Source organism: Scyliorhinus torazame, chromosome 3 (genome assembly GCF_047496885.1).
Source record: "Scyliorhinus torazame isolate Kashiwa2021f chromosome 3, sScyTor2.1, whole genome shotgun sequence".
Lineage (NCBI taxonomy): Eukaryota > Metazoa > Chordata > Chondrichthyes > Carcharhiniformes > Scyliorhinidae > Scyliorhinus > Scyliorhinus torazame.
The window spans coordinates 319,608,166-319,748,515 of record NC_092709.1 but is presented as its reverse complement, the minus strand read 5'-3'; the positions used below and the strand labels follow the sequence as shown (position 1 = coordinate 319,748,515).

Sequence of the window (140,350 nt, the reverse complement as noted above, 5' to 3'; positions counted from 1 at the left end):
ATCTCTGCTTCCCCCTCTGATGGGGGCATCATCATTACCCCTAGCAGCCTCCGTATATTCATATTCAGCTGTCTCCCCTTCACAAACCCAGTTTGGTCCTCATGGACCACCCCCGGGACACAATCCTCTATCCTCATTGCCATTACCTTGGCCAGAATCTTAGCATCTACGTTCAGGAGGGAAATAGGCCTATAGGACCCGCATTGCAGCAGGTCTTTTTCCTTCTTTAGGAGAAGCGATATCGTTGCTTCTGACATAGTCGGGGGCAGCTGTCCCCTTTCCCGCGCCTCATTAAAGGTTCTCAGCAGTAGCGGGGCGAGCAAGTCCACATATTTCCTGTAAAATTCAACTGGGAATCAATCCGGTCCCGGGGCCTTCCCCGCCTGCATGCTCCTAATTCCTTTCACTACTTCCTCCATTTCGATCTGTGCTCCCAGTCCCACCCTCTCCTGCTCCTCCACCTTAGGAAATTCCAGCTGGTCCAGAAAACACATCATTCTCTCCTTCCCATCCGGGGGCTGAGCTTCATATAATCTTTCATAGAATGCCTTGAACACTCCATTCACTCTCTCTGCTCCCCGCTCCATCTCTCCCTCCTCATCCCTCACTCCCCCTATTTCCCTCGCTGCTCCCCTTTTCCTCAATTGGTGGGCCAGCAACCTGCTCGCCTTCTCCCCATATTCGTACTGTACACACTGTGCCTTCCTCCACTGTGCCTCTGCAGTACCCGTTGTCAGCAAATCAAATTCTATGTGTAGCCTTTGCCTTTCCCTGTTCAGTCCCTCCTCCGGTGCCTCCGCATATTGCCTGTCCACCCTCAGAAGTTCTTGCAGCAACCGCTCCCGTTCCCTACTCTCCTGCTTTCCTTTATGTGCCCTGATTGATATCAGCTCCCCTCTAACCACTGCCTTCAGCGCCTCCCAGACCACTCCCACCTGGACCTCCCCATTATCATTGAGTTCCAAGTACTTTTCAATACACCCCCTCACCCTTAGACACACATCCTCATCCGCCATTAGTCCCATGTCCATTCTCCAGGGTGGACGCCGTTCTTTTTCCTCCCCTATCTCCAAGTCCACCCAGTGTGGAGCGTGATCCGAAATAGCTATAGCCATATACTCCGTCCCCCTCACCTTCGGGATCAACGCCCTTCCCAAAACAAAAAAGTCTATTCGCGAATAAACTTTGTGGACATAGGAGAAAAACGAAAACTCCTTACTCCTAGGTCTGCTAAATCTCCATGAGTCTACTCCTCCCATCTGCTCCATAAAGTCTTTAAGCACCTTGGCTGCTGCCGGCCTGCTTCCAGTCCTGGACCTCGATCTGTCCAGCCCTGGTTCCAGCACCGTGTTAAAATCTCCACCCATTACCAACTTCCCCACCTCTAGGTCCGGGATACGTCCTAACATGCGCCTCATAAAGTTGGCATCATCCCAGTTCGGGGCATATACGTTCACTAAGACCACCGCCTCCCCTTGTAATTTGCCACTCACCATCACGTATCTGCCCCCACTATCCGCCACTATGGTCTTTGCCTCAAACATTACCCGCTTCCCCACTAGTATAGCCACCCCCCTGTTTTTCGCATCTAGCCCCGAATGAAACACCTGCCCCACCCATCCTTTGCGTAGTCTAACCTGGTCTATCAGTTTCAAATGCGTCTCCTGTAACATAACCACATCTGCCTTAAGTTTCTTAAGGTGTGCGAGTACCCGTACCCTCTTTATCGGCCCGTTCAGCCCTCTCACATTCCACGTGATCAGCCGGGTTGGGGGGCTCTTTACCCCCCCCCCCTTGTCGATTAGCCATCCCCTTTTATCCAGCTCCTCACCCGGTTCCCACGCAGCTGTGTCCCCCCCAGGCGGTGCCCTCCCGCCCCGCCCACCCCACCCCATACCAGCTCCCCCTTCTCCCCAGCAGCAGCGACCCAGTAAATCCCCGCTCCCACCCCACCCCCGCTAGATCCCCCACTAGCATAGTTACACCCCCCATGTTGCTCCCAGAAGTCGGCAAACTCTGGCCGACCTCGGCTTCCCCCCGTGACCTCGGCTCGCACCGTGCGACGCCCCCTCCTTCCTGCTTCCCTATTCCCGCCATAATTATCATAGCGCGGGAACAAAGCCCGCGCTTCCCTTTTGGCCCCGCCCCCAATGGCCAACGCCCCCAGCTCCTCCACTTCCCTTCCTCCCTCCCCCACAACCTGTGGAAGAGAGAAAAGTTACCGGGTCGCAGGATTAACAACATAAAAATCATCTCTCCCCCCTTTTTTTCCCCTCTTCGCCCCCCATATTCGCCCCACCACTTTGTCTCAAACGTTCTTTTTTAATAACCCGCTTATGCCAATTTCTCTTCACCAATAAATGTCCACGCCTCATCCGCCGTCTCAAAGTAGTGGTGCCTCCCTCGATATGTGACCCACAGTCTTGCCGGCTGCAGCATTCCAAATTTAATCTTCTTTTTATGAAGCACCGCCTTGGCCCGATTAAAGCTCGCCCTCCTTCTCGCCACCTCCGCACTCCAGTCTTGATATACGCGGATCACCGCGTTCTCCCACCTACTGCTCCGAGTTTTCTTTGCCCATATGAGGACCATCTCTCTGTCCTTAAAACGGAGGAATCTCACCACTATGGCTCTGGGAGTTTCTCCTGCTCTCGGTCCTCGCGCCATAACTCGATAAGCTCCCTCCACCTCCAACGGACCCGTCGGGGCCTCCGATCCCATCAACGAGTGCAGCATCGTGCTCACATATGCCCCGACGTCCGCCCCTTCTGCACCTTCAGGAAGACCAAGAAACCTTAAATTCTTCCTCCTCGCATTATTCTCCAGCACCTCCAGCCTTTCCACACATTGTTTATGGTGTGCCTCGTGCATCTCCGTCTTCACCACCAGGCCCTGTATATCGTCCTCGTTCTCGGCAGCCTTTGCCTTCACGACCCGAAGCTCCCGCTCCTGGGTCTTTTGCTCATCTTTTAGCCCTTCATTCGCCTGTAATATCGGGGCCAACAGCTCCTTCTTCATTTCCTTTTTAAGCTCTTCCACGCAGCGTTTCAAAAACTCGTGTTGTTCAGGGCTCCATATTAAACTGCCACCTTCCGACGCCATCTTGGTTTTTGCTTGCCTTCCTTGCCGCTGCTCTAAAGGATCCACCGCAATCCGGCCACTTTCCTCTCCTTTTTCCATCCGTATCCAGGGGGAATTCCCTTCTGGTTTACCGCACAGTGCTTTTAGCCATTAAAATTGCCGTTGGGGCTCTTATTAAGAGCCCAAAAGTCCGTTCCACCGGGAGCTGCCGAAACGTGCGACTTAGCTGGTCATCGCCGCACCCGGAAGTCGTCGGCTCTGCACCTTCAACACTCCTTTTGGCAGATACTGCTACAATCGCATGCCATTTGGCATCATCTCGGCATCGGCAATATTCCATCGCATCATGGAGCAGATGATGGAAGGCATTGAAGGGGTTTGTGTGTACGTGGACAATATCATCATATGGTCCATGACCCCTGAAGAATTTGTGTCCCGTCTCCAGAAGGTATTCCCCCATGTACATGCCAACGGCCTAAAGTTAAACAGGTCCAAATGTTGTTTTGGCACATCAACGCTCAAGTTCCTAGGCGACCAGATCTCACAGCATGGTGTGCGCCCAGACACAGACAAAACCAAGGTCATCGAGGCAATGAAGGTCCCTGAGGACAAAAAGTCAGTGCTGCGCTTCTTGGGTATGGTCAATTTTCTGGGCAAGTTCATTCCAAACATGGCCACACACACCACGGCCCTACGCAACCTGGTGAAAAAGTGAACTGCCTTTGAGTGGAAGGCGGCACACCAGACAGAGTGGCTGGAGCTGGAAGCCAAGCTCACCCTGCACCAGTCCTGGCATTCTTCGACCTGGACCGGGAGACAAAGATATCCACAGTTGCGAGTCAGGATGCAATCGGTGCGGTGTTGCTTCAACGAGATGATACATCATCCTGGGCTCCAGTAGCCTACGCATCAAGGGCGATGACGCCCACTGAAACCAGATATGCATAGATTGAGAAGGAGTGCTTGGGTCTTCTCACTGGCATCCTCAAATTTCATGATTATGTCTACGGCCTGCCGACATTCACTGTCGAGGCGGATCATAGGCCTCTGGTCCACATCATCCACAAGGACCTGAACGACATGACGCCTCAGTTGCAGAGAATCCTGCTTAAACTTCGAAGGTATGACTTCAACTTGGTGTACACACCTGGCAAGGAGCTCATCATTGCTGATGCATTGTCCCGCTCCGTCATCTCGCCCAGTGAGCCGCTGGAGATCATCCAGCACATCGAATCGCAGGTGCAGCTGTGTGCTAGCACTCTCCCGGCGACAGATGAGGAGGTAGTTCTTATACGTGATGAGACAGCCAAAGACCCCCTCTTGCAACGCGTCATCCACAACCTCACCAATGGCTGGCAGAAAGGGCAGCGCCCACAAATTTACAATGTGAAGGATGACCTGACGATATCCTCCTCAAGGTGGACAGGATTGTCATTCCGCTCAGTCTCCAGAGCTTGGTGCTGTGCCAGATTCATGAGGGACACCCGGGCATCAAGCAGTGCAGACGCAAAGCCAGGCAGGCTGTCTACTGGCCTGGCATCAGCCAGGACATCACGAACATGGTCCTGAACTGTGCTACCTGTCAGCAGTTCCAGCCAGCGCAGAGCAAAGAGACGCTCCAACAGCATGACATAGTGACCTCTCCGTGATCCAAGGTTGGCATCGACCTTTTTCATGCGAATGGTCGCGACTACGTATTGATGATTGACTATTTCTCGAATTACCCTGAGGTGCTGAAGCTCCCGGACCTCACCTCTCGGACCGTCATCAAAGCCATCAAAGCCTGTAAGGAGACGTTCTCAAGGCATGGCATCCCAATCACCGTCATGAGCGACAATGGCCCGTGCTTTACCAGTCGAGAATGGTCCATGTTTACCAGGTCATACAATATCCAGCATGTCACCTCCAATCCGCACTATCCGCAGTCCAATGGAAAAGTCGAGAAAGGGGTGCACATTGTGAAACAGCTCATCTGCAAGGCCGCGGACTCTGCTTCCGACATATACCTTGCACTGCTCGCGTACAGGGCGACTCCATTGTCCATTGGCATGTCGCCGGCTCAACTCCTGATGAACAGGGACCTGTGGACGACGCTTCCAGCCATACACCTGCCCAACCTGGATCACCTCCCGGTGCTGCAGAAGATGCAGCAGCTCAGAGACCGTCAAAAGCAGGGCTATGATGCTCATGCCACCGATCTGGCCGTGCTATCCCTGGCACACACTGTCGTCAGGATCAAGGTACCGGATGTCGGGTAGTCTGCCCTGGCTATCGTTGTTCGGCAGGCCGCGCCCCGCTCTTACGTTGTAGGTATGGCTGATGGCTCCATCGTGCGAAGGAATTGATGGGCACTGCGCAAAGTTGCCTGCCCGCAACCACTTTCTCCTCCATTTCCATATGTTGAATTGCCACCTCCTGATACCTCGCACCATGAGGCCACCAGTCCGGCTTCCATCCCGCCTGTCAAGGCGCCGTCGTCCCCTCCGCCACCTCTCCGGCGGTCGACCAGGATCAGATGCAAGCCTCAGAGACTGGACTTGTGAACGTTTGCTTTGTTTACCCTGTTCTGTTGTCCTCCGTCAGTCACGTTAGACAGACTCATTCACATGTAAATACATTCACATACGCCAACAAAACAGAAAAAAAGGGGAGATGTCATGATATGCAAACATGCAGCTAATGAACACATAGAATAGGACACGACCAATGAGCAGTCAGGACACTCAGGGGTGGTATCTCACTATAAAAGGGATGAGGCATTCACACCCCGCCTCTTTCCGCAGACCAACATCTACAGAATGAGACAGGGTGTATCCTCAGCATCACACCCCAGCACGTGGCTTAGAGCAAGGCTGGTTCAGTTAGACTGAGTTACTACATTTAGATTAGCAGAGAGTCAAACTCATTGAGAACTGTGCTAATAGTTCAAGAAAACACATTGAACTCACTTCAAAGTCTGGAGCATCTTTTACTCAAAACTGCATCAAGTGGCAGCTTGTGTTATTCCAAATTACCGAACACAACACTAACCACTGTGCTACCGTGCTGCCCCATGATCGGGTTCCCACTGTTTCCACCTTCCACCTCTCCAACCATCCCATTCAAAGGATCATTATCAGTGATTTTTGGATTGGATTGGATTGGATTGGATTTGTTTATTGTCACGTGTACCGAGGTACAGTGAAAAGTATTTTTCTGCGAGCAGCTCAACAGATCATTAAGTACATGAGAAGAAAAGGGAATAAAAGAAAATACATAATAGGGCAACACAACATATACAATGTAACTACAAAAGCACTGGCATCGGATGAAGCATACAGGGTGTAGTGTTAATGAAATCAGTCCATAAGAGGGTCATTTAGGAGTCTGGTGACAGTGGGGAAGAAGTTGTTTTTGAGTCTGTTCGTGCGTGTTCTCAGACTTCTGTATCTCCTGCCCGATGGAAGAAGTTGGAAGAGTGAGTAAGCCGGGTGGGAGGGATCTTTGATTATACTGCCCGCTTTCCCCAGGCAGCGGGAGGTGTAGATGGAGTCAATGGATGGGAGGCAGGTTCGTGTGATGAACTGGGCGGTGTTCACGACTCTCTGAAGATTCTTGCGGTCCTGGGCCGAGCAGTTGCTATACCAGGCTGTGATGCAGCCTGATAGGATGCTTTCTATGGTGCATCTGTAAAAGTTGGTAAGAGTCAATGTGGACATGCCGAATTTCCTTAGTTTCCTGAGGAAGTATAGGCGCTGTTGTGCTTTCTTGGTGGTAGCGTCGACGTGGGTGGACCAGGACAGATTTTTGGAGATGTGCACCCCTAGGAATTTGAAACTGTTAACCATCTCCACCTCGGCCCCATTGATGCTGACAGGGGTGTGTACAGTACTTTGCTTCCTGAAGTCAATTACCAGCTCTTTAGTTTTGCTGGCATTGAGGGAAAGATTGTTGTCGCGACACCACTCCACTAGGTTCTCTATCTCCCTCCTGTATTCGGACTCATTGTTATTCGAGACCCGGCCCACTATGGTCGTATCGTCAGCAAACTTGTAGATGGAGTTGGAAACAAGTTTTGCCACGCAATCGTGTGTGTACAGGGAGTAGAGTAGGGGGCTAAGTACGCAGCCTTGCGGGATGCCGGTGTTGAGGACTATTGTGGAGGAGGTGTTGTTGTTCATTCTTACTGATTGTGGTCTGTGGGTCAGAAAATCGAGGATCCAGTTGTAGAGTGGGGAGCCAAGTCCTAGGTTTTGGAGCTTTGATATGAGCTTGGCTGGGATTATGGTGTTGAAGGCGGAGCTGTAGTCAATAAATAGGAGTCGAATGTAGGAGTCCTTGTTTTCGAGATGTCATCGAGAGTTTTTCGAGGAGGTCACTAAGATGATTGATGCAGGTAGGGCAGTAGATGTTGTCTATATGGACTTCAGTAAGGCCTTTGACAAGGTCCCTCATGGTAGACTATTACAAAAGGTGAAGTCACACGGGATCAGGGGTGAGCTGGCAAGGTGGATACAGAACTGGCTAGGCCATAGAAGGCAGAGAGTAGCAATGGAGGGATGCTTTTCTAATTGGAGGGCTGTGACCAGTGATGTTCCACAGGGATCAGTGCTGGGACCTTTGCTCTTTGTAGTGTATATAAATGATTTGGAGGAAAATGTAACTGGTCTGATTAGTAAGTTTGCAGACGACACAAAGGTTGGTGGAATTGCGGATAGCGATGAGGACTGTCGGAGGATACAGCAGGATTTAGATTGTCTGGAGACTTGGGCGGAGAGATGGCAGATGGAGTTTAATCCGGACAAATGTGAGGTAATGCATTTTGGAAGGTCTAATGCAGGTTTGAATATACAGTGAATGGTATAACCCTCAAGAGTATTGAAAGTCAAAGAGATCTAGGAGTACAGGTCCACAGGTCATTGAAAGGGGCAACACAGGTGGAGAAGGTAGTCAAGAAGGCATACGGCATGCTTGCCTTCATTGGCCGGGGCATTGAGTATAAGAATTGGCAAGTCATGTTGCAGCTGTATAGAACCTTAGTTAGGCCACACTTGGAGTATAGTGTTCAATTCTGGTCGCCACACTACCAGAAGGATGTGGAGGCTTTAGAGAGGGTGCAGAAGAGATTTACCAGAATGTTGCCTGGTATGGAGAGCATTAGCTATGAGGAGCGGTTGAATAAACTCGGTTTGTTCTCACTGGAACGAAGGAGGTTGAGGGGAGACATGATAGAGGTATACAAAATTATGAGGGGCATAGACAGAGTGGATAGTCAGAGGCTTTTCCCCAGGGTAGAGGGGTCAATTACTAGGGGGCATAGGTTTAAGGTGAGAGGGGCAAGGTTTAGAGTAGATGTACGAGGCAAGTTTTTTACGCAGAGGGTAGTGGGTGCCTGGAACTCGCTACCGGAGGAGGTAGTGGATGCAGATACGATAGGGACATTTAAGGGGCATCTTGAGAAATATATGAATAGGATGGGAATAGAAGGATATGGACCCAGGAAGTGTAGAAGATTGTAGTTTAGTCGGGCAGCATGGTCGGCACGGGCTTGGAGGGCCGAAGGGCCTGTTCCTGTGCTGTACATTTCTTTGTTCTTTGTTCTTTGTTCTAATTGTGAAAATAAGGGATCATTATTATTAAATTCTTAAACTGCTATGGTAGCAACTGAATTCATGTTCTCGGGATTAGCAGTCGAGGTCTGCGGATTTATTGTTCATTCAAACAGCCCCACTACTATACTGACAATGTCTAGGGAAATCAAACATCTGGTTAACCGCTAGTTGGGGTTGTGGCAAAAAATAACTCCTCAAGCTGTTTACCTTTCAAAAAAATATGATCGCAAACCGATGTATTAAAAAACAATTATCCAGATTAAATTAAAGGAAAGATGCAATCCCGTCCCAAGTACGAGACTGGACAAACTGCCACCATCACTGGGATGTAATTTTCTGGACACGTTATTGTTCCCAATAGTTTTCCATTGATTTTGTTGTGTTATATTCTGCACATTTATCTTATAAATTGAAATGTTTAATATTTACTAAGAAAAACAGCCTTCGGTTACATCAGTTATGAGCGCCACGTTAGATTTTCCACCTGAATTGAATTGATGTTCACCTTCTTTCATTTGATGGATTATATTTTGACCACACCAGAAATGTGTTGATAGGTAAATCTTTTAGACGCTGACCAAGAACGCTGAAGTAATAATGGGCTGGATTTTCGTCCTCGAGGCGAGTAACGGGAGTTGGGGAAAATCCCAGTTCGGCCTGTCCGCCTCCGGGGAAAATGTTCCCCAAGACAGGATTTTTATTTTGGGAGTGTGGATGGAGGGCTTGGATGCGGGGGGGGGGGGGGGGGGGGGGGGGGGAGGGGGGACGACTCTCCCACACACTCCACATGCACCATCCATACCACCGCTCTCATGCCTCTCTACCCACCTTCTTTGCCCACTCATTGGAAACTAAGGAAATTTGGCGTGTCCACATTGACTCTTACCAATGTTTACAGATGCACCAGAAAGCATCCTATCTGTCTGCATCACAGCATGGTGTGGCAACTGCTTGGCCCAAGAACGTAAGAAACTACAGAGAGTCAGGAACACAGCCCAGTCCATCACGCGAACCAATTGGTGAACCCCCCTCCCCACACATAACCCCCACATCACCCACATTGACCTCTATTAGGGTTTTTTTTCCCATTTGTTCATGAGATGCTGGCTGGGCCAGCATTTATAGCCCATACCTAATTGCCCTTCAATTGAGTGGCTTGCTCGGCAATTCGGAGGGTGTTTAAGAGACAGCCTGGTGATTTGGAGTCTGAGATACCCTCAATTACGACTTGAGAGAGAGAAGACTGATTACCTGATAATTGTGTCAGGCCTCCAGGAGAGAAGTGCACAGGTCTCCCACTCGTTCCGCACCGGTGATGAGACCATCATCTCCATCGTTAAATTCACCTACTTTGGCCTTCATGAAAATTTGCTACAACGGCTGCAAAGTTCCGTAAAAATTCTGAGGGATTTTTTCAGACTCCTTTTCTTACCTTCTGAAGAGATGGGTCCCATGATAAATTAGATTGATCGCCATAAATCCGGCAGAGTATTCATGGATACGCAGGGTTTCAACTGACCTTCAGCCAAGAGTATGGCAGCCAATCAATAAATCATTCAAGGATGTTCCTGGCACATAAACGCGCAATAGGCGGGGTTACTGGGTTACAGGGCTAGGGTGGAGCCGGTGCAGACTCGATGGGCCGAATGGCCTCCTTCTGCACTGTAAATTCCATGAAATGCCTCCTGTGCTGTGGGATAAGGAGGTGTCTGCCGTAGTGGATCATGTAAACTGTATTGTCGAATGCATAATGGTGTCTCCAAGGTTAGGTAGAAATTTAACTGAGAGCTCTTTTCTGCTACCTACCATTATTCATCATCCTCAAAAGAATGAAGGGATTAAAGAAGTTGGATCGAGTCCATGACAGTAAACAATTCCACATAACCTGGGAGATAATTGGGCTCAGTGAGCCAATTGGTCTTTCCTCATTTCATGCATTATTCTGGCAGACAGATGGTGAAAAGTTCTTTAACATTGTGCATGTTACTGCCCTGTCTGTTTAAACTCAAACCTGCGTTCAAATCCGCACCGAGTGGGTTGGATGATCCTCATAAGAGTCACACAAACTATTCTGGGAGAGAGACAGAGAGCTTAAGGTAGGGGAATTACAGAGTTTAGGGGCGAGGCAGCTGAAGACATGGCTGACAAAGGTGGAGAAATTGAAGTTGGGAATGCGTAAGTGGCTTGAAGAGGAGAAGCGCAGAGAAGCAGAAGATTGGAGAGCTGGAGTAGGGTACAGATATAGAGAGGGGAGGGGGAGGCCATGGAGGGATTCGAAAACAAGAGTGATATATTTTAAAAATAAATCTGAAGTACCCTATTACATTTTTTTTCCAATTAAGGGGCAAGTTAGCACGGCTAATCCACCTACCCTTCACATCTTTGGGTTGTGGGAGTGAGCTCCACGCAGACAGGGGGAGAATGAGCAAACTCCACGCGGACAGAGACCCGGGACCGGGATCGAACCCGGGTCCTCAGCACCGTGACGCAGCAGTGCTAACCACAGCACCACTGTGCCGCCCAAGAGTGAGATTTTTAATACCGAAGGGTTAATACTGCAACAGGCTCTACAAGTTTGGAACTGTCTCCAGTACTTATAGAAATGTATACCCCACTACTGGTTATCACTTTTTAGCCCTGTTACACTCTACACACAATCTGGGTAATTATTACTGGAGATATAGTGCTGACACCCTTGGCATTAATATATTGTTTAAGTGTTGATGCTCTTCACTAAGGCCCGAGTTTTGGGGAAGGAAATCTGCTGTTTTTAGCTGGTCTGGCCTCCATATGAAAATGCAGGGCAATGCCCCATGAAATGGTCATTTAGTTCAAGGGAAATTCGAGAAGGGCAACAAATGCTGGCCTTGCCAGCGATGCCCACATCCCATGAAAGAATAAATAAACAAAAAGGAGCATTAAACTTTGATAACCTAGACCACGACCTCTACAGTTTACAATGCCACCTGAACCCCTGTCCATGTCCCTGCCTTGTAATCACTTCACTGGACACAGAGTATATTTAAAGAATGTTTCAATTCGATTACATTGATTGTTACATTTTGTTCTTCCAAGCCTTCATTGAGGATGCTGAAGTGGTGTTTTAATCTGATTCAAGGAACTGATTTAAAATCCATAAATGGGACATTTGAAAGGGGCACTTCAGTGATTGGTAATACATATTTCAATGCAAAGGTTGTAGTGAATAAGACAAGAATCAGGGTGCTGATACACAGAAAGTCGATACCATGGTGATTACGGAAACATGGCTTAAAGAAAGATAGGATTGGCAGCTCAGCATTGCTGGTTGCAAGCAAACCATTCCTGTTAAATTAGTTTAATAATGCATAAAGGGTCGGAGTGGGGGGAGGGGGGTGGGCAATGGGGGAGGGGGGGTTGTGGGGGAGATAAACAGGAGTGACATTGTAGAATTGGTTAAAGAAACAATTGCAGCTACTATGAAGAAGGTTTGAACTGTGGAACAAAAATGGGGCAGTGGGGGAGTATGTTATTGACCCCCCCCCCCCCCCCCCACCCGCCAAAACAGTCAGAAGAGGATCAAAGAGCAAATATTGTTTGCAAAGTTCTGAGAAGTGCAGTCAGATAGCAGGATGGGGGTGGGGGGAGAGGAGACTCATTGCAAAAAGAGTTTAGAATTTAAAAAATCATGTCAGGAGACTTTATTTTAGCCAGCACATAGCATGTTCAATAAGAGAAGGGCCAGTTCTGGACTTGGGTTTAGGAAATGCTGTGGGAAGGTGGGCGGGGTATTGTTGGGACAGCATTTTGGTGGGTATCGATCATAATTCAGTTACAGAGAAAGACAATGAGTGAAAGTTCTAAATCGGGGGAAAAGACAATTTTACTGAGCCGAATACAATTTGGCAAAAGAGACTGCAGGTAAGTGAATTGACTTTTATTTTTTGCAGGAAACTGGGGAGTGAAACGCCAGCGTTTTTACGCCTGCGTGGGGACATAGCCCCATTTTGGGAGAATCCAGCCCCTTTTCTCTTCGTACTTCGAAAAAAATGTTCCTTTATTCATTTCATAGAAAATACAGCACAGAACAGGCCCTTCGGCCCACGATGTTGTGCCGAACCTTTGTCCTAGATTAATCATAGATTATCATTGAATTTACAGTGCAGAAGGAGGCCACCCGGACCTCCGAGCCCGCACCAGCCCCCGGAAAGAGCACCCTACCCAAACCCAACACCTCCACCCAACACCAAGGGCAATTTTGGACATTAAGGGCAATTTATCATTGGCCAATTCACCTCACCCGCACATCTTTGGACTGTGGGAGGAAACCGGAGCACCCGGAGGAAACCCACGCAGACACGGGGAGGGGGGGGGTTTAGTTTGAATTAAAGCACAGGTGTTAGAAAAGCTTTGGGAGTCAGGGTGCTGGGTGATTGTGCACCAATTTTAGGTGATTAAATAGCCTCTATAGTAACTGGCCTCCCTTACATAACTTCCCTGTTACTTTTGACTGTGCTGCCCAATGCCTGTGAAGTGTTGTCGGTGTCTTGTGTCAAAGAGGATGTTTCGACGTCGAGAGAATGACGTTCTTAACTTCCCTGATGACATGTGTGGCTCATTTGGTCCAGATGAAAACAAGGGTGAGTTTAGAAATAAAATTAATGGGAAGCAAATCATCTGCACGTCCACTTGGCTTGAGCGGAAATAACCAATAAAGGAGTCAGGATGGATATAAATGTGAAACATTTGCGTGGGGGTAGGTAATGTGTGTGGGAGGGAGGGCTACATGCTGAGGGAAGATGAGAGAAATACCGATGTGCCTTAGACTAACAAACAATGACAGCTTCCCCAATAACCCCGACAGTGGAATGGACAGTGAGTCATACGTCTGGAGTCAGGGAGCACCCAAATGCAGAACAAAGTATTGTCCGGTCAGACTCTGATCAGTGCAGTTTTTATAGTCTGCAGAGGTTGTTGTATCTTGACATGGATAATAGCGCAAACTAGTGGCAGGATTTACAGGTTGAAAGGCAACAAGGTGAATTTCCTAGACTAGTCCAGGAATGCCCTGAAATAGTCTCTTTGGGAAAGTTTCCGAAGTGCCACCTTCCCTTCTGACCCTACACATGATCCTCCTCAATCAGAATTGTCTGGAAAATAAGGATGAGTAGCTAGGAATCCATCCCAAGTCTTGATTTTAGCCCTTCCAGAAATCAGAAACATTGGGCGGGATTCTCCGCAATCGGCGCGATGTCTGCCGTCCGGCGCCAAAAACAGCGCGCATCAGTCCGGCATCGCGCCGCCCCAAAGGTGCAGAATTCTCCACATCTTGGGGGGCCGAGCCCTCACCTTGAGGGGCTAGGCCCGCGCCGGACTGATTTCCGTCCCACCAGCTGGCGGGAAAGGCCTTTGGTGCCCCGCCATCTGGCGCGGAAATGACTTTGCCATGCGGCACAGGCGCGGGAGCGTCAGCGGCCGCTCACGGCATCCCCGCGCATGCGCAGTGGAGGGGGTCTCTTCCGCCTCCACCATAGTGGAGACCATGGCGAAGGCGGAAGGAAAAGAGTGCCCCCACAGCACAGGCCCGCCCGTGGATCGGAGGGCCCCGATCACGGGCCAGGCCACCGTGAGGGCACCCCCCGGGGCCAGATCGCCCCGCACCCCCCCCCAGGACCCCGGAGCCCGCCCGCACCACCTTGTCCCACCGGTAAAAGGGGTGGTTTGATTCTCACCGGCGGGACAGGCATTCCAGCAGCGGGACTTCAGCCCATCGTGCCAACCGGCGCGGCGCGATTCCTACCCCCGCCGAATATCCGGTGCCGGAGAATTCGGCAACCGGCGGGGGCGGGATTCACGCCAGCCCCCGGCGATTCTCCGACCCGGCAGGGGGGGCGGAGAATCCCGCCCATTGAATCCCACATGTCTCTCTCTCTCTGCGACATTAACATATTGGATTGTTTTATCCTAGTTTGCACATCAGCTATTCAGAGCTTCTGAAGGAAACTCTTTTTTTCAGCTGTGTGGTTCCTCAACCTCCCAGTCCTCCCATATTTCCTCTGGGTGTGGCACCCTTACCTTTATTTAGCACAGAGGAAGTTCTTCCTGGAAACTTGGAAGTATTGTAAACTGTGAGGAGGACAGCGTATAACTTCAGAAGGACACTGACCTCTGGAGGCAGGAGGGTGGGTGAAAAAGGTGTATGGAACACTCGCTTTTATCAATCAGGGCATAGATTATAAAAGCAGAAAGGTCATGTTGGAGTTGTATAGAACTTCGGTGAGGCCACATCTGGAGTACTGTGTGCAATTCTGGTCACCACATTATAGGAAGGATGTGATTGCACTGGAGAGGCTGCAGAGGAGATTCACCAAAATATTGCCTGGGATGGAACATTTAAGTTACAAAGAGAGGTTGGAGAGGCTTGGTTTGTTTTCTCTGGAGCTGAGAAGACTGAGGGGCGACCGGACTGAGGTATAGAAGATTATAAGGGGCATGGACAGGGTGGATAGGGAGCAGCTGGACCCCTTCGTTGAAGGGTCAGTTACAAGGGGACACAAGTTCAAAGTGAGGGTTGGGAGGTTGAGGGGCGATTTGAGGAAAAGCCAGAGAGCGATCTGGAATGCACTGCCTGGGAAAGGCGGGTAGAGGCGGGATGCGTCACATCCATTAAAAAGTACCCGGAGAGGGCAGCGCAGTGGCGCAGTGGTTAGCACTGCTGCCTCACGGCGCTGAGGACCCAGGTTCGATCACGGCCCTTATGTGGAGTTTACACATTCTCCCCGTGTTTGTGTGGGTTTCACCCCCACAACCCAAAGATGTGCAGGATAGGTGGATTGGCCGCACTAAATTGGCCCTTAATAAGAAAAAATGAATTGGGTACTCTAAATTTAACAAGAATGTACCCGGATAAGTATTTGTCACGCCACAACGTTCAGGGCTATGGGCCAAGTGCTGGCAAGTGAGATTAGGAGGGCAGGTCAGGGCCTTGTATCTAAAAAGGTCGAATGTGCAGGTTTGGGGGCAGAAGTCAGGATATCATTCTGCATCATAACATTTTGTGATTCTTCTCTCTCTCACAGACACACAGCCCTTCTTTTTTTAGCCTTTGTTGCATTCTCACACCATCTCTCTGCCTCCCCATTCGATCCTCTCTCTCTCTCTCTCTCACTCTCTGTGTCCCCATTGCTCTCAGTCCCGTCCCTTTGTTTTTTCAAGTTTCCCTTGGTACATAGTTGGAATCCCTTTCCAGAAAGTGGGAATAGTCCCAGATAGGGCTTTGGCTTCTGATTGCTGGCCATTGAGCCCACGTTAATAGAAAAGATTGATGTATCCAGCACAACTGCAGGATGTCCTTAAGCAACTCACAGTCCTTCTCTGGAATAATGCCAAGAGATCTTTCACATCCACCCACGAAGCAGGCGAGACCTCAGCTTAATGTCTGAACTGAAAGATGTCATTTACAACAGGGATCTTTAGGTGAACAGCAGAGTTATGGCCATCTCCATGTAACCTACCCAGCATAAAAACGCTTGCAAAAAGCAGTCCATCTACAAAAGACTGTCTCCCTCTGCTGGCTCATGCTGGTAGCAACAAGTCTTTTGCTCCATTTGCGAGCCGCCAGTGGCCTCAGCTGGTAAAAAAGCATGAGCTACACAGAAGGGTGGATGGAAAAGAAAGTTATGATTCAAATCAGTAGCAGGGAGTGAAATTTCCGCTCCTTTGTTAGTTCACACGTACTTCAATTGTTGTTTCGGTATTTTGTAATTCAGAACCACTTGCTTTGTTAGTTGAAAACACCTCAAAGTGCTGAACAGCCAATGAAATATAGCTGTGGTTATAATGTCGGCAATGTAGTTACCTGCGTGGTCGATAACACGTGTTACTCAATCCTTGGCTGATGGTGAGGTCCTCTGAATCTTGTTGAAGAAGACTCGAACTCGTGCAGCAACAACAAAGGTTTATTGAGTAACTATAACTATTAATGCGTGAGTTCTTTACCTTAACATGGGAACTAGGAATTGCACAACAAGATTTAACAATTGTAACTAAATGTAACTGCAGTAACTATCGTTGTGATTCTGATGTTTCCCTGTTCACAGCACACCCGAGAGAGAGAGACAGCGACCCCGTGTGGCTGCCCTTTAGACTCCTGTTGGTCCAGCCCTCTGGTGATCATGCGGTGCTGCTACCTACCCATTAACCCCTTGTGTGTATGCACCTACAGAGATCACCACAGGCAACATAGAAGCCATAGTGCAGACAGCCAGCTCCCACAGGCAATGCGATAATGATCAGCTCATTTGTTTTTTATAAAGTAAATATCGGTCAGGACACCGGGGATCGCTGAAATGATCTTCTGTGAAGAGAACCACGGGACATTTCACATCCACCTGGGAGAACAGACAGGGCCACAACCTAACATCTTGTCCAAAAGGTGGCAGTGCAGCACTCCCTCACTCCTGCACTGGATTGTCAGCTGGGATTTTATGCTCAAGTCCCTGGGTTGCAACTTGAACCCATGACCTTTCTAAACCAGCGATGTGAGAGCTACGAGCTGAGCCAAGATTGGCACCTTGCAGCGGGGATGGGTTGGAATCAAACTGAACGACATGAGGGGAGAAGTCCACAAATACGTTTGCGCGAAGTTTCTCTGCGTCATTTGAAAAGGCAAGTTGTTAATACATCTTTGTCGGTAAAACCGCACCACTTTCTGCCATAACATTGCACAACTGAAGGCCCGTCACATAACCTGTAGAAGGAACATTTCGGTCTAAAACGTGAACCCTGTTTCTCTCTCCACCGATGCTGCCCGGCCTGCCGTGTTTATCCAGCATCTTCTGTTTTTATTTCAGATTTCCAGCATCTGCAGTATTTTGCTTTTACAGAATCTGGCCTGCTGACACATTGACTGTAGGTGAACCAAGAAATGAAATGAAATGAAAATTGCTTATTGTCACAAGTCGGATTCAAATGAAGTAACTGTGAAAAGCCCCTAGTCGCCACATTCTGGCACCTGTTCGGGGAGGCCAGTACGGGAATACCATAACACTGAATCGATTGCGTATTGTAACAGCTTATAATTACACATATCAGTGAAATGTAACAGCTCAATTTATGCTAATCTGCCAAAAGGAAACTAGTTCATTGGCCAATTTAACAATTGCTTCACTTGTGCTAACTCAGTAGGACCGATATTGCACCAGTCGGAACCATTTGTGGTTGACCACTATGCTGCAGGTTTCTATGCCAGCTGGCATATCTTGGGTGCAATGCTAGGACATAGATGCACAGAAGATAGGAGCAGGAGGAGGCCTTTTGGCCCTTCGAGCCTGCTCCGCCATTTATCACAATCATGGCCGAGCATCCCACTCAATAGCCTAATCCTGCTTTCTCCCCATAACCTTTGAAGTGCCCAATATTAACTTCAATGCAAGGACTCAGATTGCCAGCATGTGAGAATAACTAAGACATCGATGCTGCAATTTTGTGCCCATGTTCGCCACAAATGCGAACAGCGATGTGGGAGTAAAATCTTTTTTAAAAAATATTTTATTTAAAACAAATTTCTAACATTTCCAGAGAGAAAACAGGCCCGATGCAAAGAGCCTTAACATAGTGAAAACAAACAGTGGGAAAGAATAAACATGTTAATAAAGCACCTCCCCTGTCAGCTCTGTTTGCCTTGCCCCTGCCGTGTTCAACTAAACTAACATGGCTCTAACCCCCCCCTCCCCCCCTCCTCCCTCGGGTGCTGCTGCTGTCGGTTTCCTGCGCTGTTCCCTGAGAGTCTGCAAGCGACCTTTTCCCCCGGGGTATCCCTAGACACCCCCCCCATGCCCACTTAAGTCTTATCTGCTCTCCTTCCCGGCTGCCCCCCCCCCCAAACCTCCCCTACCCCTCGAGGCCTGACCTGCCAGGCCAGCCCTGCGCTTGGCCCTAGCCCGCCACTCCTACTCCCTGGGGCCCCTGACCTGCGCTAGCTACGCTGACCCCTGCCCTTGGCGCCTGTCTGTCTCCCACTCGAGCGCTCGGGCCCTCCCCCCACACACCAAGGACCCATTAACCTGATTGTATCTCCCCGTGCCCTTTCAAGTTCCTTAACCAGCCCCCAGCCCATCCCCCTCTCCGAGGCCCCGATCTCCCGCCAAAAGGTACCAAATGCAGGGCCCCCTTTGCAGGGCCCCTCTCTCTACCCCTCCCTCGATGCTATTCCCTAAAAACACCCTACACAATGCGCCCTCCAGCCCCCGCTCTCTGTCCAGGCTGAAAACAATCTTGGATAGAACATTACAGTACAGGATAATTTAACAAACCGCCGCCACGCAAAACCTCTGAGAGCCCAGAGTCCTTTAGTTCAAGTCCATCTTCTTCTTTCAATGAAAGTCCACACCTAGTCAGAGCAAATTAGGTTAACAGACCGCCGCCACTGTACAGCACTGAGAAAACTAAGGGCCGTTAGTTCAAGTCCAGCTTCTTTTCTTTAATAAAAGTCCAAACCTGTTCTGGTGTCTCAACGTAGTAGTGGAGTTCCTCAAACGTAACCCAAAGCTTTGCAGGATACAGCATTCCAAACCTCACCTCCTTTTTGTAGAGGGCTGCCATTATCTTGATGAATCCTGCACGCCTCTTGGCCAGCTCCATTCCCAAGTCCTGGTAGATGCGCACCTCACAGTTCTCCCATCTGCTGCTCCTCTCCGCCTTGGCCCATCGCAGCACCCGATCCCTGTCAGCAAGCCGGTGAAAGCGGGCCACCAAGGCCCTTGGTCGGTCGCCTGTCCTGGGCTTCCTTGCCCCCCGCTCTATGCGCCCCATCCAACTCCAGGGGTCGGGGGAAGGCCTCCGGCACCATCAGCGCATCGAGCATACCCATCACGTATGCGCCCACATCCGACCCCTCGCAGCCCTCGGGGAGGCCAACGATCCTCAAATTCTGCCTCCTGGCTCTATTCCCCAGCTCTTCAAGCTGCTCCTGCATCCTCCTCTGGCGGGCGTTCAGCTCCTCCACCTCGTGCTCCAGCTCCGTTACCGTGTCCGCCTGGCTGGAGAGCTTCACCTTGACCTCCCTGAGTGCCTTCTCCTGGACCGCCTGCGCCTCGACCATTCGGCCCATTACTGCCCTCATCGGGCCCAACCTGTCCCTCTTCAATTCGGCGAAGCAGTTCTTAAAAAACTCCATTTGCTGCTCCCTTGGCCAGTGAGCCTCCGCTCCCTGGTCCCTGCCGTCCGCCATGTTTTGCCGCCTGGCCTGGGGTCCCCGTTGCTCCCGCTTCGAGCCCTGCCACTCCACTCGACTACTTCTGGTCCAGCTGCTCATACCCTGGGTGGGGGGGAAGCCTCTTCCCTATCGTCCCCTCAACATAACCAGGTCGCCAGGGATGCACAATCAATTACAATCAAAGACGAGGTTGTATCATAACTGAAGGCTTCAATCGACTAGAACTGTTCCCCAGCAGCTTTGGTACAGAAAATGAGGGCTGCTGGGACGGCACCGGTTCTTATACCCTGCCTGTCAAGGCGGAGCTACGTACCAACAGCCAATGGTAAACTCCTAGGTTTAACCAATGGTCTTCAGCCTCTTGGGTACTGTAATACCTGATAATACCACATTCACCCCCTGTTAAAATAGAGTCCAGCGGGGGTGGTGGCCAGTGGTTACAATTGCATCTAACATGGTATGATCAGATACGGAGGTACCGTGATACCTCCTTACAGAGTTGTCGAGAATATTTATAAGCGTGGAATATATGTACATGTAGTGTTCATTTACAGTTACAGTTACAGTGAAACAATCAGTCGGTCGGGTGGCCTGGTCGTCCTCCTGGATCGTCTGAGCTTCGGTGGTGATTCTGGTGGGGGTCCGGGCGTCACGCCCGGAGCGTGGACTCGGCCTCAATGGCAGCTTCGTCACCCCGAGACGGTGCTGGTGGGGCAAACGGTTGGCCTGAGAGGGGGGCACCTGTAGGGGGCGTCGGTGGGTGGGAGGGCCTCGGCAGGAGTGGGAGGACTGACCCTACAGTGAGGTGCTGTGGGGGGGGGGGGGGGTAATGGTTCGGGTGCGCGTGGGGTTCCGGCGGGCGCCAGGTCCCGAAGGGAGACTGTATCTTGCCGGCCATCAGGGAACGCCACGTAGGCGTACTGGGGGTTAGCGTGCAGCAGGTGGACCCTCCTCGACCAACGGGTCTGACTTGTGCCCCGCACGTGCTTCCGAAGCAGGATGGGTCCGGGTGTTGCTAGCCAGGTTGGGAGCGAGGTCCCGGAGGAGGACTTCCTGGGGAAGACAAGGAGACGTTCATGAGGTGTCTGAGTGGTAGTTGTACAGAGCAGAGAACGGATGGTATGGAGGGCCTCCGGGAGGACCTCTTGCCAGCGGGAGACTGGGAGATTCCTGGACTGTAGGGCCAGTACAACGGTCTGCCAGACCGTTCTGTTCTCCCTCTCTACCTGCCCGTTTCTCCGGGGGTTGTAACTGTTCGTCTGGCTTGAGGCAATGCCTCTGTTGAGCAGGAATTGACGCAGTTCATCGCTCATAAAGGAGGACCCCCTATCACTGTGTATGTACGCGGGGAACCCGAACAGTGTAAAGATACCCTGGAGGGTCTTGACGGTGTTTGCGGTCATGTCGGGGCAGGGGATGGCGAACGGGAACCGGGAGTACTCGTCAATCACGTTCAGGAAATACGTGTTGTGGTCGGTGGAGGGGAGGGGGCCTTTGAAGTCCATGCTGAGGCGTTCAAATGGACGGGAAGCCTTTATCAGGTGCGCCCTCCCTGACCGGTAGAAGTGCGGTTTGCACTCCGCGCAGATTTGGCAGTCCCTGGTGACTGACCTGACCTCCTCGATGGAGTAGGGCAGGTTGCGGGTCTTGATGAAGTGGAAAAAACGAGTGACCCCCGGGTGGCAGAGGTCCTCGTGGAGCGCTCGGAGGCGGTCCACTTGTGCGGTGGCACATGTGCCGCGGGACAGGGCATCGGGAGGCTCGTTTAGCTTCCCAGGACGGTACAAGATCTCATAGTTGTAGGTGGAGAGTTCGATCCTCCACCGCAAGATCTTGTCGTTGTTTTATCTTGCCCCGCTGTGCATTATCGAACATGAATGCCACCGACCGTTTGTCAGTGAGGATAGTGAATCTCCTGCCGGTCAGGTGCCTCCAATGTCGCACAGCTTCTACTATGGCTTGTGTCTCTTTCGCGACCGAGGAATGGCGAATTTCTGAAGCATGGAGGGTACGGGAGAAGAACGGATCTGCCCGCTTGGGTGAGGGTGGCGGCCAGAGCGACGCGGACGCATCGCTCTCGACCTGGAAGGGGAGGGACTCGTCGATGGCATGCATTGTAGCCTTTGCAATGTCTGCTTTGATGCGGCAGAAGGCCTGGCGGGCCTCCGTCGACAGGGGGAAGGTTGTGGACTGGATTAGGGGTCGGGCTTTGTCTGCGTAGTTAGGGACCCACTGGGCGTAATAACTGAAAAACCCGAAGCAGCGCTTCAGGGCCTTGGGGCAGTGAGGGAGGGGGAATTCCATAAGGGGGCGCATGCATTCAGGGTCGGGGCCTATAATTCCATTTCGCACCACGTATCCGAGGATGGCTAGGCGGTCGGTGCTAAATACGCATTTATCCTTATCATACGTTAAGTTCAGGATTTTCGCGGTCTGGAGAAATTTTCGAAGGTTGGTGTCATGGTCCTGCTGGTCATGGCCGCAAATGGTGATGTTATCAAGATACGAAATGTTGCGCGTAAGCCGTACCGGTCAACCATTCGGTCCATCTCGCGTTGGAAGACCGAGACCCCATTAGTGACACCAAAGGGAACCCGTAAAAATTGATAGAGCCGCCCATCTGCTTCAAAGGCAGTGTTTTTGGGTCACTAGTGCGGAGGGGTAGCTGATGGTAAGCGGACTTGAGATCCACCGTGGAGAAGACCTTGTATTGCGCGACCCTGTTCACCAGGTCGGATATGCGGGGGAGAGGGTACGCATCCAGCTGCGTAAACCTGTTGATAGTCTGACTGTAGTCAATGACCATCCTATGTTTCTCCCCGGTCTTTACCACCACTACTTGAGCTCTCCAGGGACTGTTGCTAGCTTCAATGACCCCTTCCTCAGTAGCCTTTGGACCTCCGACCCGATGAAGGTCCGGTCCTGGGCACTGTACCGTCTGCTCCTGGTGGCAACGGGTTTGCAATCCGGGGTGAGGTTCGCAGACAGGGAAGGCGGGTCGACCTTAAGGGTCGCGAGGCCGCAGACAATAAGGGGGGGTATAGGGCCACCGAATTTGAAGGTCAGGCTTTGCAAGTTACATCGGAAGTCCAACCCCAGGAGTGTAGCCGTGCAGAGGTGCGGCAGGACATAAAGGCGGAACTTGTTGAATTTCCTGCCTTGGGCAGTGAGGTCTGCTAGGCAGAACCCCTTTATCTCCACCGAGTGTGAACCGGAGGCCAGGGAGATTCTTTGGTTTACAGGGTGGGTAACAAGTGAACAGTGCCTTACCGTGTCGAGGTGTATAAAGCTTTCCGTGCTCCCAGAGTCGATCAGGCAAGACGTCTCGTGGCCGTTGATGAAGACCATCGTCGTTGCTGTTGTGAGTGTCCGAGGTCGATTTTGGGCCAGCGTCACCGAGGCCAGATGAAGCAGTTGCGGGTTGTGATCGGGCAGCGTGTAGTCGGTCGTGCAGGGGGCCTGGGGCCCCATCCAAGATGGCGTCTCCCATGGGTCGCACATGGTGGTCGGGGATGGACAAAATGACAGCGGGGATGGACAAAATGGCGGTGCCCATCCATCCAGCATGGTGGCTGAGGGCAAGATGGCCGCGCCCGTGGGTCGGATGTGGCCCTAGGATAGGGGGGGTGGCGGTGAGTGCTGGCCGCCTGGGGCCCCAAGGGAAGGTTGTCGCGGCGGTCCGGAGTCGCTGGAGACCCCGGCCACAGCTTGTGCCTAGTAGACCCCCACAAAATGGCCCTTCTTGCCGCACCCTTTGCAGGTGGAGGTGCGGGCCAGCCAGCGATGGCGGGGGTGCTTCGCCTGCCCACAGAAGAAACAGCGAGGCCTGACGGAGTTAGCGGGCCATCTTACAGCGCAGGCCTGCGGGAACACGGGGAAGGTCTGTGGGGCTGCCGCTGCGGGATGCCACGCAGCCCAGGGAGCCGCCGCACGGTCGGGCGCATAGGACTGCGCGTTTCTGGAGGCAACATCCATGGACCCTGCCAGGGCCCGTGCCTCTCTCAGTCCCAGGGTGTCTTTTTCTAAGAGCCTTTGGCGGATCTCTGAGGAGCTCGTACCTGCTACGAAGGCATCCCGGATTAGAAGTTCCGTGTGCTCGCTCCCCGAAACTTGCGGGCAGCCACAGTTTCTGCCCAGCACCAGTAGCGCATGGTAGAACTCCTCCAACGATTCCCCGGGGCTTTGCCGTCTAGTTGCAAGCAGGTGACATGCGTAGACCTGGTTTACAGAATGGATATAATGTCCTTTTAACAGTTCGATCGCAGCATCGAAGTCCTCCGCCTCCTCGATGAGGGTGAAGATCCCAGGGCTTACCCTCGAGTGCAGGAGATGCAGTTTATGTTCTATGAGGGGAGGATGCCTCCGGCCGTCCCGAGGTAGCCTTTAAAGCACGGCAGCCAGTGCTTAAATATCGCCGCTGAGTTCTCCGCGTGGGGGCTGAGTTGTAGATACTCTGGCTTGATTCGGAGATCCATCCTTTCAGCTTAAGTGTAGTCGATTTTAAATTGATGCACGATCAATTACAATCAAAGATGTGGTTGTATCATAACTGAAGGCTTTAATCGACTAGAACTGTTCCCCAGCAGCTTCGGTACAGAAAACGAGGGCTGCTGGGACGGCACCGGTTCTTATACTCCGTCTGTCAAGGCAGAGCTACATACCAACAGCCAATGGTAAACTCCTAGGTTTCACCAATAGTCTTCAGCCTCTTGCACTTCTGGCTCACAAGCACCTGACTTAGCAGTGTCTCGGACCCAGTTCTGACACAGAATGGGATAGATCTTGACTTTGTGTGATCGGACAAAACAAGATGACAGTGAGTAAACATCCCATTTACATTTCCCCCAATTTCTATGTTGTATTGTAAGTCCAAAATGCAGTGACTATTTTGTTACCTGATCCCTGTGAACATCTAAACATAAAATAGTGAACCTTGGAGTGACATCAGAATGGTCAAGTGACCTGTACTGGGCAGTATGCCTTCAGCACACACACCCACACGCAACTCTAATATTTCTGAAGACGGACTGAGAAATCATTTGACAATACGAGGCTATACGCGAATCATGAGATGACTTTATTTCACAGTCAGTAAATCAACATCCAGAGCAAGTTATTGTTGGCAAAATTAGCCTTAACTGAATAAAACAAAAATAGCAAGCACACAATGAAATGAAATGAAAATCGCTTATTGTCACAAGTAGGCTTCAAATGAAGTTACTGTGAAAAGCCCCTAGTAGCCACATTCTGGTGCCTGTTCGGGGAGGCTGGTATAGGAATTGAACTGTGCTGCTCGCCTGCTTTCAAAGCCAGCGATTTAGCCCTGTGCTAAACCAGCCAATGCTTCCTCACTGCAATCAGTACCTTTGAGTTCACGGTATGGTATCTGAATAGGCTATGCTCCCCCCCACCCCCGCCACATCTTTACTTAAATAAATCTAATTACCCTTCTTTATTCATACTTTCTGAGACAGAAAGACAAAACCTGAATCAGTTTATCTGGTTGCGTGGGACAGGAAGATACAAAAGACATGTTCCCATTATGGTGCTTAACCTACCTGCATCATGCAAATAAGCTGCCCCCTTACTGACTTTGTAAACTCCAGCAGGCTCAATAATGGAGGCACTGGCCAGCATTGCTGACTGTATCAAACGCTGGTTAGGCCACAAGTGGAGTACTGTGTGCAGTCCTGGCCACCACATTATAGGAAGGATGTGATTGCACTGGAGAGGCCGCAGTGGGAATTCACAAGGACGCTGCTTGGGCTGGAGGGTCTGAGCTTGAGGAAAGATTGGAATGACTGGGGCTGTTTTCCTTGGAGCAGGGAAGGTTGAGAGGGGACCTGACAGAGGTGCATGAGATTATAAAGGGTGTAGATAGGGTGCATGGGAAGGCACTTTTTCTATTCGTAGAGGAGCCAATAATCAGGGGGCATAGATTCAAGGTAAGAGGCACAAGGCCAAGAGGGGAGTTGAGGAGAAACCTTCTGGAACTCACTGCCTGAAAGGGTGGTTGTCAGAAATTTCCATAACATTTAAGAAATATTTTGGTCTTCCCTTGTGCTGCCATAGCCTCCAGGCTGTGGGGCAAGTGCTGGGTAATGGGATGAGTGTTGTCGGATCTTTGTTGATCGGTGTGGACACGATGGGCTGAATGGCCTCATTCTGTGCTATAAACGTCTATGAATCTATTGCAACCTTTGAATTTTCAGGCAATTGTCTTCTAATTGTCCTCCTACCCCCTCAAAGTCTGCCAAGAACCTGCTCTAGCAGCTTTCTGTTTCAAAAACACTTTGAGCCAAGGCCTCGGGGGTAGGGGGCGGCGGGGTGAGGGGGGGAGGGGTGACCAGGGGACAGGTCGTGGAGCTGGGGTGTCCAGGCATGGACTGCCATTGCCGCGGCCTGCAAGGCGGCGATCTTGCTGTGCACCCCACTGACCACCCACCGTGGCCTGTTGTTCTGCAGAGTGACACCGGTCTGGGTGCCTCGCCAGCCCGCCCACCCACAGCCCAGCCCCCACCCTCCACTCCACTACCCCACACTCCACCCTCCGCTTTAATACTACCACCCCCAAAACTAGCTGGCGGGGCATCACGCAGCCCACCCAAGGGCAACGTCCACAATAGCCCCAACAGAGTGATGCCAGACGGGGCCATGGAACGTACCACTGGCAAAGACAGTGCCAGATGATGGTACCCCCTGGCAGCAGGGACGGGCGCCAGGGCCAGAGGCCCCCAAGGTGCCGAGCACCGACGGGGCCAGTGGTGCGGAGATGGGAGGATGGGAGACATGTGGGGGGTGGATCTGCAGTGTAAATCAGGGCCACAATGTAGACTGTTTGGACCTGGTTGGGCACGGAGGTATGCACCATGCTAATGTATCGGCCCTCCACCCCAGGCAGACAATGGGTATTGGAAATCAACCAGGAATGGTGGCTTTCCTCATGGCCGCCGCAGCCCTGTAGGATGCACTGAGGCTCTACGAGCTGGAGCTGCTCGGGGATGTCCCTGCAGCAGCAGAGCCTGCCCCAGAGGAACAGGAAGCAGCCGGTGAGGGTGGAGAGCCGGCCACCCAACGGGACAAGGAGGAGGTGAGAAGGAGGCATCGCACGAGCCCTCGTGTGTACGGGCAGAGCCTGTCATTCAAGGACCTTCCGGACTGGGCATGCCGTCGAAGACTCCAGCTGAGCAGGGAGACAGTGCGACATATCTGCCAGATCATGGCACACCTGGCACCACGGGAGAATGGGGGAGGATGCCCTCTCCGGGTCACCGTCAAGGTGACCATAGCCCTGAACATTTATACCATGTAGTCCTTCGAGGCACCGAGTCGGGACCTTCCGGAATCTCACAGAGTTCGGTGTTCTTCGAGGCACCGTTATGAACACCCTGTATGCCCTGTTAGCACAATACATCGACTTCAAATGGACCGAGCCCACCAGGATGCCCAGGCAGCAGGGTTCGCCGCCATCACCGAGATGCCCCAGATCCAGGGGGTGATCAACAGTATGCATGTCCCCTACGATCATGTGCAGATGACAGGCTGCGGGGTTCCACGCGATGAACGTGCAACTGGTGTGTGACCACAAGGTGCCCATCATGCATGACTGCATCCGATACCCGGGCAGTGTGTACAGCGCCTTCAACCGGACACTCTCAACAGTTCCTGGCCTCTTCAAGGTGCACCCCTGGCTGGCGGGTTGGCGCCTGAGGTTATCCACTTAAGTCATGGCTGATGACGCATATCCGAAGGCCACATACAGTTGCGGAGACCTGCTACACGCGCATGCAGCTACCAGGTGCATGATCAAGTGGTCATTCAGCATCCTGAAGATACAGTTCAGGTGCCTGGACCGTTCAGGTCGGGCCCTCCAGTATGGCACTGGGAGCGTCTCCCACATCATGGTGACCTGCTGCGTCCTCCACAACATCGCGCAGCAGAGGGGCGATATTCTGGAGGAGGAGGATGAACGTCAGTCCTCGTCCAACAAGGAGGAGACGGGGGAGGGTGGGGATGGGCAGGGAATAGGGCCGGGCAGGCATGAGAGGCCGCACAACGTGTACATCTGGGCTGACGTGCATGTGGATCCTCAGACGGTACATCAGGAGTGGAGGTGGCCTGCTGTGGTTCCCACCCTGTGATCTGGATCCCCTGTGGCAGACGTCTTCTTGGGCGATCGAGCCTGGATGGGCCCGACTGCTGCTCGGGTGTCCCAGGTGGCTTGGTGCCGATTTGTTTTGCCTGCTGCCCACCAGATACACCAAGGACAGGACGAGGAGGTGCTGCAGTGTTCCGGCACCTTCCCTGCGAGAGTCACCGACACGGGTCCGATCACTTCCTTCCCCTCGGGGTGCCCGATGGCCCCCGGGCTACTTCATGGGACGGGGGTGCATAGGAGCTATTCCAAAAGGCTCTCTGCCGCCAGTCCTGGAGGCTCGCTCTCTTCTCGGCCAGGGTCTGCATGTTCGCGGCCATCTGGGATTGTGCCACATCACACTGCAACTGTGCAACTACCTTCTGAGGCTGTGCCACATCAGGCAGTGACCGCGCCATCTCCCTCTGGGACGGGGCCACCTCCCTCTGTGTCTGTGCCACCACGTTGGCCAGCGCCTGGGCAATGCCGCCAACGTTCCCAGTCATGGCCTGCTGTGGCTGTGCCACTCTCAGGAGCGCCGCTGCTCTGGCATATGGCTGCCTGTGAGGTGGCAACTCTGTCCTGGGCCTCGGCCAGCACCTGCACAGAATGCTCCAGGTCCTGGACAAGTTGATCCATAGCCAAAACCCTTACCCCAAAGACTTCCACCTTGGACTCCACCCATGCGGTGTTGGCCAAGGTGGCACGCATGGTTGGGACCACATCCTGCTCCTGCACGCAATTGAACTCTTCCAACTGCATCTGCAGGTACTGGATGCTCGCCGACAACCCCTTATGTAGTCACTGGCTCTGTGACTGCATCTCCATGATTGTTGCGATTGTCCATTCCAGAAGCCTTTAACCTGTCTGGACGACAGCTAGTCCCTGGAGTTGGCCTGCCCTCCGACTGTCTGCCCCCTCGGGTGTTCCTACCTCTACCTAATACATGGGGCATGCGCACCAGATAGTGTCCCAGGAGCCTCTTCACTGAAGTGCCCAAACCGAGGTGAGTGTCTCTGGGATGGTGGAGGGTGTTGGAGACAGCTGTGACGGGAAACCGGTGTCAACATCGGATTCGAGCTCCAGGTGTCCTGGGTTTCGGGCGTATGGGTCCCCTCTGTGTAGGTGATGTCATTGCTGCTCGGGACATGGGGGAGTGGGGCGGGGGGGGGGGGGGGGGGGGGGATGGGGGGGGGGGGGGGAATAGGGGGAGGGGCGCTCTGACTGTGGTTGGGGGCAGGAGACACCAGAAGGATCCGCCCTAACACCAGCAGCTCCTGCAAGACACAAGACAAGACACAGGATTAAACTGCTGGCCTGGGGGAGGTGGGGGGGGAGGGGGGGGGTGAGGGGGGGATGGGGTGGTGTGGGCGGAGGGTGGTGTTAGGATGAGGATGCTGTGGGGGTGAGGGTGGGGGTGAGGGTTGTGTGGGGGATGGTATTAGGGTGAGGGTGGTGTGGGGGTGAAGATCGTGTGGGGTGAGGGTCGTGTGGGGGTGAGGGCGGTGTTAGGGTGAGGGTGGTGTGGGGCGAGGGTGGTGTGGGGGTGAGGGTGGTGTGTGGGTGAGGGTGGTGTAAGGGTGGCGTGAGGGTGGTTTGAGGGTGGTGTGAGGGTGAGGGTGGTGTGAGGGTGGTGTGGGGCGAGGGTGGTGTGGGGGTGAGGGTGGTGTAAGGGTGGCGTGAGGGTGGTTTTAGGGTGGTGTGAGGGTGGTGTGAAGGTGGTGTGGTGTTAGGGTGAGGGTGGTGCGGGGATGGTTTGAGGGTGGTGTAAGTGTCACGGGGAACTGCAACTAAGCGGAGTCTTACTTCCTTGCCTGAGTCCGATCTCCACCCCAGTGACTTCCCTTTCCTCGGGCCCGCTGACCATGTCCTGAGCCCGCTGCTCTGCCACGGTGAGGGGCCGCCTGACCAACGGTCCCCTTCCAGTCTTTTCCCGCTTCTTGCGCTTATCAGCGGCCTTCTCCTGAGGCACCGAAACAGAAAACGACAGTGTCAGACAGTCCGTTGCAAACAGCCCAGGGGTGGGTAGCTGGCCATCTTCCTGGGCCAGGGTACAGAGTGGCCCTCCTCTCCTCCGCAGCGTCAATCTTCTCGACTGCAATGATGTCAAGCAGGGTCTCGAGCTCGCCGCCTGTGAAATGGGGTGCGGCTCTCCTTGCTGCCATCTTCAGTGGCCCAGGGCTCCCAGCCATGGCGGCCGGTATGGGTGCTGGCATGTGGAGCAGGGTGGGTGTTTGGCTGCCGTCCTGGTTGGTGGGGGTGGGGTAACGGGTGTGTGGAGTGGGGATTGGTGCCAGGGGCACAGTGCTGCCATTCAACCTGGCAGCCCTGAGGGGTTTGTGCAGTTTCTTCCTGCACCTGGTCCGGACGGTGTTGCTCGTGGCACTGACGGCCTCTGCCACCTGCGCCCAGGCACAGTGAATGCCCCTCCTTCCTGGGCCAGGGTACAGAGTGGCCCTCCTCTCCTCCGCAGCGTCAATCTTCTCGACTGCAATGATGTCAAGCAGGGTCTCGAGCTCGCCGCCTGTGAAATGGGGTGCGGCTCTCCTTGCTGCCATCTTGTTGGCTGGGCTGGTGTGTGTAGGGAGTAAAGTGTGTATATGCGGTTGAAGCTTGTCAGCCTCCTGAGTGTCAATCCCGAATCCAGCGAATCCCGCACTGTTTCTCATTGGAATCGACTGTCTGTTCTGTTCTGTTCTGACTGAACGGAAATTTTTCAATACCTAGCCCATTCTTATTCAATCCCAACATTTTTTTAAACACGGTATAAATTTGTGTGAATGCACTGTGGTGTAAGGAGCCCAGCAAATTAAATGTAATTCCAATCCAAATCCTTTGTGTGGAAAGATGGTGCGTGCAACAGGGCAAGGTTTACAATTGGGGGAAGGGTAAATACGATGTTGTCAGACATGAATTGAAGTGCATAAGTTGGGAACATAGGCTGTCAGGGAAGGACACAAGTGAAATGTGGAACTTGTTCAAGGAACAGGTACTACGTGTCCTTGATATGTATGTCCCTGTCAGGCAGGGAAGAGATGGTCGAGTGAGGGAACTATGATTGACAAGAGAGGTTGAATGTCTTAAGAGGAAAAAGGAGACTTATGTAAGGCTGAGGAAACAAGGTTCAGACAGGGCATTGGAGGGATACAAGATAGCCAGGAGGGAACTGAAGAAAGGGATTAGGAGAGCTAAGAGAGGGCATGAACAATCTTTGGCGGGTAGGATCAAGGAAAACCCCAAGGCCTTTTACACATATGTGAGAAATATGAGAATGACTAGAGCGAGGGTAGGTCTGATCAAGGACAGTAGCGGGAGATTGTGTATTGAGTCTGAAGAGATAGGAGAGGTCTTGAATGAGTACTTTTCTTCTGTATTTGCAAATGAGAGGGGCCATATTGTTGGAGAGGACAGTGTGAAACAGATTGGTAAGCTCGAGGAAATGCTTGTTAAGAAGGAAGATGTGTTGGGCATTTTGAAAAACTTGAGGATAGACAAGTCCCCCGGGTCTGACGGGATATATCCAAGGATTCTATGGGAAGCAAGAGATTAAATTGAAGAGCCGTTGGCAATGATCTTTTCATCCTCACTGTCAACAGAGGTGGTACCAGGGGATTGGAGAGTGGCGAATGTCGTGCCCCTGTTCAAAAAAGGGACTAACCCTGGGAATTACAGGCCAGTTAGTCTTACTTCGGTGGTAGGCAAAGTAATGGAAAGGGTACTGAAGGATAGGATTTCTGAGCATCTGGAAAGACACTGCTTGATTAGGGATAGTCAGCACGGATTTGTGAGTGGTAGGTCTTGACTTACAAGTTTTATTGAATTCTTTGAGGAGGTGACCAAGCATGTGGATGAAGGTAAAGCAGTGGATGTAGTGTACATGGATTTTAGTAAGGCATTTGATAAGGTTCCCCATGGTAGGCTTCTGCAGAAAGTAAGGAGGCATGGGATAGTGGGAAATTTGGCCAGGTAGATAACGAACTGACTAACGGATAGAAGTCAGAAAGTGGTGGTGGGTGGCAAATATTCAGCCTGGATCCCAGTTACCAGTGGCGTACTGCAGGGATCAGTTCTGGGTCCTCTGCTGTTTGTGATTTTCATTAATGACTTGGATGAGGGAGTTGAAGGGTGGGTCAGTAAATTTGCCGACGATACGAAGATTGGTGGAGTTGTGGATAGTGAGGAGGGCTGTTGTCGGCTGCAAAGAAACATAGATAGAATGCAGAGCTGGGCTGAGAAGTGGCAGATGGAGTTTAACCCTGAAAAGTGTGAGATTGTCCATTTTGGAAGGACAAATATGAATGCGGAATACAAGGTTAACGGTAGAGTTCTTGGCAATGTGGAGGAGCAGAGAGATCTTGGGGTCTATGTTCATACATCTTTGAAAGTTGCCACTCAAGTGGATAGAGCTGTGAAGAAGGCCTATGGTGTGCTAGCATTCATTAACAGAGGGATTGAATTTTAGAGCCGTGAGGTGATGATGCAGCTGTACAAAACTTTGGTAAGGCCACATTTGGAGTACTGTGTACAGTTCTGGTCGTTTCATTTTAGGAAGGATGTGGAAGCTTTGGAAAAGGTGCAACGGAGATTTACCAGGATGTTGCCTGGAATGAAGAGAAGGTCTTACGAGGAAAGGTTGAGGGTGCTAGGCCTTTTCTCATTAGAACGGAGAAGGATGAGGGGCGACTTGATAGAGGTTTATAAGATGGCCAGAGGAATAGATAGTCCGGGTGGAACAAACCATTACAAGGGGACATAAATTTAAGGTGAATGGTGGAAGATATAGGGGGGATGTCAGAGGTAGGTTCTTTACCCAGATAGTGGGGGCATGGAATGCACTGCCTGTGGAAGTAGTTGAGTCGGAAACATTAGGGACCTTCAAGCAGCTATTGGGTAGGTACATGGATTACGGTAAAATAATATAGTGTAGATTTATTTGTTCTTAAGGGCAGCGCGGTAGCATTGTGGGTAGCACAATTGCTTCACAGCTCCAGGGTCCCAGGTTCGATTCCGGCTTGGGTCACTGTCTGTGCGGAGTCTGCACATCCTCCCTGTGTCTGCGTGGGTTTCCTCCGGGTGCTCCGGTTTCCTCCCACAGTCCAAAGATGTGCAGGTTAGGTGGATTGGCCATGATAAATTGCCCTTAGTGTCCAAAATTGCCCTTTGTGTTGGGTGGAGGTGTTGACTTTGGGTAGAGTGCTCTTTCCAAGAGCTGGTGCAGACTCAAAGGGCCAAATGGCCTCCTTCTGCACTGTAAATTCAATGATAATCTATGATTAATCTGGGACAAAGGTTCAGCACAACATCATGGGCCGAAGGGCCTGTTCTGTGCTGTATTTTTCTATGTTCTATGGTCAAAAATATCAAAACAAGGCACTCAACATTTCATATTTTAATGCCTCGGATTCTGCAAGAAAGACAGATGCCAGAAAAACCTTCTCGACTGCAATGATGTAAGGAGAGTCCCTCTCAGAGTCACATTTAGTCCTGAGTTTGTGCGTAACAGGAATGAGCGCCTATGATAAATACGGTGTTAAAACAATTTTATTGAATACTGAATAAAGATTGTAAGAATAAAATGACAACTATTGTTTTTTTTAAATGTTTTTATTGGCTTCTATACAATATATAATTACAAATATACTCATAGAAAAACAAATTCCTTCCTTCCTTCCTTCTTCCCTCTATTGTTCATCCCCCCTCTCCCTCCCCACGCCCCCCCCCCCCTCCCACCACCACCCCCCTTCGGGTCCTTCCTCACTTCCCTCTCTTCTATCTTGTCTTGGCTACTAACATGACAATTATAGTTGATAATAAGTAAAAGGGAAGAAAGATAACCTTACTGAAAGAAGAAAGCACTTTGTCTACACCTGAAGAAAAGAAGACAGACAGACGTTTGTTTAAACACAAACAATAACCCTCAAATTGATCTGTTCCACGACAGCCAGCTCCCCAAATTTGGTGCACATGTTACCGCCCCCTCATTACCAAGTCGCTGAGCAATCCAATGAGTGGGTGCTATGGTCAGTCACTCAGTTCCTGACCCTCCCCCCGTTGTCAGTGGTCACTGTTCCACTCTGGCTCTAGCACTGTGACCCGAATACAAGCTGAACCTCTGGCTGCATTCCAGCCTGGTGCAGTCTTTCCCAAACTAAATCTCACCTCGTAGCTGTTAATCTCACAGGGACTGCGAGGCTATGCAGCTTTCACAATATCCAAGTTGTTTACACAGCTGTTGGAGGGAGTCCTCCCACCTGCTGTCAATCAGGTGTCCATTAATCAAATCTCACCTTGCGATGGCTTCAGGTGAGCATACTAGATAAGATTACTCAACAACCCAGTCTGTAGCCCAAAGGTCACACTCCCCTCACAAACAAAAGACAACTTATTTTGGTATTCGAGCTTGAAAAAATGGAAAACAAAGATTTAAGGTGGGGATTTTCTGACCCCCTGCGATCTCCCCCCCTCTCCCCTTCCCTCCCCTCCCCTGCACGCCATGGTTTCCGCTGGTGGATGGGGCCCACCATTGGCCGCTGGCAGGATCTTCCGGTTCGGCCAATGTTTACAGTGTTTCGTATGGCTTGCCCATCCTGCTGCCGAGGAACCCACCCACAAGAGGCTGCCTTCGGCGGGGCCGGAATATCCCATCGGTGGGAAGGGCCGGAAAATCCCGGCCTTAGTCTAAACACATGCTGAAAGGTGCTTCGGCTGAACAACAAGGTGTAGAAAAACAGGACTGACGGATTACTATTGATTAATTCATCGAAACACAGGAGTGCGTCAAGACCAATGTCTACCAAACCAGATTAAATCCAAAATGACTTTAATATATTCACTACGGTCTAAAAAGCAAAGCAGAGGAGAAATCAAATCAAATCACAAAATCAGTCATTAGAGCAGTGTTCTGACCCAGCTTTGATGCACATGCTGTTAACCTTGTGTGATAGGACAAAACAAGGTGGTAGTGAGTAGGCAGTCTGTATATATCTCGCCAATGTTATTGATTTCCGTTGACTATTTGTTCCAGCTCGATAGCTTGGGCAGCACAGTAGCATTGTGGATAGCACAATTGCTTCACAGCTCCAGGGTCCCAGGTTCGATTCCGGCTTGGGTCACTGTCTGTGTGGAGTCTGCACATCCTCCCCGTGTGTGCGTGGGTTTCCTCCGGGTGCTCCGGTTTCCTCCCACAGTCCAAAGATGTGCAGGTTCGGTGGATTGGCCATGATAAATTGCCCCTAGTGTCCAAAATTGCCCTTAGTGTTGGGTGGGGTTGCTGGGTTATGGGGATAGGGTGGCGGTGTTGACCTTGGGTGGGGTGCTCTTTCCAAGAGCCAGTGCAGACTCGATGGGCCGAATGGCCTCCTTCTGCACTGTAAATTCTATGAAATGATAAAGCTGCCAGCTCATCAGTCAGTGCCAGCCGTTTGGGATAGATATAAATCGGTCTGTCGGCTCACCCCTGGCTTTGCTGTTGGACAAATTCAAATCCAATCCCAACGAGTAGGGAAATTCTTCCTTCTCTCCACCTCTCCCACTGCCTGCATTGAAACCCATCCAAAGTTAAAATGACCTCCGAGAGGTGCCCCTACTCGCTATCTTGGTGCGGCACACAGCAGAATGTTTAGGTACAATCCACAAATCATTGCCCGCTCTCACCATCCACCCTCAGGGCACACGACCTCGCCATGACCGATGCCTGCCCGCTCAGGGCACCGACTCCTGCGCGGCGCCCGGCTTGCTGTTGGACAAGTCAATGTTCTGCAGAGATCGGGGCGCACAGATTTTACAGCTGATGATGGTGAGGAAGGCTCGTCTGAATGACCGGTTGAAAAACGCGTAGAGGAATGGGTTCAGGGACGAATTGCTGTAGCCAAGCCAGATCAGCACCTCCCAAGTCACTCGACCTAACTTGTAACCCAGGAAAGGATCGACGATGTTCGCTGTGAAGAAAGGAAGCCAGAAGACCAGAAAAGCGCCGATAATAATCCCCAGCGTTTTTGCTGCCTTTCTTTCCCTCTTAATGGATTGTTTGTGAGTGTGAGCCGTTACAAAACCGGACGCACATCCCTGGATTTGGTTATCCACCGCACCAATCTGAATTGCCTGTTTTCGAGCTGCCCTGTATATCTTCCAGTACGCCGCTAACATAATAAACATAGGCAGGTAAAAGGCTATTACAGAGGCACAGACAGCATAAATCGGGTTCACCCGGAACACACAGCTGCTCTTAGTTGACAGGTCAGGAGCAACGCTGAATTTGTGTAGCTGCAGCATTATGGGGATGAATGATATCGCGGCTGGGACCGTCCAGCAGACAAAGAGCAGGATGACAACCTTCCCGGGCGACATCTTACAATGATAGGCTAGAGGGTCGCAGACGGCGTAGTAACGGTCCAGGGCAATGCAACTCAGGTGAAGTATGGAGGCAGTGCAGAACATCACATCCAGGCTCGAATGGATTTGGCAGAAGATGGGTCCAAAGTGCCAACATCCTTCAATAGTTCTGATCATGCTGTAGGGCATCACCATAATCCCAACGAGGAAATCGGCTACGGCTAATGATAGGACAAAGGCGTTGGTTATGGAGCGCAGCTTCTTGAAGTAGAAAATGGCAAGGACCACGAGGCAATTTCCAACCATGGTGGCTATCATGATCACCGTTATAAAGATGTAAAGTCCTGGTTTGACTGCAGACGTTCCCGTGCTCGATAAGCATTGACCAGCCGTCCTCCAGCCTGGCGGACTGGTGACATTGAATGAACTCGAGATATTCTCCATGCTCCGGGAAACTCCCACCTGGGGGGAAAGGGAGACATATTGTTAGGAAAGACACCAAAGCACCATTCGCTGTCACAACCCGACGATTTCTGGCAAGAAAACCCACGCAAAAATTCAGCCTCTTGAACAATTTTTTTCCCACGTGATTCTCGCCACACCCATGGCTGCTTGACTCTGATTCACCCGCCCCAGGAAATCATAACCTCTGTGATCAGTGGGCCGCTCCTATTAAACCCCTCCCCAGCATTTGTTCCAAGACCAGTCGAGAAGATGGCTGCCAGGAATGCAGCCCCATGTTTTACAGAGGTAGCTGTTTTGTTATCTTTCCTTTGTAACATAAGCGGCTTCCTTGTGTTGCATTTGTCAAGGAAGGTCGAGACGTGTAAATAACTTCAACTCATTTATTTACACTATGTACACTTTTATAACTTGAGTTCGACACTACTGCTAATCCTATTGTAGCTACCTAAACTGATTAACCAGCTGCTGTCTTCCACGTGGTGGGTGTGATAATGAATCAACCCTGTGCCTCTCCTCACTGACTGTCTCCACTGGCCAAAAGGGGCCGATCATGTGTGTGGTGTCCTTTATGTATGGGTTGATGTAATGCCCCCCTGTGGTCGTGTCACCTCCTTGTGTATCGTGAATGTCCATTGGTCGCCTCCTATCTAACTTATCTATTGGTTGAGTGTGTGTGTGTGTGTGATGTTTCTGGTGCTCCCTCTAGTGTCTGTCTTGCTTACATGTATTTACAGTGATGCACATCACCACAGTAGCCTTCACCAAACACCTGGATGGTGTTGCACCCTTTACCTGCGATCGGCCAGGTGACCAGGGAGCAAGGTCACTAACCCTACCTGGGGGGCTGTGGCCTCGATAGTGTGCCAGCTCGCTCCATACGAGGCTGGGGCTACAGTGCCAGAAGAAGATGAATGACCTTGTTCATGCAGCCAGGATAAATCTGCCTCTTCACGTCTCCCACTGCACCCCTATCACACACCCATCACACCTCCACAGATATCTCACTGCCAGCCACCTCACAGGGTCCCAATACATGTCATCCAACCTCCCCTCTACCCCCCCCCCCCCTTGCCCAGTAGATAATATGCTCCTCACATCCCCGCTCCCACTCGCCTCCCACACATGCCAGGCTTCATCACCATCTGACCCGGCAGAGCCCACACCTACACTCTCCCCACCTGTCTCATTGCAGGACAAACTCGAGCAGAACCAGCGTGAGTGGGTACAGCCTGTCAGAGTCATACCTAAGCTGAGAACCCTAATGCTCTTTGAGGAGTGAGCCGTTGAGCTGGCCAGTGAGGGGAGCACTGCACCCGTGCAGAGGGCAAGGTGGGAGCAAGAGGCAAAAGTGGGAACTGTCAAGACGTGCAACCAATGTGCAATCCTTACGCGAGTTAACTTTCTTCCATCAGTCTGCCCTTGTCATGTCACTAATGCCATCTTACTCCCCTTGTAGGTCAATGAATCGGTCAGCCGGGACCATCCTCGTGCCCTCTGGGCCTACAGACCAGAGCAGCTCCGATGGAGACATCTCGGAGACAAGTAGTGAGGCGGCATCACATCTGTCTCCCTCATCTTCCACCAGTGCAGATACCAACATCTCAGTGGGATTAATCAGGCTTCTGGGTCACTCACTGGTGAACACCGCACAGCTGAAGATGCACAGCAGGTGGAGGAAGGAATGTCCCAGGGGTGCAGTACTGGGAGGATGCCAGAGCCCAGGACTCGGCTGAGCACCAGGCCGATGACGTGCCCCTGGGTCCTGTCATCCCCAGCTGCTGGCGCTACAAAGGCAGAGTCACAAAGTGATGGCAGCTTCCCAAAACCAATTGGAGGAGGCCCATTGACTTCTGTCCCAGGAGATGGTGCCATCACCCAAAACAATGAGGCCACCACTGTGAAGGTGGCGTCCACATTAGAAACTTTTGTACAAGAGGTGCACACAATGGCAGGGGATGCTCGCGCCATGGCTCAGCTCATGACCACCATGGCTGAGGACATGAACTTCATGGTACAGAGCTTCAACAGCATGGTGCAAGGTGGGAATCCTTGAATGTCAGCGCCAGAGAAGGAGGGGGCTTCTGGATCTCACTCCACCTGCTCCTCTATTCCATGGACGAGCCCTGGGCAACTGAAGGGAAGAAGAGGATCAGCAGGATCGCAGCCTGGGGCCTTCCACCCAGGAGAACCTGGGGGTGCCCTGCCTATCTGACACCCCCCCCTCCCAGCCCCCAACCATGGAAGGTTCACCCCTTCACAGCAAAGTCCAGGCCTCTCATGTCTGCCAGCATTCTCTAGTTATTAAGATGCCAAACACTGAAAACGTGTAGAAAGTCTGTCTACATCATCAGTAAGTGGAGGAAGCCACCCCCCCCCCGACCGAAGTGGAGGAAACTGGAACCACCCCCCCCCCCCCCCCGCCCCCCCCCGACCGCTCCTGGCCCGACCTGCTCGACCAGTGCATGCATTGATGCATGAGCCACATTGTAGCGAGTCACAGCGCGTGACTGTGACCTTCGCATCGCGTCATTAGCCACCTCCTGGGTGGGGACACTTTGTCTCCGAGGAGACATCTCTCGAGCTGCTGCTCCCCCTCAAAAATGGCTGGGATGCACAAGCGCTGCAAAATGTATCATGGACACTCCTCGGGAAACGGACGCACATCTGCATGATGTGCATTGTGTCATCACAGGCGAGCTGGATATTGAGGGATTGGTATCTCTTGCGGTTCAGAAATGGTGCCCCATGATGCCATGGGGAGCGCAGAGCCATTTGGGTGCAGTCAATGACACCCTGCGCCTGGGGCATGCTTGCTATGTGGATGAAGCTTGTGGCTCTGGATCAGAAACTGAACTGGATTAGCCACATTAATACTGCGGCTACCAGGGTAGGTCAAAGACTAGGAATCCTGCGGATAGTAACTCACCTCCTGACACCCCCCCCCCCCCCCCCCCCACCCCCCCCACCCGCGCAAAGCCTATCCATCATCTAAAAGACACAAATCAGGAGTGTAATAGAATACTCTCCACCTGCCTGGATGAGTACAGCTCCAACAACACTCAAGAAGCTCAACACCATCCAGGACAAAGTTGCCCGCTTGATTGCTCCCCCTTCACAAACATTTAAACCCTTCACCATCGACAAACAGTGGCAGCTGCTTGTACCATGTACAAGATGCACTGCAGTAACTCGCCAAGGGTCCTTAGACATCACCTTCCAAACGCACGGCTGCTAACATCTAGAAGGACAAGAGCAGCAGACACCTGGGAACCCCACCACCTGGAGTTTCCCCTCCAAGTCACTCACCACCATGACTTGGAAATATATCACCGTGCCTTCACTGTCACTGGGGCAACACCCTGGAACTCTCTCCCTAACAGCACGGTGGGTATACCTACACCACAAGGACTCCATCAGCTCAAGAAGGCAACTCACCACCACCTTCTGAAGGGCAACTAGGGATGGGCACTAAATGCTGGGCTAACCAGCGATGCCAACATCACGTAATTGAATTTTTAAAAACTCCACCTGAATTAAGTGTTTCGACCCTTGAGAACCTTAGCACTCCACATGAGACCATAAAACCATAAAACATGGGAACAGAATTATACCACTCGGCCCATCGAGTCTGCTCCGCCATTCAATCATGGCTCATATGTTTCTCATCCCCATTCTCCTGCCTTCTCCCCATAACCTCTGATCCCTTATTAATCAAGATACTATCTATCTCTGTCTTAAAGACATTCAGTGATTTGTACTCCACAGCCTTCTGCGGCAAAATGTTCCACATATCCACCACCCTCTGGCTGAAGAAATTCCTCCTCATTTCTGTTATAAAGGATCGTCCCTTCAGTCTGATGCTGTGGCCTTGGGTTCTAGTCTCTCAAACTCCTGGAAACATCCTCTCCACGATCGCTCTATCTAGGCCTCGCAGTATTCTGTAAGTTTCAATGAGATCACCCCTCATCCTTCCACCAAGTACAGATCACCGAGTGGGATCCATCCGCTTCCCGAGAGTGTCCTCACCAAAGTGGATGTCCCGGTGGCCGCCCGCCACTCGTCCTGATGCTGCCGGTTACAGGTGATGGAGGCGTGACCGTGACCGTGGCTGAGCTGTTCCTGGAGGCAGTGACCAACACCAAGGAGTGTCAGGCGATCAAGCTGGGCGCCACCGCCCTGAAGAAAACCATCTTGGCCTCAGCCTATGAGCTGGAGAAGGGCGGCGGCACCAACTGGCCCAATCTGCCGCTACTCAGCACCTCGGCCATCAAGGTCTCCCCTGCCCCGGGCAAGAGTGGGGTCGGCACCTCCTTCATCTGTTCCCAGCCTTCTAGCCCTTCCTTTTGCTTTTGGACTAGGCTCACAATATCCTTCATTATGCAAGGTTCCTGAAATTTGCCATATTAAACCTTCTTCCTCATAGGAACATGCCAGTCCTGAATGCCTATCAAGCCAGATGTTGATTTATTCTCAAACATCCACCCCCAATCTAGATTCTTCAGTTCCTGTTGAATAATGTTGTAATTAGCCTTCCCCCAATTTAGCACCTTCACCCGAGGACCACTCTAATCTAACAGTACCTTAAAACTTACTGGATTATGGTCAATGTTCCCGAAATGCTCCCCTACTAAAAATGCAACCACCTGGCTGAGCTCATTCACCAGATCCATTACGACCCCTTCCCGAATTAGACTATCTACATATTGTTTCAAGAAGCCCTTCCAGATGCTCCTTACAAACACTGCCCCATCCCAGCCCAGATGGGTTTTGATGACAATCGATTCATGGTCATCGTTAGACTTTTATTGAATTAAAATTTTACCATCTGCCATGATGGGATTCAAACCCGGGTCCCCAGAACATTATTACCCTGGGTCTCTGGATTACTGGTGCAGTGCCAATACCACTACACCACACCTCCCGTTGGGTATAGTCAGGATTTATGAATGGGATATCATGTTTGACAAACCTATTGAAGTGTTTTGAGAATGTCACTAAGTATCGATAGAGAGGAAACAGTGGATGTAGTACATTTGGATTTTCAGAGGTTGTCAATAAAGCTCCCCAACGGAAGTTCATTAGCAAAATTAAAGCACATGGAAGAGGAGGAACATGGAATACTGACAATGGTTAAGTTTAACAGACAGCAAACTGAGAGTAGGAATAAAAGTGCCATTCTCGCGTTGGCGGGCTGTGACTAGTGGGGTATCACAGGGATCAGCTGTTCACAATATATATCAATGGTTTTGGATGCAGGGACCAAATGTAATATTTCCAAGTTCACGGATGACACAAGACTCAGCGGGAATGTGTCTTGTGAGGAAAATGTAAAGCGGCTTCAATGGGATTTGGACAGACCTGGTGGGTGGGCAGGATGGAATATCATGTGGAAAAATGCAACGTTATCCATTTTGGTAGGAGGAACAGACGCGCAGAGTATTTCTTAAATGGTGAGAGGTTAGAAAGTGATGATGTACAAAGGGACCTGAATGTTCTCGTCAATAAGTCACTGAAGGCTAACGTGCTGGTGCAGCAGGAAATTAGGTCGGCTAATGGAAGGTTAGCCTTTATCACAAGAGGCTTTGAGTACAGGAGTAGCATCTTAATATGGGAGACAGGGCAGAGTTGGGTGGAAAAGCAGCGGGAAGGCCACCTATTTCATTTTAAATACTCCAACAGGGGAGCTGCAAAATCCAACCTCCCATCCTTAATCTCAGTCATTTCAATCATGCCAAATGCCATTCTTTGAAAGGACGAATTTAGATCAACTCGGACTGGAAACCTTTTTGAGTTTTGTTTATGGAACCTCGCCGAGACTTGCTGACTTTGCAACGAGAAAATAGTGTGGTTTTACTGTCAATATTTGATCTCCCTTCATTGGTAATGAGCTTGAAGAAGGACTGCAGCAGGCAAATCTGCTTCTGTGTACACCCAGCACGGAAATGGTTTAATTTTAATGGCTTTTCCAATGACAATGTGTTTTGAGAGTGGTAACAACCAATGAGGTCAATGTCATCTCTCACACTGTAATCCCGCTCATCTCCTGCACATCTCCCAAACCTGCACTATCCATCTCCTTAAAGAAGAACAAGGGCAGTAAGCGAATGGGAATACCACCAGTCCCAAGTCACACACCACCCACACTTGGAAATATATTGCCACTCTTTCAATTGCCACCCAACCAAAATCCTGAAACTCACTACCTAACAGGACCTTGGGAGCGCATTGACCCCATGAACTTCAAGAAGGCCCAGCCACAAACTTGGGTAACAAATGCTCATCTGATGCCCAAATCTTCAGGACAGAATTTTTTTAAAAATGTTTGAACATTTTGTGCAAAGTCCTCTGAGCTGAGTAGCCCTTTAAATTACCTCTCCTCCCAGTAACTTTCCAACTCTTCAATGTGCGTCCATCAGAACTGAACGATCTGTCAATGTGTGAATTTACTCATGAGACAAGAACAGAGGATGCTGGGATAACTCAGCGGGTCTGCCAGCATCTGTCGGGAGAGAAAGCAGTGTTAACGTTTCGAGTCCTTTGGGCTCTTCATCAGAACTGAAGAAAGGGAGAATGTGTTTTGAATGAGAATTTGACTTGAGATTTGATAGACTGTGATTTACTTGTGCTGAAATTGAAATAAATGGCGGGGCTGCTCTCTTCTCCTCCTCTTCCCTCTATCCAGTTTCCTCCTCTTGATCTCTGCATTTAAAATAAATGCGTAAATGGCACAGTTAAAATAGCAGAGAGGTGAATGTTTTATAACAGGATTGAAGCATTGAACAGCTAATCTCAGAGAAGTAGTTTCCAGCCGGCAAGATGTTTAATCTGCATTGCCCTGCAACATTCCTTATTACACTCAATACTGGAGTTCGGGCACAATGTAATTGGTGTAATGTCCTAAATTCTCCAGCAGAGAGAACCCTTCACTCTCATCAAGCAAAACCACAAATGCAGAGATTCAAAACAGATTTTCAATGCTGAGAAATAATGAACTTGCATATGTTATGTGCAAGGATATTGAAAGCAAAGATATTTATATTTAAGCGCGATTGTTTACTTTTTGTTCAGAAATACTATGGAAGGAAGGCCTCTTTATAAAGTTGTCACTTCACTGAGTCACAGTATCACTGTACCACAATATCAATATGTCCCAAAATCTCTGTGTCACTATGTCAGTGCATCACAGCGTCACATTGTCAATAAACCTCGGGATCAGTGCGTTAGGAAATGCATTTTGGGAGTAAAGAGTCCATGTTATATTAAGACATAAAATTAAAGGCTGCAGAACTTTACAGCCTTCAGAGAAGTCACAAATAGCCTGGTCTTGAGATTAAGCAAACGCTGATTACATTTAGGTCTGTATAATCTCACAAGTTCATATAATCAATAACCATAATCTTTATTATTGTCACAAATAGGCTTCCATTAACAATGAAGTTACTGTGAAAATCCCTGAGTCGCCACATTCCGGCGACTGTTCGGTACACTGAGGGAGAATTCAGAATGTCCTATTCACCTCACAGCATGTCTTTCTGGACTTGTGGGAGGAAACCGGAGCACCCGGAGGAAACCCACGCAGACACAGGGAGAATGTGCAGACAGCGACCCAAGTGGGAATTGAACCCAAGGACCCTGGCGCTGTGAAGCAACAGTGCTAACCACTGTACCGTGCCGCCCTGTTACAATGCTTGCAGATTACATTATGTACAGAGAAGCCACAATTGACGCATTCTATATGTTGCTAACCTATAAGTACCAAACCTACCAGGAAAGTCAGAAACAAAACTTGGGTGATCGATGTTAACAGACCCGAGACTTTGATACCTAAAACAATCTAGTTTTAAAAGCATGGCATGAATGAAGTCCTATTTAAAACTGTGCTCCAATACTCTTGGCAGATTTCCGGTTGCCTTGCATCCTCTCATTCATTTGGGTTAAATTATTCAACAGAAATTGGGATTTAGTCAGAAACATTTGGAGATTTGCCCTTCAACAAGGAGAGAGAAAGAAAGACGTGATAAAGGGTGGGTTTAATACACAGCATCTTGAGGAGGGTTCAGAAGGGGAGGAGGCTGTGTGATCAGGCAGGAAGGGATGGGTTGGAGATCCTTCTCCCCTCCCACTTCCCTCTGATTTAGTCCAGGGTGGGGAGGTCAGTGGATGCCTTTCTTACTGGAGGTCAATTGAAGCACTTAAGTAGCCACTTAACGGCTTCATCCCATCATTGCTGGTTTTTAGGGACCCTATCTGCCTGCAACCTGCCTATGCCTGAGACCGAGTGAGGTCCCTTCTACTTGGCTACTCATGCTGAATAGAGAGGCATGAGTCATCCTTGAGTGAAGACCCAACCCGTCCTAAATGCTAACAAGTCCCTCCCCCATTGCATGGGTCTTCCTGTTTGCCTCTAGTGAACTAGATACACTTATTCCACTTATTCCACTTATTCGTGGGGCTCCATCACCAATCCTCTGCCTCGGCCACACTACAGTGCTGACATTGACCACCCACTCCTGGTGGCGCTGCTGGTATTGGAGAGTTGCCCACTTCCCATTGGCCAACAACACTTGGGGGTGGGTATCTGCCACACATTAGGGGTATTTCCCTCAGAGGTGATGCAAAGCCCAATGACAGGAAGATAAGTGCCTGATATTGACTTAACCCCATTGATTTCCCAAAAATGCCTGTGGTAGGGTAACACCAATTTTGCAGCTGGTGGACAGGCTGCCTGCCATGACCATTAAATCCCACTCTGAGAAAGAAGTAAATGACGCAGAAAGAAAAAGTGAAAATAAAACTGCAATACTCATTAAATTCTGAAGTAACGAGGCTCCTTGTTTGTAAGTTTTCATCACCAGAGATGCTGTTCACAAATCCCTTGCACCTGAATCCACCAGCCTGGCCTTTTCTGCTGCGGGCAGCACGATATCACAGTGGTTAACATTGCTGCTTCACAGCACCAGGGTCCCAGGTTCAATTCCCAGTTTGGGTCACTGTCTGTGCAGAGTCTGCATGATCTCACCATGTCTGCGTGGGTTTCCTCCGGGTGCTCCGGTTTCCTCCCACAAGTCCCGAAAGATGTGTTGTTCGGTGAATTGGACATTGTGAATTCTCCCTCCGTATACCGGAGTGTGGCGCCTAGGGGCTTTTCACAGTAACTTCATTGCAGTGTTAATGTAAGCCTATTTGTGACAATAAAGATTATTATTATTATTTCGTGACTAGGGGCTCATTAAGTGACTCGGGGCTGGTTTAGCACAGTGAGCTAAACAGCTGGCTTGTAATGCAGAACAATGCCAGCAGCGCAGGTTCAATTCCCGTATCAGCCTCCCCGAACAGGTGCCGGAATGTGGCGACTAGGGGCTTTTCACAGTAACGTCATTGCAGCCTACTTGTGACAATAAGTTATTATTATTATTATTAGTGGATAACTAATGGGGGCACGTTTAGCTCAGCTGACTGGACAGCTAGTTTGTGATGCAGAGCGAGGCCAACAGCGTGGGTTCAATTCCCGTACCAGCTGAGGTTATTCATGAAGATCCACCTTCTCAACCTTGCCCCTCACCTGCGATGTGGCTCTTCTCAGGTTAAATCATCACCAGTCAGCATCCCCCCTCAAGGGGGAAAGCAGCCTATGGTCACCTGAGGCTATGGCAACTAGAATGGGTAAGTACTACAAGTTCACGTCCTTCTGAATTACATTCCTGTGTGCTAGTGGATCCTTTGAATGAGCTGGATAACTCAGATAGCAGCTTTCTGATTTCAATATTTAAGTCCAGACCCTGGAAGCTGCTGTTTGATTTACTCCATGACAACAGTCTTATTCCCAATGCTAAATCTGGACTGTTAATTAAGCCGTTGCTAAGTCATTGACAGTTTAAGATCAGATCTTCAGCTCTGCCTGAATATTTTCTTCCCAAAGGTTTTGCAAAGATGCAGTGCTGAATGTAAAGACAACGGAGGTGGACTATTTGGATGTCAGCAATAGTGTGAAATGGACATCATAATTGCAATTCACAGAATCACAAAACTTTGACGATACAGAAGGAGGTCATTCGGCCCATCTTGTCTGCACTGGCTCTCCAAATGAGCAACTCATCCAGTACCATTCTCCCATAACACTGCTCATTCTTCCTTGACAGATAAATTCCATTGATGTAAATCGCAGAGGTTGTATGACAAATGACTGAATCAATATCACCCACCTTACACAATCCCCAGAACCATAATTATCTGCCGTCATGTTCAGTAGAGTTCTCTTTTCACTTTTTGTGTTCAAGTTGTATGCCTGCTATTAAACTGTCCTTACCCCGGACCCTTCTCAGATAGAATGATCAGGAAAACTAACACCAACGTCTCCACCCATATAGCACTAATCTGTAAGTCACTTGACCAAACGGTAAACTGTTTGACGTTTTTTGATTTAGCTATGGCATGCCCGGTGAATTCAGGATGCTGTGCTTTGGATACTTGTGATTCACTGTATTCATAAACAACTTGCAGGAAACCACATATTGAAGTTACCTGATGACACAGTGATAGGTAGTTACAAAAGCTCAGGAGGCCCGAGAAGGTAAATTCAAAAGAGGTTTAATTTGACAACAAAAGTAAAGGCCGCATTGCGGCTTACACCTGCAAGGTCCCAAACGGGACTACCATTCTAGCCGGTCCCAGTTCGAGACGGCGTTTATAGGTTAACTTCTACGAGTCCCGGCTGACGGGCCTCCTTCCACTAACAGGGAAGCTCGTATTCCACACGCCCCACAGGAAGGTCAATTGGGATGTTCCTGTGGGTCTCGTGAGGGTTAGTATTATAAGCAGTCCAGTTGGAAGTGTGAAATCACAAAGAGATATGAAAAATATTTCAGTGAATAGGTTTAATTTGGCAAATGGATTTCACTGCTGGCAAATGCGGTGATGTGGTGGTAAGGGTAGGGGGGAGAAGGCATAACGTCACTGGACTAGTAACCCAGAGAGCCAGGTTCATGCTCTGGGTACTTGGGTTCGAATCCCACCATGGCAGGTGGTGAAATTTTAATTCAATAAAAATCTGGGATTAAAAGTCTAATCATGGTCATGAAACTATTGTCGACTTCCATAAAAACCCACCTGCCCTTTAGGGCCCGTTACTTGGTCTGGCCTACATGTGACTCCAGATCCACAGAAAAGTGGTTTCTTCTGAAATGGCTAAGCACTCAGCTCAAGGGCAATTTGGGATGGGGAAAAAGTGCTGGCCCAGCCAGCAACACCCACAACCTATGAAAGAATAAAGAAAATGTGAGATCATTCACTTTGATCTCCAGGCCATGCCCCTCACTTCCTTGAAAACCCCCTGCAACATTCGAAGATATCTGCACCCAATGTTGGCCTGTTCAGCTTGCTGATTTTAATTGCTCTTAATATGACTTTTAATATGCCTTCAGATAGGTAGTTGGAAAATCATTAGTTTTAGTGTGTTTATCATTTTGTCATTTTAATGACTATGTTCTGCAGCATTTTCTGCTAAAATTGATGGCAGCAACTTGAATAAAAAATAAACAAGTATTAATGGAAACCAGCCAGATTAGTTAAGTGAACAGCCTGAATAGTGAGACAAACAAAGAATAAGTAATTCATTAATAGATATGTTAGAAAGGCTGGAAATGTAATTTGGAACACAAATGTTTGTAACTTTCATAATTATAAAAATATTTTTAACACTTGATTATTAGTACAGATTGTTAAAGTGCTGTGGGAATAATCATATTGTTACATCTCAGGTCACAGAATAAAGAGATAACATGAATGTTAATTGTGACTAGAAGAGGAACTGAATAGGCTCCAGTCTAAGAGACTTCGGCCGGGATTCACCGATTTCGCAGCCAAGTGTTGACGCCGGCGTCAACAGGCCTCCAGTCCCAGTAATTCTCCTCTTCTTTGGGCGCTAGAATGGTGCCGGAGTGCTGTGCGCTGCTCTGGCGCCAAAAGCCGGCCCTACATGGCCAGCAGGGGTCCGCGCATGCGCGCCACAGCCGTCTTCGCGCCGGCGCATGAGCTTGGTTGCCATCTCTGCGCCCACATGGTGGAGCCCTACAGGGGCCCAGCACGGAGGAACATAGCAACCCCCCCTCCCGGAATGAGCACGCCCGCCAATCAGTCGCCCCCGATCGTGGGCCTGGTCACCGTGGAGGCCCCCCACCCCCACCAGGATGGCCCTCGCAGCCAGAACGCTGAGGTCCTGCTGACGAGACTCGGCGGAACTCGGCGGGCACGCGACCCGTCGAGCAAGGAGAATCGCCACAGGGGCCACTTTCAACAGCCCCCAACGTGCGCCGCGGATAATCGGCGGCCCGCCGTCGGAGCGTCGTGGTGGGATTCGCGCGCCCCCCGGCGATTGTCCGACCCGGCGCAGGGTAGGAGAATCCAGGCTTCAACTGCAGACAGACAGCGATGTTGACCAATTATTGGTTGAGACTCAGCCTACCTCATTAAAAGAGATATAAGAAGAAGCATTGTCTTAAAGCTGAAACCATGGGCGAAATTCCCCCCCAACGGCGCGATGTCCGCCGACTGGCACCAAAAATGGCGCCAATCAGACGGGCATCGCGCCGGCCCAAAGGTGCGGAATGCTCCGCATCTTTGGGGGCCGAGCCCCAACATTGAGGGGCTAGGCCGGCGCCGGATAGATTTCCGCCCCGCCAGCTGGCGGAAATGGCGTTTGTTGCCCCGCCAGCTGGCGGAAATGGCGCTTGTTGCCCCGCCAGCTGGCACGGAAATGCGGCGCATGCGCGGGAGCGTCAGTGGCCGCCGACAGTTTCCCGTGCATGCGCAGTGGGGAGAGTCTCTTCCGCCTTCGCCATGGTGGAGACCGTGGCGGAGGCGGAAGGGAAAGAGTGCCCCCACGGCACAGGCCCGCCCGCGGATCGGTGGGCCCCGATCGCGGGCTAGGCCACCGTGGGGGCACCCCCCGGGGCCAGATCGCCCCGCGCCCCCCCCACCCAGGAACCCGGAGCCCGCCCACGCCGCCTGGTCCCGCCGGTAAATACCAGCTTTGATTTACGCCGGCGGGACAGGCAATTTCTGGGCGGGACTTTGGCCCGTACGGGCCGGAGAATTGAGCGGGGGGTCCCGCCAACCGGCTCGGCCTGATTCCCGCCCCCGCCCAATCTCCGGTACCGGAGACTTCGACGGGGGCGGGGGCAGGATTCACGGCGGCCAACGGCCATTCTCTGACCCGGCAGGGGGTCGGAGAATGACGCCCCATGTGTGTAATTAGCGATAAAAAAATGGGCTCATTCTTATTTCAGTATTTTCATTTTATAGACCAATTGGCGGATTCTCCAACAATTGGCTAAGATGGCTTTCACTATTTAAGGTATAAGAAAGATGTCTGGAGAAGCCATTTTGGGTAAGGACAGAGGCAGAAAGACAGAACAAGGCAGAGAGAAATGTGAAGAGAGATGTAAAGAGAGAGATGTGGGTAGTGAGGGAGAGAGATGTTTATGATGGGCAGAAGCAGTAAGAAGAGAGGTAGGGAGAGCGTTATTTATGGCCGTGGTAGCATGAGGCACACCCTGGAGGCCTCCAGTAGTTAAGAAAGGGGTTTATTGATGAAAGGTAAAAGCAGTTAAGTAACAAGCACAGAACACAATGGAACAGGTCTTAACATTTCAGCTCCCTGGTCCACACTGCCTGGGTCCTGCTCCCAGGGCCCCGCACAAACCCCCCATTGGCCAGAGTTTGCACGCTTCTGCATGACTGGCCTCGAGCAGGTCACATGGTCTGTGGAGCCTGCCCCTTTAAAGTGACCGTACTACTATTTCCCTGCCCCTTAAGTCCTTTATCACAACAACACAAAACTATATACAGAAGCTACAAATGTTAATAGAGACAAAAGGGCATAGAGGGTCCATCAATAAGTCCATCGGTCCGGAGACCTCTGGGTCCTCTCAGACCTCCGTAGCCCTGCCACAGGCTCGACACTCTTTCGGCCGATCGAATGGTCAACAGTTAGTGCCACCTCAGGAGGCACCACCTCAAAGACAGGCGAACTGGTCTCATCGGCCTCAACGAGCGCAGTCAGGAGTCCACGGCTCCCCTTGGCTGGTAAGACCTTCACGGGTATTCACGATGCTAGCTGGACTTGTCAACTCCAAGTTGAGGGTTGGCATGGCTTAACTCCTCAAGTGGTTGACTTGCTTCCTAATGGTCATCCCGTTAACATTGACCAAATAAGACTCCGGCCCTGACTGGCCACAACACGTTCCTCTAACCTAGGCTTAGCTGAGGCAAAATCACGGAGCAAAATTGCATCTCCCTCCTGGTATGACCTGTCAGCCCTCTGCTCTGACCGCTGGCTCTTCTGCGAGGCCTGATGTGCCTCCGCCCTCTCTGCCAAACGTGGAAAGACAAGATTCACTCAGGTTCTCAACCGACTGCCCATGAGCAGGTCAGCTAGTGTGACCCCCTTGGTGGAATGTGAGTTACGTTAGCCAACCTCTGGTGAAGGGGTTTATCAGATTGCTATTTCATGGCAAGTTTGAGCGTCCCAGCCAGACTATTTGACGCTGGGTGGCGGGGGCTACCCTTCTGTGCTCGCACAAAAATCTGAAAATCATCGCCAGTGAAGGAGATTCCATTGTCCGAAACAATTGACTCAGGAAGCCCATGGATGTCAAACACGCTGCGCAAGGCAGTTATCACAACTGCCGAGGTAGTGGTCCACATCTCTTGAACCAATAGCCACTTAGAGAGGGCATCCATCAGCACCAAAACATTTTGCCCACATGGGGAGATGGTGGCGTCGTGGTATTGTCACTGGACTCAGAGATCCAGAGTAATGATCTGGGGACCCAGGTTCAAATCCTGCCACTGCAGAGGGTGAAGTTGAATTCCATACCATCCCCCATCTGGTGGAATAAAACAGCCCCTATACCACAAGGAGAGCATCACATGCCAGCATGAATGGTTTCCCCGGGTCACAATGCACCAAGACGTTTGAAGACTGTAATGTTTGCTTCACAACACGGAAGGTCTCCTCTTGGAGCTCCCTCCATTGCTACCACTGATTCTTCCTTAATAGTTGATGTAATGGTGCCAATGTTGGAGCTAAATTCAAACTAAACCTTATGTAATAATTGACCGTAGAGGATGGATTTAATCTCCCTCACATCTTTAGGTGCAGGAACGTCCTGTATGGCCTTGACCTTTTCTTCCAAGGGGAGCAGCTCTATCGCATCATCACAAAATCCTAGGTATGTAATTTCTGAGGCGTGAAATGTACATATTTTGCATTTTAGGCAGATCCATGCATCCTGAAACCTCTTTCAAACCTCCTCCAGGCTGGCCATGTGTTCCTCTGGTGTAGTGCCAGTGACCAGCACATCATGAAGGTAAACCATCACCTTGGAGGAGATTCTCAATCATGTGCTGGAAAATAGCTCAGGCTGAAGCAATGCTGAACAGCAGTCTGGTATACTGGAAGACATTTCTGTGGATATTGATTGTAGGAAACCTCTGAGACTTCTCATCCAACTCTAGTTGCAGGTAGGCATGACTGAGGTCCAATTATGAATAGGTAAGGCCTCCCTACCAGCTTGGCATAAAGATCCTCAATAAGGGGAATTGGATAATGACCAATGTGGACAGCTTGATTTATGGTCAAAGATTTAAAAAGAGGAGAGCTGAGAGTCAGAGCGAGGATTTAGAAAGAGCAGGAGCTGTGAGTCAGAGCGGAGATTTAGAAAGAGCGGGAGCTGAGAGTCAGAGCGGAGATTTAGAAAGAGCGAGAGCTGAGAGTCAGAGCGGAGATTTAGAAAGAGCGGAAGCTGAGAGTCAGAGCGGAGATTGAGAAAGAGCGGGAACTGAGAGTCAGAGCGGTGGTTTAGAAAGAGCGGGAGCTGAGAGTCAGAGCGGAGATTTAGAAAGAGCAGGAGCTGAGAGTCAGAGCAGAGATCTAGAAAGAGCGGGAGCTGAGTGTCAGAGCGGAGACTTAGAAAGAGCCGGAGCTGAGAGGCAGAGCGGAGATTTATGAAGAGCAAGAGCTGAGAGTCAGAGCAGAGATTTAGAAAGAGCGGGAGCTGAGAGTCAGAGCGGGGATTTATTTATAAAGAGCAAGAGCTGAGAGTCAGAGCGGAGATTTAGAAAGAGCGGGAGCTGAGAGTCAGAGTGGAGACTTAGAAAAAGCGGGAGCTGAGAGTCAGAGCGGAGATTTAGAAAGAGCGGGAGCTGAGAGTCAGAGCGGAGATTTAGAAAGAGCGGGAACTGAGAGTCAGTGTGGCGATTTAGAAAGAGCTGGAGCTGAGAGTCAGTGTGGAGATTTAAAAAGAGCGGGAGCTGAGAGTCAGAGCGGAGACTTAGAAAGAGCGGGAGATGAGAGTCGGAGCGGAGATTTAGAAAGAGCGGGAGCTGAGAGTCAGAGCGGAGATTTAAAAAGTGCGGGAGCTGAGAGACAGAGTTGAGATTTAAAAAGTGCGGGAGCTGAGAGACAGAGCGGTGATTTATAAAGAGCAAGAGCTGAGAGTCAGAGCGTAGATTTAGAAAGAGCAGGAGCTGAGAGTCAGAGCGGAGATTTATAAAGAGCGAGAGCTGAGAGTCAGAGCGAGGATTTTGAAAGAGCAGGAGCTGTGAGTCAGAGCGGAGATTTAGAAAGAGCGGTAGCTGAGAGTCAGAGCGGAGATTTAGAAAGAGCGAGAGCTGAGAGTCAGAGCGGAGATTTAGAAAGAGCGGGAGCTGAGATTCAGAGCGGAGATTTAGAAAGAGCAGGAGCTGAGAGTCAGAGCGGAGATTTAGAAAGAGCGGGAGCTGAGTGTCAGAGCAGAGAGTTAGAAAGAGCGGGAGCTGAGAGTCAGAGCGGAGACTTAGAAAGAGCCGGAGCTGAGAGGCAGAGCGGAGATTTATGAAGAGCAAGAGCTGAGAGTCAGAGCAGAGATTTAGAAAGAGCGGGAGCTGAGAGTCAGAGCGGAGATTTAGAAAGAGCGGGAGCTGAGAGTCAGAGTGGAGACTTAGAAAGAGCGGGAGCTGAGTGTCAGAGCGGAGAATTAGAAAGAGCGGGAGCTGAGAGTCCGAGCGGAGATTTAGAAAGAGCGGGAGATGAGAGTCAGAGCAGAGATTTAGAAAGAGCGGGAGCTGAGAGTCAGAGCCGAGATTTAAAAAGTGCGGGAGCTGAGAGACAGGGCCGAGATTTAAAAGGTGCGGTAGCTGAGAGACAGAGCGGTGATTTATAAAGAGCGAGAGCTGAGAGTCAGAGCGGAGATTTAGAAAGAGCAGGAGCTGAGAGAGCGGAGATTTAAAAAGTGCGGGAGCTGAGAGTCAGAGCAGAGATTTAGAAAGAGCGGGAGCCGAGAGTCAGAGTGGAGACTTAGAAAGAGCGGGAGCTGAGAGTCAGAGCGGAGATTTAGAAAGAGCGGGAGCTGAGAGTCAGAGCGGAGATTTAGAAAGAGCGGGAACTGAGAGTCAGTGTGGCGATTTAGAAAGAGCGGGAGCTGAGAGTCAGTATGGAGATTTAAAAAGAGCGGGAGCTGAGAGTCAGAGCGGAGACTTAGAAAGAGCGGGAGATGAGAGTCAGAGCGGAGATTTAGAAAGAGCGGGAGCTGAGAGTCAGAGCGGAGATTTAAAAAGTGCGGGAGCTGAGAGACAGAGTTGAGATTTAAAAGGTGCGGGAGCTGAGAGACAGAGCGGTGATTTATAAAGAGCAAGAGCTGAGAGTCAGAGCGTAGATTTAGAAAGAGCAGGAGCTGAGAGTCAGAGCGGAGATTTATAAAGAGCGAGAGCTGAGAGTCAGAGCGAGGATTTTGAAAGAGCAGGAGCTGTGAGTCAGAGCGGAGATTTAGAAAGAGCGGGAGCTGAGAGTCAGAGCGGAGATTTAGAAAGAGCGAGAGCTGAGAGTCAGAGCGGAGATTTAGAAAGAGCGGCAGCTGAGAGTCAGAGTGGAGATTGAGAAAGAGAGGGAACTGAGAGTCAGAGCGGTGGTTTAGAAAGAGCGGGAGCTGAGATTTAGAGCGGAGATTTAGAAAGAGCAGGAGCTGAGAGTCAGAGCGGAGATTTAGAAAGAGCGGGAGCTGAGTGTCAGAGCAGAGAGTTAGAAAGAGCGGGAGCTGAGAGTCAGAGCGGAGACTTAGAAAGTGCCGGAGCTGAGAGGCAGAGCGGAGATTTATGAAGAGCAAGAGCTGAGAGTCAGAGCAGAGATTTAGAAAGAGCGGGAGCTGAGAGTCAGAGCGGAGATTTAGAAAGAGCGGGAGCTGAGAGTCAGAGTGGAGACTTAGAAAGAGCGGGAGCTGAGAGTCCGAGCGGAGATTTAGAAAGAGCGGGAGATGAGAGTCAGAGCAGAGATTTAGAAAGAGCGGGAGCTGAGATTCAGAGCGGAGATTTCGAAAGAGCAGGAGCTGAGAGTCAGAGCGGAGATTTAGAAAGAGCGGGAGCTGAGTGTCAGAGCAGAGAGTTAGAAAGAGCGGGAGCTGAGAGTCAGAGCGGAGACTTAGAAAGAGCCGGAGCTGAGAGGCAGAGCGGAGATTTATGAAGAGCAAGAGCTGAGAGTCAGAGCAGAGATTTAGAAAGAGCGGGAGCTGAGAGTCAGAGCGGAGATTTAGAAAGAGCGGGAGCTGAGAGTCAGAGTGGAGACTTAGAAAGAGCGGGAGCTGAGTGTCAGAGCGGAGAATTAGAAAGAGCGGGAGCTGAGAGTCCGAGCGGAGATTTAGAAAGAGCGGGAGATGAGAGTCAGAGCAGAGATTTAGAAAGAGCGGGAGCTGAGAGTCAGAGCCGAGATTTAAAAAGTGCGGGAGCTGAGAGACAGGGCCGAGATTTAAAAGGTGCTGGAGCTGAGAGACAGAGCGGTGATTTATAAAGAGCGAGATCTGAGAGTCAGAGCGGAGATTTAGAAAGAGCAGGAGCTGAGAGTCAGAGCGGAGATTTAAAAAGTGCGGGAGCTGAGAGTCAGAGCAGAGATTTAGAAAGAGCGGGAGCCGAGAGTCAGAGTGGAGACTTAGAAAGAGCGGGAGCTGAGAGTCAGAGCGGAGATTTAGAAAGAGCGGGAGCTGAGAGTCAGAGCGGAGATTTAGAAAGAGCGGGAACTGAGAGTCAGTGTGGCGATTTAGAAAGAGCGGGAGCTGAGAGTCAGTGTGGAGATTTAAAAAGAGCGGGAGCTGAGAGTCAGAGCGGAGACTTAGAAAGAGCGGGAGCTGAGAGTCAGAGCGGAGATTTAGAAAGAGCGGGAGCTGAGAGTCAGAGCGGAGATTTAAAAAGTGCGGGAGCTGAGACACAGAGTTGAGATTTAAAAGGTGCGGGAGCTGAGAGACAGAGCGGTGATTTATAAAGAGCAAGAGCTGAGAGTCAGAGCGTAGATTTAGAAAGAGCAGGAGCTGAGAGTCAGAGCGGAGATTTATAAAGAGCGAGAGCTGAGAGTCAGAGCGAGGATTTTGAAAGAGCAGGAGCTGTGAGTCAGAGCGGAGATTTAGAAAGAGCGGGAGCTGAGAGTCAGAGCGGAGATTTAGAAAGAGCGAGAGCTGAGAGTCAGAGCGGAGATTTAGAAAGAGCGGCAGCTGAGAGTCAGAGTGGAGATTGAGAAAGAGAGGGAACTGAGAGTCAGAGCGGTGGTTTAGAAAGAGCGGGAGCTGAGATTCAGAGCAGAGATTTAGAAAGAGCAGGAGCTGAGAGTCAGAGCGGAGATTTAGAAAGAGCGGGAGCTGAGTGTCAGAGCAGAGAGTTAGAAAGAGCGGGAGCTGAGAGTCAGAGCGGAGACTTAGAAAGTGCCGGAGCTGAGAGGCAGAGCGGAGATTTATGAAGAGCAAGAGCTGAGAGTCAGAGCAGAGATTTAGAAAGAGCGGGAGCTGAGAGTCAGAGCGGAGATTTAGAAAGAGCGGGAGCTGAGAGTCAGAGTGGAGACTTAGAAAGAGCGGGAGCTGAGAGTCCGAGCGGAGATTTAGAAAGAGCGGGAGATGAGAGTCAGAGCAGAGATTTAGAAAGAGCGGGAGCTGAGAGTCAGAGCCGAGATTTAAAAAGTGCGGGAGCTGAGAGACAGGGCCGAGATTTAAAAGGTGCGGGAGCTGAGAGACAGAGCGGTGATTTATAAAGAGCGAGAGCTGAGAGTCAGAGCGGAGATTTAGAAAGAGCAGGAGCTGAGAGTCAGAGCGGAGATTTAAAAAGTGCGGGAGCTGAGAGTCAGAGCGGAGATTTAGAAAGAGCGGGAGCTGAGAGTCAGAGCGGAGATTTAGAAAGAGCGAGAGCTGAGAGACAGAGCCGAGATTTTAAAAGTGCAGGAGCTGAGAGACAGAGCGGAGATTTAGAAAGAGCAGGAGCTGAGAGTCAGAGCGGAGATTTAGAAAGAGCGAGAGCTGAGAGTCAGAGCTGAGATTTAGAAAGAGCAGGAGCTGAGAGTCAGAGCGAGATTTAGAAAGAGCGTGAGTTGCGAATCAGAGCGGTGATTTAGAAAGAGCGGGAGCTGAGAGTCAGAGCGGAGATTTAGAAAGAGCGGGAGCTGAGAGTCAGAGCGGAGATTTAGAAAGAGCGGGAGATGAGAGTCAGAGCGGAGATTTAGAAAGAGCGGGAGCTGAGAAACAGGGCCGAGATTTAAAAGGTGCGGGAGCTGAGAGACAGAGCGGTGATTTATAAAGAGCGAGAGCTGAGAGTCAGAGCGGAGATTTAGAAAGAGCAGGAGCTGAGAGTCAGAGTGGAGATTTATAATGAGCGAGAGCTGAGAGTCAGAGCGGTGATTTAGAAAGAGCGGGAGCTGAGAGTCAGAGCGGAGATTTAGAAAGAGCGAGAGCTGAGAGTCAGAGCGGAGATTCAAAAAGTGCGGGAGCTGAGAGTCAGAGCGGAGATTTAGAAAGAGCGGGAGCTGAGAGTCAGAGCGGAGATTTGGAAAGAGCGAGAGCTGAGAGACAGAGCCGAGATTTAAAAAGTGCAGGAGCTGAGAGACAGAGCGGAGATTTAGAAAGAGCAGGAGCTGAGAGTCAGAGCGGAGATTTAGAAAGAGCGAGAGCTGAGAGTCAGAGCGGAGATTTAGAAAGAGCAGGAGCTGAGAGTCAGAGCGAGATTTAGAAAGACGGGAGTTGCGAATCAGAGCGGTGATTTAGAAAGAGCGGGAGCTGAGAGCCAGAGCAGAGATTTACAACGAGCGGGAGATGAGAGTCAGAGCGGAGATTTAGAAAGAGCGGGAGCTGAGAGGCAGAGCGGAGATTTATAAAGAGCGAGAGCTGAGAGAGCAGAGATTTATAAAGAGCGAGAGCTGAGAGTCAGAGTGGAGATTTAGAAAGAGCGGGAGCTGAGAGTCAGTGTGGAGATTTAGAAATAGCGGGAGCTGAGAGTCAGAGCGGAGATTTAGAAAGAGCGGGAGATGAGAGTCAGAGCGGAGATTTATAAAGAGCGAGAGCTGAGAGTCAGAGCGAGGATTTTGAAAGAGCAGGAGCTGTGAGTCAGAGCGGAGATTTAGAAAGAGCGGGAGCTGAGAGTCAGAGCGGAGATTTAGAAAGAGCGAGAGCTGAGAGTCAGAGCGGAGATTTAGAAAGAGCGGCAGCTGAGAGTCAGAGTGGAGATTGAGAAAGAGAGGGAACTGAGAGTCAGAGCGGTGGTTTAGAAAGAGCGGGAGCTGAGATTCAGAGCGGAGATTTAGAAAGAGCAGGAGCTGAGAGTCAGAGCGGAGATTTAGAAAGAGCGGGAGCTGAGTGTCAGAGCAGAGAGTTAGAAAGAGCGGGAGCTGAGAGTCAGAGCGGAGACTTAGAAAGTGCCGGAGCTGAGAGGCAGAGCGGAGATTTATGAAGAGCAAGAGCTGAGAGTCAGAGCAGAGATTTAGAAAGAGCGGGAGCTGAGAGTCAGAGCGGAGATTTAGAAAGAGCGGGAGCTGAGAGTCAGAGTGGAGACTTAGAAAGAGCGGGAGCTGAGAGTCCGAGCGGAGATTTAGAAAGAGCGGGAGATGAGAGTCAGAGCAGAGATTTAGAAAGAGCGGGAGCTGAGATTCAGAGCGGAGATTTAGAAAGAGCAGGAGCTGAGAGTCAGAGCGGAGATTTAGAAAGAGCGGGAGCTGAGTGTCAGAGCAGAGAGTTAGAAAGAGCGGGAGCTGAGAGTCAGAGCGGAGACTTAGAAAGAGCCGGAGCTGAGAGGCAGAGCGGAGATTTATGAAGAGCAAGAGCTGAGAGTCAGAGCAGAGATTTAGAAAGAGCGGGAGCTGAGAGTCAGAGCGGAGATTTAGAAAGAGCGGGAGCTGAGAGTCAGAGTGGAGACTTAGAAAGAGCGGGAGCTGAGTGTCAGAGCGGAGAATTAGAAAGAGCGGGAGCTGAGAGTCCGAGCGGAGATTTAGAAAGAGCGGGAGATGAGAGTCAGAGCAGAGATTTAGAAAGAGCGGGAGCTGAGAGTCAGAGCCGAGATTTAAAAAGTGCGGGAGCTGAGAGACAGGGCCGAGATTTAAAAGGTGCTGGAGCTGAGAGACAGAGCGGTGATTTATAAAGAGCGAGATCTGAGAGTCAGAGCGGAGATTTAGAAAGAGCAGGAGCTGAGAGTCAGAGCGGAGATTTAAAAAGTGCGGGAGCTGAGAGTCAGAGCAGAGATTTAGAAAGAGCGGGAGCCGAGAGTCAGAGTGGAGACTTAGAAAGAGCGGGAGCTGAGAGTCAGAGCGGAGATTTAGAAAGAGCGGGAGCTGAGAGTCAGAGCGGAGATTTAGAAAGAGCGGGAACTGAGAGTCAGTGTGGCGATTTAGAAAGAGCGGGAGCTGAGAGTCAGTGTGGAGATTTAAAAAGAGCGGGAGCTGAGAGTCAGAGCGGAGACTTAGAAAGAGCGGGAGATGAGAGTCAGAGCGGAGATTTAGAAAGAGCGGGAGCTGAGAGTCAGAGCGGAGATTTAAAAAGTGCGGGAGCTGAGACACAGAGTTGAGACTTAAAAGGTGCGGGAGCTGAGAGACAGAGCGGTGATTTATAAAGAGCAAGAGCTGAGAGTCAGAGCGTAGATTTAGAAAGAGCAGGAGCTGAGAGTCAGAGCGGAGATTTATAAAGAGCGAGAGCTGAGAGTCAGAGCGAGGATTTTGAAAGAGCAGGAGCTGTGAGTCAGAGCGGAGATTTAGAAAGAGCGGGAGCTGAGAGTCAGAGCGGAGATTTAGAAAGAGCGAGAGCTGAGAGTCAGAGCGGAGATTTAGAAAGAGCGGCAGCTGAGAGTCAGAGTGGAGATTGAGAAAGAGAGGGAACTGAGAGTCAGAGCGGTGGTTTAGAAAGAGCGGGAGCTGAGATTCAGAGCGGAGATTTAGAAAGAGCAGGAGCTGAGAGTCAGAGCGGAGATTTAGAAAGAGCGGGAGCTGAGTGTCAGAGCAGAGAGTTAGAAAGAGCGGGAGCTGAGAGTCAGAGCGGAGACTTAGAAAGTGCCGGAGCTGAGAGGCAGAGCGGAGATTTATGAAGAGCAAGAGCTGAGAGTCAGAGCAGAGATTTAGAAAGAGCGGGAGCTGAGAGTCAGAGCGGAGATTTAGAAAGAGCGGGAGCTGAGAGTCAGAGTGGAGACTTAGAAAGAGCGGGAGCTGAGAGTCCGAGCGGAGATTTAGAAAGAGCGGGAGATGAGAGTCAGAGCAGAGATTTAGAAAGAGCGGGAGCTGAGAGTCAGAGCCGAGATTTAAAAAGTGCGGGAGCTGAGAGACAGGGCCGAGATTTAAAAGGTGCGGGAGCTGAGAGACAGAGCGGTGATTTATAAAGAGCGAGAGCTGAGAGTCAGAGCGGAGATTTAGAAAGAGCAGGAGCTGAGAGTCCGAGCGGAGATTTAGAAAGAGCGGGAGATGAGAGTCAGAGCAGAGATTTAGAAAGAGCGGGAGCTGAGATTCAGAGCGGAGATTTAGAAAGAGCAGGAGCTGAGAGTCAGAGCGGAGATTTAGAAAGAGCGGGAGCTGAGTGTCAGAGCAGAGAGTTAGAAAGAGCAGGAGCTGAGAGTCAGAGCGGAGATTTAAAAAGTGCGGGAGCTGAGAGTCAGAGCAGAGATTTAGAAAGAGCGGGAGCCGAGAGTCAGAGTGGAGACTTAGAAAGAGCGGGAGCTGAGAGTCAGAGCGGAGATTTAGAAAGAGCGGGAGCTGAGAGTCAGAGCGGAGATTTAGAAAGAGCGGGAACTGAGAGTCAGTGTGGCGATTTAGAAAGAGCGGGAGCTGAGAGTCAGTGTGGAGATTTAAAAAGAGCGGGAGCTGAGAGTCAGAGCGGAGACTTAGAAAGAGCGGGAGATGAGAGTCAGAGCGGAGATTTAGAAAGAGCGGGAGCTGAGAGTCAGAGCGGAGATTTAAAAAGTGCGGGAGCTGAGACACAGAGTTGAGACTTAAAAGGTGCGGGAGCTGAGAGACAGAGCGGTGATTTATAAAGAGCAAGAGCTGAGAGTCAGAGCGTAGATTTAGAAAGAGCAGGAGCTGAGAGTCAGAGCGGAGATTTATAAAGAGCGAGAGCTGAGAGTCAGAGCGAGGATTTTGAAAGAGCAGGAGCTGTGAGTCAGAGCGGAGATTTAGAAAGAGCGGGAGCTGAGAGTCAGAGCGGAGATTTAGAAAGAGCGAGAGCTGAGAGTCAGAGCGGAGATTTAGAAAGAGCGGCAGCTGAGAGTCAGAGTGGAGATTGAGAAAGAGAGGGAACTGAGAGTCAGAGCGGTGGTTTAGAAAGAGCGGGAGCTGAGATTCAGAGCGGAGATTTAGAAAGAGCAGGAGCTGAGAGTCAGAGCGGAGATTTAGAAAGAGCGGGAGCTGAGTGTCAGAGCAGAGAGTTAGAAAGAGCGGGAGCTGAGAGTCAGAGCGGAGACTTAGAAAGTGCCGGAGCTGAGAGGCAGAGCGGAGATTTATGAAGAGCAAGAGCTGAGAGTCAGAGCAGAGATTTAGAAAGAGCGGGAGCTGAGAGTCAGAGCGGAGATTTAGAAAGAGCGGGAGCTGAGAGTCAGAGTGGAGACTTAGAAAGAGCGGGAGCTGAGAGTCCGAGCGGAGATTTAGAAAGAGCGGGAGATGAGAGTCAGAGCAGAGATTTAGAAAGAGCGGGAGCTGAGAGTCAGAGCCGAGATTTAAAAAGTGCGGGAGCTGAGAGACAGGGCCGAGATTTAAAAGGTGCGGGAGCTGAGAGACAGAGCGGTGATTTATAAAGAGCGAGAGCTGAGAGTCAGAGCGGAGATTTAGAAAGAGCAGGAGCTGAGAGTCAGAGCGGAGATTTAAAAAGTGCGGGAGCTGAGAGTCAGAGCGGAGATTTAGAAAGAGCGGGAGCTGAGAGTCAGAGCGGAGATTTAGAAAGAGCGAGAGCTGAGAGACAGAGCCGAGATTTTAAAAGTGCAGGAGCTGAGAGACAGAGCGGAGATTTAGAAAGAGCAGGAGCTGAGAGTCAGAGCGGAGATTTAGAAAGAGCGAGAGCTGAGAGTCAGAGCTGAGATTTAGAAAGAGCAGGAGCTGAGAGTCAGAGCGAGATTTAGAAAGAGCGTGAGTTGCGAATCAGAGCGGTGATTTAGAAAGAGCGGGAGCTGAGAGTCAGAGCGGAGATTTAGAAAGAGCGGGAGCTGAGAGTCAGAGCGGAGATTTAGAAAGAGCGGGAGATGAGAGTCAGAGCGGAGATTTAGAAAGAGCGGGAGCTGAGAAACAGGGCCGAGATTTAAAAGGTGCGGGAGCTGAGAGACAGAGCGGTGATTTATAAAGAGCGAGAGCTGAGAGTCAGAGCGGAGATTTAGAAAGAGCAGGAGCTGAGAGTCAGAGTGGAGATTTATAATGAGCGAGAGCTGAGAGTCAGAGCGGTGATTTAGAAAGAGCGGGAGCTGAGAGTCAGAGCGGAGATTTAGAAAGAGCGAGAGCTGAGAGTCAGAGCGGAGATTCAAAAAGTGCGGGAGCTGAGAGTCAGAGCGGAGATTTAGAAAGAGCGGGAGCTGAGAGTCAGAGCGGAGATTTGGAAAGAGCGAGAGCGGAGAGACAGAGCCGAGATTTAAAAAGTGCAGGAGCTGAGAGACAGAGCGGAGATTTAGAAAGAGCAGGAGCTGAGAGTCAGAGCGGAGATTTAGAAAGAGCGAGAGCTGAGAGTCAGAGCGGAGATTTAGAAAGAGCAGGAGCTGAGAGTCAGAGCGAGATTTAGAAAGACGGGAGTTGCGAATCAGAGCGGTGATTTAGAAAGAGCGGGAGCTGAGAGTCAGTGTGGAGATTTAGAAATAGCGGGAGCTGAGAGTCAGAGCGGAGATTTAGAAAGAGCAGGAGCTGAGAGTCAGAGCGAGATTTAGAAAGACGGGAGTTGCGAATCAGAGCGGTGATTTAGAAAGAGCGGGAGCTGAGAGCCAGAGCAGAGATTTAGAACGAGCGGGAGATGAGAGTCAGAGCGGAGATTTAGAAAGAGCGGGAGCTGAGAGGCAGAGCGGAGATTTATAAAGAGCGAGAGCTGAGAGAGCAGAGATTTATAAAGAGCGAGAGCTGAGAGTCAGAGTGGAGATTTAGAAAGAGCGGGAGCTGAGAGTCAGTGTGGAGATTTAGAAATAGCGGGAGCTGAGAGTCAGAGCGGAGATTTAGAAAGAGCGGGAGATGAGAGTCAGAGCGGAGATTTAGAAAGAGCGGGAGCTGTGAGTCAGAGCAGAGATTTAGAAAGAGCGGGAGCTGAGAGTCAGAGCGGAGATTTAGAAAGAGCGAGAGCTGAGAGTCAGAGCGGAGATTTAGAAAGAGCGGGAGCTGAGAGTCAGAGCGGAGATTGAGAAAGAGCGGGAACTGAGAGTCAGAGCGGTGGTTTAGAAAGAGCGGGAGCTGAGAGTCAGAGCGGAGATTTAGAAAGAGCAGGAGCTGAGACTCAGAGCGGAAGTTTAGAAAGAGCGGGAGCTGAGTGTCAGAGCAGAGAGTTAGAAAGAGCGGGAGCTGAGAGTCAGAGCGGAGACTTAGAAAGAGCCGGAGCTGAGAGGCAGAGCGGAGATTTATGAAGAGCAAGAGCTGAGAGTCAGAGCAGAGATTTAGAAAGAGCGGGAGCTGAGAGTCAGAGCGGAGATTTATTTATAAAGAGCAAGAGCTGAGAGTCAGAGCGGAGATTTAGAAAGAGCGGGAGCTGAGAGTCAGAGTGGAGACTTAGAAAGAGCGGGAGCTGAGTGTCAGAGCGGAGATTTAGAAAGAGCGGGAGCTGAGAGTCAGAGCGGAGATTTAGAAAGAGCGGGAGATGAGAGTCAGAGCGGAGATTTAGAAAGAGCGGGAGCTGAGAGTCAGAGCCGAGATTTAAAAAGTGCGGGAGCTGAGAGACAGGGCCGAGATTTAAAAGGTGCGGGAGCTGAGAGACAGAGCGGTGATTTATAAAGAGCGAGAGCTGAGAGTCAGAGCGGAGATTTAGAAAGAGCAGGAGCTGAGAGTCAGAGTGGAGATTTATAATGAGCGAGAGCTGAGAGTCAGAGCGGTGATTTAGAAAGAGCGGGAGCTGAGAGTCAGAGCGGAGATTTAGAAAGAGCGATAGCTGAGAGTCAGAGCGGAGATTTAAAAAGTGCGGGAGCTGAGAGTCAGAGCGGAGATTTAGAAAGAGCGGGAGCTGAAAGTCAGAGCGGAGATTTAGAAAGAGCGAGAGCTGAGAGACAGAGCCGAGATTTAAAAAGTGCAGGAGCTGAGAGACAGAGCGGAGATTTAGAAAGAGCAGGAGCTGAGAGTCAGAGCGGAGATTTAGAAAGAGCGAGAGCTGAGAGTCAGAGCGGAGATTTAGAAAGAGCAGGAGCTGAGAGTCAGAGCGAGATTTAGAAAGAGCGGGAGCTGAGAGTCAGAGCGGTGATTTAGAACGAGCGGGAGATGAGAGTCAGAGTGGAGATTTAGAAAGAGCGGGAGCTGAGAGTCAGAGCGGAGATTTAGAACGAGCGGGAGCTGAGAGTCAGAGCGGAGATTTAGAACGAGCGGGAGCTGAGAGTCAGAGCGGAGATTTAGAAAGAGCGGGAGTTGCGAATCAGAGCGGTGATTTAGAAGGAGCGGGAGCTGAGAGTCAGAGCGGAGATTTAGAACGAGCGGGAGATGAGAGTCAGAGCGGAGATTTAGAAAGAGTGGGAGCTGAGAGGCAGAGCGGAGATTTATAAAGAGCGAGAGCTGAGAGAGCAGAGATTTATAAAGAGCGAGAGCTCAGAGTCAGAGTGGAGATTTAGAAAGAGCGGGAGCTGAGAGTCAGTGTGGAGATTTAGAAATAGCGGGAGCTGAGAGTCAGAGCAGAGATTTAGAACGAGCGGGAGATGAGAGTCAGAGCGGAGATTTAGAAAGAGCGGGAGCTGAGAGTCAGAGCCGAGATCTAAAAAGTGCGGGAGCTGAGAGACAGGGCCGAGATTTAAAAGGTGCGGGAGCTGAGAGACCGAGCGGTGATTTATAAAGAGCGAGAGCTGAGAGTCAGAGCGGAGATTTAGAAAGAGCAGGAGCTGAGAGTCAGAGTGGAGATTTATAATGAGCGAGAGCTGAGAGTCAGAGCGGAGATTTAGAAAGAGCGGTAGCTGAGAGTCAGAGCGGAGATTTAGAAAGAGCGGGAGCTGAGAGTCAGAGCGGAGATTTAGAAAGAGCGAGAGCTGAGAGACAGAGCCGAGATTTAAAAAGTGCAGGAGCTGAGAGACAGAGCGGAGATTTAGAAAGAGCAGGAGCTGAGAGTCAGAGCGGAGATTTAGAAAGAGCGAGAGCTGAGAGTCAGAGCGGAGATTTAGAAAGAGCAGGAGCTGAGAGTCAGAGCGAGATTTAGAAAGAGCGAGAGCTGAGAGTCAGAGCGGAGATTTAGAAAGAGCGGGAGCTGAGAGTCAGAGCGGAGATTGAGAAAGAGCGGGAACTGAGAATCAGAGCGGTGATTTAGAAAGAGCGGGAGCTGAGAGTCAGAGCGGAGATTTAGAAAGAGCAGGAGCTGAGAGTCAGAGCGGAGATTTAGAAAGAGCGGGAGCTGAGTGTCAGAGCAGAGAGTTAGAAAGAGCGGGAGCTGAGAGTCAGAGCGGAGACTTAGAAAGAGCCGGAGCTGAGAGTCAGAGCGGAGATTTATGAAGAGCAAGAGATGAGAGTCAGAGCAGAGATTTAGAAAGAGCGGGAGCTGAGAGTCAGAGAGGAGATTTATTTATAATGAGCAAGAGCTGAGAGTCAGAGCGGAGATTTAGAAAGAGCGGGAGCTGAAAGTCAGAGTGGACACTTAGAAAGAGCGGGAGCTGAGTGTCAGAGCGGAGATTTAGAAAGAGCGGGAGCTGAGAGTCAGAGCGGAGATTTGGAGAGAGCGGGAGATGAGAGTCAGAGCCGAGATTTAAAATGTGCGGGAGCTGAGAGACAGGGCCGATATTTAAAAGGTGCGGGAGCTGAGAGACAGAGCGGTGATTTATAAAGAGCGAGAGCTGAGAGTCAGAGCGGAGATTTAGAAAGAGCAGGAGCTGAGAGTTAGAGTGGAGATTTATAATGAGCGAGAGCTGAGAGTCAGAGCGGTGATTTAGAAAGAGCGGGAGCTGAGAGTCAGAGCGGAGATTTAGAAAGAGCGGGAGCTGAGAGTCAGAGCGGAGATTTAGAAAGAGCGAGAGCTGAGAGACAGAGCCGAGATTTAAAAAGTGCAGGAGCTGAGAGACAGAGCGGAGATTTAGAAAGAGCAGGAGCTGAGAGTCAGAGCGGAGATTTAGAAAGAGCGAGAGCTGAGAGTCAGAGCGGAGATTTAGAAAGAGCAGGAGCTGAGAGTCAGAGCGAGATTTAGAAAGAGCGGGAGTTGCGAATCAGAGCGGTGATTTAGAAAGAGCGGGAGCTGAGAGTCAGAGCGGAGATTTAGAACGAGCGGGAGATGAGAGTCAGAGCAGAGATTTAGAAAGAGCGGGAGCTGAGAGGCAGAGCGGAGATTTATAAAGAGCGAGAGCTGAGAGAGCAGAGATTTATAACGAGCGAGAGCTGAGAGTCAGAGTGGAGATTTAGAAAGAGCGGGAGCTGAGAGTCAGTGAGGAGATTTAGAAATAGCGGGAGCTGAGAGTCAGAGCGGAGATTTAGAAAGAGCGGGTGATGAGAGTCAGAGCGGAGATTTAGAAAGAGCGGGAGCTGAGAGACAGAGCGGAGATTTAGAAAGAGCAGGAGCTGAGAGTCAGAGCGGAGATTTAGAAAGAGCGGGAGCTGAGTGTCAGAGCAGAGAGTTAGAAAGAGCGGGAGCTGAGAGTCAGAGCGGAGACTTAGAAAGTGCCGGAGCTGAGAGGCAGAGCGGAGATTTATGAAGAGCAAGAGCTGAGAGTCAGAGCAGAGATTTAGAAAGAGCGGGAGCTGAGAGTCAGAGCGGAGATTTAGAAAGAGCGGGAGCTGAGAGTCAGAGTGGAGACTTAGAAAGAGCGGGAGCTGAGAGTCCGAGCGGAGATTTAGAAAGAGCGGGAGATGAGAGTCAGAGCAGAGATTTAGAAAGAGCGGGAGCTGAGAGTCAGAGCCGAGATTTAAAAAGTGCGGGAGCTGAGAGACAGGGCCGAGATTTAAAAGGTGCGGGAGCTGAGAGACAGAGCGGTGATTTATAAAGAGCGAGAGCTGAGAGTCAGAGCGGAGATTTAGAAAGAGCAGGAGCTGAGAGTCAGAGCGGAGATTTAAAAAGTGCGGGAGCTGAGAGTCAGAGCGGAGATTTAGAAAGAGCGGGAGCTGAGAGTCAGAGCGGAGATTTAGAAAGAGCGAGAGCTGAGAGACAGAGCCGAGATTTTAAAAGTGCAGGAGCTGAGAGACAGAGCGGAGATTTAGAAAGAGCAGGAGCTGAGAGTCAGAGCGGAGATTTAGAAAGAGCGAGAGCTGAGAGTCAGAGCTGAGATTTAGAAAGAGCAGGAGCTGAGAGTCAGAGCGAGATTTAGAAAGAGCGTGAGTTGCGAATCAGAGCGGTGATTTAGAAAGAGCGGGAGCTGAGAGTCAGAGCGGAGATTTAGAAAGAGCGGGAGCTGAGAGTCAGAGCGGAGATTTAGAAAGAGCGGGAGATGAGAGTCAGAGCGGAGATTTAGAAAGAGCGGGAGCTGAGAAACAGGGCCGAGATTTAAAAGGTGCGGGAGCTGAGAGACAGAGCGGTGATTTATAAAGAGCGAGAGCTGAGAGTCAGAGCGGAGATTTAGAAAGAGCAGGAGCTGAGAGTCAGAGTGGAGATTTATAATGAGCGAGAGCTGAGAGTCAGAGCGGTGATTTAGAAAGAGCGGGAGCTGAGAGTCAGAGCGGAGATTTAGAAAGAGCGAGAGCTGAGAGTCAGAGCGGAGATTCAAAAAGTGCGGGAGCTGAGAGTCAGAGCGGAGATTTAGAAAGAGCGGGAGCTGAGAGTCAGAGCGGAGATTTGGAAAGAGCGAGAGCTGAGAGACAGAGCCGAGATTTAAAAAGTGCAGGAGCTGAGAGACAGAGCGGAGATTTAGAAAGAGCAGGAGCTGAGAGTCAGAGCGGAGATTTAGAAAGAGCGAGAGCTGAGAGTCAGAGCGGAGATTTAGAAAGAGCAGGAGCTGAGAGTCAGAGCGAGATTTAGAAAGACGGGAGTTGCGAATCAGAGCGGTGATTTAGAAAGAGCGGGAGCTGAGAGTCAGTGTGGAGATTTAGAAATAGCGGGAGCTGAGAGTCAGAGCGGAGATTTAGAAAGAGCAGGAGCTGAGAGTCAGAGCGAGATTTAGAAAGACGGGAGTTGCGAATCAGAGCGGTGATTTAGAAAGAGCGGGAGCTGAGAGCCAGAGCAGAGATTTAGAACGAGCGGGAGATGAGAGTCAGAGCGGAGATTTAGAAAGAGCGGGAGCTGAGAGGCAGAGCGGAGATTTATAAAGAGCGAGAGCTGAGAGAGCAGAGATTTATAAAGAGCGAGAGCTGAGAGTCAGAGTGGAGATTTAGAAAGAGCGGGAGCTGAGAGTCAGTGTGGAGATTTAGAAATAGCGGGAGCTGAGAGTCAGAGCGGAGATTTAGAAAGAGCGAGAGCTGAGAGTCAGAGCGGAGATTTAGAAAGAGCGGGAGCTGAGAGTCAGAGCGGAGATTGAGAAAGAGCGGGAACTGAGAGTCAGAGCGGTGGTTTAGAAAGAGCGGGAGCTGAGAGTCAGAGCGGAGATTTAGAAAGAGCAGGAGCTGAGACTCAGAGCGGAAGTTTAGAAAGAGCGGGAGCTGAGTGTCAGAGCAGAGAGTTAGAAAGAGCGGGAGCTGAGAGTCAGAGCGGAGACTTAGAAAGAGCCGGAGCTGAGAGGCAGAGCGGAGATTTATGAAGAGCAAGAGCTGAGAGTCAGAGCAGAGATTTAGAAAGAGCGGGAGCTGAGAGTCAGAGCGGAGATTTATTTATAAAGAGCAAGAGCTGAGAGTCAGAGCGGAGATTTAGAAAGAGCGGGAGCTGAGAGTCAGAGTGGAGACTTAGAAAGAGCGGGAGCTGAGTGTCAGAGCGGAGATTTAGAAAGAGCGGGAGCTGAGAGTCAGAGCGGAGATTTAGAAAGAGCGGGAGATGAGAGTCAGAGCGGAGATTTAGAAAGAGCGGGAGCTGAGAGTCAGAGCCGAGATTTAAAAAGTGCGGGAGCTGAGAGACAGGGCCGAGATTTAAAAGGTGCGGGAGCTGAGAGACAGAGCGGTGATTTATAAAGAGCGAGAGCTGAGAGTCAGAGCGGAGATTTAGAAAGAGCAGGAGCTGAGAGTCAGAGTGGAGATTTATAATGAGCGAGAGCTGAGAGTCAGAGCGGTGATTTAGAAAGAGCGGGAGCTGAGAGTCAGAGCGGAGATTTAGAAAGAGCGATAGCTGAGAGTCAGAGCGGAGATTTAAAAAGTGCGGGAGCTGAGAGTCAGAGCGGAGATTTAGAAAGAGCGGGAGCTGAAAGTCAGAGCGGAGATTTAGAAAGAGCGAGAGCTGAGAGACAGAGCCGAGATTTAAAAAGTGCAGGAGCTGAGAGACAGAGCGGAGATTTAGAAAGAGCAGGAGCTGAGAGTCAGAGCGGAGATTTAGAAAGAGCGAGAGCTGAGAGTCAGAGCGGAGATTTAGAAAGAGCAGGAGCTGAGAGTCAGAGCGAGATTTAGAAAGAGCGGGAGCTGAGAGTCAGAGCGGTGATTTAGAACGAGCGGGAGATGAGAGTCAGAGTGGAGATTTAGAAAGAGCGGGAGCTGAGAGTCAGAGCGGAGATTTAGAACGAGCGGGAGCTGAGAGTCAGAGCGGAGATTTAGAACGAGCGGGAGCTGAGAGTCAGAGCGGAGATTTAGAAAGAGCGGGAGTTGCGAATCAGAGCGGTGATTTAGAAGGAGCGGGAGCTGAGAGTCAGAGCGGAGATTTAGAACGAGCGGGAGATGAGAGTCAGAGCGGAGATTTAGAAAGAGTGGGAGCTGAGAGGCAGAGCGGAGATTTATAAAGAGCGAGAGCTGAGAGAGCAGAGATTTATAAAGAGCGAGAGCTCAGAGTCAGAGTGGAGATTTAGAAAGAGCGGGAGCTGAGAGTCAGTGTGGAGATTTAGAAATAGCGGGAGCTGAGAGTCAGAGCAGAGATTTAGAACGAGCGGGAGATGAGAGTCAGAGCGGAGATTTAGAAAGAGCGGGAGCTGAGAGTCAGAGCCGAGATCTAAAAAGTGCGGGAGCTGAGAGACAGGGCCGAGATTTAAAAGGTGCGGGAGCTGAGAGACCGAGCGGTGATTTATAAAGAGCGAGAGCTGAGAGTCAGAGCGGAGATTTAGAAAGAGCAGGAGCTGAGAGTCAGAGTGGAGATTTATAATGAGCGAGAGCTGAGAGTCAGAGCGGAGATTTAGAAAGAGCGGTAGCTGAGAGTCAGAGCGGAGATTTAGAAAGAGCGGGAGCTGAGAGTCAGAGCGGAGATTTAGAAAGAGCGAGAGCTGAGAGACAGAGCCGAGATTTAAAAAGTGCAGGAGCTGAGAGACAGAGCGGAGATTTAGAAAGAGCAGGAGCTGAGAGTCAGAGCGGAGATTTAGAAAGAGCGAGAGCTGAGAGTCAGAGCGGAGATTTAGAAAGAGCAGGAGCTGAGAGTCAGAGCGAGATTTAGAAAGAGCGAGAGCTGAGAGTCAGAGCGGAGATTTAGAAAGAGCGGGAGCTGAGAGTCAGAGCGGAGATTGAGAAAGAGCGGGAACTGAGAATCAGAGCGGTGGTTTAGAAAGAGCGGGAGCTGAGAGTCAGAGCGGAGATTTAGAAAGAGCAGGAGCTGAGAGTCAGAGCGGAGATTTAGAAAGAGCGGGAGCTGAGTGTCAGAGCAGAGAGTTAGAAAGAGCGGGAGCTGAGAGTCAGAGCGGAGACTTAGAAAGAGCCGGAGCTGAGAGTCAGAGCGGAGATTTATGAAGAGCAAGAGATGAGAGTCAGAGCAGAGATTTAGAAAGAGCGGGAGCTGAGAGTCAGAGAGGAGATTTATTTATAATGAGCAAGAGCTGAGAGTCAGAGCGGAGATTTAGAAAGAGCGGGAGCTGAAAGTCAGAGTGGACACTTAGAAAGAGCGGGAGCTGAGTGTCAGAGCGGAGATTTAGAAAGAGCGGGAGCTGAGAGTCAGAGCGGAGATTTGGAGAGAGCGGGAGATGAGAGTCAGAGCCGAGATTTAAAATGTGCGGGAGCTGAGAGACAGGGCCGATATTTAAAAGGTGCGGGAGCTGAGAGACAGAGCGGTGATTTATAAAGAGCGAGAGCTGAGAGTCAGAGCGGAGATTTAGAAAGAGCAGGAGCTGAGAGTTAGAGTGGAGATTTATAATGAGCGAGAGCTGAGAGTCAGAGCGGTGATTTAGAAAGAGCGGGAGCTGAGAGTCAGAGCGGAGATTTAGAAAGAGCGGGAGCTGAGAGTCAGAGCGGAGATTTAGAAAGAGCGAGAGCTGAGAGACAGAGCCGAGATTTAAAAAGTGCAGGAGCTGAGAGACAGAGCGGAGATTTAGAAAGAGCAGGAGCTGAGAGTCAGAGCGGAGATTTAGAAAGAGCGAGAGCTGAGAGTCAGAGCGGAGATTTAGAAAGAGCAGGAGCTGAGAGTCAGAGCGAGATTTAGAAAGAGCGGGAGTTGCGAATCAGAGCGGTGATTTAGAAAGAGCGGGAGCTGAGAGTCAGAGCGGAGATTTAGAACGAGCGGGAGATGAGAGTCAGAGCAGAGATTTAGAAAGAGCGGGAGCTGAGAGGCAGAGCGGAGATTTATAAAGAGCGAGAGCTGAGAGAGCAGAGATTTATAACGAGCGAGAGCTGAGAGTCAGAGTGGAGATTTAGAAAGAGCGGGAGCTGAGAGTCAGTGAGGAGATTTAGAAATAGCGGGAGCTGAGAGTCAGAGCGGAGATTTAGAAAGAGCGGGTGATGAGAGTCAGAGCGGAGATTTAGAAAGAGCGGGAGCTGAGAATCAGAACAGAGATTTAAAAAGTGCGGAAGCTGAGAGACAGGGCCGAGATTTAAAAGGTGCGGGAGCTGAGAGACAGAGTGTAGATTTAGAAAGAGCAGGAGCTGAGAGTCAGAGCGGAGATTTAGAAAGAGCGAGAGCTGAGAGTCAGAGCGGAGATTTAGAAAGAGCAGGAGCTGAGAGTCAGAGCGAGATTTAGAAAGAGCGGGAGTTGCGAATCAGAGCGGTGATTTAGAAAGAGCGGGAGCTGAGAGTCAGAGCGGAGATTTAGAACGAGCGGGAGATGAGAGTCAGAGCGGAGATTTAGAAAGAGCGGGAGCTGAGAGGCAGAGCGGTGATTTATAAAGAGCGAGAGCTGAGAGAGCAGAGATTCATAAAGAGCGAGAGCTGAGAGTCAGAGTGGAGATTTAGAAAGAGCGGGAGCTGAGAGTCAGTGTGGAGATTTAGAAAGAGCGGGAGCTGAGAGTCAGTGTGGAGATTTAAAAAGAGCGGGAGCTGAGAGTCAGAGCGGAGACTTAGAATGAGCGGGAGATGAGAGTCAGAGCGGAGATTTAGAAAGAGCGGGAGCTGAGAGTCAGAGCGGAGATTTAGAAAGAGCGAGAGCTGAGAGTCAGAGCGGAGATTTAGAAAGAGCGGGAGCTGAGAGTCAGAGCGGAGATTGAGAAAGAGCGGGAACTGAGAGTCAGAGCGGTGGTTTAGAAAGAGCGGGAGCTGAGAGTCAGAGCGGAGATTTAGAAAGAGCAGGAGCTGAGAGTCAGAGCAGAGATCTAGAAAGAGCGGGAGCTGAGTGTCAGAGCGGAGACTTAGAAAGAGCCGGAGCTGAGAGGCAGAGCGGAGATTTATGAAGAGCAAGAGCTGAGAGTCAGAGCAGAGATTTAGAAAGAGCGGGAGCTGAGAGTCAGAGCGGAGATTTAGAAAGAGCGGGAGCTGAGAGTCAGAGCGGAGATTTAGAAAGAGCGGGAACTGAGAGTCAGTGTGGCGATTTAGAAAGAGCGGGAGCTGAGAGTCAGTGTGGAGATTTAAAAAGAGCGGGAGCTGAGAGTCAGAGCGGAGACTTAGAAAGAGCGGGAGATGAGAGTCAGAGCGGAGATTTAGAAAGAGCGGGAGCTGAGAGTCAGAGCGGAGATTTACAAAGTGCGGGAGCTGAGAGACAGAGTTGAGATTTAAAAAGTGCGGGAGCTGAGAGACAGAGCGGTGATTTATAAAGAGCAAGAGCTGAGAGTCAGAGCGTAGAGTTAGAAAGAGCAGGAGCTGAGAGACAGAGCGGAGATTTATAAAGAGCGAGAGCTGAGAGTCAGAGCGAGGATTTTGAAAGAGCAGGAGCTGTGAGTCAGAGCGGAGATTTAGAAAGAGCGGGAGCTGAGAGTCAGAGCGGAGATTTAGAAAGAGCGAGAGCTGAGAGTCAGAGCGGAGATTTAGAAAGAGCGGCAGCTGAGAGTCAGAGTGGAGATTGAGAAAGAGAGGGAACGGAGAGTCAGAGCGGTGGTTTAGAAAGAGCGGGAGCTGAGAGTCAGAGCGGAGATTTACAAAGAGCGGGAGCTGAGTGTCAGAGCAGAGAGTTAGAAAGAGCGGGAGCTGAGAGTCAGAGCGGAGACTTAGAAAGAGCCGGAGCTGAGAGGCAGAGCGGAGATTTAGAAAGAGCGAGAGCTGAGAGTCAGAGCGGAGATTTAGAAAGAGCAGGAGCTGAGAGTCAGAGCGAGATTTAGAAAGAGCGGGAGTTGCGAATCAGAGCGGTGATTTAGAAAGAGCGGGAGCTGAGAGTCAGAGCGGAGATTTAGAACGAGCGGGAGATGAGAGTCAGAGCGGAGATTTAGAAAGAGCGGGAGCTGAGAGGCAGAGCGGTGATTTATAAAGAGCGAGAGCTGAGAGAGCAGAGATTCATAAAGAGCGAGAGCTGAGAGTCAGAGTGGAGATTTAGAAAGAGCGGGAGCTGAGAGTCAGTGTGGAGATTTAGAAAGAGCGGGAGCTGAGAGTCAGTGTGGAGATTTAAAAAGAGCGGGAGCTGAGAGTCAGAGCGGAGACTTAGAATGAGCGGGAGATGAGAGTCAGAGCGGAGATTTAGAAAGAGCGGGAGCTGAGAGTCAGAGCGGAGATTTAGAAAGAGCGAGAGCTGAGAGTCAGAGCGGAGATTTAGAAAGAGCGGGAGCTGAGAGTCAGAGCGGAGATTGAGAAAGAGCGGGAACTGAGAGTCAGAGCGGTGGTTTAGAAAGAGCGGGAGCTGATAGTCAGAGCGGAGATTTAGAAAGAGCAGGAGCTGAGAGTCAGAGCAGAGATCTAGAAAGAGCGGGAGCTGAGTGTCAGAGCGGAGACTTAGAAAGAGCCGGAGCTGAGAGGCAGAGCGGAGATTTAGAAAGAGCGAGAGCTGAGAGTCAGAGCGGAGATTTAGAAAGAGCGGGAGCTGAGAGTCAGAGCGGAGATTGAGAAAGAGCGGGAACTGAGAGTCAGAGCGGTGGTTTAGAAAGAGCGGGAGCTGAGAGTCAGAGCGGAGATTTAGAAAGAGCAGGAGCTGAGAGTCAGAGCAGAGATCTAGAAAGAGCGGGAGCTGAGTGTCAGAGCGGAGACTTAGAAAGAGCCGGAGCTGAGAGGCAGAGCGGAGATTTATGAAGAGCAAGAGCTGAGAGTCAGAGCAGAGATTTAGAAAGAGCGGGAGCTGAGAGTCAGAGCGGAGATTTAGAAAGAGCGGGAGCTGAGAGTCAGAGCGGAGATTTAGAAAGAGCGGGAACTGAGAGTCAGTGTGGCGATTTAGAAAGAGCGGGAGCTGAGAGTCAGTGTGGAGATTTAAAAAGAGCGGGAGCTGAGAGTCAGAGCGGAGACTTAGAAAGAGCGGGAGATGAGAGTCAGAGCGGAGATTTAGAAAGAGCGGGAGCTGAGAGTCAGAGCGGAGATTTAAAAAGTGCGGGAGCTGAGAGACAGAGTTGAGATTTAAAAAGTGCGGGAGCTGAGAGACAGAGCGGTGATTTATAAAGAGCAAGAGCTGAGAGTCAGAGCGTAGAGTTAGAAAGAGCAGGAGCTGAGAGACAGAGCGGAGATTTATAAAGAGCGAGAGCTGAGAGTCAGAGCGAGGATTTTGAAAGAGCAGGAGCTGTGAGTCAGAGCGGAGATTTAGAAAGAGCGGGAGCTGAGAGTCAGAGCGGAGATTTAGAAAGAGCGAGAGCTGAGAGTCAGAGCGGAGATTTAGAAAGAGCGGCAGCTGAGAGTCAGAGTGGAGATTGAGAAAGAGAGGGAACGGAGAGTCAGAGCGGTGGTTTAGAAAGAGCGGGAGCTGAGAGTCAGAGCGGAGATTTACAAAGAGCGGGAGCTGAGTGTCAGAGCAGAGAGTTAGAAAGAGCGGGAGCTGAGAGTCAGAGCGGAGACTTAGAAAGAGCCGGAGCTGAGAGGCAGAGCGGAGATTTAGAAAGAGCGAGAGCTGAGAGTCAGAGCGGAGATTTAGAAAGAGCAGGAGCTGAGAGTCAGAGCGAGATTTAGAAAGAGCGGGAGTTGCGAATCAGAGCGGTGATTTAGAAAGAGCGGGAGCTGAGAGTCAGAGCGGAGATTTAGAACGAGCGGGAGATGAGAGTCAGAGCGGAGATTTAGAAAGAGCGGGAGCTGAGAGGCAGAGCGGTGATTTATAAAGAGCGAGAGCTGAGAGAGCAGAGATTCATAAAGAGCGAGAGCTGAGAGTCAGAGTGGAGATTTAGAAAGAGCGGGAGCTGAGAGTCAGTGTGGAGATTTAGAAAGAGCGGGAGCTGAGAGTCAGTGTGGAGATTTAAAAAGAGCGGGAGCTGAGAGTCAGAGCGGAGACTTAGAATGAGCGGGAGATGAGAGTCAGAGCGGAGATTTAGAAAGAGCGGGAGCTGAGAGTCAGAGCGGAGATTTAGAAAGAGCGAGAGCTGAGAGTCAGAGCGGAGATTTAGAAAGAGCGGGAGCTGAGAGTCAGAGCGGAGATTGAGAAAGAGCGGGAACTGAGAGTCAGAGCGGTGGTTTAGAAAGAGCGGGAGCTGAGAGTCAGAGCGGAGATTTAGAAAGAGCAGGAGCTGAGAGTCAGAGCAGAGATCTTGAAAGAGCGGGAGCTGAGTGTCAGAGCGGAGACTTAGAAAGAGCCGGAGCTGAGAGGCAGAGCGGAGATTTATGAAGAGCAAGAGCTGAGAGTCAGAGCAGAGATTTAGAAAGAGCGGGAGCTGAGAGTCAGAGCGGAGATTTAGAAAGAGCGGGAGCTGAGAGTCAGAGCGGAGATTTAGAAAGAGCGGGAACTGAGAGTCAGTGTGGCGATTTAGAAAGAGCGGGAGCTGAGAGTCAGTGTGGAGATTTAAAAAGAGCGGGAGCTGAGAGTCAGAGCGGAGACTTAGAAAGAGCGGGAGATGAGAGTCAGAGCGGAGATTTAGAAAGAGCGGGAGCTGAGAGTCAGAGCGGAGATTTAAAAAGTGCGGGAGCTGAGAGACAGAGTTGAGATTTAAAAAGTGCGGGAGCTGAGAGACAGAGCGGTGATTTATAAAGAGCAAGAGCTGAGAGTCAGAGCGTAGAGTTAGAAAGAGCAGGAGCTGAGAGACAGAGCGGAGATTTATAAAGAGCGAGAGCTGAGAGTCAGAGCGAGGATTTTGAAAGAGCAGGAGCTGTGAGTCAGAGCGGAGATTTAGAAAGAGCGGGAGCTGAGAGTCAGAGCGGAGATTTAGAAAGAGCGAGAGCTGAGAGTCAGAGCGGAGATTTAGAAAGAGCGGCAGCTGAGAGTCAGAGTGGAGATTGAGAAAGAGAGGGAACGGAGAGTCAGAGCGGTGGTTTAGAAAGAGCGGGAGCTGAGAGTCAGAGCGGAGATTTACAAAGAGCGGGAGCTGAGTGTCAGAGCAGAGAGTTAGAAAGAGCGGGAGCTGAGAGTCAGAGCGGAGACTTAGAAAGAGCCGGAGCTGAGAGGCAGAGCGGAGATTTATGAAGAGCCAGAGCTGAGAGTCAGAGCAGAGATTTAGAAAGAGCGGGAGCTGAGAGTCAGAGCGGAGATTTAGAAAGAGCGGGAGCTGAGAGTCAGAGTGGAGACTTAGAAAGAGCGGGAGCTGCGTGTCAGAGCGGAGAATTAGAAAGAGCGGGAGCTGAGAGTCCGAGCGGAGATTTAGAAAGAGCGGGAGATGAGAGTCAGAGCAGAGATTTAGAAAGAGCGGGAGCTGAGAGTCAGAGCCGAGATTTAAAAAGTGCGGGAGCTGAGAGACAGGGCCGAGATTTAAAAGGTGTGGGAGCTGAGAGACAGAGCGGTGATTTATAAAGAGCGAGAGCTGAGAGTCAGAGCGGAGATTTAGAAAGAGCAGGAGCTGAGAGTCAGAGCGGAGATTTAAAAAGTGCGGGAGCTGAGAGTCAGAGCGGAGATTTAGAAAGAGCGGGAGCTGAGAGTCAGAGCGGAGATTTAGAAAGAGCGAGAGCTGAGAGACAGAGCGAGATTTAAAAAGTGCAGGAGCTGAGAGACAGAGCGGAGATTTAGAAAGAGCAGGAGCTGAGAGTCAGAGCGGAGATTTAGAAAGAGCGAGAGCTGAGAGTCAGAGCGGAGATTTAGAAAGAGCGGGAGCTGAGAGTCAGAGCGAAGATTTAGAAAGAGCGAGAGCTGAGAGACAGAGCCGAGATTTAAAAAGTGCAGGGGCTGAGAGACAGAGCGGAGATTTAGAAAGAACAGGAGCTGAGAGTCAGAGCGGAGATTTAGAAAGAGCGAGAGCTGAGAGTCAGAGCGGAGATTTAGAAAGAGCAGGAGCTGAGAGTCAGAGCGAGATTTAGAAAGACGGGAGTTGCGAATCAGAGCGGTGATTTAGAAAGAGCAGGAGCTGAGAGTCAGAGCGGAGATTTAGAACGAGCGGGAGATGAGAGTCAGAGCGGAGATTTAGAAAGAGCGGGAGCTGAGAGTCTGAGCGGAGATTTAGAAAGAGTGGGAGCTGAGAGTCAGAGCGGAGATTTAGATAAGGCATGAGCTGAGAGTCAGAGCAGAGATTTAGAAAGAGCATGAGCTGAGAGTTAGAGTGGAGAATTAGAAAGAGCGGGAGCTGAGAGTCAGAGGAGAGATTTATACAGAGCAGGAGTTGATAGAGCAGAGGTTTATACAGAGCGGGAGCTGAGAGTCAGAGCGGAGATTTAGAAAGAGCGGGAGCTGAGAGTCAGAGCGGAGATTTAGAAAGAGCGGGAGCTGAGAGTCAGAGCGGAGATTTATTTATAAAGAGCAAGAGCTGAGAGTCAGAGCGGAGATTTAGAAAGAGCGGGAGCTGAGAGTCAGAGTGGAGACTTAGAAAGAGCGGGAGCTGAGAGTCAGAGCGGAGATTTAGAAAGAGCGGGAGCTGAGAGTCAGAGCGGAGATTTAGAAAGAGCGGGAACTGAGAGTCAGTGTGGCGATTTAGAAAGAGCGGGAGCTGAGAGTCAGTGTGGATATTTAAAAAGAGCGGGAGCTGAGAGTCAGAGCGGAGACTTAGAAAGAGCGGGAGATGAGAGTCAGAGCGGAGATTTAGAAAGAGCGGGAGCTGAGAGTCAGAGCGGAGATTTAAAAAGCGCGGGAGCTGAGAGACAGAGTTGAGATTTAAAAAGTGCGGGAGCTGAGAGACAGAGCGGTGATTTATAAAGAGCGCGAGCTGAGAGTCAGAGCAGAGATTTAGAATGAGCGGGAGCTGAGAGTCAGAGCGGAGATTTATAAAGAGAGTGAGCTGAGTGTCAGAGCGCAGATTTATAAAGTGCGGGAGCTGAGAGTCAGAGCGGAGATTTAGAAAGAGCGGGAGCTGAGAGTCAGAGCGGAGGTTTATAAAGAACGGGAGCTGAGAGTCAGAGCGGAGATTTAGAAAGAGTGGGAGCTGAGAGTCAGAGCGGAGATTTAGAAAGAGCGGGAGCTGAGAGTCAGAGCAGAGATTTAGAAATAGCGGGAGCTGGGAGTCAGAGTGGAGATTTAGAAAGATCGGGAGCTGAAAGTCAGAGTGGAGATTTAGAAAGAGCGGGAGCTGAAAGTCAGAGCGGAGATTTAGAAAGAGGGGGAGCTGAGAGTCTGAGTGGAGATTTAGAAAGAGCGGGAGCTGAGAGTCAGAGCGGAAATTTATAAAGAGCGGGAGCTGAGAGTCAGAGCGGAGATTTAGAAAGAGCGAGAGCTGAGAGTCAGAGCGGAGATTTAGAAAGAGCGGGAGCTGAGAGTCAGATCGGAGATTTAGAAAGAGTGGGAGCTGAGAGTCAGAGCGGAGATTTAGAAAGGGCGGGAGCTGAGAGTCAGAGCAGAGATTTAGAAAGAGCGGGAGCTGAGAGTCTGAGCGGAGATTTAGAAAGAGTGGGAGCTGAGAGTCAGAGCGGAGATTTAGAAAAGGCGGGAGCTGAGAGTCAGAGCAGACATTTAGAAAGAGCATGAGCTGAGAGTTAGAGTGGAGAATTAGAAAGAGCGGGAGCTGAAAGTCAGAGCGGAGATTTAGAAAGAGCGGGAGCTGAGAGTCAGAGCGGAGATTTAGAAAGAGCGGGAGCTGAGAGTCAGAGTGGAGACTTAGAAAGAGCGGGAGCTGCGTGTCAGAGCGGAGAATTAGAAAGAGCGGGAGCTGAGAGTCCGAGCGGAGATTTAGAAAGAGCGGGAGATGAGAGTCAGAGCAGAGATTTAGAAAGAGCGTGAGCTGAGAGTCAGAGCCGAGATTTAAAAAGTGCGGGAGCTGAGAGACAGGGCCGAGATTTAAAAGGTGTGGGAGCTGAGAGACAGAGTTGAGATTTAAAAAGTGCGGGAGCTGAGAGACAGAGCGGTGATTTATAAAGAGCAAGAGCTGAGAGTCAGAGCGTAGAGTTAGAAAGAGCAGGAGCTGAGAGACAGAGCGGAGATTTATAAAGAGCGAGAGCTGAGAGTCAGAGCGAGGATTTTGAAAGAGCAGGAGCTGTGAGTCAGAGCGGAGATTTAGAAAGAGCGGGAGCTGAGAGTCAGAGCGGAGATTTAGAAAGAGCGAGAGCTGAGAGTCAGAGCGGAGATTTAGAAAGAGCGGCAGCTGAGAGTCAGAGTGGAGATTGAGAAAGAGAGGGAACGGAGAGTCAGAGCGGTGGTTTAGAAAGAGCGGGAGCTGAGAGTCAGAGCGGAGATTTAGAAAGAGCGGGAGCTGAGTGTCAGAGCAGAGAGTTAGAAAGAGCGGGAGCTGAGAGTCAGAGCGGAGACTTAGAAAGAGCCGGAGCTGAGAGGCAGAGCGGAGATTTATGAAGAGCCAGAGCTGAGAGTCAGAGCAGAGATTTAGAAAGAGCGGGAGCTGAGAGTCAGAGCGGAGATTTAGAAAGAGCGGGAGCTGAGAGTCAGAGTGGAGACTTAGAAAGAGCGGGAGCTGCGTGTCAGAGCGGAGAATTAGAAAGAGCGGGAGCTGAGAGTCCGAGCGGAGATTTAGAAAGAGCGGGAGATGAGAGTCAGAGCAGAGATTTAGAAAGAGCGGGAGCTGAGAGTCAGAGCCGAGATTTAAAAAGTGCGTGAGCTGAGACATAGGGCCGAGATTTAAAAGGTGTGGGAGCTGAGAGACAGAGCGGTGATTTATAAAGAGCGAGAGCTGAGAGTCAGAGCGGAGATTTAGAAAGAGCAGGAGCTGAGAGTCAGAGCGGAGATTTAAAAAGTGCGGGAGCTGAGAGTCAGAGCGGAGATTTAGAAAGAGCGGGAGCTGAGAGTCAGAGCGGAGATTTAGAAAGAGCGAGAGCTGAGAGACAGAGCGAGATTTAAAAAGTGCAGGAGCTGAGAGACAGAGCGGAGATTTAGAAAGAGCAGGAGCTGAGAGTCAGAGCGGAGATTTAGAAAGAGCGAGAGCTGAGAGTCAGAGCGGAGATTTAGAAAGAGCGGGAGCTGAGAGTCAGAGCGGAGATTTAGAAAGAGCGAGAGCTGAGAGACAGAGCCGAGATTTAAAAAGTGCAGGGGCTGAGAGACAGAGCGGAGATTTAGAAAGAACAGGAGCTGAGAGTCAGAGCGGAGATTTAGAAAGAGCGAGAGCTGAGAGTCAGAGCGGAGATTTAGAAAGAGCAGGAGCTGAGAGTCAGAGCGAGATTTAGAAAGACGGGAGTTGCGAATCAGAGCGGTGATTTAGAAAGAGCGGGAGCTGAGAGTCAGAGCGGAGATTTAGAACGAGCGGGAGATGAGAGTCAGAGCGGAGATTTAGAAAGAGCGGGAGCTGAGAGTCTGAGCGGAGATTTAGAAAGAGTGGGAGCTGAGAGTCAGAGCGGAGATTTAGATAAGGCATGAGCTGAGAGTCAGAGCAGAGATTTAGAAAGAGCATGAGCTGAGAGTTAGAGTGGAGAATTAGAAAGAGCGGGAGCTGAGAGTCAGAGGAGAGATTTATACAGAGCAGGAGTTGATAGAGCAGAGGTTTATACAGAGCGGGAGCTGAGAGTCAGAGCGGAGATTTAGAAAGAGCGGGAGCTGAGAGTCAGAGCGGAGATTTAGAAAGAGCGCGAGCTGAGAGTCAGAGCAGAGATTTAGAAAGAGCGGGAGCTGAGAGGAAGAGTGGAGATTTAGAATGAGCGGGAGCAGAAAGTCAGGGCGGAGATTTAGAAAGAGCGGGATCTGAGAGTTAGAGCCAAAAGTTATGCAGAGCGGGAGCTGAGGGTTAGAGTGGAGATTTAGAAAGAGCGTGAGCTGAGTGTCAGAGCGGAGATTTATAAAGAGCGGGAGCTGAGAGTCAGAGCGGAAATTTAGAAAGAGCGGGAGCTGAGAGTCAGAGCGGAAATTTAGAAAGAGCGAGAGCTGAGAGTCAGACTGGAAATTTAGAAAGAGCGGGAGCTGAGAGTCAGAGCGGAGATTTATAAAGAGAGTGAGCTGAGTGTCAGAGCGCAGATTTATAAAGTGCGGGAGCTGAGAGTCAGAGCGGAGATTTAGAAAGAGCGGGAGCTGAGAGTCAGAGCGGAGGTTTATAAAGAACGGGAGCTGAGAGTCAGAGCGGAGATTTAGAAAGAGTGGGAGCTGAGAGTCAGAGCGGAGATTTAGAAAGAGCGGGAGCTGAGAGTCAGAGCAGAGATTTAGAAATAGCGGGAGCTGGGAGTCAGAGTGGAGATTTAGAAAGAGCGGGAGCTGAAAGTCAGAGTGGAGATTTAGAAAGAGCGGGAGCTGAAAGTCAGAGCGGAGAATTAGAAAGAGCGGGAGCTGAGAGTCCGAGCGGAGATTTAGAAAGAGCGGGAGATGAGAGTCAGAGCAGAGATTTAGAAAGAGCGTGAGCTGAGAGTCAGAGCCGAGATTTAAAAAGTGCGGGAGCTGAGAGACAGGGCCGAGATTTAAAAGGTGTGGGAGCTGAGAGACAGAGTTGAGATTTAAAAAGTGCGGGAGCTGAGAGACAGAGCGGTGATTTATAAAGAGCAAGAGCTGAGAGTCAGAGCGTAGAGATAGAAAGAGCAGGAGCTGAGAGACAGAGCGGAGATTTATAAAGAGCGAGAGCTGAGAGTCAGAGCGAGGATTTTGAAAGAGCAGGAACTGTGAGTCAGAGCGGAGATTTAGAAAGAGCGGGAGCTGAGAGTCAGAGCGGAGATTTAGAAAGAGCGAGAGCTGAGAGTCAGAGCGGAGATTTAGAAAGAGCGGCAGCTGAGAGTCAGAGTGGAGATTGAGAAAGAGAGGGAACGGAGAGTCAGAGCGGTGGTTTAGAAAGAGCGGGAGCTGAGAGTCAGAGCGGAGATTTAGAAAGAGCGGGAGCTGAGTGTCAGAGCAGAGAGTTAGAAAGAGCGGGAGCTGAGAGTCAGAGCGGAGACTTAGAAAGAGCCGGAGCTGAGAGGCAGAGCGGAGATTTATGAAGAGCCAGAGCTGAGAGTCAGAGCAGAGATTTAGAAAGAGCGGGAGCTGAGAGTCAGAGCGGAGATTTAGAAAGAGCGGGAGCTGAGAGTCAGAGTGGAGACTTAGAAAGAGCGGGAGCTGCGTGTCAGAGCGGAGAATTAGAAAGAGCGGGAGCTGAGAGTCCGAGTGGAGATTTAGAAAGAGCGGGAGATGAGAGTCAGAGCAGAGATTTAGAAAGAGCGGGAGCTGAGAGTCAGAGCCGAGATTTAAAAAGTGCGGGAGCTGAGAGACAGGGCCGAGATTTAAAAGGTGTGGGAGCTGAGAGACAGAGCGGTGATTTATAAAGAGCGAGAGCTGAGAGTCAGAGCGGAGATTTAGAAAGAGCAGGAGCTGAGAGTCAGAGCGGAGATTTAAAAAGTGCGGGAGCTGAGAGTCAGAGCGGAGATTTAGAAAGAGCGGGAGCTGAGAGTCAGAGCGGAGATTTAGAAAGAGCGAGAGCTGAGAGACAGAGCGAGATTTAAAAAGTGCAGGAGCTGAGAGACAGAGCGGAGATTTAGAAAGAGCAGGAGCTGAGAGTCAGAGCGGAGATTTAGAAAGAGCGAGAGCTGAGAGTCAGAGCGGAGATTTAGAAAGAGCGGGAGCTGAGAGTCAGAGCGGAGATTTAGAAAGAGCGAGAGCTGAGAGACAGAGCCGAGATTTAAAAAGTGCTGGGGCTGAGAGACAGAGCGGAGATTTAGAAAGAACAGGAGCTGAGAGTCAGAGCGGAGATTTAGAAAGAGCGAGAGCTGAGAGTCAGAGCGGAGATTTAGAAAGAGCAGGAGCTGAGAGTCAGAGCGAGATTTAGAAAGACGGGAGTTGCGAATCAGAGCGGTGATTTAGAAAGAGCGGGAGCTGAGAGTCAGAGCGGAGATTTAGAACGAGCGGGAGATGAGAGTCAGAGCGGAGATTTAGAAAGAGCGGGAGCTGAGAGTCTGAGCGGAGATTTAGAAAGAGTGGGAGCTGAGAGTCAGAGCGGAGATTTAGATAAGGCATGAGCTGAGAGTCAGAGCAGAGATTTAGAAAGAGCATGAGCTGAGAGTTAGAGTGGAGAATTAGAAAGAGCGGGAGCTGAGAGTCAGAGGAGAGATTTATACAGAGCAGGAGTTGATAGAGCAGAGGTTTATACAGAGCGGGAGCTGAGAGTCAGAGCGGAGATTTAGAAAGAGCGGGAGCTGAGAGTCAGAGCGGAGATTTAGAAAGAGCGCGAGCTGAGAGTCAGAGCAGAGATTTAGAAAGAGCGGGAGCTGAGAGGAAGAGTGGAGATTTAGAATGAGCGGGAGCAGAAAGTCAGGGCGGAGATTTAGAAAGAGCGGGATCTGAGAGTTAGAGCCAAAAGTTATGCAGAGCGGGAGCTGAGGGTTAGAGTGGAGATTTAGAAAGAGCGTGAGCTGAGTGTCAGAGCGGAGATTTATAAAGAGCGGGAGCTGAGAGTCAGAGCGGAAATTTAGAAAGAGCGGGAGCTGAGAGTCAGAGCGGAAATTTAGAAAGAGCGAGAGCTGAGAGTCAGACTGGAAATTTAGAAAGAGCGGGAGCTGAGAGTCAGAGCGGAGATTTATAAAGAGAGTGAGCTGAGTGTCAGAGCGCAGATTTATAAAGTGCGGGAGCTGAGAGTCAGAGCGGAGATTTAGAAAGAGCGGGAGCTGAGAGTCAGAGCGGAGGTTTATAAAGAACGGGAGCTGAGAGTCAGAGCGGAGATTTAGAAAGAGTGGGAGCTGAGAGTCAGAGCGGAGATTTAGAAAGAGCGGGAGCTGAGAGTCAGAGCAGAGATTTAGAAATAGCGGGAGCTGGGAGTCAGAGTGGAGATTTAGAAAGAGCGGGAGCTGAAAGTCAGAGTGGAGATTTAGAAAGAGCGGGAGCTGAAAGTCAGAGCGGAGATTTAGAAAGAGGGGGAGCTGAGAGTCTGAGTGGAGATTTAGAAAGAGCGGGAGCTGAGAGTCAGAGCGGAAATTTATAAAGAGCGGGAGCTGAGAGTCAGAGCGGAGATTTAGAAAGAGCGAGAGCTGAGAGTCAGAGCGGAGATTTAGAAAGAGCGGGAGCTGAGAGTCAGATCGGAGATTTAGAAAGAGTGGGAGCTGAGAGTCAGAGCGGAGATTTAGAAAGGGCGGGAGCTGAGAGTCAGAGCAGAGATTTAGAAAGAGCGGGAGCTGAGAGTCTGAGCGGAGATTTAGAAAGAGTGGGAGCTGAGAGTCAGAGCGGAGATTTAGAAAAGGCGGGAGCTGAGAGTCAGAGCAGACATTTAGAAAGAGCATGAGCTGAGAGTTCGAGTGGAGAATTAGAAAGAGCGGGAGCTGAAAGTCAGAGCGGAGATTTAGAAAGAGCGGGAGCTGAGAGTCAGAGCGGAGATTTAGAAAGAGCGGGAGCTGAGAGTCAGAGTGGAGACTTAGAAAGAGCGGGAGCTGCGTGTCAGAGCGGAGAATTAGAAAGAGCGGGAGCTGAGAGTCCGAGCGGAGATTTAGAAAGAGCGGGAGATGAGAGTCAGAGCAGAGATTTAGAAAGAGCGTGAGCTGAGAGTCAGAGCCGAGATTTAAAAAGTGCGGGAGCTGAGAGACAGGGCCGAGATTTAAAAGGTGTGGGAGCTGAGAGACAGAGCGGTGATTTATAAAGAGCGAGAGCTGAGAGTCAGAGCGGAGATTTAGAAAGAGCAGGAGCTGAGAGTCAGAGCGGAGATTTAAAAAGTGCGGGAGCTGAGAGTCAGAGCGGAGATTTAGAAAGAGCGGGAGCTGAGAGTCAGAGCGGAGATTTAGAAAGAGCGAGAGCTGAGAGACAGAGCGAGATTTAAAAAGTGCAGGAGCTGAGAGACAGAGCGGAGATTTAGAAAGAGCAGGAGCTGAGAGTCAGAGCGGAGATTTAGAAAGAGCGAGAGCTGAGAGTCAGAGCGGAGATTTAGAAAGAGCGGGAGCTGAGAGTCAGAGCGGAGATTTAGAAAGAGCGAGAGCTGAGAGACAGAGCCGAGATTTAAAAAGTGCAGGGGCTGAGAGACAGAGCGGAGATTTAGAAAGAACAGGAGCTGAGAGTCAGAGCGGAGATTTAGAAAGAGCGAGAGCTGAGAGTCAGAGCGGAGATTTAGAAAGAGCAGGAGCTGAGAGTCAGAGCGAGATTTAGAAAGACGGGAGTTGCGAATCAGAGCGGTGATTTAGAAAGAGCGGGAGCTGAGAGTCAGAGCGGAGATTTAGAACGAGCGGGAGATGAGAGTCAGAGCGGAGATTTAGAAAGAGCGGGAGCTGAGAGTCTGAGCGGAGATTTAGAAAGAGTGGGAGCTGAGAGTCAGAGCGGAGATTTAGATAAGGCATGAGCTGTGAGTCAGAGCAGAGATTTAGAAAGAGCATGAGCTGAGAGTTAGAGTGGAGAATTAGAAAGAGCGGGAGCTGAGAGTCAGAGGAGAGATTTATACAGAGCAGGAGTTGATAGAGCAGAGGTTTATACAGAGCGGGAGCTGAGAGTCAGAGCGGAGATTTAGAAAGAGCGGGAGCTGAGAGTCAGAGCGGAGATTTATAAAGAACGGGAGCTGAGAGTCAGAGCGGAGATTTAGAAAGAGTGGGAGCTGAGAGTCAGAGCGGAGATTTAGAAAGAGCAGGAGCTGAGAGTCAGAGCAGAGATTTAGAAATAGCGGGAGCTGAAAGTCAGAGTGGAGATTTAGAAAGAGCGGGAGCTGAGAGTCAGAGCGGAGATTTAGAAAGAGTGGGAGCTGAGAGTCAGAGCGGAGATTTAGAAAGAGCGGGAGCTGAGAGTCAGAGCAGAGATTTAGAAATAGCGGGAGCTGGGAGTCAGAGTGGAGATTTAGAAAGAGCGGGAGCTGAAAGTCAGAGTGGAGATTTAGAAAGAGCGGGAGCTGAAAGTCAGAGCGGAGATTTAGAAAGAGGGGGAGCTGAGAGTCTGAGTGGAGATTTAGAAAGAGCGGGAGCTGAGAGTCAGAGCGGAAATTTATAAAGAGCGGGAGCTGAGAGTCAGAGCGGAGATTTAGAAAGAGCGAGAGCTGAGAGTCAGAGCGGAGATTTAGAAAGAGCGGGAGCTGAGAGTCAGATCGGAGATTTAGAAAGAGTGGGAGCTGAGAGTCAGAGCGGAGATTTAGAAAGGGCGGGAGCTGAGAGTCAGAGCAGAGATTTAGAAAGAGCGGGAGCTGAGAGTCTGAGCGGAGATTTAGAAAGAGTGGGAGCTGAGAGTCAGAGCGGAGATTTAGAAAAGGCGGGAGCTGAGAGTCAGAGCAGACATTTAGAAAGAGCATGAGCTGAGAGTTCGAGTGGAGAATTAGAAAGAGCGGGAGCTGAAAGTCAGAGCGGAGATTTAGAAAGAGCGGGAGCTGAGAGTCAGAGCGGAGATTTAGAAAGAGCGGGAGCTGAGAGTCAGAGTGGAGACTTAGAAAGAGCGGGAGCTGCGTGTCAGAGCGGAGAATTAGAAAGAGCGGGAGCTGAGAGTCCGAGCGGAGATTTAGAAAGAGCGGGAGATGAGAGTCAGAGCAGAGATTTAGAAAGAGCGTGAGCTGAGAGTCAGAGCCGAGATTTAAAAAGTGCGGGAGCTGAGAGACAGGGCCGAGATTTAAAAGGTGTGGGAGCTGAGAGACAGAGCGGTGATTTATAAAGAGCGAGAGCTGAGAGTCAGAGCGGAGATTTAGAAAGAGCAGGAGCTGAGAGTCAGAGCGGAGATTTAAAAAGTGCGGGAGCTGAGAGTCAGAGCGGAGATTTAGAAAGAGCGGGAGCTGAGAGTCAGAGCGGAGATTTAGAAAGAGCGAGAGCTGAGAGACAGAGCGAGATTTAAAAAGTGCAGGAGCTGAGAGACAGAGCGGAGATTTAGAAAGAGCAGGAGCTGAGAGTCAGAGCGGAGATTTAGAAAGAGCGAGAGCTGAGAGTCAGAGCGGAGATTTAGAAAGAGCGGGAGCTGAGAGTCAGAGCGGAGATTTAGAAAGAGCGAGAGCTGAGAGACAGAGCCGAGATTTAAAAAGTGCAGGGGCTGAGAGACAGAGCGGAGATTTAGAAAGAACAGGAGCTGAGAGTCAGAGCGGAGATTTAGAAAGAGCGAGAGCTGAGAGTCAGAGCGGAGATTTAGAAAGAGCAGGAGCTGAGAGTCAGAGCGAGATTTAGAAAGACGGGAGTTGCGAATCAGAGCGGTGATTTAGAAAGAGCGGGAGCTGAGAGTCAGAGCGGAGATTTAGAACGAGCGGGAGATGAGAGTCAGAGCGGAGATTTAGAAAGAGCGGGAGCTGAGAGTCTGAGCGGAGATTTAGAAAGAGTGGGAGCTGAGAGTCAGAGCGGAGATTTAGATAAGGCATGAGCTGTGAGTCAGAGCAGAGATTTAGAAAGAGCATGAGCTGAGAGTTAGAGTGGAGAATTAGAAAGAGCGGGAGCTGAGAGTCAGAGGAGAGATTTATACAGAGCAGGAGTTGATAGAGCAGAGGTTTATACAGAGCGGGAGCTGAGAGTCAGAGCGGAGATTTAGAAAGAGCGGGAGCTGAGAGTCAGAGCGGAGATTTATAAAGAACGGGAGCTGAGAGTCAGAGCGGAGATTTAGAAAGAGTGGGAGCTGAGAGTCAGAGCGGAGATTTAGAAAGAGCAGGAGCTGAGAGTCAGAGCAGAGATTTAGAAATAGCGGGAGCTGAAAGTCAGAGTGGAGATTTAGAAAGAGCGGGAGCTGAAAGTCAGAGCGGAGATTTAGAAAGAGGGGGAGCTGAGAGTCTGAGTGGAGATTTAGAAAGAGCGGGAGCTGAGAGTCAGAGCGGAAATTTATAAAGAGCGGGAGCTGAGAGTCAGAGCGGAGATTTAGAAAGAGCAAGAGCTGAGAGTCAGAGCGGAGATTTAGAAAGAGCGGGAGCTGAGAGTCAGAGCGGAGATTTAGAAAGAGTGGGAGCTGAGAGTCAGAGCGGAGATTTAGAAAGGGCGGGAGCTGAGAGTCAGAGCAGAGATTTAGAAAGAGCGGGAGCTGAGAGTCTGAGCGGAGATTTAGAAAGAGTGGGAGCTGAGAGTCAGAGCGGAGATTTAGAAAAGGCGGGAGCTGAGAGTCAGAGCAGACATTTAGAAAGAGCATGAGCTGAGAGTTAGAGTGGAGAATTAGAAAGAGCGGGAGCTGAAAGTCAGAGCGGAGATTTAGAAAGAGCGGGAGCTGAGAGTCTGAGCGGAGATTTAGAAAGAGTGGGAGCTGAGAGTCAGAGCGGAGATTTAGAAAAGGCGGGAGCTGAGAGTCAGAGCAGAGATTTAGAAAGAGCATGAGCTGATGGTTAGAGTGGAGAATTAGAAAGAGCGGGAGCTGAAAGTCAGAGCGGATATTTGGAAAGAGCGGGAGCTGAGAGAGCGGAGATTTATAAAGAGCAGGAGCTGAGAGTCAGAGCGGAGATTTACAAAGAGCGGGAGCTGAGAGTCAGAGCAGAGATTTATACAGAGCAGGAGTTAAGAGTCAGAGCAGAGGTTTATACAGAGCGGGAGCTGAGAGTCAGAGCGGAGATTTAGAAAGAGCGCGAGCTGAGAGTCAGGGCAGACATTTAGAAAGAGCGGGAGCTGAGAGGAAGAGTGGAGATTTAGAACGAGCGGGAGCAGAAAGTCAGGGCGGAGATTTAGAAAGAGCGGGAGCTGAGAGTTAGAGCCAAAATTTATACAGAGCGCGAGCTGAGAGTTAGAGTGGAGATTTAGAAAGAGCGGGAGCTCATTGTCAGAGCGCAGATTTATAAAGAGCGGGAGCTGAGAGTCAGAGCGGAGATTTAGAAAGAGCGGGAGCTGAGAGTCAGAGCGGAGATTTATAAAGAACGGGAGCTGAGAGTCTGAGCGGAGATTTAGAAAGAGTGGGAGCTGAGAGTCAGAGCGGAGATTTAGAAAAGGCGGGAGCTGAGAGTCAGAGCAGACATTTAGAAAGAGCATGAGCTGAGAGTTAGAGTGGAGAATTAGAAAGAGCGGGAGCTGAAAGTCAGAGCGGAGATTTAGAAAGAGCGGGAGCTGAGAGTCTGAGCGGAGATTTAGAAAGAGTGGGAGCTGAGAGTCAGAGCGGAGATTTAGAAAAGGCGGGAGCTGAGAGTCAGAGCAGAGATTTAGAAAGAGCATGAGCTGATGGTTAGAGTGGAGAATTAGAAAGAGCGGGAGCTGAAAGTCAGAGCGGATATTTGGAAAGAGCGGGAGCTGAGAGAGCGGAGATTTATAAAGAGCAGGAGCTGAGAGTCAGAGCGGAGATTTACAAAGAGCGGGAGCTGAGAGTCAGAGCAGAGATTTATACAGAGCAGGAGTTAAGAGTCAGAGCAGAGGTTTATACAGAGCGGGAGCTGAGAGTCAGAGCGGAGATTTAGAAAGAGCGCGAGCTGAGAGTCAGGGCAGACATTTAGAAAGAGCGGGAGCTGAGAGGAAGAGTGGAGATTTAGAACGAGCGGGAGCAGAAAGTCAGGGCGGAGATTTAGAAAGAGCGGGAGCTGAGAGTTAGAGCCAAAATTTATACAGAGCGCGAGCTGAGAGTTAGAGTGGAGATTTAGAAAGAGCGGGAGCTCATTGTCAGAGCGCAGATTTATAAAGAGCGGGAGCTGAGAGTCAGAGCGGAGATTTAGAAAGAGCGGGAGCTGAGAGTCAGAGCGGAGATTTATAAAGAACGGGAGCTGAGAGTCAGAGCGGAGATTTAGAAAGAGTGGGAGCTGAGAGTCAGAGCGGAGAGTTAGAAAGAGCGGTAGCTGAGAGTCAGAGCGGAGATTTAGAAAGAGCGGGAGCTGAGAGATAGAGTGGAGATTTACAAAGAGCGGGAGCTGAGTGTCAGAGCGCAGATTTATAAAGCACGGGAGCTGAGAGTCAGAGCGATGATTTAGAAAGAGCGGGAGCTGAGAGTCAGAGTGGAGATTTATAAAGAGCGGGAACTGAGAGTCAGAGCGTAGATTTATAAAGAGCGGGAGCTGAGAATCAGAGCAGAGATTTAGACATAGCGGGAGCTGAGAATCAGAGCAGAGATTTAAAAACAGCGGGAGCTGAGAGTCAGAGCGGAGATTTAGAAAGAGCAGGAGCTGAGATGCAGAGCGGAGATTTAGAAAGTGCGGGAGCTGAGAGTCAGAGCGGAGATTTAGAAAGCGCAGGAGCTCAGAGTCAGTGCGGAGATTTAGAAAGAGCGGGAGCTGAGAGTCAGAGCGGAGATTTATAAAGAATGGGAGCTGAGAGTCAGAGCGGAGATTTAGAAAGAGTGGGAGCTGAGAGTCAGAGCGGAGATTTAGAAAGAGCGGGAGCTGAGAGTCAGAGCAGAGATTTAGAAATAGCGGGAGCTGAGAGTCAGAGTGGAGATTTAGAAAGAGCGGGAGCAGAAAGTCAGACCGGAAATTTAGAAAGAGCGGGAGCTGAGAGTCAGAGTGGAGATTTAGGAAGAGCGGGAGCTGAGAGTCAGAGCGGAAATTTATGAAGAGGGGGAGCTGAGAGTCAGAGCAGAGATTTAGAAAGAGTGGGAGCTGAGAGTCAGAGCGGAAATTTATGAAGAGGGGGAGCTGAGAGTCACAGCGGAGATTTAGAAAGAGCGAGAGCTGAGAGTCAGAGCGGAGATTTATAAAGAGCCGGAGCTGAGAGTCAGAGCAGAGATTTAGAAAGAGTGGGAGCTGAGAGTCAGAGCGGAGATTTAGAAAGAGCGGGAGCTGAGAGTCAGAGCAGAGATTTAGAAAGAGCGGGAGCTTAGAGTTAGTGTGGAGATTTAGAAAGAGCGGGAGCTGAAAGTCAGAGCGGAGATTTAGAAAGAGCGGGAACAGAGAGTCAGAGTGGAGATTTAGAAAGAGTGGGAGCTGAGAGTCAGAGCGGAGATTTAGAAATAGTGGGAGCTGAGAGTCAGGGCAGAGATTTACAAGGAGCGGGAGCTGAGAGTCAGAGCGGAGATTTAGAGAGAGCGGGAGCTGAGAGTCAGCGCGGATATTTAGAAAGAGCGGGAGCTGAGAGTCAGAGTCAAAAGTTATACAGAGCGGGAGCTGAGAGTCAGAGGGGAGATTTATAAAGAGCGTGAGCTGAGTGTCAGAGCGCAGATTTATAAAGTGCGGGAGCTGAGAGTCAGAGCGGAGATTCAGAAAGAGCGGGAGCTGAGAGTCAGAGCGGAGATTTAGAGAGAGCAGGAGCTGAGAGTCAGAGCGGAGATTTAGAAAGAGCGCGAGCTGAGAGTCAGGGCGGAGATTTAGAAATAGCGGGAGCTGAGAGTTAGAGCCAAAAGTTATACAGAGCGGGTGCTGAGAGTCAGAGGGGAGATTTATAAAGAGCGTGAGCTGAGTGTCAGAGCGCAAATTTATAAAGTGCGGGAGCTGAGTGTCAGAGCGGAGATTTAGAAAGAGCGGGAGCTGAGAGTCAGAGCAGAGATTTAGAAATAGCGGGAGCTGGGAGTCAGAGTGGAGATTTAGAAAGAGCGGGAGCTGAAAGTCAGAGTGGAGATTTAGAAAGAGCGGGAGCTGAGAGTCAGAGCGGTGATTTAGAAAGAGTGGGAGCTGAGAGTCAGAGCGGAGATTTCGAAAGGGCGGGAGCTGTGAGTCAGAGCACAGATTTAGAAAGAGCGGGAGCTGAGAGTCTGAGCGGAGATTTAGAAAGAGTGGGAGCTGAGAGTCACAGCGGAGATTTAGAAAGGGCGGGAGCTGAGAGTCAGAGCAGAGATTTAGAAAGAGCATGAGCTGAGAGTTAGAGTGGAGATTTAGAAAGAGCAGGAGCTGAAAGTCAGAGCGGAGATTTAGAAAGAGCGGGAGCTGAGAGTCAGAGCGGAGATTTATAAAGAGCCGGAGCTGAGAGTCAGAGCAGAGATTTAGAAAGAGTGGGAGCTGAGAGTCAGAGCGGAGATTTAGAAAGAGCGGGAGCTGAGAGTCAGAGCAGAGATTTAGAAAGAGCGGGAGCTTAGAGTTAGTGTGGAGATTTAGAAAGAGCGGGAGCTGAAAGTCAGAGCGGAGATTTAGAAAGAGCGGGAACAGAGAGTCAGAGTGGAGATTTAGAAAGAGTGGGAGCTGAGAGTCAGAGCGGAGATTTAGAAATAGTGGGAGCTGAGAGTCAGGGCAGAGATTTACAAGGAGCCGGAGCTGAGAGTCAGAGCGGAGATTTAGAGAGAGCGGGAGCTGAGAGTCAGCGCGGATATTTAGAAAGAGCGGGAGCTGAGAGTCAGAGTCAAAAGTTATACAGAGCGGGAGCTGAGAGTCAGAGGGGAGATTTATAAAGAGCGTGAGCTGAGTGTCAGAGCGCAGATTTATAAAGTGCGGGAGCTGAGAGTCAGAGCGGAGATTTAGAAAGAGCGGGAGCTGAGAGTCAGAGCGGAGATTTAGAGAGAGCAGGAGCTGAGAGTCAGAGCGGAGATTTAGAAAGAGCGCGAGCTGAGAGTCAGGGCGGAGATTTAGAAATAGCGGGAGCTGAGAGTTAGAGCCAAAAGTTATACAGAGCGGGTGCTGAGAGTCAGAGGGGAGATTTATAAAGAGCGTGAGCTGAGTGTCAGAGCGCAAATTTATAAAGTGCGGGAGCTGAGTGTCAGAGCGGAGATTTAGAAAGAGCGGGAGCTGAGAGTCAGAGCAGAGATTTAGAAATAGCGGGAGCTGGGAGTCAGAGTGGAGATTTAGAAAGAGCGGGAGCTGAAAGTCAGAGTGGAGATTTAGAAAGAGCGGGAGCTGAGAGTCAGAGCGGTGATTTAGAAAGAGTGGGAGCTGAGAGTCAGAGCGGAGATTTCGAAAGGGCGGGAGCTGTGAGTCAGAGCAGAGATTTAGAAAGAGCGGGAGCTGAGAGTCTGAGCGGAGATTTAGAAAGAGTGGGAGCTGAGAGTCACAGCGGAGATTTAGAAAGGGCGGGAGCTGAGAGTCAGAGCAGAGATTTAGAAAGAGCATGAGCTGAGAGTTAGAGTGGAGATTTAGAAAGAGCAGGAGCTGAAAGTCAGAGCGGAGATTTAGAAAGAGCGGGAGCTGAGAGAGTGGAGATTTATAAAGAGCAGGATCTGAGAGTCAGAGCGGAGATTTACAAAGAGCGGGAGCTGAGAATCAGAGCGGAGATTTAGAGAGAGCGGGAGCTGTGAGTCAGGCCGGAGATTTAGAAAGAGCGGGAGCTGAGAGTCAGAGCCAAAAGTTATACAGAGCGGGAGCTGAGAGTCAGAGGGGAGATTTATAAAGAGCGTGAGCTGAGTGTCAGAGCGCAGATTTATAAATTGCGGGAGCTGAGAGTCAGAGCGGAGATTTAGAAAGAGCGGGAGCTGAGAGTCAGAGCGGAGATTTAGAGAGAGCAGGAGCTGAGAGTCAGAGCGGAGATTTAGAAAGAGCGCGAGCTGAGAGTCAGGGCGGAGATTTAGAAATAGCGGGAGCTGAGAGTTAGAGCCATAAGTTATACAGAGCGGGAGCTGAGAGTCAGAGGGGAGATTTATAAAGAGCGTGAGCTGAGTGTCAGAGCGCAGATTTATAAAGTGCGGGAGCTGAGAGTCAGAGCGGAGATTTAGAAAGAGCGGGAGCTGAGAGTCAGAGCGGAGATTTAGAAAGAGTGGGAGCTGAGTGTCAGAGCGGAGATTTAGAAAGAGCGGGAGCTGAGAGTCAGAGCAGAGATTTAGAAATAGCGGGAGCTGGGAGTCAGAGTGGAGATTTAGAAAGAGCGGGAGCTGAAAGTCAGAGTGGAGATTTAGAAAGAGCGGGAGCTGAAAGTCAGAGCGGAGATTTAGAAAGAGGGGGAGCTGAGAGTCTGAGTGGAGATTTAGAAAGAGCGGGAGCTGAGAGTCAGAGCGGAAATTTATAAAGAGCGGGAGCTGAGAGTCAGAGCGGAGATTTAGAAAGGGCAAGAGCTGAGAGTCAGAGCGGAGATTTATAAAGAGCGGGAGCTGAGAGTCAGAGCGGAGATTTAGAAAGAGTGGGAGCTGAGAGTCAGAGCGGAGATTTAGAAAGGGCAAGAGCTGAGAGTCAGAGCGGAGATTTATAAAGAGCGGGAGCTGAGAGTCAGAGCGGAGATTTAGAAAGAGTGGGAGCTGAGAGTCAAAGCAGAGATTTAGAAAGAGCATGAGCTGAGAGTTAGAGTGGAGATTTAGAAAGAGCGGGTGCTGAAAGTCAGAGCGGAGATTTAGAAAGAGCGGGAGCTGAGAGAGCAGAGATTTATAAAGAGCAGGAGCTGAGAGTCAGAGCGGAGATTTACAAAGAGCGGGAGCTGAGAGTGAGAGTGGAGATTTAGAGAGCGGGAGCTGAGAGTCAGGGCGGAGATTTAGAAAGTGCGGGAGCTGAGAGGCAGAGCAGAGATTTATACAGAGCAGGAGTTGAGAGTCAGAGCAGAGGTTTATACAGAGCGGGAGCTGAGAGTCAGAGCGGTGATTTAGAAAGAGCGGGAGCTGAGAGTCAGAGCGGAGATTTAGAAAGAGCGCGAGCTGAGAGTCAGAGCAGTCATTTAGAAAGAGCGGGAGCTGAGAGGAAGAGTGGAGATTTAGAATGAGCGGGAGCAGAAAGTCAGGGCGGAGATTTAGACAGAGCGGGAGCTGAGAGTTAGAGCCAAAATCTATACAGAGCGGGAGCTGAGAGTTAGAGTGGAGATTTAGAAAGAGCGTGAGCTGAAAGTCAGGGCGGAGATTTATAAAGGGCGGGAGCTGAGAGTTAGAGCAGAGATTTATAAAGAGCGGGAGCTGAGAGTCAGAGCGGAGATTTAGAAAGAGTGGGAGCTGAGAGTCAGGGCAGAGATTTAGAAAGAGCGGGAGCGGAGAGTCAGAGCGGAGATTTAGAAAGAGCAAGAGCTGAGTGTCAGAGCGGAGATTTATAAAGAGCGGGAGCTGAGAGTCTGAGCGGAGATTTAGAAAGAGTGGGAGCTGACAGTCAGAGCGGAGATTTAGAAAGAGCAAGAGCTGAGAGTCAGAGCGGAGATTTATAAACAGCGGGAGCTGAGAGTCTGAGCGGAGATTTAGAAAGTGTGGGAGCTGAGAGTCAGAGCAGAGATTTAGAAAAGACGGGAGCTGAGAGTCAGAGCAGAGATTTAGAAAGAGCATGAGCTGAGAGTTAGAGTGGAGAATTAGAAAGAGCGGGAGCTGAAAGTCAGAGCGGAGATTTAGAAAGAGCGGGAGCTGAGAGTCTGAGCGGAGATTTAGAAAGAGTGGGAGCTGAGAGTCAGAGCGGAGATTTAGAAAAGGCGGGAGCTGAGAGTCAGAGCAGAGATTTAGAAAGAGCATGAGCTGAGAGTTAGAGTGGAGAATTAGAAAGAGCGGGAGCTGAGAGTCAGAGGAGAGATTTATACAGAGCAGGAGTTGATAGTCAGAGGAGAGGTTTATACAGAGCGGGAGCTGAGAGTCAGAGCGGAGATTTAGAAAGAGCGGGAGCTGAGAGTCAGAGCGGAGATTTAGAAAGAGCGCGAGCTGAGAGTCAGAGCAGAGATTTAGAAAGAGCGGGAGCTGAGAGGAAGAGTGGAGATTTAGAATGAGCAGGAGCAGAAAGTCAGGGCGGAGATTTAGAAAGAGCGGGATCTGAGAGTTAGAGCCAAAAGTTATGCAGAGCGGGAGCTGTGGGTTAGAGTGGAGATTTAGAAAGAGCGTGAGCTGAAAGTCAGGGCGGAGATTTATAAAGAGCGCGAGCTGAGAGTTAGAGCGGAGATTTATAAAGAGCGGGAGCTGAGAGTCAGAGCGGAAATTTAGAAAGAGCGGGAGCTGAGAGTCAGAGCGGAAATTTAGAAGGAGCGAGAGCTGAGAGTCAGACTGGAAATTTAGAAAGAGCGGGAGCTGAGAGTCAGAGCGGAGATTTATAAAGAGAGTGAGCTGAGTGTCAGAGCGCAGATTTATAAAGTGCGGGAGCTGAGAGTCAGAGCGGAGATTTAGAAAGAGCGGGAGCTGAGAGTCAGAGCGGAGATTTATAAAGAACGGGAGCTGAGAGTCAGAGCGGAGATTTAGAAAGAGTGGGAGCTGAGAGTCAGAGCGGAGATTTAGAAAGAGCGGGAGCTGAGAGTCAGAGCAGAGATTTAGAAATAGCGGGAGCTGGGAGTCAGAGTGGAGATTTAGAAAGTGCGGGAGCTGAAAGTCAGAGTGGAGATTTAGAAAGAGCGGGAGCTGAAAGTCAGAGCGGAGATTTAGAAAGAGGGGGAGCTGAGAGTCTGAGTGGAGATTTAGAAAGAGCGGGAGCTGCGAGTCAGAGCGGAAATTTATAAAGAGCGGGAGCTGAGAGTCAGAGCGGAGATTTAGAAAGAGCAAGAGCTGAGAGTCAGAGCGGAAATTTAGAAAGAGCGGGAGCTGAGAGTCAGAGCGGAGATTTAGAAAGAGTGGGAGCTGAGAGTCAGAGCGGAGATTTAGAAAGGGCGGGAGCTGAGAGTCAGAGCAGAGATTTAGAAAGAGCGGGAGCTGAGAGTCTGAGCGGAGATTTAGAAAGAGTGGGAGCTGAGAGTCAGAGCGGAGATTTAGAAAAGGCGGGAGCTGAGAGTCAGAGCAGACATTTAGAAAGAGCATGAGCTGAGAGTTAGAGTGGAGAATTAGAAAGAGCGGGAGCTGAAAGTCAGAGCGGATATTTGGAAAGAGCGGGAGCTGAGAGAGCGGAGATTTATAAAGAGCAGGAGCTGAGAGTCAGAGCGGAGATTTACAAAGAGAGGGAGCTGAGAGTCAGAGCAGAGATTTATACAGAGCAGGAGTTAAGAGTCAGAGCAGAGGTTTATACAGAGCGGGAGCTGAGAGTCAGAGCGGAGATTTAGAAAGAGCGCGAGCTGAGAGTCAGGGCAGACATTTAGAAAGAGCGGGAGCTGAGAGCAAGAGTGGAGATTTAGAACGAGCGGGAGCAGAAAGTCAGGGCGGAGATTTAGAAAGAGCGGGAGCTGAGAGTTAGAGCCAAAATTTATACAGAGCGCGAGCTGAGAGTTAGAGTGGAGATTTAGAAAGAGCGGGAGCTCAGTGTCAGAGCGCAGATTTATAAAGAGCGGGAGCTGAGAGTCAGAGCGGAGATTTAGAAAGAGCGGGAGCTGAGAGTCAGAGCGGAGATTTATAAAGAACGGGAGCTGAGAGTCAGAGCGGAGATTTAGAAAGAGTGGGAGCTGAGAGTCAGAGCGGAGAGTTAGAAAGAGCGGTAGCTGAGAGTCAGAGCGGAGATTTAGAAAGAGCGGGAGCTGAGAGATAGAGTGGAGATTTACAAAGAGCGGGAGCTGAGTGTCAGAGCGCAGATTTATAAAGCACGGGAGCTGGGAGTCAGAGCGATGATTTAGAAAGAGCGGGAGCTGAGAGTCAGAGTGGAGATTTATAAAGAGCGGGAACTGAGAGTCAGAGCGTAGATTTATAAAGAGCGGGAGCTGAGAATCAGAGCAGAGATTTAGATATAGCGGGAGCTGAGAGTCAGAGCAGAGATTTAAAAACAGCGGGAGCTGAGAGTCAGAGCGGAGATTTAGAAAGAGCAGGAGCTGAGATGCAGAGCGGAGATTTAGAAAGTGCGGGAGCTGAGAGTCAGAGCGGAGATTTAGAAAGCGCAGGAGCTGAGAGTCAGTGCGGAGATTTAGAAAGAGCGGGAGCTGAGAGTCAGAGCGGAGATTTATAAAGAACGGGAGCTGAGAGTCAGAGCGGAGATTTAGAAAGAGTGGGAGCTGAGAGTCAGAGCGGAGATTTAGAAAGAGCGGGAGCTGAGAGTCAGAGCAGAGATTTAGAAATAGCGGGAGCTGAGAGTCAGAGTGGAGATTTAGAAAGAGCGGGAGCAGAAAGTCAGACCGGAAATTTAGAAAGAGCGGGAGCTGAGAGTCAGAGTGGAGATTTAGGAAGAGCGGGAGCTGAGAGTCAGAGCGGAAATTTATGAAGAGGGGGAGCTGAGAGTCAGAGCGGAGATTTAGAAAGAGCAAGAGCTGAGAGTCAGAGCGGAGATTTATAAAGAGCCGGAGCTGAGAGTCAGAGCAGAGATTTAGAAAGAGTGGGAGCTGAGAGTCAGAGCGGAGATTTAGAAAGAGCGGGAGCTGAGAGTCAGAGCAGAGATTTAGAAAGAGCGGGAGCTTAGAGTTAGTGTGGAGATTTAGAAAGAGCGGTACTGAAAGTCAGAGCGGAGATTTAGAAAGAGCGGGAACAGAGAGTCAGAGTGGAGATTTAGAAAGAGTGGGAGCTGAGAGTCACAGCGGAGATTTAGAAAGGGCGGGAGCTGAGAGTCAGAGCAGAGATTTAGAAAGAGCATGAGCTGAGAGAGGGAGAGTGGAGATTTAGAAAGAGCGGGAGCTGAAAGTCAGAGCGGAGATTTAGAAAGAGCGGGAGCTGAAAGTCAGAGCGGAGATTTAGAAAGAGCGGGAACAGAGAGTCAGAGTGGAGATTTAGAAAGAGTGGGAGCTGAGAGTCAGAGCGGAGATTTAGAAATAGTGGGAGCTGAGAGTCAGGGCAGAGATTTAGAAAGAACGGAGCTGAGAGTCAGAGCGGAGATTTAGAAAGAGCAAGAGCTGAGAGTCAGAGCGGAGATTTATAAAGAGCGGGAGCTGAGAGTCTGAGCGGAGATTTAGAAATAGTGGGAGCTGAGAGTCACAGCGGAGATTTAGAAAGGGCGGGAGCTGAGAGTCAGAGCAGAGATTTAGAAAGAGCATGAGCTGAGAGTGAGAGTGGAGATTTAGAGAGAGCGGGAGCTGAGAGTCAGGGCGGATATTTAGAAAGAGCGGGAGCTGAGAGTCAGAGTCAAACGTTATACAGAGCGGGAGCTGAGAGTCAGAGGGGAGATTTATAAAGAGCGTGAGCTGAGTGTCAGAGCGCAGATTTATAAAGTGCGGGAGCTGAAAGTCAGAGCGGAGATTTAGAAAGAGCGGGAGCTGAGAGTCTGAGCGGAGATTTAGAAAGAGTGGGAGCTGAGAGTCAGAGCGGAGATTTAGAAAAGGCGGGAGCTGAGAGTCAGAGCAGAGATTTAGAAAGAGCATGAGCTGAGAGTTAGAGTGGAGAATTAGAAAGAGCGGGAGCTGAGAGTCAGAGGAGAGATTTATACAGAGCAGGAGTTGATAGTCAGAGCAGAGGTTTATACAGAGCGGGAGCTGAGAGTCAGAGCGGAGATTTAGAAAGAGCGGGAGCTGAGAGTCAGAGCAGAGATTTAGAAAGAGCGCGAGCTGAGAGTCAGAGCAGAGATTTAGAAAGAGCGGGAGCTGAGAGGAAGAGTGGAGATTTAGAATGAGCAGGAGCAGAAAGTCAGGGCGGAGATTTAGAAAGAGCGGGATCTGAGAGTTAGAGCCAAAAGTTATGCAGAGCGGGAGCTGTGGGTTAGAGTGGAGATTTAGAAAGAGCGTGAGCTGAAAGTCAGGGCGGAGATTTATAAAGAGCGCGAACTGAGAGTTAGAGCGGAGATTTATAAAGAGCGGGAGCTGAGAGTCAGAGCGGAAATTTAGAAAGAGCGGGAGCTGAGAGTCAGAGCGGAAATTTAGAAAGAGCGAGAGCTGAGAGTCAGACTGGAAATTTAGAAAGAGCGGGAGCTGAGAGTCAGAGCGGAGATTTATAAAGAGAGTGAGCTGAGTGTCAGAGCGCAGATTTATAAAGTGCGGGAGCTGAGAGTCAGAGCGGAGATTTAGAAAGAGCGGGAGCTGAGAGTCAGAGCGGAGATTTATAAAGAACGGGAGCTGAGAGTCAGAGCGGAGATTTAGAAAGAGTGGGAGCTGAGAGTCAGAGCGGAGATTTAGAAAGAGCGGGAGCTGAGAGTCAGAGCAGAGATTTAGAAATAGCGGGAGCTGGGAGTCAGAGTGGAGATTTAGAAAGTGCGGGAGCTGAAAGTCAGAGTGGAGATTTAGAAAGAGCGGGAGCTGAAAGTCAGAGCGGAGATTTAGAAAGAGGGGGAGCTGAGAGTCTGAGTGGAGATTTAGAAAGAGCGGGAGCTGAGAGTCAGAGCGGAAATTTATAAAGAGCGGGAGCTGAGAGTCAGAGCGGAGATTTAGAAAGAGCAAGAGCTGAGAGTCAGAGCGGAAATTTAGAAAGAGCGGGAGCTGAGAGTCAGAGCGGAGATTTAGAAAGAGTGGGAGCTGAGAGTCAGAGCGGAGATTTAGAAAGGGCGGGAGCTGAGAGTCAGAGCAGAGATTTAGAAAGAGCGGGAGCTGAGAGTCTGAGCGGAGATTTAGAAAGAGTGGGAACTGAGAGTCAGAGCGGAGATTTAGAAAAGGCGGGAGCTGAGAGTCAGAGCAGACATTTAGAAAGAGCATGAGCTGAGAGTTAGAGTGGAGAATTAGAAACAGCGGGAGCTGAAAGTCAGAGCGGATATTTGGAAAGAGCGGGAGCTGAGAGAGCGGAGATTTATAAAGAGCAGGAGCTGAGAGTCAGAGCGGAGATTTACAAAGAGCGGGAGCTGAGAGTCAGAGCAGAGATTTATACAGAGCAGGAGTTAAGAGTCAGAGCAGAGGTTTATACAGAGCGGGAGCTGAGAGTCAGAGCGGAGATTTAGAAAGAGCGGGAGCTGAGAGTCAGAGCAGAGATTTAGAAATAGCGGGAGCTGAGAGTCAGAGTGGAGATTTAGAAAGAGCGGGAGCAGAAAGTCAGACCGGAAATTTAGAAAGAGCGGGAGCTGAGAGTCAGAGTGGAGATTTAGGACGAGCGGGAGCTGAGAGTCAGAGCGGAAATTTATGAAGAGGGGGAGCTGAGAGTCAGAGCGGAGATTTAGAAAGAGCAAGAGCTGAGAGTCAGAGCGGAGATTTATAAAGAGCCGGAGCTGAGAGTCAGAGCAGAGATTTAGAAAGAGTGGGAGCTGAGAGTCAGAGCGGAGATTTAGAAAGAGCGGGAGCTGAGAGTCAGAGCAGAGATTTAGAAAGAGCGGGAGCTTAGAGTTAGTGTGGAGATTTAGAAAGAGCGGGAGCTGAAAGTCAGAGCGGAGATTTAGAAAGAGCGGGAACAGAGAGTCAGAGTGGAGATTTAGAAAGAGTGGGAGCTGAGAGTCAGAGCGGAGATTTAGAAATAGTGGGAGCTGAGAGTCAGGGCAGAGATTTAGAAAGAACGGAGCTGAGAGTCAGAGCGGAGATTTAGAAAGAGCAAGAGCTGAGAGTCAGAGCGGAGATTTATAAAGAGCGGGAGCTGAGAGTCTGAGCGGAGATTTAGAAATAGTGGGAGCTGAGAGTCACAGCGGAGATTTAGAAAGGGCGGGAGCTGAGAGTCAGAGCAGAGATTTAGAAAGAGCATGAGCTGAGAGAGGGAGAGTGGAGATTTAGAAAGAGCGGGAGCTGAAAGTCAGAGCGGAGATTTAGAAAGAGCGGGAGCTGAAAGTCAGAGCGGAGATTTAGAAAGAGCGGGAACAGAGAGTCAGAGTGGAGATTTAGAAAGAGTGGGAGCTGAGAGTCAGAGCGGAGATTTAGAAATAGTGGGAGCTGAGAGTCAGGGCAGAGATTTAGAAAGAACGGAGCTGAGAGTCAGAGCGGAGATTTAGAAAGAGCAAGAGCTGAGAGTCAGAGCGGAGATTTATAAAGAGCGGGAGCTGAGAGTCTGAGCGGAGATTTAGAAATAGTGGGAGCTGAGAGTCACAGCGGAGATTTAGAAAGGGCGGGAGCTGAGAGTCAGAGCAGAGATTTAGAAAGAGCATGAGCTGAGAGTGAGAGTGGAGATTTAGAGAGAGCGGGAGCTGAGAGTCAGGGCGGAGATTTAGAAAGAGCGGGACCTGAGAGTTAGAGCCAAAATCTATACAGAGCGGGAGCTGAGAGTTAGAGTGGAGATTTATAAAGAGCGTGAGCTGAGTGTCAGAGCGCAGATTTATAAAGTGCGGGAGCTGAGAGTCAGAGCGGAGATTTAGAAAGAGCGGGAGCTGAGAGTCAGAGCGGAGATTTAGAGAGAGCAGGAGCTGAGAGTCAGAGCGGAGATTTAGAAAGAGCGCGAGCTGAGAGTCAGAGTCAAAAGTTATACAGAGCGGGAGCTGTGAGTCAGAGGGGAGATTTAGAAAGAGCGTGAGCTGAGTGTCAGAGCGCAGATTTATAAAGTGCGGGAGCTGAGAGTCAGAGCGGAGATTTAGAAAGAGCGGGAGCTGAGAGTCAGAGCGGAGATTTACAAAGAGCGGGAGCTGAGAGTCAGAGCGGAGATTTAGAAAGAGTGGGAGCTGAGAGTCAGAGCGGAGATTTAGAAAGGGCGGGAGCTGAGAGTCAGAGCAGAGATTTAGAAAGAGCGGGAGCTGAGAGTCTGAGCGGAGATTTAGAAAGAGTGGGAGCTGAGAGTCAGAGCGGAGATTTAGAAAAGGCGGGAGCTGAGAGTCAGAGCAGACATTTAGAAAGAGCATGAGCTGAGAGTTAGAGTGGAGAATTAGAAACAGCGGGAGCTGAAAGTCAGAGCGGATATTTGGAAAGAGCGGGAGCTGAGAGAGCGGAGATTTATAAAGAGCAGGAGCTGAGAGTCAGAGCGGAGATTTACAAAGAGCGGGAGCTGAGAGTCAGAGCAGAGATTTATACAGAGCAGGAGTTAAGAGTCAGAGCAGAGGTTTATACAGAGCGGGAGCTGAGAGTCAGAGCGGAGATTTAGAAAGAGCGCGAGCTGAGAGTCAGGGCAGACATTTAGAAAGAGCGGGAGCTGAGAGCAAGAGTGGAGATTTAGAACGAGCGGGAGCAGAAAGTCAGGGCGGAGATTTAGAAAGAGCGGGAGCTGAGAGTTAGAGCCAAAATTTATACAGAGCGCGAGCTGAGAGTTAGAGTGGAGATTTAGAAAGAGCGGGAGCTCAGTGTCAGAGCGCAGATTTATAAAGAGCGGGAGCTGAGAGTCAGAGCGGAGATTTAGAAAGAGCGGGAGCTGAGAGTCAGAGCGGAGATTTATAAAGAACGGGAGCTGAGAGTCAGAGCGGAGATTTAGAAAGAGTGGGAGCTGAGAGTCAGAGCGGAGAGTTAGAAAGAGCGGTAGCTGAGAGTCAGAGCGGAGATTTAGAAAGAGCGGGAGCTGAGAGATAGAGTGGAGATTTACAAAGAGCGGGAGCTGAGTGTCAGAGCGCAGATTTATAAAGCACGGGAGCTGGGAGTCAGAGCGATGATTTAGAAAGAGCGGAAGCTGAGAGTCAGAGTGGAGATTTATAAAGAGCGGGAACTGAGAGTCAGAGCGTAGATTTATAAAGAGCGGGAGCTGAGAATCAGAGCAGAGATTTAGACATAGCGGGAGCTGAGAGTCAGAGCAGAGATTTAAAAACAGCGGGAGCTGAGAGTCAGAGCGGAGATTTAGAAAGAGCAGGAGCTGAGATGCAGAGCGGAGATTTAGAAAGTGCGGGAGCTGAGATTCAGAGCGGAGATTTAGAAAGCGCAGGAGCTGAGAGTCAGTGCGGAGATTTAGAAAGAGCGGGAGCTGAGAGTCAGAGCGGAGATTTATAAAGAACGGGAGCTGAGAGTCAGAGCGGAGATTTAGAAAGAGTGGGAGCTGAGAGTCAGAGCGGAGATTTAGAAAGAGCGGGAGCTGAGAGTCAGGGCAGAGATTTAGAAATAGCGGGAGCTGAGAGTCAGAGCAGAGATTTAGAAAGAGCGGGAGCTTAGAGTTAGTGTGGAGATTTAGAAAGAGCGGGAGCTGAAAGTCAGAGCGGAGATTTAGAAAGAGCGGGAACAGAGAGTCAGAGTGGAGATTTAGAAAGAGTGGGAGCTGAGAGTCAGAGCGGAGATTTAGAAATAGTGGGAGCTGAGAGTCAGGGCAGAGATTTAGAAAGAACGGAGCTGAGAGTCAGAGCGGAGATTTAGAAAGAGCAAGAGCTGAGAGTCAGAGCGGAGATTTAGAAAGAGCGGGAGCTGAGAGTCTGAGCGGAGATTTAGAAATAGTGGGAGCTGAGAGTCACAGCGGAGATTTAGAAAGGGCGGGAGCTGAGAGTCAGAGCAGAGATTTAGAAAGAGCATGAGCTGAGAGAGGGAGAGTGGATATTTAGAAAGAGCGGGAGCTGAAAGTCAGAGCGGAGATTTAGAAAGAGCGGGAGCTGAAAGTCAGAGCGGAGATTTAGAAAGAGCGGGAACAGAGAGTCAGAGTGGAGATTTAGAAAGAGTGGGAGCTGAGAGGCAGAGCGGAGATTTAGAAATAGTGGGAGCTGAGAGTCAGGGCAGAGATTTAGAAAGAACGGAGCTGAGAGTCAGAGCGGAGATTTAGAAAGAGCAAGAGCTGAGAGTCAGAGCGGAGATTTATAAAGAGCGGGAGCTGAGAGTCTGAGCGGAGATTTAGAAATAGTGGGAGCTGAGAGTCACAGCGGAGATTTAGAAAGGGCGGGAGCTGAGAGTCAGAGCAGAGATTTAGAAAGAGCATGAGCTGAGAGTGAGAGTGGAGATTTAGAGAGAGCGGGAGCTGAGAGTCAGGGCGGAGATTTAGAAAGAGCGGGACCTGAGAGTTAGAGCCAAAATCTATACAGAGCGGGAGCTGAGTGTTAGAGTGGAGATTTATAAAGAGCGTGAGCTGAGTGTCAGAGCGCAGATTTATAAAGTGCGGGAGCTGAGAGTCAGAGCGGAGATTTAGAAAGAGCGGGAGCTGAGAATCAGAGCGGAGATTTAGAGAGAGCAGGAGCTGAGAGTCAGAGCGGAGATTTAGAAAGAGCGCGAGCTGAGAGTCAGAGTCAAAAGTTATACAGAGCGGGAGCTGAGAGTCAGAGGGGAGATTTAGAAAGAGCGCGAGCTGAGTGTCAGAGCGCAGATTTATAAAGTGCGGGAGCTGAGAGTCAGAGCGGAGATTTAGAAAGAGCGGGAGCTGAGAGTCAGAGCGGAGATTTACAAAGAGCGGGAGCTGAGAGTCAGAGCGGAGATTTAGAGAGAGCGGGAGCTGAGAGTCAGGGCGGATATTTAGAAAGAGCGGGAGCTGAGAGTCAGGGTCAAAAGTTATACAGAGCGGGAGCTGAGAGTCAGAGGGGAGATTTATAAAGAGCGTGAGCTGAGTGTCAGAGCGCAGATTTATAAAGTGCGGGAGCTGAGAGTCAGAGCAGAGATTTAGAAAGAGCGGGAGCTGAGAGTCAGAGCGGAGATTTACAAAGAGCGGGAGCTGGGAGTCAGAGCGGAGATTTAGAGAGAGCGGGAGCTGAGAGTCAGGGCGGATATTTAGAAAGAGCGGGAGCTGAGAGTCAGAGTCAAAAGTTATACAGAGCGGGAGCTGAGAGTCAGAGGGGAGATTTATAAAGAGCGTGAACTGAGTGTCAGAGCGCAGATTTATAAAGTGCGGGAGCTGAGAGTCAGAGCGGAGATTTAGGAAGAGCGGGAGCTGAGAGTCAGAGCGGAGATTTAGAGAGAGCAGGAGCTGAGAGTCAGAGCGGAGATTTAGAAAGAGCGCGAGCTGAGAGTCAGGGCGGAGATTTAGAAATAGCGGGAGCTGAGAGTTAGAGCCAAAAGTTATACAGAGCGGGTGCTGAGAGTCAGAGGGGAGATTTATAAAGAGCGTGAGCTGAGTGTCAGAGCGCAGATTTATAAAGTGCGGGAGCTGAGTGTCAGAGCGGAGATTTAGAAAGAGCGGGAGCTGAGAGTCAGAGCAGAGATTTAGAAATAGCGGGAGCTGGGAGTCAGAGTGGAGATTTAGAAAGAGCGGGAGCTGAAAGTCAGAGTGGAGAATTAGAAAGAGCGGGAGCTGAAAGTCAGAGCGGAGATTTAGAAAGAGGGGGAGCTGAGAGTCTGAGTGGAGATTTAGAAAGAGCGGGAGCTGAGAGTCAGAGCGGAGATTTATAAAGAGCGGGAGCTGAGAGTCAGAGCGGAGATTTAGAAAGAGTGGGAGCTGAGAGTCAGAGCGGAGATTTAGAAAGGGCGGGAGCTGAGAGTCAAAGCAGAGATTTAGAAAGAGCATGAGCTGAGAGTTAGAGTGGAGATTTAGAAAGAGCGGGAGCTGAAAGTCAGTGCGGAGATTTAGAAAGAGCTGGAGCTGAGAGAGCGGAGATTTATAAAGAGCAGGAGCTGAGAGTCAGAGCGGAGATTTACAAAGAGCGGGAGCTGAGAGTCAGAGCGGAGATTTAGAGAGCGGGAGCTGAGAGTCAGGGCGGAGATTTAGAAAGTGCGGGAGCTGAGAGTCAGAGCAGAGATTTATACAGAGCAGGAGTTGAGAGTCAGAGCAGAGGTTTATACAGAGCGGGAGCTGAGAGTCAGAGCGGAGATTTAGAAAGAGCGGGAGCTGAGAGGAAGAGTGGAGATTTAGAATGAGCGGGAGCAGAAAGTCAGGGCGGAGATTTAGAAAGAGCGGGAGCTGAGAGTTAGAGCCAAAATCTATACAGAGCGGGAGCTGAGAGTTAGAGTGGAGATTTAGAAAGAGGGGGAGCTGAGAGTCAGAGCAGAGATTTAGAAAGAGCGGGAGCTTAGAGTTAGTGTGGAGATTTAGAAAGAGCGGGAGCTGAAAGTCAGAGCGGAGATTTAGAAAGAGCGGGAACAGAGAGTCAGAGTGGAGATTTAGAAAGAGTGGGAGCTGAGAGTCAGAGCGGAGATTTAGAAATAGTGGGAGCTGAGAGTCAGGGCAGAGATTTATAAAGAGGGGAGCTGAGAGTCAGAGCGGAGATTTAGAAAGAGTGGGAGCTGAGAGTCAGAGCGGAGATTTTGAAAGAGCGGTAGCTGAGAGACAGAGCGGAGATTTAGAAAGAGCGGGAGCTGAGAGTTAGAGTGGAGATTTACAAAGAGCGGGAGCGGAGAGTCAGAGCGGAAATTTATGTGGAGCGGGAGCTGAGAGTCAGAGCGGAGATTTAGAAAGAGCAAGAGCTGAGAGTCAGAGTGGAGATTTATAAAGAGCGGGAGCTGAGAGTCAGAGCGGAGATTTAGAATGAGTGGGAGCTGAGAGTCAGAGCGGAGATTTAGAAAGAGCGGGAACAGAGAGTCAGAGCGGAGATTTAGAAAGAGCGGGAGCACAGAGTCAGAGTGGAGATTAAGAAAGAACGGGAGCTGAGAGTCAGAGTGGAGATTTACAAAGAATGGGAGCTGAGAGTCAGAGTGGAAATTTATAAAGAGCGGGAGCTGAGAGTCAGAGTGGAGATCTAGAAAGAGCGGGAGCTGAAAGTCAGAGCAGAGATTTAGAAACAGCGGGAGCAGAGAGTCAGAGCGGAGATTTACAAAGAGTGGGAGCTGAGAGTCAGAGCAGAGATTTAGAAAGAGCGGGAGCTGAGAGAGCGGAGATTTATAAAGAGCAGGAGCTGAGAGTTAGAGTGGAGATTTACAAAGAGCGGGAGCTGAGAGTCAGAGCGGAGATTTAGAGAGAGCGGGAGCTGAGAGTCAGGGCGGAGATTTAGAAAGAGCGGGAGCTGAGAGTCAGAGCAGAGATTTATACAGAGCAGGAGTTGAGAGTCAGAGCAGAGGTTTATACAGAGCGGGAGCTGAGAGTCAGAGCGGAGATTTAGAAAGAGCGGGAGCTGAGAGTTAGAGCGGAGATTTAGAAAGAGTGCGAGCAGAGAGTCAGAGCAGACATTTAGAAAGAGCGGGAGCTGAGAGGAAGAGTGGAGATTTAGAAATAGCGGGAGCTGAGAGTCAGAGTGGAGATTTAGAAAGAGCGGGAGCTGAGAGAGCGGAGATTTATAAAGAGCAGGAGCTGAGAGTTAGAGTGGAGATTTACAAAGAGCGGGAGCTGAGAGTCAGAGTGGAGATTTAGAATGAGCGAGAGCAGAAAGTCAGGGCGGAGATTTAGAAAGAGCGGGAGCTGAGAGTTAGAGCCAAATTTTATACAGTGCGGGAGCTGAGAGTTAGAGTGGAGATTTAGAAAGAGCGTGAGCTGAAAGTCAGGGCGGAGATTTATAAAGAGCGGGAGCTGAGAGTTAGAGCGGAGATTTATAAAGAGCAGGAGCTGAGAGTCATAGCGGAAATTTAGAAAGAGCGGGAGCTGAGAGTCAGAGCGGAAATTTAGAAAGTGCGGGAGCTGAGAGTCAGAGCGGAAATTTAGAAAGAGCGGGAGCTGAGAGTCAGAGCGGAGATTTAGAAAGAGCGGGAGCTGAGAGTCAGAGCGGAGATTTATAAAGAGCGGGAGCTGAGAGTCAGAGCGTTGATTTAGAAAGAGCGGGAGCTGAGAGTCAGAGCGGAGATTTATAAAGAGCGGGAACAGAGAGTCAGAGCGTAGATTTAGAAAGAGTGGGAGCTGAGAGTCAGAGCGGAGATTTAGAAAGAGCGGGAGCTGAGAGTCAGAGCAGAGATTTAGAAATAGCGGGAGCTGAGAGTCAGAGTGGAGATTTAGAAAGAGCGGGAGCTGAGAGTCAGACTGGAGATTTAGAAAGAGCGGGAGCTGAGAGTCAGAGCGGAAATTTATGAAGAGCGGGAGCTGAGAGTCAGAGCGGAGATTTAGAAAGAGCAAGAGCTGAGAGTCAGAGCGGAGATTTATAAAGAGCCGGAGCTGAGAGTCAGAGCGGAGATTTAGAAAGAGCAGGAACAGAGAGTCAGTGCGGAGATTTAGAAAGAGTGGGAGCTGAGAGTCAGAGCGGAGATTTAGAAAGAGCGGGAACTGAGAGTCAGAGCAGAGATTTAGAAATAGCGGGAGCTGAGAGTCAGAGTGGAGATTTAGAAAGAGCGGGAGCTGAAAGTCAGAGCGGAGATTTAGAATGAGCGGGAGCTGAGAGTCAGAGTGGAGATTTAGAAAGAGCGGGAGCTGAGAGTCAGAGCGGAAATTTATGAAGCGCGAGAGCTGAGAGTCAGAGCGGAGATTTAGAAAGAGTGCGAGCAGAGAGTCAGAGCAGACATTTAGAAAGAGCGGGAGCTGAGAGGAAGAGTGGAGATTTAGAATGAGCGAGAGCAGAAAGTCAGGGCGGAGATTTAGAAAGAGCGGGAGCTGAGAGTTAGAGCCAAATTTTATACAGTGCGGGAGCTGAGAGTTAGAGTGGAGATTTAGAAAGAGCGTGAGCTGAAAGTCAGGGCGGAGATTTATAAAGAGCGGGAGCTGAGAGTTAGAGCGGAGATTTATAAAGAGCAGGAGCTGAGAGTCATAGCGGAAATTTAGAAAGAGCGGGAGCTGAGAGTCAGAGCGGAAATTTAGAAAGTGCGGGAGCTGAGAGTCAGAGCGGAAATTTAGAAAGAGCGGGAGCTGAGAGTCAGAGCGGAGATTTAGAAAGAGCGGGAGCTGAGAGTCAGAGCGGAGATTTATAAAGAGCGGGAGCTGAGAGTCAGAGCGATGATTTAGAAAGAGCGGGAGCTGAGAGTCAGAGCGGAGATTTATAAAGAGCGGGAACAGAGAGTCAGAGCGTAGATTTAGAAAGAGTGGGAGCTGAGAGTCAGAGCGGTGATTTAGAAACAGCGGGAGCTGAGAGTCAGAGCAGAGATTTAGAAATAGCGGGAGCTGAGAGTCAGAGTGGAGATTTAGAAAGAGCGGGAGCTGAGAGTCAGACTGGAGATTTAGAAAGAGCGGGAGCTGAGAGTCAGAGCGGAAATTTATGAAGAGCGGGAGCTGAGAGTCAGAGCGGAGATTTAGAAAGAGCAAGAGCTGAGAGTCAGAGCGGAGATTTATAAAGAGCCGGAGCTGAGAGTCAGAGCGGAGATTTAGAAAGAGCAGGAACAGAGAGTCAGTGCGGAGATTTAGAAAGAGTGGGAGCTGAGAGTCAGAGCGGAGATTTAGAAAGAGCGGGAACTGAGAGTCAGAGCAGAGATTTAGAAATAGCGGGAGCTGAGAGTCAGAGTGGAGATTTAGAAAGAGCGGGAGCTGAAAGTCAGAGCGGAGATTTAGAATGAGCGGGAGCTGAGAGTCAGAGTGGAGATTTAGAAAGAGCGGGAGCTGAGAGTCAGAGCGGAAATTTATGAAGCGCGAGAGCTGAGAGTCAGAGCGGAGATTTAGAAAGAGCAAGAGCTGAGAGTCAGAGCGGAGATTTAGAAAGAGCGGGAGCTGAGAGTCAGAGCAGAGATTTAGAAAGAGCGAGAGCTGAGAGTTGGAGAGGAGATTTAGAAAGAGCGGAAGCTGAAAATCCGAGCGGTGATTTAGAAAGAGCGGGAACAGAGAGTCAGAGCGGAGATTTATAAAGAGCGGGAGCTCAGAGTCAGAGCGGAGATTTATAAAGAGCGGGAGCTGAGAGTCAGAGCGGAGATTTAGAAAGAGCGGGAGCTGAGAGTCAGAGCAGAGATTTAGAAAGAGCGGGAGCTGAGAGTTAGAGTGGAGATTTAGAAAGAGCGGGAGCTGAAAGTCAGAGCGGCGATTTAGAAAGAGCGGGAGCTGAGAGTCTGAGTGGAGATTTAGAAAGAGCGGGAGCTGAGAGTCAGAGCGGAGATTTAGAAAGAATGGGAGCTGAGAGTCAGAGCGGAGATTTAGAAAGAGCCCGAGCTGAGGGTCAGAGCAGACATTTAGAAAGAGCGGGAGCTGAGAGTTAGAGTGGAGATTTAGAAAGAGCGGGAGCTGAAAGTCAAGGCGGAGATTTAGAAAGAGCGGGAGCTGAGAGTTAGAGCCGAGATTAATACAGAGCGGGAGCTGTGAGTTAGAGTGGAGATTTAGAAAGAGCGGGTGCTGAAAGTCAGGGCGGACATTTATAAAGAGCGTGAGCTGAGAGTCAGAGCGGAGATTTAGAAAGAGCGGGAGCTGAGAGTCAGGACGGAGATTTAGAAAGAGCGGGAGCTGAGAGTCAGAGCGGGGATTTAGAAAGAGCGGGAGCTGAGAGTCAGGGCGGAGATTTAGAAAGAGCGGGAGCTGAGAGTCAGAGCGGAGATTTAGAAAGAGCGGGAGCTGAGAGTCAGAGCGGAGATTTAGAAAGAGCGGCAGCTGGGGAACTTCCGGTGGCGCTCGCGAAAGGAGCGGCCGCAGCAAAGAGGCACCCGCAGGTCCACGAAATCGCGTCTTTTTTCGGTGGTTTTCCCGGGGAGACTAAAATTTAAGTCCCGTGTAATCGACCCTGTCTCCCTCGCCCTGCCCAGGCGCCAGAGCTCCGTTCCACGGAGCTGAAGAGAAAAATAAAAGAGGAGAGACTGGTCCTGGTAAGCGGAGCAGCTGCACATAGAGGAGGAGTGGGGATCGCGACAAGACGCTGCCTGAATGTCGGAGCACAGAAAGGATAAGACAAAAAAAAACATTTTATTCAACTATCTTTTTCCTCTCCTGAAAATTTAAAATACGTTTTCGAAAAAAAAGTTTCGAAAAAAAAAAATTCCTTTTTATAAAAAAAAATCATTTTTAAAAGGAGAAAAACCCTTGGGTTTTTTCTTTGGGGGGAAAAAAAATAATTTCTTTTACGCACCAATACTCAGGAAAAAAAGAGAAAGGCACATAACAGAAATATGCCTGCAAATAATAATACATCGGGGGGACAGCGAGATGTAAGAAGGAGCAGCAGCAAAGGAAAAAAGCAGGAGCTGCGGCCGCGCAGGCAGGTGACCCCACGGGGCGAGGTGGAGGTTCAGGCGAACCAGGAAGCGGAAAAGCTGGTGAGCCGAGCAGCGGAGCAGGAACAGGACGGGGCGACCATCCCCCCCCCCCCCACACACACACACAGGGGGAGGAATGCAGAAGCGTGCTGAAAACGGAAATAAACGCCATAAAGAAGGAGATAAAAACGGAGATAAAGGCCATGAGGGAGGAACTCAGGACGGAGCTCCTCACAATGATGAAGGAGATGCTGGCGGAGACAATGGACAAAGTGCAGCGAACCATCGATGTCCTGGAAAGGAAGGTGGGGGCGCAGGAGAAAACTATTCAGGAGTTTGTGAGGGCCGCCTCGGACCAGAGCGACAGGATGGTAACTCAGGAATCTGAGGTGAAAAGGCTGGTAACAACCCAGAGGAGCCTAATAGGGAAAGTAGAGAACCAGGAAAATACGGCAGACAGCAGAATGTTCAAATAGGGGTCTGCCAAAGGGATGGAGGGCAGAGACCCAACAAGCGACGTCACCCAAATGCTGGGCAAGCTAGCGGGAAGAGAGAAATTTCCAAAATCCAGAAATCGACAGGGCGCACAGGTCGCTCCGACCCAGGCCCAAAGCCGGGGAGCAGCCCAGAGCGATTATCGTGAAGCTGCACCGGTTCCAAGACAGGGAAAAAAATCCTAAAATGGGCCCGGCAGAAGAAAGCGAGCACGTGGGAAGGGAAAATCATAAGGGTGTACCAGGACATTGGGGCGGACCTGGCCAAAAGAAGGGCTGAATTCAACAAGGTCAAATCAGCACTCTACAAATGTAATGTGAAATTTGGGATGTTGTTCCTGGCCAAACTCTGGGTAACATTTGAGGGGAAGGAGCTGTTTTTTAACACCCCAGCGGCAGCGGAGGAGTTCGTTAGAGCAAACAAACTGGGGGAGGAACAGCCTCAACGGCCATCATGAAAGTGACGGGGATGGAAAAGAAAGGAAGAATCGGAACCAAGAGCAACGGGCAGACCGCAAACAGAGACAATACAATCACAAACTGTACACACGTGTTTGGTGCACTGTGCGGGACTGTGCTGACTTGTTCCCGGGCTCGTTCCACCTCACAATGCAATGGGGGGGAGCGAAGCAAGGTAAATGAGGGTGAGAAAGGCGGACAGGAGGGCGAGACAAGGGCTAGCAAAAGGAAGGTAAAACAGGACCAGAGCAGGGCAAGTACTGGGATCCTGGAGCTAGGGCTGCAGGAGCCTCAGTTCTTGTCCTTGTCCAACAGGTTTGAGATTCTTGCTGCCTGTGTGGACGGGAATGGAGACTGTCGGGAGGATGAGCAAACTGACCACAGCAACTTGGTACAGGGAGCCAATCAAGTTGTGGCGGGGGGGGCGGGGGGGGGGGGAGAAAATAAGTGTAGTCATATTCAGGGATAATATAGTTAGAGGCATGGACACTGTTCTCTGTGACCAGGATCGAGAGTTCCAAAGGTTGTGTTCCCTGGCGCTCTGGTTCAGGATATCTCATCTGGGCAACAGAGGAACTTGGAGTGGGAGGGTAAAGATTCAGTTGACGTGGGTCCACAGTGGTACCAACGACATATGTAGAACAGGAACAGAGGCTAGGTATTAAATTAAAAAACAAAACCACAAAGGTAATATGGATTCCTACCTGAGCCATGAGTTAATTGGCACATGGTCAATAAGATTAAAGCGGTAAATGCGTGGCTCAAAGTTGGTGTGGGAGAAATGGGTTTGAATTCATGGGACATTGGCACCAGTACTGGGAAAGTCGGGACCTGTTCCGAAGGAATGGTCTTCTCCTGAATCATGCTGAGACTAGAGTCCTGGTGAATCGCATAACCAGGGCGAGAGATAGGACTTTAAACTAAATAGTGTGGGGGGTTCACTTGTATGGATAATTAGTTAAAGGAGAAGATAGGAGTGCAGGTTAATGATGAGGATTTTAGATTAGTTAAAGGAGCCAAGGGCTCTGGAGAGGTTAGTAAAGTTTCCGGAACAACCATAGAAGAGAGAGTATAGAAAATGGCACAAATCTAATTTCAGGCACAGCAGATAAAGGGACAACTATGAGAAGGTGGGCGGTCAATGCAGGTCTGAGGGTATTGTACCTAAATGCGCGCAGTATACGGAACAAGGTAAATGAGCTTGCTGCGCAAAATGAAACTGGCCGGTACGATGTTGTGGGCATCACAGAGACGTGGCTGCAAGGGGATCTGGGCTGGGCTCTGCATAGCTAAGGATTTATGTCCTATCGAAAGGGCAGACAGTACTTCCGGTTGTGGCTAGGTGGAGCTAAGCCACACGTTCGGCAGCTCCCGCTTGGAACGGACTTTTGGGCTCTTTTCAGTGCCCCCAACGGCATTTTTTTGACATTTCCCGGTGTGGGAAGAAGACTGCAACATTCCCCCGACAGTGTATGGCTTGGACCAGGAGCGGGGCGATTAAAAAATTGGTGGTGAAGCCAAAGAAAGTGCGAGGGAAGAAGAGCAAAATGGCGGCGGGCGGGATCCAGGCAGCGTGGATGCAGTGGGCGCAGTAGCAGCAGGAGGTTATCCAGCGCTGCTTCAGGGAGCTCAAGGCAGACCTGCTGGAGCTGATGAAGGCTTCTATTGATAAGCTGCTGGAGACCCAGACAGCCCACGGGGTGGCGATCCGCGAGGTCCGACAAAAGATCTCAGATAACGAGGATGAGATCTTGGGCCTAGCGGTAAAGGTGGAGGCGCACGAGGCGCTCCACAAGAAATGGCAGGAACGGTTCGAGGAGATGGAGAATCGGTCGAGGCAGAAGAATCTGCCGATCCTGGGCCTCCAGGAGGGGCTGGAGGGGTCGGACGTGGGGGGCTATGTGGTCACCATGTTAAACTCGCTGATGGGAGCGGGGTCTTTCCAGGGGCCCCTGGAGCTGGAAGGAGCCCATAGAGTGCTGGCGGGGAGGCCCAAGGCTAACGAACCGCCGCGGGCGGTGCTGGTGCGGTTTCATCGGTTCGCTGATCGGGAGTGCGTACTCAGGTGGGCCAAGAAAGAGAGGAGCAGCAGGTGGGAGAATGCGGAGGTTCGAATATATCAGGACTGGAGCGCGGAGGTGGCGAAGAAAAGGGCCGTGTACAACCGGGCGAAGGCGGTGCTGCACAGGAAGGGGGTGAAGTTTGGCCTGCTGCATCCGGCGTGTCTGTGGGTCACCTACAAGGACCGGCACCATTATTTTGAGACCCCGGAGGAGGCGTGAGCCTTTGTTCAGGCCGAAAAGCTGGACACAAACTGAGGGTCGGGATGGGGGGGTCGGGTGTGGGGATGGTCGTGGATTGTTGTTGTTGTGTTACATTTTGAGGGGGGGGGCTCTTTGTTTTTGTTTATTTTTGGTTCGGTGTGGGTGGTTAGGGTGGGTAGGGCACTGTTTTGGTTGGGTTTGTCGGGTGGGCTCTTGGAGGGGGGTAAGTAAACGGAGTAGGGGGTGGATGGCGGGTAAGGGGGATGGGGCCCCGTGGGGGAGGGGGAGGCCCGAGTCGGGGGTGAGGGGACTGGGCCTGTAAAAGGAACTGCACCAGAGGAGGCAGGGCTGGGCAGGTGGAAAGCGCAGGCTTTTTCCTGTGCTGAAGGCTGGTGGAGGCGGGGCCGGGGCGGGGAAGCACAGTTTTTTTCCCGCACTTGGGATGGAAGGGGGAGGTGGAGAGCCTGTGGGTGGGTAATGGAGGTGGAGGAGTCGAAAGAGAGGCGGGAGCGGCCGGGGCCAGCAGGAGTCAGCTGACTTGCGGGAGTGCAATGGGGGGGAGCAAAGCAGCTAGGAGGGGTCCTAGCTGCGGGGGGGGGGGGGGGGGGGGGGGGGGGAACCGGGTTGCTGCTAGTATGGTCAAGGGGGAGCTGGAGCGAGTAGAGGGGGTTGGGACGGGGGTCTGCCGCCGTGGGGAACGGGCCGGGCATGGGGCGCGGGCGCGTGGCTGGCCGAGGAGGGGTTATGGCTAGTCGGCGGGGGAGGGGAGCGGGTAGCACCCTGATCTGGCTGATAACCTGGAATATAAGGGGACTGAACGGGCCGGTTAAGCGGGCCCGCGTGTTTGCGCACCTGAAGGGGCTGAAGGCGGATGTGGTCATGCTCCAGGAGACGCACCTGAAGGTCGCAGGCCAGGTAATATTGAGGAAGAGGTGGGTAGGCCAGGTGTTTCATTCGGGGCTGGATGCCAAAAATCGGGGGGTGGCGATCTTGGTGGGAAAGAGGGTGTCGTTCGAGGCGTCGAGCATTGTGACAGACAATGGCGGCAGGTACGTAATGGTAAGTGGTAAGCTGCAAGGGGAGAGGGTGGTGCTGGTCAACTTGTACACCCCATACTGGGACGTTGCGGGTTTTATGCGGCGCATGCTGGGTCGGATCCCGGACTTGGAAGTGGGAGGCCTGATAATGGGGGGGAACTGTTAACACGGTGTTGGATCCGGCACTGGATCGCTCCAGGTCTAGGACAGGTAAGAGGCCGGCGGTGGCTAAAGTGCTGAGGTGGTTTATGGACCAGATGGGAGGGGTGGACCCTTGGAGATTTGCAAGGCCGGGGGCTAGGGAATTTTCATTCTTCTCGCACGTTCATAAGGCCTATTCCCGGATCGACTTTTTTATGAGCAGGGCGCTGATTGCAAGAGTAGAGGATACCGAGTACTCGGCGATAGCCATTTCGGGTCACGCCCCGCATTGGGTAGACCTAGAGCTGGGGGAGGAGAGGGACCAGCGCCCGTTGTGGCGCTTGGAGATGGGGCTGTTGGCAGACGAGGAGGTGAGCGAGCGGGTCCGAGGGAGCATAGAGAGATACCTGGAGGCCAACGGTAACGGGGAGGTCTGAGTGGGGATGGTCTGGGAGGCGCTGAAGGCGGTGGTTAGGGGAGAACTGATCTCCATTAGGGCCCACAAGGAGAGAGCAGAGGGAGAGGGAGAGGCTGGTGGGGGAGATGGTGAGGGTAGACAGGAGGTATGCGGAGATGCCGGAGGAGGGTCTGTTGAGGGAGAGGCGTAGTCTCCAGGCCGAATTCGACCTGTGGACCACCAGGAAGGCCCAGGGGGTGATTTATGAATATGGGGAAAAGGCAAGTCGGATGCTGGCGCACCAGCTTCGGAAGCGGGCCGCAGCTAGGGAGATTGGTGGAGTTAAGGATAGGGGAGGGAGTGTGGTGCGGAGTGGGGTTGGCATCAATGAGGTCTTCAGGGACTTTTATGAGGAATTGTATCGGTCCGAGCCCCCACTGGAGGAGGGAGGGATGGGCCGCTTTCTGGACGAACTGAGGTTCCCGAAGGTGGAGGAGGGACTGGTGGCGGGGTTGGGGCCCCGATTGGGCTGGAGGAGCTGGACAAAGGAATAGGGAGCATGCAGGCGGGGAAGGTACCGGGGCCGGATGGTTTCCCGGTCGAATTTTACAAGAGATATGTGGACCTGTTGGGCCAGTTGCTGGTTAGGACCTTCAATGTGGCAAGGGAGGGTGGGGGGGGTCTTTGCCCCCAACGATGTCCCGGGCACTGATCTCCTTGAACCTGAAGCGGGACAAGGATCCCCTGCAGTGTGGGTCTTACAGGCCGATTTTGTTGTTATATGTAGATGCCAAGGTGCTGGCAAAGGTCTTCGCTACGAGAATTGAGGATTGGGTGCCACAGGTCATCCACGATGACCAGACGGGGTTCGTGAAGGGGAGGCAATTGAACACGAATGCGCAGAGGCTCCTGAACGTTATTATGATGCCGGCGAGGGAGGGGGAGGCGGAGATAGTTGCGGCGATGGACGCTGAGAAGGCCTTCGATAGGGTAGAGTGGGGGTACTTGTGGGAAGTGCTGAAGAGGCTCGGGTTTGGGAGGGGTTTGTCAGGTGGGTTAGGCTGTTGTACGAGGTCCCGATGGCGAGTGTGGCCACAAATAGGAGGAGGTCCGAGTACTTTCGGTTGCACCGAGGGACGAGACAGGGGTCCCCCCTGTCCCCCCTGCTCTTTGCACTTGCGATTGAACCCCTGTCTATGGCACTGAGGGAGTCGAGGAACTGGAGGGGGCTGGTGCGAGGTGGGGAGGAGCATAGCGTGTCGCTCTATGCGGGCGACTTGCTGCTATATGTGGCGGACCCGGTGGGGGGAATGCCGGAGGTATTGAGAATCCTCAGGGAGTTCGGGGATTTCTCAGGGTACAAGCTCAACATGGGGAAGAGCGAGTTGTTTGTGGTTCACCCAGGGGACCAGGAGAGGGGGATTGACAAGCTCCCACTTAAAAGGGCGGAGGGGAGCTTCATGTATTTGGGGGTCCAGGTGGCCAGGAGCTGGGGGGCCCTGCATAGACTTAATTTCACGAGGCTGGTGAAGCAAATGGAGGAGGAGCTCAAGAGGTGGGACGCGTTGCCGCTGTCCCTGGCGGGTAGGGTGCATTCAGTCAAGATGAAGGTGCTCCCAAGGATTTTGTCCCTGTTCCAGTGCCTCCCCATTCTTATCCCGAAAGCCTCAGGCGGGTCAACAGGAGCATAACGGGGTTTGTGTGGGCGCGAGGGACTCCGAGGGTGAGAAGGGTGTTCCTGGAGCGGAGTAGGGAGGGGGGGGCTGGCGCTGCCCAACCTCTGTGGGTACTACTGGGCCGCCAATGCGGCGATGGTGCACAAGTGGGTGATGGAGGGGTGGGGGCTGCATGGAAAAGGCTGGAGACGGCGTCTTGTGAGGGTACGAGTCTGGACGTGCTGACAGTGGCGCTGCTGCCGTTCTCTCCAATGAGGTATACCACAAGCCCGGTGGTGGCGGCTACCCTCAAAATTTGGGGGCAATGGAGGCGGCACAGGGGGGAAGTGGGGACCTCGGTGTGTACCCCGATATGGGGGAACCACCGGTTTGTCCCAGGGAGAATAGGTGGAGGGTTTTCGGGTTGGCACAGGGCAAGGATAAGAAGGTTGGGGGACCTGTTTGTGGATGGGAAGTTTGCGAGCCTGGGTGAGCTGGAGGAGAAGTACGGGCTACCCCCGGGAAACACCTTTAGGTATTTCCAGGTAAGGGCGTTTGCCAGGCGGCAAGTGGTGGAATTCCCGCTGCTGCCGCCATGCACGGTACAGGACAGGGTACTCTCGGGGGTGTGGGTTGGAGAGGGGAAGATCTCGGCAGCATACCAGCTGATGCAGGAGGAGGAGGAGGCCTCGGTGGAGGAGCTGAAAGGTAAGTGGGAAGAGGAGTTGGGGGAGTAGATCGAGGAGGGGACATGGGCAGATGTCCTAGGGAGGGTGAACTCTTCCTCTTCGTGCGCGAGGCTCAGCCTCATACAGTTTAAGATCTTGCACAGGGCACACATGACCGGGACAAGGATGAGCCGGTTTTTTGGTGGTGAGGACAGGTGTGTTAGGTGCTCAGGGAGCCCAGCAAACCACACCCATATGTTCTGGGCATGCCCAGCGCTGGAGGAATTTTGGAGGGCGTAGCGAGGACGGTGTCGAGGGTGGTAGGATCCAGGGTCAAACCGGGCTGGGTGCTCGCAATATTTGGGGTTGCAGAGGAGCCGGGAGTGCAGGAGGCGAAAGAGGCCAGTATTCTGGCCTTTGCGTCCCTGGTAGCCCGGCGAAGGATTCTTCTTCAGTGGAAGGATGCGAGGCCCCCAAGCGTGGAATCCTGGATCAACGGTATGGCGGGGTTTATTAAATTGAAGAGGGTGAAATTTGCCTTAAGGCGATTGATGCAAGGGTTTTTCAGGCGGTGGCAACCGTTCTTAGACTTCCTGGCAGAACGGTAAACAATGGTCAGCAGCAACCCGGGGGGAGGGGGGGGGGGGGTGGTTCTATTTTATTTTTATTTGACTATACTGGGGGATCTGAGGGGGTGTATATATTTGCTATGTTTGCTAGGTGTTTCAGCGGGTGTTAATTTATTATTTATGTGTAGGGGGGAGGGGGGCTCTGGGTTGTTTTGTTTTGTATTTAATTCTATTGGGTTCCTTTTACATTTTGTTGTTGATATTTTGTGAAACCTTTAATAAAAATTATTTTTTTTAAAAAGAAAGGACAGGCAGATGGGCAAAGGGGGTGGGGCTGCATTGTTAGTAAGGAATTAAATTAAATCAATAGCAAGAAACGATATCGGATCGGAAGGCATAGAATCTGTGTGGGTAGAGTTGAGGAATCGCAAAGGGAAAAAAACCTAATGGGAGTTATGTACAGGCCCCCTAGCAGTAGCCAGGATGTGATGCAGAAAATTAATCAGGAGATAGAAAAGGCAAATAGGAAAGGTAATATTACAGTAATCATAGGAGGCTTCAATATACAGGTGGACTGGGAAAATCAGGTTGGTAGCGGGTCCCAAGAAAAGGAATTTGTAGAAAGTCTATGAGACTTTTATTTGAGCAGATTGTGGTAGAGCCCACTGAGGAACAAGCAATTCTGGATTTGGTGATGTGTAATGAGGCAGATCTGATTAGGGAACTTAAGGTGAAGGAATCCTTAGGGAGCAGTGACCACAATATGATAGAATTTAGTCTGCAGTTTGAGAGGGAGAAACTGGAGTGAGATGTAACAGTATTACAATTGAATAAAGTGACGGCAATTTGAAGCATTTGAAGCGGGAAAGCCTGAGGAAAGCAGGGTTTTTTTTCCTCTCCCACAAAATGAAAGTGGCCACCACACCTCGGAATAACAAACATTTCCAGCGCGCACACACCCTGCACATAAATCACCACACACCCACACATATAAATATCCCCACACAACCCCACCTTCAGGTATAAACTCGCACAGATAGGCACATATATACTCACTAAGAAACACCTCACACATATATACCCACAACATAAACGGCCGACCCCTACAGCCACAATAAACCCACCTCCACACATGTTTACACCCATATGCAGTATGCTGACAGCAAAATAAAATATCACCCCAGCTCCCCACACACACACTTCCCTTTCCCTATATATGTGTGTGTATACAGGGCTCTCTCACACACAGACATGTTAAAACTCCCTCTCACACACACAGGGATCAGTTTAACACAGCAGCTCGGGAACAGCAATGGGAAGGTTATGTGTGTGTGTATCTGTAACTCAGGGCTCTGACTGTCTCCGAACTGGACATGCAACATCACTATCCATCCCAGCCAGGGACTGCCCTGTCCTGTCCCAGGACCCCAGAGGAAAGGAGACAAACTCTTACCTTGGCAGCCAGCAGCCCCCTCGGTCCTCCTTTGCCAGCCTTTGGGTTTCAGACAGCGAGCTGCAGTGACCTGGACACTCTTGTCTGATATGTAAATGTTGGGAGCGCTAGCTGCTCTCTCAGGCGTGAAGTCGCCGGAGAAGGAGGTGTGAGGTGCTGGATAACACCCCGGTCCGAGCTCCAGTGGCACGCTCAGCCCCCAGTTCCAGCTCCAAGTCCAGTGGCGAGCTGAGGATTCAAGGTAGGGTTTGAAGTCTCTCTCAGCTGGTCATAATTCCACACCCCTGGGCTCGGCATGGAACTGTCGGTCTGTCTGGTGCATGCTGGCTAAGTGCACTCTGGGGCTCCGAACTGCTGACCAGAGCTACAGGGGATTTTTCTGAGTTTTGCACCCTCTGGACCTTGCTGTCAGATGGACAATTTGAGGACATGGCATTAAGCTTTGAGTCAGTGAGGTGGGTCACACGCATGTAATCCCACACTGTACTTAAATAGGTCACCGAGGATAACATGTATGTGGTGAGGTTGAGGGACCAGGGATGAACCCAAAGAACAAAGACAATTACAGCACGGGAACTTGCCCTTCGGCCCTCCGAGCCTGCACTGACCATGCTGCCCATCTGAACTAAAACCCCTTACCCTTCCGGGGACCATATCCCTTTATTCCCATCCTTTTCATGTATTTATCAAGACGCCCCTTAAAGGTCACTATCGTATCTGCTTCCTCTACCTCCCTCCCGCCGCAGCAGCGAGTTCCAGGCTCCCAGCACCCTCTGTGTAAAAAAACCCTTGCTTCATACAAACCCTTTAAACCTTCGCACTGTAAACCTATGTCCCCTAGTAATTGACTCTCCCACTCTGGGAAAAAGCTTCTGTCTATCCAAAACCCCTGTTACACTAGAGGTGACCATGTAGGCAAAGATTGTAAATGGGCACTACAGGAGGAGGTCTGTGTGTCTGGCTGGAATACTACCAGAGAGATGTTGGATGGAGTGCTCAGAAGTAAGAAGAAGAAGGGAATATGTGGGAATATGTGAGATAGGGCATACTTAGAAGCCAGTTATCTCAGCCCCAATACATTGTTCCAGGAGTTCCTCAGGGTAGAGTCCGAAGCTGAACTCATCTTCAATGAAATTCTCTCCTTCGTAAGGTGTCACCACGACGGGCAATTGTGACTGAATGAGATCTACTGATAACTGCGCCAACTAACCAAAAACGCACTGAAATGTTGAAAGAGGACTGTTTTCTAAATACAAGATATTGCACTGACCAATGATGGCTGCAACAAGTCATCTGATGTCTGGAATTGTAGGGTCACTTCTGAATAGTTACTATCAAGTAAAGTCACCATAGTCCCAGATGACCGGAGGCTGCTTTCCCCTTTTGAGGGGGAGAGCTGACTGGTGGTGATTTCATCTTAGGATCATCATACCTCAGGTGAGGGGCAAGGTTGAGAAGGCAGGGCCTTCATGAATAACCTCAGCTGGGAATTGAACCCATGCTGTTGCCTCGCTCTGCATCACAAACTAACTGTCCAGCCAACTCAGCAAAACCGGCCCACAATAGTTATTACACAGGTTGCACTGCAGACGTGCCCTGACATGTTTTTTCATGAAATTTCATACCTCTGGGTGTCAAAGTCCACTTCAAAAAGGACTATTGAAAGGAATGGGTATGTAACTTGCATTTTTATGAGATTACCTCTCCAGCGGAGACTGAGAGTCCATTAAGACAATGGAGAACTGCCAGCCAGCCAGGATACACAGCCAGCAGGCACTCAAATCCCCTTTGGAGGTTAAAAGTACCCCATCTCCTATTAGTTTAGTTTAAACTAGTATGGTAGGGGGGTGGGTACCGGAGCAATAGGCCAGAAGGTGAAAACATTGAGGGAGAACTAGGGAATAGGGCCAGTATGGCTCTGAGGAAGAGCAGGCAGGGAGATGTTGCGGAAAACAGCGGGACTGGTGGCCTGAAGTGCATATGTTTTAATGCAATAAGTATAACAGGTAAGGCAGATGAACTTAGAACTGAGAACTTGGAACTATGATCTTGTTGCCATTACAGAGACCCTGGTTGAGGGAAGTACAGGATTGGCAGCTAAACATTCTAGGATTTAGATGTTTCAGGTGGGATAGAGGGGGATTTAAAAGGGGTGGAGGAGTTGCGCTACTGGTTAGGGAGAATATCACAGCTGTACTGCAGGAGGACACCTCAGTTGGCAGCGACGCTTTCTGGGTAGAGATCAGGAACAAGAAGGGTGCAGTCAAAATGTTGGGGGTTTACTACAGGCCTCCCAACAGCCAGCAGGAGATAGAGGAGCAGATAGGTAGACAGATTTTGGAAAGGAGTGAAAGCAACAGGGTTGTTGTGATGGGAGACTTTAACTTCCCCAATATTGAGTGGGATTCACTTAGCGCTAGGGGTTTGGACGGGGCAGAGTTTGTAAGGAGCATCCAGGAGGGCTTCTTAAAACAATATGTAGATAGTCCAACGAGGGAAGGGGTTGTACTGGACCTGGTATTGGGGAATGAGCCCAGCCAGGTGGTAGATATTTCAGTAGGGGAGCATTTCGGGAACAGTGACCACAATTCAATAAGTTTTAAAGTGCTGGTGGACAAGGATAAGAGTGGTCCTAGGGTGAATGTGCTAAATTGGGGAAAGACTAATCATAAAATTATTAGGCGGGAACTGAAGAACCTAGATTGGGGGCAGATGTTTGAGGGTAAATCAACATCTGACATGTGGGAGGCTTTCAAATGTCAGTTGAAAGGAATTCAGGACCGGCATGTTCCTGTGAGGAAGAAGGATAAATATGGCAAATTTCGTGAACCTTGGATAACGAGAGATATTGTAGGCCTAGTCAAAAAAAAGGGAGGCATTTGTCAGGGCTAGAAGGCTGCCTGTGTGGAATATAAGGAAAGTAGGAAGGAACTTAAGCAAGGAGTCAGGAGGGCTAAAAGGTGTCACAAAAAGCCATTGGCAAATAGGGTTAGGAAAATCCCAAGGCTTTTTACACGTACATAAAAAGCAAGAGGGTAGTCAGGGAAAGGGTTGGCCCACTGAAGGACGGGGGAGGGAATCTATGCGTGGAGCCAGAGGAAATGGGAAAGGTACTAAATGAATACTTTGCATCAGTATTCACCAAAGAGCAGGAATTGGTGGATGTTGAGTCTGGAGAAGGGTGTGTAGATAGCCTGGGTCACATTGAGATCCAAAAAGACGAGGTGTTGGGCGTCTTGAAAAATATTAAGGTGGATAAGTCCTCAGAACCTGATGGGGTCTACCCCAGAATACTGAAGGAGGCAAGAGAGGAAATTGCAGAGGCTTTGACAGAAATCTTTGGATCCTCACTGTCTTCAGGTGATGTCTCAGAGGACTGGAGAATAGCCAATGTTGTTCCTTTCTTTAAGCAGGGTAGCAAGGATAATCCAGGGAACTACAGGCCAGTGAGCCTTATGTCAGTGGTAGGGAAATTACTGGAGAGAAGTTTTCGAGACAGGATCTACTCCCATTTGGAAGCAAGTGGACATATTAGCAAGAGGCAGCACGGCTTTGTGAAGGGGAGGTCGTGTCTCACTAACTTGACAGAGTTTTTCGAGGAGATCACAAAGATGATTGATGCAGGTAGGGCAGTGGATGTTGTCTATATGGACTTCAGTAAGACCTTTGACAAGGTCCCTCATGGCAGACTGGCACAAAAGGTGAAGTCACACGGGATCAGAGGTAAGCTGGCAAGATGGGTACAGAACTGGCTAGGTCATAGGAGGCAGAGAGTAGCAATGGAAGGGTGCTTTTCTGATTGGAGGGCTGTGACTAGTGGTGTTCTGCAGGGATCAGTGCTGGGACCTTTGCAGTTCGTAGTATATATAAATGATTTGGAGGAAAATGTAACTGGTCTGATTAATAAGTTTGCAGACGACAAAAAGGTTGGTGGAATTGCGGATAGCGATGAGGACTGTCAGAGGATACAGCAGGATTTAGATCGTTTGGAGACTTGGGCGGAGAGATAGCAGATGGAGTTTAATCCGGACATTTTGGAAGGTCTAATACAGGTAGGGAATATATAGTGAAAGGTAGAACCGTCAGGAGTATTGACAGTCAGAAAGATCTAGGTGTACAGGTCCACAGGGCACTGAAAGGGGCTACACAGTTGGAGAAGGTAGCCAAGAAGGCAGATGGTATCCTTGCCTTCATTGGCCGGGGCATTGAGTATAAAAATTGGCAAATCATGTTGCAGCTGTATAGAACCTTAGTTAGGCCACACTTGGAGTATAGTGTTCAATTCTCGTCGCCACACTACCAGAGGATGTGGTGGCTTTAGAGAGAGTGCAGAAGAGATTTACCAGGATGTTGCTTGGTATGGAGGGCATTAACTATGATGAGAGGTTGAATAAACTCAGTTTGTTCTCACTGGAACGATGGAGGTTCAGGGGTGACCTGGTAGATGTCTACAAAATTATGAGGGCATAGACAGTGGAAAGTCAGAGACTTTTTCCCAGGGTAGAGGGGTCAATTACTAGGGGGCATTGGTTAAAGGTGCAAGGGGCAATGTTTAGAAGAGATGTGCGCGGCAAGTTTTGTGCACAAATGGTAGTGGGTGCTGGAACTCACTGCCGGAGGAGGTGGTGGAAGCAGGGGCATTTACGGGGCATCTTGACAAATACATGAATAGGATGGGAATAGAGGGATACGGACCCCGGAAATGTAAAAGATTTTAGTTTAGACGGGTAGCACGGTCAGCGCAGGCTTGGAGGGCCGAAGGGCCTGTTCCTGTGCTGTACTTTTCTTTGTTCTTTGTTCTAGTTTCTACTCCCTTTTTTAAAAAATCCACTCATGGGATGTGGGTGTCACTGGCTATGGAAGCGTTTATTGCCCATCCCAGAGGGCATTTAAGCGCCAGCCACATTGCTGTGGATCTGGAGTCACGTGTAGGCCAGACCAGGTAAGGATGGCAGATTTCCTCCCCTAAAGGACATGAGTGCACCAGATGGGTTTTTGCAACAATTGACAATGGTTTCATCTGTGAATTCCAGATTTTTTTCTTTGAATTTAAATTCCATCATCTGCCCTTGTGGGATTTGAACCTGCGTTCCCAGAGCTTTACCCTGGGTCTCTAGATTATTAGTCCAGCGACAATACCACTACACCACTGCCTCCCCCCCTCTTGAATATGTCAAACATTTCTGAGATGACACATCAAAATGTGATTACAGCTGAAATCTCCGGTCCTCGTTCGCGGCTGGGATTTTCCTGCGCCGATGGAAGTGAATGGAGTTTTGCCTGGAAAGCTGGATTTTCCGTTATCGTTCACAGCGGATCCCACCACAGACGTGACTGGAGAATCCCGCCTACTTGTTCTACACAAGCATCACAGCGGACATAGTAATCAAACTCTTTTGGCATATACAGGGAGAGAATTTTAAAACTAAACACAGCACCCAGTTCAAGAAATCGACGTACCCAAGAATTATCAGCGTCAAGGAACCAGATAACGTCAATCAGCCGCAACATTGAACAAATCTACACCTCAAAAACAAGCAAAGGAGCTTCTAATCACAAATTCTTTTCGTGTTTGCATGGACTCTAACTTTATTTACTTCTGTGTGTACCGTCACATTTTAAATTATTTTATGCCTTGGGTTGAGAAGTTAATAAACCTGCTCTTCCATTGACTCAAGTAAACTATGTGATTAACTCTCATTGTTCACTGCATTGATACATTTGGAAAAGGCATCCTCAGGGGGAAAATAACATTTAAAAACCATTGTTGTGACCAACTGAGGTGGCCAGTTCACTCCTCCTCACATTGGTTGTAACAAATGTCAGAAGTGGGGATATTCGCTAATGTTTTCCCAATGTTCAGCACCATTCGCGAGTCCTGAGATACTGAAACAGTTCCTGTCCATATGCAGCAAGACCTAGATAATATTAAGGCTTGGACTGATAAGTGGCAAGTAACATTCGCGCCACACAAATGCCAGGCAATGCCCATCTCCAACAAAAGAGATTCAAATCATCTTCTCTTGATATTCAATGGTATTATCATCACTAAATCTCCCATCAGTATCTTTGGGGTGGGGGGGGGGGGGGCGGGGGGAGGGGGTTACTACTGGACAGAGGCTGAACTGAACCAGCCATAAATACTGTGGCTACAAGAGCAAGTCAGAGGCTGGGAATTTTATGGCAAGTACCTCACCTCCTGGCTCCCCAAATCATCTCCACTATCTACAAGGCACAAGCCAGGAGTGTGGTGGAATCATCTTCACTTGTCTGGATGACTACATTCCATCAGCACCCAAGAGGTTTGATACCATCCAGGACAAAACAGCCCTCTTGATTGCTACCCCATCAACCATCGTAAACATTCAATCTCTTCACCAGCACTTAGTGGTAGCCGTATGCACCATCTACAGGTTTCACAACAGCAACTCACCAAGGATCCTTTGACAGCACCTTCCAAACCTGTAACCTCCACCAGCTAGAAGGAGAAGGACAACAGGTGCATGGACATGACCACCTGGAGGTTCCCCTCCAAGTCACTCACCATCCTGACTTGGAAATATCGCCGTTCCTTCACTGTCGCTGGGTCAAACTCCTGCAACTCCATCCCGAACAGTACTAAATGTGTACCTACACCTCATGGACTGCAGCAGTTCCAACACCTTCTCGAGGACAATTAGGAGTGGAAAATAGATGCTAGCCTCACCAGTAATGGTCGCATCCCTTGAATGAACAAAATGAAATTTGACAATGGTGAAGGGTTTAATAGTTGTTTAAGGTTGTTTTTGAAAGAGGTGGGGTTGGTGGTGAAAAGCGTAGTCAGAGGAATTAAATTTGGAATGGCTAAGAGATAGAATGAGAGAGGATCGAGGGAGCAGAATGTGCTCTTCATGAATGAAATCAGTGAATTGATGGTCAAGACGTTAATGGAATTTACAGAGAATGGAAAGGATCATGGGAGCCAAACTTCGATGTTTTTTCATTACAACAGTGACCATAGCTTGGGACTTACTGAGGTTGTGAAATAGGTTTTATAAATACAGACCACCTTCAACAGGATCTGGTGGGGTGATGGAATGGTCAGGTGAGGGTATTGGAGGGAATGGGGGGAATGGGGATTGTAGTGTGGGGGTGAGCGGGTTTGAGTGCGGAAATGGAAATGGGGGAGTTGGAGCGTGCAACTGGGATTGGGCTGTTGGAGTGTGAGATTGGGGGTGTGTGGGAGTTGGAGTATAGGAATAGGGGGAATGAGAAGTTGGAGGAGGCAAATGGAGGAGTGACGGAGTTGGAGTGTGGGAATGGAGGATGGGGGCGTTGGAATCTGAGAATGGGGTGGGGAAGTTGGGAGTCTGGAAATGGAAATGAGGGGTTGTTGGAGTGTGGGGAATAGAGGGGAGGGAGAGTTACAGTTTGAAAATGGCGGGAGAGAGGGGGTACTGGTTGTTGTGAGGAATGGGCTTGATTTTGGATTTGTAAAGCTAAGTTACCCCCTGATGTTTTGTGTCTTCGATGCAGAGATTGTGTAAGGTGGGGGAGGGATGAACGAGGAAGCGGGAGGATGCCGACAAGGCAGTTAATCATGGTGTAGCCACGTAAAATGGCTGCGTTCAGATTAATCTGGCCAAAACCCAGTTTAAAATGGCTAACCCGAAAGACTGCTGGGAAAAGCAGCTAATAAGACACAAGCAGGCAGCTGCAGACAGTATTGCATATTCGGCTCTGGGAAGTTAGCCCAGATCGATACTCAGGGCTATCAACAGCCCACCAACCCAGGTATCTGCAATTACATTCAGGACTGTTTGCAGCCCATCTATTCAGACATCCACAGTTAAATCGGCTATCCCCGGGAACAATTGCAACACATTAGCAATTGAATACCGGGCCAGACCTGTCGGCGCCTGCAGTGGCCGAAACAAAGACAGGTGAGCGACCACCCCCCGATCGAGGAATCGCCTCACCATTGGACACATCGACCCCAGAGATTGGGGACAGATCCAATCACTTGGGACTCAGGGTCAAGGGCCGCCCCGGGAGGCGGGAAGCCCCTGGGCCCTATAAAAGTGAGGGTCCAAGTTCAGATCTCTCTCTCTCTCCTCTTCACCTGCTCGAGACCTTCGCATGACCAGCCACCGGCAATAGTAAGTTTGAATCCAGCGATCGCTATCCGGTAGAGACACCTAGCCACCGACCTGTAGCAGCCTTTTGAATCCCGCGGGCCAGATCTGATTGGACAAGCCATTCGTTTCCCTGACCTGGTGGGCTCTTCCTAAGTTAAGTATTGGCCAGTCGTGATAGGTTTACTATATAGAAAGTAGTATTCGGGTATTAATATTGCTTGTTGTATATAATAAATGACCGTTGTTTTAATCCTTATTAAGCGGTGTGCTGTATTATTAATCATAACCTGAACTTGAACCACGTGGCGGTATCATAAAGATACCTGGCGACTCATGAGCAAAGGTGACGTAAACAGAGCAAATAGACTAAAGCTAAAAAGAGCAACAATGGTGAAAGGAATTTGAACGGTTTCATTTCTCTTGGATGAATTTGGAGTTATCAGTGACTTTGACCAATGTTTGCCTCTGTTGGAGACTAACCTAAACAAAACTAAACTTCTGGACGCTATTATTTGCCGGTTAATGGTCTCCATCGTACCAGTACACTATTATTCTGAATGCATGTGACTGTATAAAACACAGGTACTGAACATCACAGAACTTGCAACAAGGAAAATGTCCACACAGTCATGTCAGTCCTTAAAACAAAAATTTGTTCCCTTAATTATGCTTTCGGTAAGAGCGTTACAGTCAGTTGACCTAAAAGACATGGCAAGACTATATAGCACATGATCTGCCACAGCACAAATATAAACTACAATGAGGGGACCAAAGCAGCCAATGTGCCAAAATCGAGTTTAATACAATAGTGGAAGATTGCAGAAAAAGGTGTTATCAGATAATCTGATGTTAACTTGTTCCTATATCGAGAAGAGAACTGATATGCACAATACCCATGGATTATTTTTTTTGCTTTAGAGAACAGCAAGAGGTCTATTTATTGCTTTAAACATGGTAAGTGACACTCCAAGATCATTTACATTGTGCATGTGGTGGCACAGTGGTTAGCACTGCTGTCTCACAGCGCAAGCGACCCGGTTTCAATCCTGACCTTGAGTGATTGCCTCTGTGAAATTTGCATTGTCTCCCCGTGTGTGCGTGGGTTTCCTCCGGTTTCTTCCCACAATCCAAAGATTTACAGGTGAAGTGCATTGGCCACACTAAATTGCCCTTTAGTGTCCAAAGGTTAGGTGGGGTGACGGGGGTAGGATGGGGAAATGGGCCTAGGTGGGGTGCTCTTTCAGAGGCTCAGTGCAGGTGCAATGGGTGGAATGACCTCCATCTGCACTGAATGGATTCTATGATTCTACGTGAATATAGTGAATGATTGATATGGTGTGACCCTTTGCCTTCCAATTCCACCTCTCCCTTCCCTTCTCCTTTTCTCTCCTCTCCTCTCCCTGCCTCTCCTCCTCTGCTCTCCTCTCCTCTACCCTCCCCTGCAAACCCCGCCCTCCACTCACTCCGCTCCCCTTCCTCCTCTCCTCTCCTTTCTATTCTTCATGGTCCTCTCTTTTCCTCTCCCTCTCCCGGTTGTGCTCCATTTGTTTGGACACCATTCACTGTCAGGTGCCTTGAGTGAGCTTCTGTTCTCCATATCTAGGTTTTCTCGCCAGTGTTGCTAAGGTAATTAAATATGATAGGGAGGAGATCTCTCGCCCAGGAGCACCGAACCCCCCAATATTATAGCAACCTGACTGAAAGATTAATGAGATTCAACGTTTTTTTAGAAAACATCCTCTCTGCACTTTTCAGTCCCATAACGTCCATCAGGCAACAATCTGATATTTTTACTGATTAACACAAGGCTATTGTCAAAGGAAAAGCAAAAATAACCTCTTTGTAGTTGACAAGATTTGCATAATGAGATTTTTAAATAAACTTCTGACAGCGAAGCAAATTACTTTCAACAAAAAGCTTTTTTTTTACATTTTACATGCTAGTCATCAAAGCTAAACGTTAGTAGCTAACTCGAGCAAGTAGTAGGTCCTTTATATGTTAATTAAAAGTGTTCACTGATCGGGAGCAGGTTTATAAAACTGAGGGGTACCAGGCCTGTCTGCTTGCCATCACCAAGCTGATGCATTCTCCAGTGCCTGATTTACATTTACAATGAGAGTGCTCTTAGCCACAAAAGCAGGCTGGCTTGTGAGTTGAAAGTGTGTTCAGTACTGAATGCTGCAGTTCCCCTATTCATCCCACAGCCAGTGCCAAATTAACACAAGATTAAAGCCTGGCCTTTGACAATGAAAATGATCAGTCACTATATTAATATGGATCTATTCTGAGGAATCATTGGGCGCATTTTTGGGGATGGTATATTTATTAACACTTAGCTTAGTTTGCCTCGTACCAGTGATTTCCCATTCGCTTTCTGTCTCAACCTCCCCTAAAGATTGATTCACGTCAAAGTATAGTTTCGATTTTGATTAAAAGGTCACTAACACACCGTGGTCGGGGAAATTTCCCTGCTGTGTTTACAGTATCACTGTTGTGCTCAGGTGATGAAGGGTCAAATGGTTCTCCTCTTTGCCCTTCCTTGTTTGTGGGTAACAGGTTTTCAAAAACATCCTTGCCAATTTTTGTGAGTGTTTACGTCTTTACACGCTGTGACAATAAAAGACAAAAACAGACAGGTTTCCGTGAAATTTTATAAGGAAAAGGTGGTAGTTTTTATTGTACTTAAACCCATCTCAGAAAAATAACAATAACACTCAGGACAAGATTGCCTGGCCATTCATGTGACCAGGATCATCCGGTCCTGCGGACAGCGCAAGAATAATTTCTGTGACATCGGGGTACTCAAAATGAGGAGACAGGGTTCAAATCATGCCAGCTGAATGAAAAAAGGGAGAGAGAGGAGTGTGTGTTGGGGGGGGGAAGGGGTGGCACTCAGGGTCTTGTTGCTTCAGCAGTTTTGTTCCTTGCCCAGTTCTGCTAGGAAATCAGAGGCTTAAATGCATATGTGTTTGGTTTGTCACGTTACCTCCTTCCGACTGTCCAGTGACCCAAATATGTTCATGGAACTCCAAAGAAAGGTCACACAGACTCAAAACATTAATTCTGTTTCTTCCTCTTGTATTAATCAGTAAAAACATCAGATTGTTGCCTGATGGACGTTACGGGGCTGAACAGTATAGAGATGTTGCCAGACCTGTTGAGTTTTTCCAGATCTTTTCGTTTTTATTTATGGTCAGCATGGATTTGTCAGAGGGAGGTCATGCCTAGCAGATTTGATTGAATGTTTTGAGCATGTGACCAGGTGTGTAGATCGGGGCAGTGCAGTTGATGCGGTTCACATGGATTTCAGAAAAGCCTTTGACAAAGTTCCATATAGGAGACTTATAAAGAAAGCAGATGCACATGGGATAGAGGGGAACTTGACAAGGTGAATGCAAAATCGGCTTAGCTGTAAGAGACAGAAGGTGATGACAGATGGCTGCTTTAGTGACTGGAAGCCAGTGTCCAGTGGCGTACCACAGGCATCTGTGATGGTTCCCCTATTATTTGTCATTTATATGAACAACATAGATGATTATGTGGGGGGTCATATCAGTAAGTTTGCAGATTGTGGTATTATCAGGTATTGCGGTACCTAAGAGGCTGATGACCATTGGTTAAACCTAGGAGTTTACCATTGGCTGTTGATACATAGCTCCGCCCTGTCAGCGGAGTATAAGAACCGGTGCCGTCCCAGCAGCCTTCACTTTCTGTACCAAAGCTGCTGGGGAACAAGTTCTGGTCGATTAAAGCCTTCAGTTATGAAATCACTTCGCCTTGAGTGTAATTGATCGTGCATCAATTTAATCGACTAGATTTAAGCTGGAAGGGTGGATCTCCGAATCAAACCGGAGTGCCTACAACTCAGCCCCCACGCGGAGAACACGGCTGCAATATTTAAACACTGGCTGGCGTGCTTTAAAGGCTACCTCGAGACGGCCGGAGACACCCCCTCAGAAGGACAGAAAATGCATCTCCTGCGCTCAAGGGTCAGCCCTGGGGTCTACACCCCTATCAAGGAGGCGGAGAACTATGATGCCGCGATCGAACTGTTAGAAGGACATTATATCTGCCCTGTAAATCAGGTCTACACGCGTCACCTGCTTGCAACTAGACGGCAAAGCCCCGGGGAATTGTTGGAGGATTTCTACCGGGCGCGACTGGTGCTGGGCCGAAACTGTGGCTGCCCGCAAGTTTCGGGGAGCGAGCACACGGAACTTTTAATCAGGGATGCCTTCGTAGCAGGTATGAGCTACTCAGTGATCCGCCAAAGACTCCTAGAAAAGGACACCCTGGGACTTAGAGAGGCACGGGCCCTGGCAGTGTCCATGGACGTAGCCTCCCAAAACGCGCAGTCCTATGCGCCCGACCGCGCGGTGGCCCCTTGGGCTGCATGACACCCCGCAGTGGCAGCCCCACAGACCTTCCCCCGACCCTGCAGGCCTGCACGGCGAGACGGCCCACTAACGGGCCCTGCTGTTTCTTCTGCGGGCAGGCGAATCATCCCCGCCCGCGCTGCCCGTCCTGCACCACCACCTGCAAAGGGTGCGGCAAGAAGGGCCACTTTGTGGGGGTCTGCCAGGCCCGCGCCGTTGCCGTGGTCTCCAGCGACTCCGGACCGTCGCGGCAACCCCCCCTTCAGGCCCCGACCGGCCAGCACTCACTGCCACCCCCCTATCCTAGGGCCACGTGCGACCCACGGGCATGGCCATCTTGCCTCCCGGACACCACGCTGGACGGGTGGGGCCCCAGACCCCCAGCACAGCCGACTACACGCTGCCCGATCAGAACTCGCAACTGCTTCATCTGGCCTCGGTGACACTGGACTAAAGTCGACCTCGGACACTCGCAACAGCAACAACGACGGTCTTCATCACCGGCCATGAGACGTCTTGCTTGATTGACTCCAAGGCAGGAGATTCAACAATTTCCGCCTTTATGTCCTGCCGCACCTCTGCGCGGCTACCCTCCTGAGGTTGGACTTCCAATGTAACTTGCAAAACCTGACCTTTAAATTCGGCGGCCCTATGCCTCCCCTTACTATCTGCGGCCTCGCGGCCCTTAAGGTCGACCCGCCTTCCCTGTTTGTGAACCTCACCCCGGATTGCAAACCTGTCGCCACCAGGAGCAGACGATACAGCGCCCAGGACCTGACCTTCATCAGGTCAGAGGTCCAAAGGCTGCTGAGGGCAGGGGTCATCGAAGCGAGCAACAGCCCCTGGAGGGCTCAAGTAGTGGTGGTAAAGACCGGGGAGAAACATAGGATGGTCATTGACTACAGTCAGACCATCAACAGGTTTACGCAGCTGGACGCGTACCCTCTCCCCCGTATAGCCGACCTGGTAAACAGGATCGCGCAATACAAGGTCTTCTCCATGGTGGATCTCAAGTCCGCCTACCACCAGCTACCCCTCTGTAATAGTGACCGAAAGTACACTGCCTTTGAAGCAGATGGGCGGCTCTATCAATTTTTAAGAGTTCCCTTTGGTGTCACTAATGGGGCCTCGGTCTTCCAGCGAGAGATGGACCAAATGGTTGATCGGTATGGCTTACGCGCAACGTTCCCATATCTGGATAACGTCACCGTCTGCAGCCATGACCAGCAGGACCACGACACCAACCTCTGCAAATTTCTCCAGACCACGAAAATCCTTAACGTACAATAAGGATAAATGCGTATTCAGCACCGACCGTCTAGCCATTCTAGGCTACGTAGTGCGAAATGGAGTTATAGGCCCCGACCCTGAGCACATGCGCCCCCTTATGGAGTTCCCCCTCCCTCACTGCCCCAAGGCCCTGAAGCGCTGCCTCGGGTTTTTCAGTTATTACGCCCAGTGGGTCCCTAACGACGCAGACAAAGCCCGACCCCTAATCCAGTCCACAACCTTCCCCCTGTCGACGGAGGCCCACCAGGCCTTCAGCCGCATCAAAGCAGACATTGCAAAGGACACAATGCACACCATCGATGAGTCCCTCCCCTTCCAGGTCAAGAGCGATGCGTCCGACGTAGCTCTGGCGGCCACCTTCAACTAAGCGGGCAGGCCCGTGGCCTTCTTCTCCCGCACCCTCCATGCTTCCGAAATTCGCCATTCCTCGGTCGGAAAAGAGGCACAAGCCATAGTTGAAGCTGTGAGACATTGGAGGCATTACCTGGCCGGCAGGAGATTCACTCTCCTCACGGACCAACGGTCGGTTGCTTTCATGTTCGATAATGCACAGCGGGGCAAGATTAAAAACGACAAGATCTTGCGGTGGAGGATAGAACTCTCCACATCCAACTACGAGATCTTGTACCGTCCGGGGAAACTAAACGAGCCTCCTGATGCCCTGTCCCGCGGCACTTGTGCACTGCACAAGTGGACCACCTCCGAGCCCTCCACGAGGACCTCTGCTACGCGGGGGTCACTTGTTTCTTCCACTTCATCAAGACCCGCAACCTGCCCTACTCCATCGAGGAGGCCAGGACAGTCACCAGGGACTGCCAAATCTGCGCGGAGTGCAAACTGCACTTCTATCGGCCAGAGAGGGTGCACCTGATAAAGGCTTCCCGTCTCTTTGAACGCCTCAGCATGGATTTCAAAGGCCCCCCCCCCCCCCCTCCACCGACCGCAACACGTATTTCCCGAACGTGATTGATGAGTACTCCCGGTTCCCATTCGCCATCCCCTGCCCAGACATGACTGCAACCTGTTACCACTGGCCACCACCCCCGCCGGACTCTTTTTTAACAGGGGGTGAATGTGGTATTATCAGGTATTGCGGTACCTAAGAGGCTGATGACCATTGGTTAAACCTAGGAGTTTACCATTGGCTGTTGATACATAGCTCCGGCCTGACAGCGGAGTGTAAGAACCGGTGTCGTCCCAGCAGCCTTCACTTTCTGTACTGAAGCTGCAGGGGAACAAGTTCTGGTCGATTAAAGCCTTCAGTTATGAAATCACTTTGTCTTGAGTGTAATTGATCGCGCATCACAGATGACACTAAGATTGTTCAGGTGCTTAACAGTGAGGTTCTTTGGCGTGTTTGTCCACAGATCCCTGGAGACAGAAGGGCAGGTTAATAGGGCAGTGAAAAATTCATATTGGACACCCACTTTTATCTCTTAAGGCCATAGATTACAAAAACAAAGGGGGTCATGTTAGAGTGATATAGTACTTTAGTGAGGCCACAGCTGGAGTTCAGTTTGCAATTCTGGTCACCACATTACAGGAAGGATGTGGTTGCACTGGAGGGGGTGCAGAGGAGACTCACCAGAATGTTGACTGGGATGGAACATTTAAGTGATGAAAAGAAGTTGGATAGGCCTGGGCTGTTTTCTCTGGAGCAGAGAAGACTGAGGGGTGACCTGATTGAGGTGTACAAGGTTATGAGGGGCATAGACAGGGTGGACTGGGAGCAGCTGTTCCCCTTCATTGAAGGGTCAGTAACGAGGGAACACAAGTTCAAGGTGAGGGACAGAAGGGTTTGGGGGGATTTGAGGAAAAAATCTTTTACTCAGAGAGTGGTAATGGTCTGGAAGGCACTAGCTGGGAGGGTGGTAGAGGCTGGATGCCTCACATCCTTTAAAAAGTGCCTGGATGAGCATTTGAATGGCTTAACATTCAAGGCTATGGGCCAAGTGCTGGCAAGTGGGACTAGGGGGGCTTTCATGCTTCGGTGCAGATTCGATAGGCCATAGGGTCTCTTTCGCACTGTATTATTCTGTGATTCTGCAAACTCCAGCATTCGCAGAAGATTGATTTTATTTTACTGTATGAATTAAAAACTAGCTGCTTAATGAACAAGGTAATCTGACCTTTAAATACCTTTTAACAAAAAAAAATCCCCTGAGTTCAATGAATTAATCATGCTTGCATCAGCCTCCTTTTAAGCTGAAACATTAGCAGCTGACATTTGGCCATGGGTGGGAGTTTTTAAACAACCCTTTGAGCTCTTTCAGAACTCTGAATGTCCTGGTTTTGTGACCAGGGTGAGTCATATTTAGCGGAAAGGAAGATGGCTGTGGTGGTGGAAGGCCAATCATCATCGCCTCAGGGTATCACTACAGGGGTTCTTCAGGATTTCAGATTTCCTTGTTCATTAAGCAGCTAGTTCTTAATTCATACGGTAAAATAAAATCAATCATCTTCAGTTGCTTAATCAATGACCTTCCCTCCATCATAAGGTCAGAAGTGGGGATGTTCACCAATGATTGCACACTGTCTAGCTCCAGTCGCAACTCCTCAGATGCTGGCGCAGTCTGTGCCGGTATGTAGCAAGACCTGGACAATATCCAGATATGGGTTGATATGTGGTACACAACATTTGAACCACACGTGAGCCAGACAATGACCAGCTCCAGCAGGAGAGAATCTAATTAGTTCCCCTTGACAATGAATGGCATTACCATCGCTGAGTCCCCCACCATCAACATCCTGGAGGTTACCAGTGACTAGAAACTGAACTGAGCTAGCCATATAAATACAGTGGCTATAAGAGCAGGTCAGAGGTTGAGAATTCAGCAGCAGGTAACTCACTTCCTGACTCCCAAAAGCCTGTCCATTATCTACAAGGCGCAAGTCAGGAGTGCAATCGAATACTCTCCACTTGCCTGGACGAGTGCAGTTGCAACGTCATTCAAGTCGCTCAACACCATTGAGGACAAAGCAGTGCGCTTAATTGGAACCCAATTCAACACCTCAAACATTTAGTCTCTCCGCTATCAAGCTACAGTGTCTACAAGATGCACTGTAGAGACTACCTAAGCCACCTTCAGCAGTATCTTGCAAACTGTGATCTCTACCACCTAGAAGAACAAGAGATGCCTAGGACCAGCACCATCTGCAAGTTCCTCTCCAAGCCACACATCATCCTGACTTGGAAAAATATTGCCGTTCCTTCACTGTCACTGGGTCAGAATCCCTGGATCACCCTCTCTAACAACACTCTGGATGTACATACACCACATGGGCTGCAACGGTTCAAGAAGGCAGTCGATTTCGGCGGGAGAACAGCTGGTGAGTCAGTTTCAGCGGGAGCAGTGCGGAAGTGGCTGCTGGGAGGTAAGTCTGTCCTTTAAAAGCACTTGTCTTTGCAGGGGCAGGCCAGTCGATTTCGGCAGGAGAACAGCTGGTGAGTCAGTTTCAGCGGGAGCAGTGTGGAAGTGGCTGCTGGGAGGTAAGTCTGTCCTTTAAAAGCACTTGTCTTTGCAGGGGCAGGCCAGTCGATTTCGGCGGGAGAACAGCTGGTGAGTCAGTTTCAGCGGGAGCAGTGCGGAAGTGGCTGCTGGGAGGTACGTCTGTCCTTTAAAAGCACTTGTCTTTGCAGGGGCAGGCCAGTCGATTTCGGCGGGAGAACAGCTGGTGAGTCAGTTTCAGCGGGAGCAGTGCGGAAGTAGCTGCTGGGAGGTAAGTCTGTCCTTTAAAAGCACTTGTCTTTGCAGGGGCAGGCCAGCCGATTTCGGCGGGAGAACAGCTGGTGAGTCAGTTTCAGCGGGAGCAGTGCGGAAGTGGCTGCTGGGAGGTAAGTCTGTCCTTGTCCTGTCCACTTGTCTTTGCAAGGGCAGGCCAGTCGATTTCGGCGGGAGTGGAGCTGGCTGGTTAGTCAATTTCAGCAGGAGCTGAGAATTATTTTTTTTTTAAATTAGTGTTGTAGGCGGGAACAGGAAGTCGACCCGCGGACGTCTGGGAAGACCCTCACCAATAAATTCTGGTGGAGAAGAAACCCGAGGCACTAAACGTGTAGTGTCTCCCACCCGCCCTCCTCCTCTAACCTAATAATAAAACCCATTGGTCTGAGGTAAGTACCATATTTTATTATATTATTATTATTTTTTATAAAAAATTTAATTTAGTTGTCAGCCAGATCTTGGTAGAAAGTTAGAGGAATGGCAGGGAAGGGAGTGCAATGTTCCTCCTGCAGGATGTTTGAGGTGAGGGATGCAGTTAGTGTCCCTGCTGATTTTACCTGCAGGAAGTACTGCCATCTCCAGCTCCTCCAAGACCGAGTTAGGGAACTGGAGCTGGAGTTGGAAGAACTTCGGATCATTCGGGAGGCAGAAGGGGTCATAGATAGCAGCTTCAGGGAATTAGTTACACCAAAGATTGGAGATAGGTGGGTAACTGTAAGAGGGACTGGGAAAAAGCAGTCAGTGCAGGGATCCCCTGCGGTCGTTCCCCTGAGAAACAAGTATACCGCTTTGGATACTTGTGGGGGGGACGACTTACCAGGGGTAAGCCATGGGGTACGGGCCTCTGGCACGGAGTCTGTCCCTGTTGCTCAGAAGGGAAGGGGGGAGAGGAGCAGAGCATTAGTAATTGGGGACTCGATAGTCAGGGGCACAGATAGGAGATTTTGTGGGAGCGTGAGAGACTCACGTTTGGTATGTTGCCTCCCAGGTGCAAGGGTACGTGATGTCTCGGATCGTGTTTTCCGGGTCCTTAGGGGGGAGGGGAGCAGCCCCAAGTCGTGGTCCACATTGGCACTAACGACATAGGTAGGAAAGGTGACAAGGATGTCAGGCAGGCTTTCAGGGAGCTAGGATGGAAGCTCAGAACTAGAACAAACAGAGTTGTTATCTCTGGGTTGTTGCCCGTGCCACGTGATAGTGAGATGAGGAATAGGGAGAGAGAGCATTTAAACACGTGGCTACAGGGATGGTGCAGGCGGGAGGGATTCAGATTTCTGGATAACTGGGGCTCTTTCTGGGGAAGGTGGGACCTCTACAGACAGGATGGTCTACATCTGAACCTGAGGGGCACAAATATCCTGGGGGGGAGATTTGTTAGTGCTCTTTGGGGGGGTTTAAACTAATGCAGCAGGGGCATGGGAACCTGGATTGTAGTTTTAGGGTAAGGGAGAATGAGAGTATAGAGGTCAGGAGCACAGATTTGACGTCGCAGGAGGGGGCCAGTGTTCAGGTAGGTGGTTTGAAGTGTGTCTACTTCAATGCCAGGAGTATACGAAACAAGGTAGGGGAACTGGCAGCATGGGTTGGTACCTGGGACTTCGATGTTGTGGCCATTTCGGAGACATGGATAGAGCAGGGACAGGAATGGATGTTGCAGGTTCCGGGGTTTAGGTGTTTTAGTAAGCTCAGAGAAGGAGGCAAAACAGGGGGAGGTGGGCGCTGCTAGTCAAGAGCAGTATTACGGTGGCGGAGAGGATGCTAGATGGGGACTCTTCTTCCGAGGTAGTATGGGCTGAAGTTAGAAACAGGAAAGGAGAGGTCACCCTGTTGGGAGTTTTTTATAGGCCTCCTAATAGTTCTAGGGATGTAGAGGAAAGGATGGCGAAGATGATTCTGGATAAGAGCGAAAGTAACAGGGTAGTTATTATGGGAGACTTTAACTTTCCAAATATTGACTGGAAAAGATATAGTTCGAGTACAATAGATGGGTCGTTTTTTGTACAGTGTGTGCAGGAGGGTTTCCTGAAACAATATGTTGACAGGCCAACAAGAGGCGAGGCCACGTTGGATTTGGTTTTGGGTAATGAACCAGGCCAGGTGTTGGATTTGGAGGTAGGAGAGCACTTTGGGGA

At 50.4% G+C, this 140,350-nt stretch overlaps 1 protein-coding gene across 1 annotated transcript; it reads right to left on the bottom strand.

The window, feature by feature from the left end:
* Positions 1 to 34,480: 34,480 nt before the first annotated feature.
* Positions 34,481 to 120,883, bottom strand: LOC140409271 (trace amine-associated receptor 1). The gene is made up of 2 exons (XM_072497634.1): positions 120,714 to 120,883; positions 34,481 to 36,793 (listed from the first exon to the last, which is right to left on the bottom strand). The coding sequence occupies exon 2, from the start codon at positions 36,773 to 36,775 to the stop codon at positions 35,702 to 35,704; it is 1,074 nt and encodes a 357-aa protein (XP_072353735.1). The 5' UTR covers positions 36,776 to 36,793; positions 120,714 to 120,883; the 3' UTR covers positions 34,481 to 35,701.
* Between the last annotated feature and the right edge of the window lie 19,467 nt (positions 120,884 to 140,350).

Excerpts from the sequence above, each read along its gene's own strand:
- LOC140409271 (XM_072497634.1), bottom strand. The coding sequence starts at position 36,775 with ATGGAGAATATCTCGAGTTCATTCAATGTCACCAGTCCGCCAGGCTGG.